Source organism: Physeter macrocephalus, chromosome 17 (genome assembly GCF_002837175.3).
Source record: "Physeter macrocephalus isolate SW-GA chromosome 17, ASM283717v5, whole genome shotgun sequence".
NCBI classification, from domain to species: Eukaryota; Metazoa; Chordata; class Mammalia; order Artiodactyla; family Physeteridae; genus Physeter; species Physeter macrocephalus.
Window position 1 is genome coordinate 6,018,263 of NC_041230.1, and position 128,013 is coordinate 6,146,275.

The 128,013-nt window shown below is 48.2% G+C and overlaps 2 protein-coding genes, 1 long non-coding RNA gene, 1 other non-coding gene and 1 pseudogene across 9 annotated transcripts; 3 read left to right on the forward strand and 2 right to left on the reverse strand.

Moving 5' to 3' along the window:
* Positions 1–5,827: 5,827 nt before the first annotated feature.
* ZNF329 (zinc finger protein 329) lies at positions 5,828–21,075 on the reverse strand. Of its 3 annotated transcripts, XM_007113804.3 has the most exons (3): positions 21,017–21,075; positions 20,575–20,655; positions 5,828–8,561 (listed from the first exon to the last, which is right to left on the reverse strand). In XM_007113804.3, the coding sequence occupies exon 3, from the start codon at positions 8,539–8,541 to the stop codon at positions 6,916–6,918; it is 1,626 nt and encodes a 541-aa protein (XP_007113866.1). In that variant the 5' UTR covers positions 8,542–8,561; positions 20,575–20,655; positions 21,017–21,075; the 3' UTR covers positions 5,828–6,915. The 3 variants fall into 3 exon arrangements, with proteins under 3 accessions (XP_007113866.1, XP_007113864.1, XP_007113865.1); XM_007113802.4 differs by lacking the exon at positions 20,575–20,655 and having other exon boundaries at positions 21,017–21,072; XM_007113803.3 differs by lacking the exons at positions 20,575–20,655; positions 21,017–21,075 and adding an exon at positions 18,771–18,845.
* Positions 21,076–35,853: 14,778 nt separating this feature from the next.
* Positions 35,854–106,899, forward strand: LOC102974505 (neurotrophin receptor-interacting factor homolog). 3 transcript variants are annotated; one of them, XM_055078834.1, is made up of 12 exons: positions 35,854–36,065; positions 36,593–36,666; positions 37,407–37,533; positions 38,297–38,392; positions 52,285–52,767; positions 55,425–55,516; positions 56,560–56,686; positions 57,113–57,865; positions 73,508–73,521; positions 80,519–81,643; positions 100,373–101,349; positions 103,146–106,899. In XM_055078834.1, the coding sequence occupies exons 3-11, from the start codon at positions 37,461–37,463 to the stop codon at positions 101,300–101,302; spliced, it is 3,693 nt and encodes a 1,230-aa protein (XP_054934809.1). In that variant the 5' UTR covers positions 35,854–36,065; positions 36,593–36,666; positions 37,407–37,460; the 3' UTR covers positions 101,303–101,349; positions 103,146–106,899. The 3 variants fall into 3 exon arrangements, with proteins under 3 accessions (XP_054934809.1, XP_028333262.1, XP_028333265.1); XM_028477461.2 differs by lacking the exons at positions 35,854–36,065; positions 73,508–73,521; positions 80,519–81,643; positions 100,373–101,349; positions 103,146–106,899 and adding an exon at positions 36,100–36,489 and having other exon boundaries at positions 36,593–36,668; positions 57,113–58,442; XM_028477464.1 differs by lacking the exons at positions 35,854–36,065; positions 36,593–36,666; positions 37,407–37,533; ... (5 more) ...; positions 73,508–73,521; positions 80,519–81,643 and adding exons at positions 89,932–90,127; positions 94,887–95,013; positions 95,308–95,403 and having other exon boundaries at positions 99,906–101,349.
* LOC114483993 (uncharacterized) lies at positions 39,225–48,489 on the reverse strand. Of its 2 annotated transcripts, none has more exons than XR_003676407.2 (3): positions 46,656–48,489; positions 41,420–41,547; positions 39,225–40,473 (listed from the first exon to the last, which is right to left on the reverse strand). It is a non-coding gene; the product is annotated as an uncharacterized lncRNA (long non-coding RNA). The 2 variants fall into 2 exon arrangements; XR_003676406.2 differs by having other exon boundaries at positions 41,420–43,087.
* Positions 44,179–44,284, forward strand: LOC112062484 (U6 spliceosomal RNA). Its single transcript, XR_002890752.1, has one exon. It is a non-coding gene; the product is annotated as a U6 spliceosomal RNA (small nuclear RNA).
* On the forward strand, positions 82,909–83,414 carry LOC102974217 (60S ribosomal protein L32-like; annotated as a pseudogene).
* Positions 106,900–128,013: the final 21,114 nt, after the last annotated feature.

The window sequence follows — 128,013 nt, forward strand, 5'->3', positions numbered from 1 at the left end:
CGGGCACGAACCCGTGTCCCCTGCATCGGCAGGCGGACTCTCAACTACTGTGCCACCAGGGAAGCCCATGTATGAATGTATCTTTGACTTCTAGCAGGTGGAACAGTTCTCAGAGCTTTTTGAGGGTCTGTCTTCTGGGTTATAATCCTCAGTTTGGCTCAAATAAAATCCTCCTCTTTCTCTTCTTAGTTTGATTGTTCATTGAATTTTCATCGACAGGTTAAACAGAGTTGCCATGTAACCCAGCAATTCCACTCCAAGGCATCTACTCAAGAATACTGAAAGCATATATTCACCAAAAAAAGAACTTGTACATGAACAATTATAGTAGACTTATGCATAAGAGCCCCAAAGCGGAAACAACCCAAAGGTCCATCAACTGATAAACAAAATGTGGTATAGCCATATGATGAAATATTATTCAGCCATAAAAAGGAATGAAGTACTGACACTTGCTACAACACGGATGAACCCTGACAACATTATGCTGAGTGAAGTCACAGCACCTGTCGTATGATACCATTTATATGAAATGTCCAGTGTAGGGAAATCTGTAGAGACAGGAAGTATATTAGTGGTTGCCAGGGGCTGGACGAAGGAGGGAATGGGGAGTGACTGCTAATGGGGGGGGAGGGGTAATGAAATGTACTGGAATTAAAGAATGGTGATGACTTCATGAACTCATGAAAATACTAAAATCCACTGATTTGTACACCTACAAATTTTTTCTACTTAAAAATAGTTTAATCTATTTTACCAGAAAGGATTCAGTTGAATTCCTTTGGTCACTCTAAGCCTAGACATCCTAGACTTATGTATTTGCTATTTTCTTCTGGGTTAAACACACTCTCAACCCATTCATCTCTTGGGGTCTTAAGTGCTGCCCTTGTAAATGTGGGTTTTAATTTGGCAAAGGCAGACTTGAACCCTATACCCGCCTCTTCTCCAGTGAAGCCATTTCCCCAACTGCTGTCCACGAAGGGATTTCACCTATGGCCTTTTGCCCCTCCCACAGTGGAGGGGGTCTCTCCTCCCTAAATCCCATTCTCTCTTGGTCCATAACATCACCCACCCCTAGCTTCCCTCCTCCCTTCTTGGCCATTTTGTCTTCATCTGGCTGCCTCCTTTCCCTGTTTTTCCCATGGTTGCTTGCTTCCTGGGTCTCCTCCCTGAGTGTTCCCCTAACATAATCTGAGGTCTACAAGGCTCTACCTACCTCATCCTGCCCACTCCCCTCACCCCTTTCTCCCTGATGCCCCTACTTCCCCTCCCACATCAGCACATACCACTCCCTGTAGGGGCAGTCTTCCTTCTCTACCCCTTGGTTAATCACTCCTCACAGCTCTCTGCTGTTATTTTGTTTCTTTTTCCTATTCAAGTTCAGGTCCATGCTTTTGTGACAGTTTGATAAATGCCCATCTTGCTTTCTAACTAGCCAGTTCCACAAGGCTGGACACACTGTCTGTCATGCTCCTAGTTAGACTCCACAGGGACCAACGTGCTGACATACATCGGAGATGCTCATCAAGTGTTTGTGGATTGTATGAACTGGAAGATGTTTTCCAAAACATGAATCATGATTGCTGGTGACAGCTGAGACTCTGGATGTGATTTCTTATTTTCATATTTTTCCGGACATTGCAAGTCTTGGCTTTCAGTGAGCAAGGATTACTTTAGAATCAGAAAACAAAGACATGCACCCAAGGTGTGGCCGTCCACTGTTCACTTGTGCTGGTGTACCTCCATCTAGCTCTTTTAGTTCAACAAACATTTATTGAGTACTTGTTGCAGTATTCCAGCAGCCAGGGATAAAGCAGAAAACAGAACAAGTTGTTTACAGTCCAGCAGGGAAAGTAAACAAGCACAATGCATCAGGTATCAGTCGGATGGGTTGATGCCTTGGAGAGACATAAAGCAGGGAAAGAGGACAGAGTGTGACTGTTGGGCAGGGGCAGTTGCAGTTTTAAATAGAGACTTCGGGGAAGGCCTCACTGAGTAGGTGCTGTGTGACTGATGAATTGCAGGAGGTGAGGACCTGAGCCAGAAGGTGTTGGGGGAAGAGGATCCCCGTGGGGAGAACAAGGATTGCAGAGGCCCTGACATGAGAACATGCCTGGCGTGTATGAGGAAGAGCAGGGAGGCCACTGAAACTTGAACAGAGTGATCAAGGGGAAGACGGGAGAAGAGGGAACAGGGAGGTGACAGGGGCTATCAATTAAAACATTATGGGGCTTCCCTGGTGGCGCAGTGGTTAAGAATCCGCCTGCCAATGCAGGGTACAGGGGTTCCAGCCCTGGTCCAGGAAGATCCCACATGCCGCGGAGCAACTAAGCCCGTGCGCTACAACTACTGAGCCTGTGCTCTAGAGCCCGCGAGTCACAACTACTGAAGCCCACAAGCCACAACTATTGAAGACTGCGCGCCTAGAGCCCGTGCTCTGCAACGAGAAGCCAGTGCTCTGCAACGAGAAGCTACTGCAGTGAGAAGCCCACGCACCACAACGAAGAGCAGCCCCTGCTTGCCGCAACTAGAGAAAGACCGCGCACAGTAATGAAGACCCAACGCAGCCAAAAATAAAATATAAATTATTTATTAAAAATAAATTAATTTAAAAATTGAAATTTCAAAGGCTGGCCAGGATGCAAAGCATCACAAAGTCTCATTTGTTGCTGGTGGGAAAGCAATATGGTACAACCACTTTGGACAGGAGCTTTGCAGTTTCTTACAAAGCTCAACACAGACTTACTGTAATGACCCACAATCGCACTCCTAGGTATTTAACCAAGAGGAATGAAAACCTATGTACTGTTATGGACTGAATGTTTGTGGTCCCCCACCCCATCCCATTCATGTTGAACTCCTAATCTCTAATATGCTGGTATGTGAAGCTGGGGTCTTCGGGAGGTGATTAGGTCTGAGGATGCAGTCCTCATGAATGGAATCAGTGCGCTCATAAACAAGACCCCAGACAACTCTCCTGCCCCTTCCACCAAGTGAGGACACTGCGAGAAGATGGCCATCTATGAACCAAGAGCACATCTGGAACTTCCACACATTCTTAGGAGATGGACTTCTATTAGGATGCTGAAAGGTGCCTTCCCCTCAGCCAGCAAAGGGGGTGGGAGCTGGGAGTACAGGTACGGGGCATCTCTTCCTTAACTTTTCTGAGATCTCTTTTCACTAATGGCTGTTCATTAATAGGACTTAATATTCAAGACTAGTTCTGGAATTCCCCAAAGGGCACTCGGCTGAGCAGGCCATACCTACTCTCAAAGCAGCAAACAGACACCACCAGAGGGTTTTTGTTTGTTTGTTTTTTGGCCTCGTGGTAAGGCTTGTGAGATCTTAGTTCCCCGACCAGGGATTGAACCTGGGCCCCCAGCAGTGGAAGCACATAGTCCTAACCACTGGCCTGCCAGAGAATTCCTTTTTTTTTTTTTTTTTTTTTCAAGCTGAGTTTTTTAACTTGCTGGGCAAGGGAATGCACACCAACTACTTCTCCAGGTAGGAGGAGGGAAGGTTAAAGTTCTAAAAGAACTAGAAAGGGCAATTTATTCATTTCCTATGGCTGCTGTAACAAACTGCCACAAACTTTGTGGCTTAAAACTACACAAATGGGCTTCCCTGGTGGCGCAGTGGTTGAGAGTCCGCCTGCCAATGCAGGGGACACGTGTTCGTGCCCCGGTCCGGGAAGATCCCACATGCCATGCAGTGGCTAGGCCCGTGAGCCATGGCCGCTAAGCCTGTGCATACGGAGCCAGTGTTCCACAGCGGGAGAGGCCACGACACTGAGAGGCCTGCGTACCGCAAAAAAAAAAAAAAAAACCTACACAAATGGACTTCCCTGGTGGCACAGTGGTTAAGAATCTGCCTGCCAATGCAGGGGACACGGGTTCGAGCCCTGCTCTGGGAAGATCCCACATGCTGCGGAGCAACTAAGCCCAGGCGCCACAACTACTGAGCCTGTGCTCTAGAGCCCGTGAGCTGCAACTACTGAGCCCACGTGCCACAACTACTGAAGCCTGCGTGCCTAGAGCCTGTGCTCCACAACAACAGAAGCCACCGCAATAAGAAGCCCACGCACTGCAACAAAGAGCAGTCCCCACTCACTGCAACTAGAGAAAGGCCTGCGTGCAGCAAGGAAGACCCAATGTAGCCAAAAATAAATAAATTTATATATATATTTTAAAAAACTACACAAATGTGTTCTGGAGGCCAGAAATATGAAATGAGTCATATGGGGCTAAAATTAAGGTGTCAGCAGGGCTGGTTCCTTCTGGAGGCTCCAGGGGGGATACCAGTGTCCCTGCCTTTTCCAGCTTCTAGAAGCTGCTTCCATTATCATATCCCCTTCTGACTCTGATCCTCCTGCTTCCCTCTTGGAAGAACACCTGTGATGACACTGGGCCCACCCAGATAACCCAGGATAATCTCCCTGTCTCAGATCTTTTGACTTAATTACTCCTTCCAAGTCCCTTGGCCATATAAACCATCAGAGGTTCCAGTGATTAGGATGTAGACCTATGTGGGAGGCCATTATTCAGCCTACCAATGAGGGTTCCTGACTGCTGTGTTTGATTTTTATTTTTTTGGCTGCACCACGCAGCATGTGGGATCTTAGTTCACCAACCAGGGATCAAACCCTCCTGACTGCTGTGTTAATCAAGTATTGCAACCCAGCCTGTGGGAGAACAGAAGATGGCCTGGGTCTGGACAGGAATGGTTAAAACTAGCCATACTGGCCACCAATCAGTCAAGGCTTTTAAGAGGCTATGCCCTGGGGCTTCCCTGGTGGTGCAGTGGTTAAGAATCCACTTGCCAATGCAGGGAACACAGGTTCGAGCCCTGGTCTGGGAAGATCCCACATGCCGCGCAGCAACCAAGCCCATGTGCCACAATTACTGAAGCCCACACGCCCTACAGCCCGTGCTCCGCAACAAGAGAAGTCACCGCAACGAGAAGCCTGAGCACCACAACGAAGAGTAGCCCCTGCTCGCCACAACTAGAGAAAAGCCCGCGCACAGCAACGAAGACCCAACGCAGCCAAAAATAAATAAATTAAATAAATAAATAAAGAGGCCATGCCCTGTCTCTCTCAGATTCAGCTGTTAGCCCTGGTGTAGAGAAGCCCAACATCCAGTTGCAGCATCTCCAAAGCAAGAGCTGCTCCAAGGAGAGAGTTTTCCTCTTGCATTGCCCTGCGGGGGGTGGGGGTGGGGGTGGGGTTGGTGTTCCTAACTTGTATGAAGGTGAGGTGTAGACTATCAGCGGCCCTGCTGCAGTCTCAGCCAGGAGCAGGCTGAAAGAATGCAAGGAGGACCAGAAGAAAGAGGGAAAGGGCAGGAAGGAGTTTTCTTTAACGCTTGTGCTAGTTTTCTATCGTTGCCATAATAAAGTACCATAAACATACCTTAAAACAACGCAGATTTATTATCTCATAGCCTTAATTAGCTTAGTGACCTTCCCTCTGACTCTGCCCCCCTAGGAACAAGTCAAACTTCCAAGCGGAGCTACCCCGGGGCTCCGAGGCTACGCCAACCAGTGTGAGCATCTCTGAGCCAGCCAGCACTGCAGGGCCTCAGGAGGGATGCTCCCAGGTCCTCCCAGACCTCTCTGTAGCCTCCTACTCCCCATTCCCGGAGACCCACCCTCTTCTTCACAATAACACCCTCTCATTATCCAAGTCCCAAAGAAAGAAGTTATTCTTAGGCCCTGAGCTGTGGGATGCTGATTCAGAGAAGTTTCTGCCGAGATGCCCCCATCCATGCTTACAACTGCCCTGCGACCCTGACTTAGCCACTTCTGGTCTTAAAAAGGTCCAAAGAAAACCCAAACTCACCTCTTTTTATCTCCACCTTTTTATTCCTCATCAAATGATTATAACAATGTATGATTTGTGATAGAGGAAAAAGCATACACAAGTTAACAGTCACTTAGGAGACCCCATGTTTATTTCTCCATGATCAACTCCCAACCTACATCCGTATGTGTGCACACTTTACATGGCAAATCTTCTATTTTATGCTTTTGGTTGCCGGCCATATTATAAGCGTTTTCAATATGGCAACAAAACCTTTATCATCATGGTTTGGCATGGTTGCATGGAACAAATCACAAGTGTCCCAAATGAACAATGAGGCGTGACAACGTAAACATAACAACTCAGTGTTTTTCTGTTTGTTTGTCTCAACAACTAAAGCAACGCATCATATTTCTCAGCAGCAGCCCTTTCCTTCTTAGGAGAACCTGCTTTGGCCTCCATATTAAGAGGGATAACATCACTGTTCATTCACAAGCGACTTCCTCACCCAGGTGCCCCTGCTGAAACGAGTCCTCAACACCTGGCAGGAATGTAACGCGGAAATACATTCAAATGTCAATCCGTTGTAATTCTGTGGTTGCTGTGAGCTGGAGCACTGTGTGGGGTTTCTCACCAGCATTCCTTTGCTGACACAGCTAAGACAGCAAGGGCTCCTGCCGACAGCTTCCCTCGCTGGATTCCAGTAAGAGTTTGCTTACATACAGTAAGGCACACACTCCCTCTTAAAGGATTCCTCTTCCCAATTACACAGGCTCTTTCCAGTTTAAGGACTCGGATGTATGGGTAGGTGAGTTCTCCAGGGAAGTATCTACCTGACTTTCTCAGGTTTTATTCCAGTGTATGCACTATCATGTTTGGTACAGGCTGAATCATCCCTGAAGCCTTTGCCACATTAATTACCATCCTGAATCCTCTGCAAGAGTTCCCTAATGTATAGACTTAACAGGATGGCTAAGGAATGTCTCACATCCACCAGTTCGCTGGACAGCTCAGAGTAGTCTTTTCCACTGACAGGGAGGAGCCACCCCTGAAGACACTTTTCCCTCACATAGGTTTTTGAGACCCAGTCAGAAGATGAGTGTGGCCCACGTTCATTAAATATCCACGGGTTGTTCTCCAGGGTGTGATCTTTGGTGTCGGATGAGGGAAGAGCTCCTTCTGAATGTTTTCCCACACTGATGACAATGACTGGGACCCTCCCTGCTGTGGAGCCTCTGATGTACTGCCAGGTGAGAGTTCTGCTTGAAGGACTTTCCACAATCTGGACACTGGTACGGGGTCTCCTTAGTGTGAATTCTCTGGTGTTTGGTCAGACAGGAGCTGTCCCTGAAAGCTTTACCACACTGATTACACTCATAGGGCTTCTCGCCAGTATGAGTCCTCTGGTGACGTATGAGGCCAGCGATGTTCCTGAAAAGTTTCTGACACTGATCACAGCCATAGGGCTTCTCACCAGTATGAATCCTCTGGTGCCTGATGAGGTAAGCACTCTCAATGAAAGTTTTCCCACATTCTTTACACTCATAGGGTTTCTCCCCAGAATGGATTTTCTGATGCACAATGAGGTGAGAGTTACGGTTGAAGGATTTCCCACATTCCACACATTCAAAGGGCTTCTCTCCAGTGTGAGTCCTCTCATGCTGGGTGAGGTATGAGCCATCTCGGAAGGCCTTTCCGCATTTGCTACATTCATAAGGCTTCTCCCCAGTGTGGATTCTGAGATGCACAGTGAGGTGGGAGATGTCGGTGAAAGGTTTCCCACACTCATTACATCTATATGGTTTTTCCCCTGTATGAGTTCTTTGATGCAGAATCAGAGACGAATTTCGGTTGAAGGCTTTCCCACATTCTAGACATTCGTAAGGTTTCTCCCCAGTGTGAATTCTCTGGTGTTGTGTCAGAGCTGACCCATCACTGAAGGCTTTCCCGCATTTACTGCATTTATAGGGCTTCTCTCCTGTATGGATCCTTTGATGCACAATTAGGTTATAGTTCTTGGAGAAGGATTTTCCACACTCATTACAGGTATAAGGTTTCTCTCCAGTGTGAGTTCGGTGATGCAAAACAAGAGAAGAGTTCCGTTTGAAGCACTTGCCACATTCAGTACATGTGTACAGTTTTTCTCCAGGGCTGTTCCTCCTGTTTTCATTAAGAGATGAACTCAGGGTAAAGATGTCCCCAAAGTCCTTACCTTCATACAGTTTCTTCCCTCTTTTCATTATTTTTTGTTCACCAAGAGGGGTAAAATGGTTGAAAGACTTAACACTTTCAGGGTATTTATAGGGTTTCTCTCTAGCTTGAGTTCTTCCAAATTGAATAACTTCCACAGAATGGTTGAAGGCTTTCCCACAGGTGTCACTGTCACCCGTTATGTTAGCTATGTTAGCTACATAACTTTTCTGACAATTGTGTAAAGCTGGGTCACAATCCAGGCTTTTAACACCTGAGCCACGTACGTGGAAACCGTTTCTTGTGGAAACTCTCTGACATCGTGGGAGGTCTGGGCTCACGCTCAAATGCTCCCCAAATCCGGGATATTCACGAATTGCTTCCTGAGCTCCTGGTTCCTCCTGAGTTAAGGCTGATTGCCTCAAATGTACCTCCTGGTTCTCACAGTCCCAACTGTTACCTAGAATGGAGAAATGAGGACCCTCTCGTGTAAATCCTTCTATCTCCATGTCACAGGACAGTTCTTCCTCAGGAATGTTCTCAGCTGTCATTTTCAATCTTCTGTCCCAGGCTGGAAAGCAAAGAATGAAAAAGACAGACTTAAGTACATGAAGCCGTGTGTGGAAGAGGAATGAAAGATGGTGACAGGTCAAGTGTGTGGGTGTGTCTTTTTACTTGTTTTCTTTTTGAAATTCAGATCTATATGAGGGGGACATACTGTGAGAGTCGAGGGATGGAGCCAAGAACAGATTCAAGAAGAGCCACATGGCATTTCCACCCTCCTAGAGAACAGGCAGGGGGAATGGTGTTGGGGGTAAATATCACCAAAAGGATTAGCCTAAGACGTGGGAGATCAGAGGACAGGTGTCACTCTGATCACACAGGAACACATCTCAGCCACTGTGTGCTTGTCCCCATCACCCACTTCCCCTACCAACAAACAGTACACACTCCAGATACTCCACTTCACAATGGGATTACAACAGCATTGAACGAGCAGTTTTCACCGCACCTTTGTTGTCAGAGTTCTGCCTTCATGGATGGGACACAACATAGGCCTGGTGACCTGAAAGTTCTGAAATTCCTAGATCTGTCAACGATCTTCCTGCAGGGTTATTATGAGAATTACATCATGTGTGAGGCTGGCTCTGAGCTGGGGAACAGACAGTACTGTAAGTGGTTGCCAGTGTCTTCACTGTTATGGATCTTTCTCTAACCATGCTCCCACCCCTTTGACTTGAAGATATCAAGAAAACTGGCTCTCAGGCTTCCTTGGTGGCACAGTAGTTAAGAATCTGCCTGCCAATGAAGGGGACACGGGTTTGAGCCCTGGTCCGGGAAGATCCCACATGCCACAGAGCAACTAAGCCCGTGTGCCACAACTACTGAGCCTGCGCTCTAGAGCCCACAAGCCACAACTACTGAGCCTGCATGCCACAGCTACTGAAGCCTGTGCAGCTGGAGCCCGTGCTCTGCAACAAGAGAAGCCACCGCAGTGAGAAGCCCACGCACCACAATGAAGAGTAGCCCCTGCTCGCCGCAACTAGAAAAAGCCTGCATGCAGCAACAAAGACCCAGCACAGCCAAAAATAAAATTAATTAATGAATTAATTTTAAAAAAATTTCCAAACAACAAAAAACACAGTAAGAGTCAAAATACAAGTGGCAGGTGGAGAGATGATACTATAAAGTATAAACGAGACAAAGAAATAGTGCCAGAGATCTATAAAAAAATTCTTACAGAACAGCACATAAAAGGGAAAAAAATGGGTAAAGGATACAAGGAGGAACTTGATGGAGAGAAAATAGAAATGTCCTGAATACACGAAATTCTTGCTCATTCACACCTAAAGGCATTTACAAAGTGTAACTTTAAGAATACAAAATATGCACAGTTCACACGAGTAAAAGTAAAATAAGGCATGATAATATAATGCTTGAGCATGTCATGCAAGAAGAGAGTTGGTGGGCACGTAAAGAGGTCAGTCCACTTGGCGGTGTAACTTGGTAGTGGCCATCGAAACATAAAAAAGGCACATTCTGCCACGTTGCAATTCCACTTGGTGGTGTCTTAAGATTCAGAAAGCCTGAGTCCCAAGCATAACTGGACATCAAGGTATACCTAAGGAGATGGTCTTAGAGGCCACCAGGGAAAAGACCACCCGTGAAGGAATGAACAGTACTGTGATTAACTTGGTAACAAAAATAGAAACCTGATAGTAATGGAAGATTACCATCTAAGTGCCGAGGGAAAAAACTGTCAGATACATGATTGTTCAAGAGTGAAAGTAAGGGACTTCCCTGGTGGCACAGTGGTTGGGAATCCGCCTGCCAATACAGGGGACACGGGTTCAAGCCCTGGTCTGGGAAGATCCCATATGCCGCAGAGCAACTAAGCCCGTGCACCACAACTACTAAGCCTGCACTCTAGAGCCCACAAGCCACAACTACTGAGCCCTCATGCCACAACTACTGAAGTTCGTGCCCCTAGAGCCCATGCTCCGCAACAAAAGAAGCCACCGCTTCTCACTGCCCGCGCACCACAACAAAGAGTAGCCCCCGCTCACCACAACTAGAGAAAGCCCACATGCGACAATGAAGACCCAACGCAGTCAAAATTAAATAAATAAATAAAATTTAAAAAAGAAAAAAGAGTGAAAGTAAGATAAAGGCAGCTTCAGAAAAGCAAAAGCAGGGTTTATCTCCAAGGACACTTGCCAAAAGAATTAGAAAAAAAATGTTCTTCAGGGAAAAAAAAACCCAGAAGGAAGGAATGGAGAGAACATTTATTTAAATAAATTCCAGCGCTGACCACATAAAATGAAGCAATAACAATGATTCAGGGGTTAACAATGGGATGGACTAAAATACTGAATGGCAGTGGCCCATGAGATGAAAACGGGGCAGCAAAATTAAGTGCCCTGACATTCTTATATTGTTCATGATTCATGTTAGACCTGGTCAAGTCAGGAATAAAAGAATAAATGTCATGTAGAACTTCCAAGCCCACAGAGCAGTGGTTCTCAACCAGAGACGGTTTTACCCTCAAAAGACACTTGGCAACATCTGGGAACATTTTTGGCTGTCATGACTTGGGGTCAGATGCTACTAAAATCTAGGGATGCTGTGAAATACCTTTAAAACACAAGACAGCCTCTCACACATAGAATGACCAGCCTCAAAACTCAAATGTAAATAGTGCCGAAGTGGAAAAACCCTGTTACAGGAGAAAAGAATAATAAAGAAAAGGAGAAAAAACAGATCAATCCAGAAGAAGGTGCTAAGGGGGAAAGCTCAAAAAGGACAGGTTAAGATAGAAAGTATAAAATAGGACATCACCAATAACAATAAATGTAAGTGGCTTTGATGGGCAAGATAAACACTGTGTCAGACTGCATTAAAAAATGTGTTTGTAACAGACACCAAAAGCAAAAGGACACAGAAAACAAAATCAAAAGTTTGGAACAGACAAATGCTAACCAAACAAAGACTGAATGGTGCTTTGCTAACCAACAATAAACTTCAAGGATGATAACAGGGCAATAGAACAATGGCAAAGACGTCTACATTAACAGCATGCCTCCAAACACAGAGCAAAGTCAGCAAATCCAAACATACTGGGAGGGTTTATGAACCTCTTTCAGAAATGGAAATGCAGAAAGACTGAATAGAGACAAGCATAAGAGAAAGTAATTAGCCAGCCTGGTCACACAGCTGAATGAAGACCCACTACCAACAATTAGAGCCAAAGGCTTTCCAAGCACAAGTGGAACATTTGCTAATATTGGTCATAAACCAGGCCAAAGAATAAGTTCAACAAAGACCAGACCACAGTCTCTTGACTACAAATGTGATCAAGTTAAAAACCAGTAACAGAAAGAACGCCAAATACAAAAAATAATAGTAAGTTTTTTTTAAAAAACCCCTATTTATTTGGAAAAATGAAAACCTGTTTCTCAGTAATTCACAGATCAGAGAAATCTTGATGCAAATTAGAAAGCATCTACTTAGAAAACACGGAGAACTGAACAACTGATGATGATGGCACATCTCAAAACATGTAGCAAAGGAGGATGCAGCTAAAGAAGTTCCTAGGTGAAAAATGTTGGTCTTTAATGCATGGGGGTTTTGTTTGGTTTGGGTTTTTTTTGTTATTCTTTTTTGTTTTTGTTTTGTTTTGTTTTTGTTTTTTGTGGCCATGCCATGCGGCTTGAGGGACCTTAGTTCCCCAACCAGGGATTGAACCTGCGCCCTCAGCAGTGAAAGCACAGAGTCCTAACCACTGGACTGCCAGGGAAGTCCCTAATGCTTGTATTTTAAAGAGAAGACTGAAAGTTAGTAAGATCACTGTTCGACTTAAGAAGTAAGGGAAAGAGCCACAGAGAAAACCAACAGGAGGTGAAAGGACGGTGATAATAAAGGTAAGATCAAAAATTACAGAAACCAAAAACAAGGAAACAGCCAAGAACATGAAAAAAACCAAAAGTCTGTTATTTGAAAAGACTAATGAAATTACCTTTGGCAAGAGTAATCATAAAATAAAGAACAAGAAGGCATACATAGGTGACATTCGTCATAAAAAGGGGATTTAATTGGGGCTTCCCTGGTGGCGCAGTGGTTGCGTGTCCGCCTGCCGATGCAGGGGAAATGGGTTCGCACCCCGGTCTGGGAGGATCCCGCGTGCCGCGGAGCGGCTGGGCCCGTGAGCCGTGGCCGCTGGGCCTGCGCGTCCGGAGCCTGTGCTCCGCAACGGGAGAGGCCACAGCAGGGGGAGGCCTGCATACCACAAAAAAAAAAAAAAAAGGGGGGGGATTTAATTAAGAAACAGAAGAAAGTTATCAAAATGGCAACATTGGATGTATCCTACAAAAGAAGGCCTATGAAACATTAGAACATCTACTGATACGATTCCTGACATTTTCAGATTAAAGTAGAAGACAGCCCCCTACATCCTATCTCAATAAATTCAGAAAGTAATTTCAACAAATCTCACACAGACTCTTGATCAAAATGCTCTCAGATTAAAGTAGTAGACCCCTTTAACCTACGTCAATAAATTGATAAGGTATTTTAAGAAAAGCTCCAACTCATGATGAAAATTCTTATCAACTATGAACACAGGGAATTAAGGTAAACATCACACGTGAGGAAAAATGAGAATTGTTCAGTCTAAAGCCAAGGCCAAGACCCCAGATGCCTGCTAGGTCCACAGCATTCAACAGTGATGCGGAGGGGCCAGTTGGCCAGGAGGACCATATCCCCAGCTGTCACTCCTGGCTGCTCCTACTTTTCAGACCTCCTGAGGCTGCCTTATTACCATGCTACATGTTTCCTCTACTGAGCCTTCTGAGTAGACTGGGGCCTGGATGGCCTACAGTTGTCCTGTGGAAACAAGAGATGGAGAGCACCTCCCTACAAGTCTGTAAGGGGAGGATGTATGTGTGCACTTAAACGAAATGAGGTAAGTCAAACATCTATAGGATGATACCACTTAGTGAAAATTTTTAGACACACAAAGTATTCTCGAAGTAAAAATATTAAAATGCCCTGGCAACACATCTACCAATGCTGTGATCATGACTGTCTTGGGAGTGTGGAAGGGAACAGCCCTAGAGGAGCAAAGGGAATGTCCATTTCATCTATAATAGATACTTCCTTTATTGAAGTAAGACTTACATACCACTAAGAAAGTGAAAAGACAACCTACCAAACAGGAGAAAATATTTACAAAGCATGCATCTGATAAAGGACTTGCAGAAGATAAAAAAAACCTCTTATAGTCCAATAATTACAGGACAACCCAAATTTTAAAAATAGGCAAAGGATCTGAATAAACATTTCTCCAAAGAAGACATAAAGATGGCCAATAAGCACATGAAAAGATGATCAACATCATTAGTCATTAGGGAAATGCTAATCAAAACCCAGGCTTTCACTGCCATGGGCCTGGGTTCAATCCGTGGTCGGGGAACTAAGATCCCACAAGCCGCACAGCACGGCAAAAAAAAAAAAAAAAAAAAAAAAGGACAATAACAAGTGTTGTGAGCATGTGGAGAAACTGGAACCCTCACACACGGTTGGGGGGAATGTAAAATGGTACAGCTGGGACCTCCCTGGTAGCACAGTGGTTAAGAATCCACCTGCCAATGCAGGGGACACGGGTTCGAGCCCTGGTCCGGGAAGATCCCACGTGCCATGGAGCAACCAAGCCCATGTGCCACAACTACTGAAGCCTGCGCACTTAGAGCCCGTGCTCTAGCCCCTGCTTGCCACAACTAGAGAAAGCCTGCGAGCAGCAACGAAGACCCAACGCAGCCAATAAATAAATAAATAAATAAAATGGTGCAGCTGCTTTGGAAAACAGTCTGACAGTTTCTCAAAAAGTTAAACAGAGTTATCATATGACCCTGCAATTCCACTCCTAGGTATCTACTCAAGAAAAATGTAAACATATGTCTACACATAAACTTCTCCATGAATTATGAGTACATAACAGCACTATTCATGATAAACAAAAGCGGAAACAACCCAAATAAATGTCTACCAACCGATTAATGGATAAACAAAATGTGGAAATACACACAATGGAATATTCTTCAGTCTTAAGGAGTGAAATACTGATAAGTGCTTCATAACACAGATGAATCCTAAAAACATTATACGCAGTAAAAGAACTCAGACACAAAAGACTCCATATTGTATGATCACATTTAAGTGAAACATCCGGAAGAGGCAATTCCATACACACTGAAAGTCAATTAGTGGCTGCCAGGAGCTGGGAGAAGGCAGTATGGGGAGTGACTCCTAATTGGTATGGGGTTTCTTCTTGGATTGATGAAAATGTTTTGGAAATATATAGTGGTGATGGCTGCACAACTTCGTGCATATACTAAAAACCACCGAGTTGTGCACTTTGAATGAATGAATCATATGATATATGAATTATATCTCAAATAAAGCTGTGATAAGTAAATTTACACCTATAAGGGGACAAGTTTCACGTAGCCTGACCTGCAGCGTGTGACCTTGGCAGTATTTCCCCTGGGGGCATCCAGAAATCTGTGGAGGTGTCAGGTTGTCACAAAGATGGAAGCAGGGGGAACTGCTAGCATCTGATGGGCCTGGACCAGGGATGCATATTTGCTAACACACTTGGGACTGCTCCACGTGATGTCTGACCAACCTGTGGACCAAAGTCCCTGCAGGTATTAACCTGGGGTACTGAACTACGGAACAATACTACATGTGTTACAAGACATCAGGGAAAAGGTGCCTTCATTTAGGGGAAGGAAGTTGAAAGGAAGTCCAGATACAGCCCAGAATTCATGAACTCATTCCCTATTTTGCATCTCTCTCCTTGACCAAAACTGGCCATTCCAACTCTACGCTCAATCAATGAGGGCCTGAGTGCCATAGCGGTTACTGCAAAAAGAACAAACAATCACAAGCATACAGGAGGACATTAGGACAGACTTCAGGGAAATAGTATTAAATTAGGGTATCTAATGCAGGAACTACACTGAATTTCATTAATTAAGGTTGTTTTAAAAATCTCGTATTATTGCCCTCATACATATCTGTGTAGCTATTTTTGGCAGTACAATGATACCAAAACTATGTTGTAAAAAATTCACCTTGATGCTGTTCACAAATTTGGGTGGGGGCGGTCTCTATTCCCCCACCCCCACCCCACTCGTCCTCTGACCTCAGATATTCACAATACCACTTCTCCGGAGCCCCAGTATGACTCATTTTCCCCAGCCTGTCCTTCTCTTCCCCATGGCCGCCAAAGAAGGTAGTCTCTCTAAGGCTTTCTATACACTGAATGTTGCCCCAGCACATGCTGAGACTTCAGGTCTGTTTGGAGAACTGTTTTCTGTGATAAACTGTCCTGATGTTGTTCCAGGTCATAGCAGAGGGGGTGACTGACCCTTCACCTGTCACCCCAGATCATCCAGACAGCCTGGGTTGCCTTAACTGCGTTAAGTGCTTAGAATCTGCTTAGAACCTGCTTCCACCAAGGTACTTTCTTCCATTCCTATTTAATACACCTGGTCTGGATACACCCACAACACTCACTGTTCAGCAGCATCAGGCCATACTTCACCTCAATCAACTTCACTGAAGACAATGAATTCTGACTGTCCTATTTCTCTTAATCCAAACCTACAATCTCCAGCAGCAGACTGCTTCTTATGTTTTCAAGGTAGCTGTGCCAAACATTTAAACATAGAAATAATTTTTTAATACAAATGCCTTTCCTTTTATTGATTCTTTACATTTAATTTTTTAAGTTATATGGATATTTAATATTATCTATAAAATTCTTTTCAGGACAGTAAAAGGCATAATGTAACTACTGATCATAAAGACTAAGCATTGGGCTTCCCTGTCGGCACAGTGGTTAAGAATATGCCTGCCAATGCAGGGGACACAGGTTCCAGCCCTGCTCCGGGAAGATCCTACATGCCACGGAGCAACTAAGCTCGCGAGCCACAACTACTGAGCCTGCGCTCTAGAGCCCGCGAGCCACAACTACTGAAACCCGCGCGCCTACAGCCTGTGCTCCGCAACAAGAGAAGCCACCGCAGTGAGAGGCCCATGCACCACAACGAAGAGTAGCCTCCGCTCGCCACAACTAGAGAAAGCCCGTGCACAGCAACAAAGATCCAACATAGACAAAAATAAATAAAATAAATTTTTTTAAAAAGTAGAACTCCTCCTGTGGAAAGAGCAGAGACAGAATGGCTTCAGATAATCCACCTTAAAAAACAAAAAAGACTGAGCATTACAGAAAAAATAACTCAAAATGCATCACAAGCTTAAATATATAAGCTAAAGCTATAAAACTCTTAAATGAAAAACATAGGCATAATTCTTCAGAAACCTGAATACAACACCAAAAGCACAAGTGACACAGGAGATAAACTGGACTAATCAAAATTAAAACCTTTTGTGCTTCAAAGAATGTTACTAAGAAAGTAAAATGACAATCCACAGAATAGGATAAAATATTTGCAAATCATATATCTGATAAGGCACTGGTATCCAGAATAAAAAAACAACTCTTACAGTTCAATAATTAAAAGATCAATAACCCATTTCATAAATGGACAAAGGATCTGAATAGACAATTCTCCAAAGAAGATATACAAAAGGCCAATAAGCACAATGAAAAAAAGCTCAATATCATTAACCATCAGGGAACTGCAAATCAAAAACACATCGAGATACCATTTCACACCCCCCAGGGTGGCTACAATCAGTTCCACTCCTAGGTCATCCAAGAGAAATGAAGACATATTTCCACAAAAAACCCCCCACAAAACTTGTATGTGAATGTTCACGGAAGCATTATTCATAATACTCCCAAAATGGAAGCAACTCAAATGGCTATCAACTGATGAACGGATAAACAAATTAATATATTCATACAAGGGAATATTATTCATCCATAAAAATGAACCAAGTACTGATACACTGTAACATGGATGAACCGTGAAAACATTTTTAAGTGAAAGAAGCCAAAACAAAGTACTACATATTGTATGGCCATTTATATGAAATGCCTACAATAGGCAAATGCAGAGACAGAAAGTAATTAGTAATTGCCTGGGGCTAAGAAGGATGGAGGAAATGGGAAGTGAGTGCTAATGGGCAGGGGTTTTCTTTTGGGGGATGATGAAAATATTCTAAAACTGATCTGGGTGATGGATGCACCACCTGGTGAATATACTAAAAAGCACTGAATGGTATACCTTAGAGGGTGAATTATATGGTATATGAATTGTATCTCGATACAGCTATTTAAACAATTAAGCAGGTGTTGAATCTCTTGGAGTCAGAACTACTGGTCTAGACTCCACCTGGCATGTTTCTGGTATCTTGGGATTAAAGCTTGTGGAGAGGGCTTCCCTGGTGGCACAGTGGTTAGGAACATGCCTGCCGACACAGGGGACACGGGTTCCAGCCCTGGCCCGGGAAGATCCCACATGCCGCGTAGCAACTAAGGCCGTGCACCACAACTACTGAGCCTGCGCTCTAGAGCCCATGGGCCACAACTACTGAGCCCACGAGCCACAACTACTGAGCCCACGAGCCACAACTACTGAACCCACGTGCCACTACTGAGCCTGCACTCTAGAGTCCACAGGCCACAACTACTGCGCCCACGTGCCACAACTACTGCGCCCACGTGCCACAACTACTGAGCCCACGTGCCACAACTGAGCCCACGAGCCACAACTACTGAGCCCATGTGCCACAACTACTGAGCCTGTGCTCTAGAGCCCACAGGCCACAACTACTGAGCCTGCACTCTAGAGCCCGCGAGCCACAACTACTGAGCCCATGAGCCATGACTGAGCCCGCAAGCCATAACTACTAAGCCTGCAAGCCACAACTACTGAGCCCGTGGGCCACAACTACTGAGCCTGTGCTCTAGAGCCCGCGAGCCACAACTACTGAGCCTGCGAGCCACAACTACTGAGCCCGCGAGCCACAACTACTGAGACTGCTCTTAAAGCCTGCAAGCCACAACTACTGAGCCTGTGCGCCACAACTACTGAGCCTGCGCTCTAGAGCCCATGCTCCACAACAAGAGAAGCCACCACAATGAGAAGCCCGTGCACCAAAATGAAGAGCAGCCCCTGCTCGCCACAACTAGAGAAAGCCTGCATGCAGCAACGAAGACCCAACGCGGCCAAAAATAAAAATAAATAAATAAATAGATAAATAAATAAAATAAAGCTTGTGGAGAATTCCATTCCCAGGCACTCACCTCTGAAGGGCTTTATACCCAGTCTCTATGACCCTGCAGAGGGATCCACTTAAGCCCAATGACTGGATGTTTGACATCAATGGTTGCCAGACCTCAGATGCCTGACCCCATCTGCATGGTTCTTGCCATCTCTGTGGACCACACATGATAATGTTTATTTCTTCAAATGATACATTCTTTAACAAAAATAGATTGTTTGCCACTAACTTTAGCCCTGTTCAAATAAAGTTACCCACCTCATTACCAATTGTGATTAACAGCCTGACTTCATTTTTGATGACTGACTGCTGACAGCTTTCAACCCCTGTCCTCACCACCACCGACTGCCCCTTCTCCTTCTGCAAACGAGGCAAACTAACAAGAAAGCCTGAGTGTTTTCTCCTTGGCGTTGGCAGGAAGTTCAAACCATGCAAGCCCCAACCAATGCAAGGCCACACTCATCCCAACTCCATTAATCACTATAAAAGCCCAGCGAGCCTCCTTTTCCTGCTCTCTCACGATTTTTGTTTATTTGGTTTTTGGCCGCACCACGTGGCATTCAGGATCTTAGTTCCCCGACCAGGGATTGAACCCATGCCCCCTGCAGTGGAAGGGAGAAGACTTAACCATTGGACCACCAGGGAAGTCCCACTCACCCTTTTTTGGATCATCATGGGAAGTCTGCCCTGCTCTCCAAGACAGTCTCATTACGTGAGTAATAAACCTTTTGTCTTCTTGTGGGAGGGTGTGTAAGATATAAAAAGATGTGTGTTTGAGGCAGGGAGAAAAGAAGGGTAAAGCTAATGAGGCAAAGTATTAATAACTTGATAATCTGGATAGTTTTACAAGTGTTTATTGAACTATTCCTGCAACATTTCTGTAGGTGTAAAACTTCAAAATAAAAAGTCAGGTGCTAAGGGAGAGAAACAATCAATAGAAGGGAGAAAAGTTACTTGCTATGGGTAGAAAAAATAACAAAGTCTTAGTGTTCAAAACATATTTTTACAAGCCCAAGTCGCTAACAAGCAATTTTTTTTAATTGGCAAAGGATAAGGGATCTTTCTGGGGTGATGGTAATTTTGATAAAGGTTTGGACTGCATTTATCAAAACTCATCCAGTGATACAATGAATATCTGTGCATTTCAATGTAAGTCAGTTTTCCCTCAAAAATTTAAAAAGCAATATTGAACTCTAATTGATGTTAAGCATAGTAAGGTGTTTGAGGGGGGAGTGGAGTGATATCTGCCATTTACTTTGACTGCATCCCAGAAAGATTAGTGGGTGGCTAAAAGGGTGGACAAAGGGAACAAATATAGGGCATACAGCAAGTAGAGCAGAGAGTTAATGAGTTGGTATAAGGACGCACAAGTGTCTCAACTTTTCTATATGTAGAAAAACTTTTATCATAAACTATTGGGGGAAGAGGAGCTAAGGAAACGAACCCACTAAACCAAGGAAGAGGAAAGCGAAGTGGCTACTAACAGTTGGAAAAACGCAGCCCTCATTGAGAACTGCAACAAGATCTGATTTTGCAGCTATTAGGTGGGGAAAAAACAGGTGATCTGACACCTCCCGGTCTGCCGAGTGGTGGGAAACGGCACAGTCTGCGGGTGCAACGCGGCCACCTCGGCCCGAGACCCACTGACGCCCACACGGGGCCCTCCCACCACCCGGCAGCAGAAGGGCGGCAGACCCGGGGTTCGCCCCAGCGGCCGGGCCAGGACACCCGGCAGGCAGGGGCAAAAAGGCCCCTATGGAAGGACGAGCTCAATACGAGCGCGGAACCGCCGGAAAACGCGGAGGAAATCGCTGGGGCGTCCTCACCCGAAGAGGGAGCTTCCACACCCGCCGAGGTACGTCCACATCCGCAGCGGGGCGTCCACACTCGCCGGGGGGCTTCCTCAACTGCAGGGAACGTCCACACTGCAGAAGGGGGGCGTCCACACCTGCCGGAGGGGGCGTCCTCAACTGCATGGGACGTCCACACCGCAGAAGGGGGGCGTCCACACCCGCCGGGGGACATCCACACCGCAGAAGGGGGGCGTCTACACTGGCCGGGGGCGTCCTCACTCGCTAGGGCCGCCGCGCCTCGGGCGGACCCCCGGCCCTGCGAGTCGGACGCGCCCACTGCGCGCGGGGAACCCGCCGGCAGACGCTCCGCTCCTGCGTCACCAGGACCCAGCGGACACCGCCCCCCGCGACACACACACACCGCCCTCGGGAGGAAATAGGGGTACCGAAAGGGCGAGGGGCGCAGCGGACTCACCGGAGGCGGGCCAGCGGCACCTGCGGCAGCGGCGCGGCTGCAGCGGCCATGTTCGGTGCAAATGCGCGTGCGCGCGTCGGGACCCGGATGTGCGCGTCCCAGGAGACTCCGCGGCCACCGCTGGACCCGTGCGGTGTAGAGACCCGAGTGCCTGCCTTTCGCTTCTGCTCGGCACTGCGCCGGATCCAGTCCCCTCGCCCTGGGCGGGGGTCGGCCGCAGGGTTCTGGGCTCCCACCGCCCGCCCTTCGCCTCCAGCCCAGGGACTTAAGAGCGGTGCTGTCAGGAAGAGCTGTCCCTTCGCCGCATTTAGTTATTCAGTTGTTTATTGATATCAGTGTGGATTCGCTGACATTTATTTTCGCTTTATCCCAGGACATCATTACTGTGCAGCCTTATTTTTATGTATTGTATAGTTTGCTGAAATAATTCTATATCATCACTTTTTTTAAGAAAAATATGTTAAAATTCAGATAAGGGCAACTCATTATCCATTGACAGTATAGTTATTTCCTTAGAAATCTAAACAGAAGCTACACATTTTTGGAATTAATGGGAGTTAGGTAAGGATTTTAGATTAGGAATGCAAATCAATGTATGTGTTGTGGAAAAATCAGTATATAAAAATTAGCAGCAAGCAGTTAGAAAACGTGCTTTTAAAAGAAATAAATGTTCTGTTTTATGTATGTGTATAAAATAAAACAATTCCAAAAAGAAATAATTAGTATATGTACAAAAAATAATAAATACCCACACTTCCACTATCCAGCATGAATGTGGGGGGGACAACCCCCAGAGTAGCCCAGGCAGGATGTGTGTGAGGCCTAGGGTACGAGGCACAGTTCCTACACAGCCTAAGTCAAGGTGAAGGAGACAATTCTCAAAGAATCTCGCCCAGTATATACACTTTTTTGTTTTCGTATTGGTGATTGTAGGTTTTTTTTTAAATTGAAGTATAGTTGATTTACAATATTGTGTTAGTTTCAGGTGTACAACAAAGTAATTCAGGTTTTTTTTTTCAGATTCTTTTTCCACTATAGGTTATTATAAGATATTGAGTATAGTTCCCTGTGCTTACAGTAATCCTTGTTACTTATCTATTTTATGTATCATAGTTTGTATCTGTTATTCCCATACTACTAATTTATCCCTCTCTCTCCCCTTTAGTAACCATAAGTTTGTTTTCTCTGTGAGTCTGTTTCTGTTTTGTATATAGATTCATTTGTATTATTTTTTAGATTCTACATGTAACTGATATATTTGTCTTTCTCTGTATGACTTAACGTCACTCAGTATGATATTCTCTAGGTCCACCCATGTTGCTACAAATGGCAATATTTCATTATTTTTTATGGCTGAGTAATATTCCATTACATATATATACACATATATGTATATGTAATGTGTACATATATAATATATATATACCACATGTATATATGTAATATATACATACCATATCTTTTTCAATATTTTATTATTTATTTGGTTGCACTGGGTCTTTAGTTGCGGCAGGTGGGCTCCTTAGTTGTGGCATGCAAACTCTTAGTTACGGCATACACGTGGGATCTAATTCCCTGACCAGGGATCAAACCTGGGCCCCCTGCTTTGGGAGCGCAGAGTCTTAACCACTGTGCCACCAGGGAAGTCCCCATACCTTCTTAAACCAATCATCTGCTGATAGGCACTTGGGTTATTAGGGTTTTCCTCTTAGTCCCCACCCAGGGGCACAGGTCCCAATGTGGTCGCTTTTCTTCCCTTCCTACCCGATTACTTGTGGATCTCTCTTACAGCCTTGGATGTACAGGAGTCCTTCTGCCAACTTCCAGTTAGTCTTCAGTGAGAATTGTTTCACATGTAGATGTATTTTTCATGTGTTCGTGGAGGGAGGTGTGATCCATGTCCCTCTTACTCCACCATCTTGATCTATCACCAACAATCTCCCTTTTCATTAGGTTAAGGTCAACTGATTTAAAACCTAAATTACATCTTCAAAATCCCTTCATCTTTGCTGTACAACCAAAACGAATCAGAGTGTAATACCAGGAGGTGGAAATCATGGGCGCCGTCTTAGAATTTTGCCTATCACAATGTCCACTCTAGAAGTTGAAATGCATTGATTTAACTTGCAGGCCCTTGACAACCAGCAAGTCTGCACACTTCCTGTATGTCTGTTCATTAGCTACCCAATCTTTTTCGGGACTGGTCACTTCATATTGTTTATCCATGTCTATGCTGGAGTCTATCTCACAACTGTGTATGAACTTTTATGTAGCAGCTCCCCTGCCTCCTTTTCCTCTGATGTTCCTGTCTGGCTTCTCCAGGTGTCATAGTCAGGATCAGCATACACTGAGATGGAGTCAGAAGTACAAAAGGTTATTGGGCAATAACACTAGTAAAAGAATGAAGAAGTGAAAAGGGGAGAAAGCAGGATTGGCCAGGAGGCACTGTCAGACCACCATGCTGCCCAGCAATAAGCTCAGGGCAGACTGCTGGTGAGAGGAGTCTTGTGTGGGGTGCAAACATCCAGGCCTGTGGACCATGGCCTTGCGTGCTTGGTGGCCAGAGGCTGCTGGGAAAAGAGTGTGACCTGGGCTCCTAAGGAGCTCACAGCTGACAGCAGGTCCCTCTTTGAAGGCAAGTCAGGGTAGCAGCCAACCAAGTCTATCCTTGGTGTCTTGTCCTCTGTTGGTGCACATAGTGCCCTTAAAGAAAAAGATCCTTCACTCAGGTTACAAAGCCTCGCCTGGTCGAGTCCTGCCCCCAAGCTCCATCAGGTTCTGGCCCCTTAGTTTCTGTGGCCTCTGATCCTCTTTCAATTCCTAGACTTCTCCATCAGGAACAGAAGCCAGAGTGCTCAAGATTCCTTAAGGGTCTGCCAAAATGGTATCATTCCTTTTAAAATTAGAGGAGAAAAATTAATGTAATCCAGTCTGGCTTATGTTCATCTTTATACCAATGTAGTCATAAAATGTATTTTTTTTCTATTTTTTGATGGAGGAAGGAGCCCACGAAGGCCAAAGTGCCTCAGGCTTGAGAAAGGAGGTCGGGATCTGCCCTTGCCTTGCCCCTCCTCACACCAGGTTCTCCATTATCAGATTCCTCTGCTCTGCAGAGCACTCTCCTCTGTACTCCCTCTTCTGGTCAGTGCCTCATTTTTTCAGATTTTCTATTGCTGATGATCCCCAGGTACCCCATACCAGCCCAGGCCCCTCCCTGTACTCCAGACTAAAACAGTCTCCTGCTTCCTTGACTCTCCACTGGAAGGCCTGATGAGCATCTTACATGCCCCAAAGCGAATGCCAGTGCTGGGATTGAGTCCCAGCTCCTCTCACAGCGTTGCCTGTCTTGGTCACCAGCATTTCCATTCTTTCCCTGATAAAGGCCAAATCTTTTTTTTTTTGGTAATAAACTTATTTATTTATTTATTTTTGGCTACGTTGGGTCTTTGTTGCTGCGCGCGGGGTTTTTCTAGTTGTGGCGAGCGGGGGCTACTCTTCGTAGTGGTGTGCGGGCTTCTCATTGCGGTGGCTTCTCTTGTTATGGAGCACGGGCTCTACGTGCGCAGGCTTCAGTGGTTGTGGCACGTGGGCTCAGTAGTTGTGGATTGCGGGCTCTAGAGCGCAGGCTCAGTAGTTGTGGCACACGGGCTTCGTTGCTCCACGGCATGTGGGATTTTCCCGGACCAGGGCTCGAACCTGTGTCCCCTGCATTGGCAGGCGGATTCTTAACCGCTGAGCCACCAGGGAAGTCCCAGGCCAAATCTTCTTTGGTGTCTGGACTCTGCTAATTCATATCCTACCTGTGACTGGACAGCAGGTCCTGCCAGCATCATGCTCAAACCTACCCGGAATGCAGCCAACTCTCACTGCCTGCCTGACGGCCAGCGTCTCTTACAGTGATCATGTCACCAGCCCCCCTGGTTCTATCCTTCTCCCCACCTAAATTTCCCCATAGCAGCCCGAGACTTCCCATGGCACCTCCCTCCTTTGCTCAGAATTTTTGAGGGCTCCCAGCTCCCTCAGTGGGGAAAGTCCATACCACAGCCTGCAAGGCAGCCAGGTCAGCCCTGAGCTCACTGTCCACACCTTTCTTTCTCTCTGCCTTACTCAGCTCCAGCCACACGCATCCTCTCCCTGGTGCTCACATGCATGATATGCTCCCACATCAGGGCCTTTGCACATGCTGTTCCCCCCTTGCCTGGAATACGTTTCCATCAGATATCTGCCCAGCTCATTCCTTATCCTCTTTAAGTCTTTATTCATACCTGGCACATACTAGGTACTTAATGAATATTCATTGACTGAAAACCAGTCAGTTGAATTGTTGGTCCCAATTTTTCACTGCCCTCCTTGAAGAAGGATTACACGTCCTCACATGTTGCTAGTGACTTGCAAAGCCTCCCTGTGCAAGTGGGAAGGAGGCATATATATGTGATATATATGTATATGTATATATATACACACACACATATGTCTATATTTGTATAATTATTTACATTTTTTCCAGGTTTGGAAACTGGATTCAAAAACAAAGAGTTAGCCAGAAATCAGGGCATTTCTCTTAGAATCATATGCTGTCCTGAAAATAGAAAGATTCACAAAGGCTGAACTACATCCCTCCACATTTGGCAGAGACCAGGAATGTGAGGCTCACTTAAAGCAGCAGCAGGAGAACCAGAAGAGAGGGGTGGAACACATGGCCCTTGAGAAAACACTGATTCAGGACAGAGGCGGCAAGAATAATACATTTGGGGGAAAAGTTAATTAGAACCCAGTTCTTCCTTCTTCTACTATATAATGACATCAGAGAAGTCATACTCAAGAGAGATCATACCAATGTGTTGAGTGTACAGAAGTCTGAACAGAGCTCAACCCTTATAACCATGAGCAAATTCACTCAGGAGACAAATCTTACAAATGTGTTGAGTGTGGGAGAGTCTTTACTGAGAAAGATTGTCTTTCAGTACATTTTAGAACGCATATAGGAGAAAAATTCTATAAATGTATAGGCACAAATTATCCCTTACTCAATATGAGAGAATTTATACTTATGAGACACTTCATATTTGCAGTGAATTCAGGAGCTTATTTTCAAGGTGTGATTGCTTTATGTTACATCCAAGGATCTATAAAGGAAAGAAACCCTACAATGTAATCATTCAGGGAAATGTTTCGTGCTTTTCTCAGTTACTCAACATCACAGCACACACACTGGAGAGAAACCTATGAATATATTCATTGTGGGAAAAGCTGTAAACATATTTCAGCACTTATGATGCTACATCAGAGAACTCATACTGGGAAAACCCTATACATGTAAATGGTGTGGAAGAGCCTTCAGGAGGTGTTCTCACTTTATCCAACACAAGAGGACTCATACTGGAGAACATTTTGAATAGAGGCAATGTTGGCAGGCTTTCGACTATGGCTTTCACATTAGTTGACACCAGGAAATTCATATAGATTAGAGAAACTCATTGAACATAATACGGAAAAGCTATTGGTTGGAATTCCATGTGATTTGATATCAGAAATAAACCACAAAGGAGGCAGAATCCACAAGTTATTTTTGACCCATAAACAGGTACCTGAATGTAATAAGACTCTGCACTTGTAACTCCCTGAAGTCACAGATAACGAGGTATGAGCAGTTATGCTCTGCATATGCCCTTGATTTCCCATAGAACGTCATTTAATGGGACTCAGGGTCTAGGCCTGATGGACAATGTCTCATAGAAATGACTGCCATAGATAATAAAATGTAAATGTTTCAATGACAACAGCATATTTTTTACATCATATAAAAATCAGAGAACCACCAAATTTGAAGTGTCATGCAGAGATCATTTATCTTATAGTATCATAGGGATCAATATATGTACAATTTTATAGTAGTCACAGAAGAGAGCTGAAAAATATGCCAACCATTTCTTTCTTGCATAGTCCTGTCACGTCAAACAAATTACAGACTTTTATAAAAACTCACAAATGTTTCACAAGTGGCATTCCACTACTAACTTTAAGAGAGGTATCATAAAGAGTTGCCTGCATCTTCATGTTTCTAGGGGCATAGTCAGTGTTCAGGTAGGACTAAAAAGACATACTACACACAAAACTATGAGAACTCATCAATGAATTCTGTAAAGTTGCAGGATACAAAATTAATATACAGAAATCTGTTGTGTTTCTATACACTAACAATGAACTATCAGAAAGATAAATTAAGGAAATATCCCATTTACAATTGAATCAAAAAGAATAAAATAACTAGGAATAAATCTAACTAAGGAGGTAAAAGACCACACTGGGAAAACTACAAGACATTGATGAAAGAAACTGAAGATGACACAAACAGATGGAAAGATATACTGTGCTCATGAATTGGAAGAATTTATATTGTTAAAATGTCCATATTACTCAAGGTAATCTACAGATTCAATGTGATCCCTATCAAAATACCAATGGCATTTTTCACAGAACTAGAACAAATAATTCTAAAATATGTATGGAAACACAAAAAACCCCAAATAGCCAAAACAATCTTGAGAAAGAAGAATAAATTTGGAGGGAGCATGCTCCCTAATTTAAAACTATACTGCCAAGCTACAATAACCAAAACAGTATGGTACAGGCACAAAAACAGACATATAGATCAATGGAATAGAATAGAAAGACCAGAAATGAACCCACACTTATATGGGCAATTAATCTACAAGAAGGGAGGTAAGTATATACAATGGGGAAAAAGATGGCCTCTTCAATGAATCGTGTTGGGAAAACTGGACAGCTACATACAAAAGAATCAAACTGGACTACTTTCTCACACCACACCATGCACAAACATATATTCATAATGTATTAAAGACTTAAATGTAAGACCTGAAACCATAAAACTTATAGAAAAAAACATAAGCAGTACACATTTTGACAATGGTCTTAGTAATTTTTTTTTTTTGCTATGTCTCCTCAGGCAAGCGAAACAAAAGCAAAAATAAACAAATGGGACTATGTCAAACTAAAAAGCTTTTGCACAGCAAAGGAAACTATCAACAAAATGAAAAGGCTGCCAACCGAATGGGAGAAGATATTTATAAGTGATATATATGATAAGGGATTAATATTCAAAATGTTAAAAGATCTCATAGAGCTCAACATCAAAAAAACAAACCGATTTTTAAAAGGGCAGAGGATCTGAATAGACATTTTTTCAAAGGAGACATACAGATGGTCAACAGGCACATGAAATGATGCTCAACATCACTAATCACCAGGGAAATGCAAATCAAAACCACAATGAGATATCACCCCACACCTGTCAGAATGACTATTATCAAAAAGACAACAAATAACAAGTGTTGGCAAGGATGCGGAGAAAAGGGAACCCTTATCCACTGTTGATGGGAATGTAAATTTATGCAGGCACTGTGGAAAACAGTATGGAGGTGCCTCAAAAAATTAAATCAGGGAATTCCCTGGCAGTCTAGTGGTTAGGACTTCGCACTTTCACTGCTGTGACCCAGGTTCAATCCCTGGTCAGAGAACTAATATCCCACAAGCCATGCAGCACTACCAAAAAAAAAAGAAAAAAATTAAATCAAACTACCATATTATCCAGCAATTCTACTCCTGCATATTTATACAAAGAAAATAAAAACACTAATTTGAAATGCTATATGCACCCCTATGTTCACTGCAGCATTATTTACAATAGACAAGATATGGAAGAAAAACTAGTGCCCATCAGTAGATCAGTGGATAAAGAAGATGTGGTATATATACACAATGAAATATTACTCAGCCGTGGAAGAATGAAATCTTGCCATTTGCGACAACATGGATGGACCTAGAGGTATTATGCTAAGTGAAATAAGTCAGACAGAGAAAGACAAATACAGCATGATTTCATTTATATTTGGAATCTAAACAACAACAACAACAAAGAACAAACATAACAAAACAGAAAGAGTCACAGATTCAGAGAACAGGTGATTGCCAAAGGGGAGAAGGGTGGGAGTAGGAGAGAAATAGGTGAGAGGGATTAAGAGGTAAAAACTTCCAGTTGCCAAATAAATGAGTCATAGGTATAAATTGTACAGTGTGGAGAATATAGTCAATAATTATGTAATATCTTTGTACGGTGACAGATGGTAACTAGACTTACCATGGTGGTCGTTTTCAAACATATAGATATATCAAATCACTATGTTGTGTATCAGGAACTAACATAGTATTGTATCGTAGGTCAATTATACTTCAAAACAAACAACCAAATAAACTCATAGAAAAAAAGATCAGATTTGTGATTACCAGAGGCGGGGAGGAGGAGGGGGGAGGGGGAATCGGATGAAGGCAGTCAGATGGTACAACGTGATAAATATACTTAATGCTGCTGTATACGATATAAGAAAGATGTTAAGAGAATAAATCCTGAGTTCTCATCACAAGTAAAAAAATTTTTTTCTATTTATTTAATTTTGTATCAATGTGAGACGATCGATGTTCACTAAACTTATTGTGATAATCATTTCACGATGCATGTAAGTTAAATCATTACGTTGTACGCCTTAAACTGATACAGTGCTGGATGTCAATTATATCGCAATAAAACTGGAAGGAAAAAAAATAAAATGTTTATTTTAAAAAAGACAGCCTGGTGAAGTGTCCGTACTCCAAGGGTGATACTGGGACTGGGAGCAACCTCACCCACAGCTGCTCAAAAGGGTATATGGTTCTGGGGAAGGGATGAAGGGAAATGTCCCACACATGAACTCTGAAGACCTTCCTCTCCCTCTCCCTTTATGAGAATCCTTTGAAAATCTGGTTTTCCTCCTAAACCCAAGGGAGAGCTCCTGCTCTTCCCTTACACTCTATGGAATACCACCTTTCCTTTCCAGCACTACCATCAAATCCTCCACCAAGATCCCCATCTCCTTGCTGCTCCCTGGATGTTGAGACTTTGTTCAGTTCCAGATCTCTGCTGGTAGCAAGTCCAGAAACTTCCAGCACCAGCTGCTCTCAGATGGGGCATATGTCCGTACAACTCAACTTGAAGAGAGGCTTCTGGGGCAGATGAGCTTCACCCAAGCCGGCTTTTGTGCCAGCCACTGTGGAGGAGTCACCTACAGCTGCCAAAATGCGAACCACTCTTTTCCAGCTTTTGTCACAGCCAGGACACGGACACTTGTGTCAACCTGAGCCAACGGGGCCTGAGGAAGTCTACAAGAAAGAGTGCTTCTGAAGAGAATGTACTCCTTTGTTGAGGTAGGCAGAGTAATGGCTCCCCAAAGCTGCCCACATCCTAATGCCTGGAACCAGTGACTGTGTTATCTTACAGGGCAAAAGGGGCTTCGCAGATGCAATTAAGTTAAGGATCTTGAGATGAGATTATCCTGGGTCCAATGTAATCACAATTGGCCTTGTTTTAAGAAGAGGCAGGAGTAGTCAGAGTCAGAGAAGGCAATGTGATGAGGAAGCAGAGGTCAGAGCCAGAGAGAGACTTATAGATGCTACACTGCTGGCTCTGGTGATGGAGAGAGAGGCCATGATCCAAGGAGTGCAGGACGTCTCTAGAAGCTGGAAAAGGCGAGGAAATTGATTCTCCCCTAGAGCCTCTAGAAGGAAGGCAGCCCTGCCAATATGTTGATTTTCGCCCAGAAAGACCCGTGTTGGACTTCTGACCTTCAGAGCTGAGATGATAAATTCGTGCTGTTGTAAGCCACAAAATTTGTGGTAATTTGTTACAGTGGCAAAGGAAACAAACACACTCCCTGATGGCTATATCTTCAGCCAAATGTTGTATGGCTTCATGTGATGCGTGAAACTGTGACAACCTCCTTGAGGCCATGAGGACACGAGCCTTGGGATTAAGCAAGAAGATACACTGAGGAGAGCTGAGTGGAAGATGCAGAGCACCTGAAACCATCCCTGGAAGCCCTTGCTTTGGATTTCATGCAACGAGATAGTGAATGGTGGCACATTCTGTTACTCGTGGCCCCCCACCCCCCAAAAAATCTCACATGATAACACTTTCTTGCTCCCAACCAGCTTCTGCTCTCAAGTCTCTTGTTTAATAATGCTGAGACACAAGTCAGGGACTCCTAGGAGCAGCCATCACAGGTAATAAGGTTCTGCAGCCTCAGGCTGACGCTTGCTTACCTGACTTAGAGTCACTCCTCGGGAGGTGGACACCCCACAAGGAGCAGAGACCCAATGTGGTCAGCAAGAAGGGCCAGCTGCAGCCTGAGAGGCACTGCCAAGGGGCTACAGAGGAGGCAAAGAAACATTCCAGAGTTCCAAGGATATGATGTGAAAACACACAGGACCAAGGGCATATGGTGGACTCATCAAATTACACGTGCAGACATGGGTACACTCTCCCCCTCAGTCTTCATAGTGGGTGACATGAGTCCTCTCTGGGTGGGGAAAAAAAAAAGGTGCTTGAAGAAAACCATACCTCCATTAAAAAAAAATTGTGCCAACTTGCTGAACAAGATGAATCCCCTGCCACCACACAAACACACAAAATTATATGATTATTACTGCATGCTATTGATGGCTTTGAAGTCTAAATTTATTGGAAAGAAAAAGAATTTTTTTGAACTAGTACTTTCTGAGGGCATTTCTCCTTAAGATGAGTTTGAATACAACTTGATTGTTCTTGTGAAGATGGCAGTCAGTTCCTTCCCTCACATTTTAAAGAGGAAGGAAATATAGAGCAAAGTCAAGGGCCAGGCTCCCAAAGAGCCCACTGTAATCCCGCAATCCCATTTGCTGTTGTATTGAGCCTAGTGATGATTTGGGATTTATAGTTGGTCTTCCCAACCTGGAACATAATACTCATCTTCATTTATGCAATTTTACTTGTAATTCTTTCCAGAAACTTATCTTCCTGTAGGTTCCTTGCATTTCCCAACAAATTAATCCCAGACAGTTATGTCTTTATGCTTCTACTCTGAATCTCCTTTCAATATACTTGTTAAGGTTATACAGATTTTGTGTGTACCTGTGTGTTGATTCATGTATCTTTATTTCTTATTGTCTGGTTTATTACAATTTTATGGATTTTTAAAATTTCCAGTTGGATTTTAAAAGTATTCTAATGTTATCTATTTTTTTAAAATATTTATTTATTTAAGCTGCGCTGGGTCTTAGTTGTGGCATGCGGGAGCTTTGTTGCGGCATGTGGGCTCTTAGTTGCAGCATGCATGCGGGATCTAGTTCACTGACCAGGGATCGAACCTGGGCCCCCTGCACTGGGAGCGGGGTGTCTTACCCACTGGACCACCAGGGAAGTCCGTAATGTTAACTATTAATAGAAGCATTTTCATATTTTCTTTTCTAATAGGTACAGCTCTTACGCCTGTTTCCTATCTTTTTTGTGGTAACAAGGACATACAGAAATCTTAAACTTCAGATTGCTGAAAGCAGATATCCTTCTGTTCTGGATGTGTATATCAATCCATGGTTATTGAACAGAGGAGTGAATAAACAAGAGAATGAAGAAAGATGGGGGTCAATTTTCATCAGAGAGGAAAACGTCAATTTCCTAAGGCAGAGAGAAATATTGAAATGGGTTGTATTCAGGACCAGCAGTAAGCAGGTTGCTGGCTTATCCCTTGTCTACATCCTAGTGGCCAAAGGATGAGACATTTCTACACTTGAGGATACCAAGAGGGAAAGTAGGAGCCTGGTCCTGGATGACACTGGTGGCAGCTTAACCAGTACCAGGAACCTCCTACTTGTAGACATTTATTTCAGTGAGGAAATGGTGTTTATTTATGGTTGGATTTTCAGTTATTTACAGCTAAACACACCCTATAGGATACAGGGTACAAAGTTTTGAACTGGATTATTCCGAAGTCAACTTCCTGGTTTGTCCAGTATTCTGTGGACTTCCTACACTCCTTTTTGAAACAGATCACTTTCTGGAAGCTGTATGTGGTCTGTCTCTGCTCAGAGATCAGGTTCTTCACCTTTCCCCCATGTGCTACATCCAGTCTGGATTATCGTGATTTTGAAGTTATTCTTGATGTGTGGGAGAACAGGCGAAGAACAAATGTGTAGCAGTAATAAATAGACCCCAAAGCCTATTTTCAGGAAATAGTTATGATACTAATAATTTACAGGTAAAATGCTGATTAATTTATTCCTCCTTCTCCAACCTGAATTTCTTAAGCTCTGAGGAGTTGAGAAGTGTCCTAGAGGCTCATGTTTTAAAGACAAAAATATACATCTTTCTTCGTTTTCTTGTTTTTTAAATGACTTTTAAACACGTGTTCCCCTTCACATGGAACACTTTGAGATGCTATGTGTGATGAAATAATAACGGTGAATGGAGATCAAATTGTAGGCCCATGATTCAGTCAATTGAATGCCACGAGCTACCATAGTGATTTGGTCAATATATAGTTTTATATCTCTTATTCTTAGTCATATATTGTTAAAATTAAACCAATAGTGGACTACTGATTTTAAAAAGCATATGAAAGAATGTTAATATATTTCAACAATTCAGTATCTCAATAAACATGTTTGTCAGACTATACTAAGAGAGAAAAAGGGCAAATTAAACTTTGCAATTGAATGAAACAATTATTAGTGCTAATCCAGCAATTTTCATAAATGATCCACAATGCCTTTTCTGCAATTCTAAATTCTAAAACGTTTTCTAATGAAAAGCTTCTTCCCCCTATTATGTATCTGCAAAATTTACCTGAACTAACACAGATATTTATACTTTGTTTCTCTCTAACTTAGTGGGACTCCTCATATGTTTTGATACAGATATACCCAGACGCTGCCCCAGACCTGCTGGGATGTTACATATTGCACAGTGTATGCACCTTACTGTACTGCTAAAATCCAAATGCTTGTGAATTCCAAAATACTTCTGGCCCTGAAGGCTTAGAACAAAGGATTAGGGTCCTGTATGCAAACATGATGCATAACATTTTCGACATTTTACATGCATAATAGTTAACATTTGTTCAGAAATGTTTTTTAATGTAATCAAATTACAGTAAATTAAATAGTATGCTTAATTTGCTAAATGAAAAAACATGCAATTTATTATTAAAAGTTGTATTCAAGTGGGTTTCATGAATCAATCTCAAATAATATACTTATTTAAAAACACTTTTTAACCTAAAATCATGTTTTTATTCTATACCATACAAACAGGAAAAATTGAACTTCCAAGAAGGCTTTCTTTCTTAAGATGTTAAGGCCTCCATCAAACTTGATGGTGAATCACTGGAAGCATCTCTAGTTACATCCAAAACAAAACAATAATATGGCTAATTAATTGCCCAGTCCCACCACCTAGGGCTATAGAACATCAATTTTTTTTTAAGTCAAAGTATGGAAAAGAGGCCTAAATTATTTAATGAATGGGATGTTGTTTTATCAACAGCCAAGTAAAATCCAGGGAAGTGCTGTTAGAAGTAAAGACATCTGCATAGTCTCTAAATACTAATATGCAAAAGTCAACAGACATACTGTCTTAATCGCAACAAATAAGCTGAACAATGTGCAGCCTGCACGTGGATATTCTCCACAGTGGCCTCAGAAATTAACAACTCCTGGAACAAGTTTAGCATGCAGTGGACAGGATGATCCTAACAGAGGCACAGGGCTGCTGAAACCTGCTAGGAAACCCCAAGGAAGGCGAGAAAGAGTACACTGAGCCCTGGGTCAGAGTAGGATAAGAGAGCCCCAAGCACCAAGGAGGAGAGAGGACATCAAGAGCCTGGGCCCTGGAACCTGAGGAAGATGAAAGGACACCAGATACTGGACTCTGAAGAAGACATGAAAATAATTTGTCCTGGGCTCCCAAGGAAGATGAGTGGGCTGGGTTCAAGGAAGAAGAGCACACACCAGGTCCTGGGCAGCGAAAGACTTCTCCCATTTCCTAGATATGGGCATCTCGCTCATAGAAGAGGACACGGGGCAGAGAATCCTGTCCAGCCCACTCCAACTCCCTGATTCTTTGCTTAACCAAACATCAGACAGGCTACCCTGAACCTTCTCCCCAGTAAGCCCCATACGTGTACTTCCTCGTAGAATCCCATTTTAGCAAGAATCCTAAGTCAGTTTATCAAGAATTCCTTACTCTTGATATCTGATCAAACTCTTCATCCCCACTCTCTATCCCAGGTGATATCCCATCACCTGGGCCTGCCTTCAGTAAAAAAGCCTATTAACTTGGTTCAGCCAGAATCCCCCCAGACTTGACGTCTCCTTTTCTTCATTTTCTATCCACCAGTATCCCACTCCCCCAATCCTAGACCATAAATCCCCACTTATTCTGGTTGTATTCAGAACTGATCTCAGTTCTACACTGGAGTCTCCCTTCCCCGGTTGCAATAGTTTATTGAATAAAATCTACTTTCACCGCTTTAACTTCCATCTAGCTCTGGTTTCCCGTAGACAACAGCCACCCCCCAATCCCTGTGCCTTGGGTCCACTTAACCCTGCCCTTCGCACAACTTGAGTAGACAGTCCTGACCCCCACTCTCCTCCCTGGGCCTGGAAGACATTTACTCTCACCCTCTGCACACTTTGGGGCAGGCCCGTCCCTCTTTTCCTCCCAGGACCTCTGGCTGATTTCAGTCCCGCCTCCAGAACATTTCCCACCCTCCCAATCCGCCCCTTTTTCCTCTCCATTAGACGTGGACGCACCTTTAGCACCGCCCTCTTCCCGGAACTTGACAGGACTTTAGCCCCGCCCCTCTGCACTTCCGGCCCGCCCCGCCTCCCCCTACGTTGGGTGTGAGCAGAAGCTCGCCCCGCCCCTCAGCACTTCCGGCCCTGCCCCGCCCAAGCTTCCCTTTCTCCACTTCCAGGCGACCCCGTGCGTTGCAGCCCCCGTGGCAGGGCGTGGATCCCTCCCGGCCTACGTCGCCGCCCACCCGGGTGCTGGGGCCCAACGGCCTGACTTGCCCCTCCCAAGGCCTCCTCCTGCCCAGCGGGACCGCCGAGGGCGCTCTCCGCCGCCTGGGCTTCGCCTGCCGCCCCGAGTTGGCCGGCCAAGATGGCCGCCGCCCGCGAGGTGGGGCGCACCGCGCCGCGGGGATGACTGGGAGTTGTAGTCCAGGCCGGCGCGCTGACGCACTTCGCCGCGGGCCGACGGGCGCCATTGTGCGCCGCGCGCGGGGTGAGTGCGGCGGGAAACTTGCGCCCGTCGGGGGCTCAGTTCTAGGGCCGCTCCGCGGGAAGCGCCCAGCCGCGGCCCCTACCACAACAATCGTAGCAGCCCAGAGCCAGCCTCGCCTGCCGTCCTTCCGCCGTGTGGCCTTTAGGGGCAGTGGGAGTCGGGGACTCGGGGCCCAGAGGACGCGCGGCTGGCGGGCCCACCCCCTCCCGGCGCTTGCGGGCAGGGCGGGAGGCGACTCCCTCTCGGTGAGGAAGGTGGGAAACCGTCCCTCTGCGTGTTCAAGAGCAGGTGGAGACATTCCTTTAGGGCGTTTTCCGAGGTGGGGAATGGACTTGTCATTTCCCGTTGATTGGGCCGAGGGGGGCGGGGGACCTTGGCATAGCACTCACGCCCCTCCCACCTCCCAAATTCGACCTTCTCAGGACTCTGCCCACTCCCACGAGACACGTTGAGGAAGAGGAAGGTATGGCCACCGGGCTTCCGACGGCCTGGTTCCGTGTGAGTAGAGGCTTCTTTATGAGTTTCTGAGTCTACCCCTGGATTTGGGAGCGGGGGTGGCGGGATGATGGTGGGACACCACCTTCCCTGAGATGCCCCCGGGCCCCGTAGCATTTCGGGAAGGGGAGGGGGAGTGGATGGGAAGAAGAGACCCTAGTGAGTGGAGGGATAGCAAGTTACTTTCCAAGGCAGTGGTTAGAATAGAGGTCCAAGTATGGGGGATACTAATTTACCGTTTAAACTGGGGGTGGGGTGGGGGTATGCATTGTCAGGTCTAAGCAGGGATCAGGCTTATATTTAAACAGTACTTTGGCATTAGAGCTTAGTCCCTGAGAGAAGAGAGCTAAGGATGAATCCTTGACAGGTGAAGGAAGTAGAAGCAGTATGGGCAGTGGGTGGGGGCTGAAGGCTGGGGTTTGATAATTGAGCTCACGCAGTCTCCTAGCAGGAGGTATACACGCTGATACAAATGTTGGAATCCCCAGGTCAATAAAAAATGGAGAGGTTTTCAGAGAATGAAAAACCTGCTCCAGCCTCATGAGTTGTCTTCTTTGCTGTGACCTGAAAGGGTCAAGCTTGGGTTTGCTGTTTCAGACAAATGCAGGAACTCATGATGAGACACAACTGGAATGCTCAGGTCACCTTGTTGATTGTGCCTACATGTGCTCAGTCAGCCTCCCTTTCCTGTCAGCGTGGGTGACAACAGGCCCTGGCTGAACACGCACCTGTGGGTTTTAGGAACCAGTGACCTTTGAAGATGTGACCCTGGGTTTTACCCCGGATGAGTGGGGAATGCTGGACCTCGAACAGAAGTCCCTGTACAGGGAGGTGTTGCTGGAGAACTACAGGAACCTTGTCTCAGTGGGTAAGGATGGCCTCTGTGTCAATAAAGATCTGCGCTTTGCAGCACGAATGTGGTGCCTCTGAAGTGTGTGTCTGCTTCGGCTCAGCCTGCAGGGATCCGAGTTCAAGTGTCAAGGCCCTGGAGCCTGAGGGAGAGGGCTTTACTTTGTACCCATTGGAAAAGGGCAACTTCACATAACTTCTGAAGCTTTACCTAGTCCATCCGTCAGAGGCGTTGAATACCAGGGAGGTGGGTCTATCAGGGATGTTTCCAGCTGCCGCAGTAGATGTTTACTGTGTTTGTAACAAGAATTTCAGGACGTGGTGTCTGTGTCTGACAGCTCAGGAGTATCATCAGAGACCCTGATCCTTTCCATCTCTCCATGGTTAGTGTGAAGTTTTCCATTCTTAGGTTAGTATATGCATGGCTGCGATGCCAAGCATCATATCCATGTTCAAGGCAGAAAGGAGAGACAGCAACCCTGGCTAGTTCTCTTTCTACAGCTGTCATACTTACAAAGAAAGAAAACTGCCTTAGGCCCCCAGCTGACAAACTTCCCTTTGTGTCTTGCTGGCCAAAACCAGGTCCCAGTGCCTCCTTTACTGGCAAAGGAGTCCAGAAAAGCAAGCAGCTGGCAAATGGGATGGGTGGGGTTATTAACACTGCCCTAGACCAGAAGTCATGCCCTAGCAGGGGAGAACACAGGGACAGAATTGCTACAGCAGGAAAGTATTTTCTCCCGAACACAGACCCTCCCAAGCACTGTCTCTTTTCCCTTGGGCAGAACATCAGCTTTCCAAGCCAGATGTGGTATCTCAGTTAGAGGAGGAGGAAGAGCTCTGGTCGGTGGAGAGAGGAATTCCTCAAGACACCTTTTCAGGTGAGAACCAGGCACATGGGAGTCCTGGCATGGGAGTTCTGGTTAGTGAGGATCTAGTGTCTTAGAAAAGGAGGTGGATGGGGAAAACCCCCAGTGGGGTGTTGTGATGAGTAGCTGCAGACATGCTGAATCAAGCCCTGCATTTTCCTCTGGCTTCAGAATCGGGTGTACTGCTTGGTTGAACGTGAACCTGTTGCCGGTGCCACGATGGCAACATGGGCTCCGTCACCCTGCTTCACTCATTGTCTAACTGCCCTTCCGTCCTGTAATCTCCAGTAACTGGTGTCTCTGGCTAGATTTTTTTAGATACGTTTACATTTATGGATACATGTTTGTTTTGGGGGGTGTTTCCATATTCAGTGCAGACAGGTCTGCATCATTCATTTTAGCAAATGCAGTGTAGTCCACATTTGATTTTTTTTTACTCTTGATGGACATTCAAGTTGTTGTAAAAAACTTCCTCGCGTATTTTTTCGCAGTCAAGTTGGTTTTTTGTAGGTAAGGATTTCTAGAAATGGAAGTTAGAATCAACCAAGATGTAAGTGAAAAAATCTGGTAGCAATAAACTGCTAAGATCTTTTAAAATACATATAGCTGCTCAAGAACACGAGAGCTCCTTTTCGTTTTCATAAGATACCAGCGGTTTTTAGTCTTCTTTTAAGATTTGCAGATCTGATGGGAAAAGATATGTTCAGTTTAGTTCATATTTCCCTCATGAAGTTGCATGTATTTTCATAAGTTTACAGATCATTTGTATTTTTGCTTTTGTTTATGTATTTTCCCTTTTTTCTTCCTATTGGTTTGTCTTTTGTGTGTGTGTGTGTGGTCAGGAGGACTCTATATACTATATGTTATGGATGTTAATACTGCAAATACCAGTCCAACATTTATCTTTTACCTTTATCTAGTCTCCATAAAGAAGTTTTATGATTTCAGATATTTTTTCTTTCAAATCTGTCTTTACTCCTATTCTAGGTTTCATGTCATACATAGACAAGTTGTACAAATACTTTTGTCAATTCTGGTATTTCTGTGGGGGGTTTTTAGCTGTTTCCTCGTGTATATGATGTGGGGCACAAGTTTTTTCAACACCGTTTTCTGACTTGGTTCTTCTGATTATTGGAAACACCATCTTTATCATAGACTTAATTTCCATAGTCATCATCATGTGCAGGCCTTCTTGGCCTCTTATGCTCCCTTGGTCTCTGTCAGTGTCTGAGTAAACACCATATTGATACTTTCTGTAACTTTACAAACTTGGATAAATGGTAGTTCCTCTCATTATTTGAAAAAAAGAAAACAACTGGGCTTCCTTGGTGGCGCAGTGGTTGAGAGTCCGCCTGCCGATGCAGGGGACACGGGTTCGTGCCCCAGTCCGGGAAGATCCCACATGCCGCGGAGCGGCTAGGCCCGTGAGCCATGGCCGCTGAGCCTGCGCGTCCGGAGCCTGTGCTCCGCAACGGGAGAGGCCACAACAGTGAGAGGCCTGCGTACCGCAAAAAAGAAAAAAAAGAAAACAACACACCTATTATCTGTTCTCAACCAAATGAACACTCACCATCAGCTTGTCAGGATTCATTGAGAAAATCTTGTTAGAATGTGTCTTACATTTGATTGGATTCAGACATTCCTTGATGCAGAACTGGTCTCAGTTGAGTTTTGGCACAGGTGTACAGAGGGATCTGCTCACCTCACTGTGCTAGTCAGGCCTTCCAAGTGCTGCTGGGAGTTCACTGTAGTTGCTGTTAATCTGCTCAGGTTAATCATCCCTTGCAGTCTTGCGTAGTTGTTGCAGATGAACCTGTCATGCTGCTAAATTCTTATTATTTGTAACAGTTTTGTTAGAGTCTCACTAATTTTCTCAGTACAAAGTTATCTTACTGGCAAGTATAAAGGAGGAGGCAGTTGTATTATTTTACTTCATTTGCACGATCATGTAATTGCATTCATCATATCTGGTACTTCCAAAACACTGGGCTAAGAGAGTGATGATTTGAGTATCTGGTCTTAGACTTAAAAGGGCAAGTCTCTGGGTTTTGACAAGCATGCTGCTGGATTCTGTGATTCAAATCAGTTTTTATCTGGATAAAGAAATAGTCACCTCACCCTTTCTAATAAATGAAAATTAGTAATAGCCCCAATTTCCCCCCTCCAAAGCAACCACGGGGATTTTCTCATTTGAACAATTAACAGTGACATAATCATAGAAGTGCCCTTGTTGTAATGTGTTGCTGGTGTCTGTCAACTTATTTTTAGGGTTTTTGCATCAATATTCATAAATTAGGTTGGGGAGGTGGGTGGTTTTCTTCTTTGTGTTTGTTATTTTTGGACACTTCTGTATCAGAGCGTACTGGCTTTGTAAGGAGAACTTTGGGTGTTCTCCCCACCTTTGTTCTCTGCTCTCATGAAAGTGGCTTCGGAGCAACCTGGCAGTCTTCAGGTGTGAAGCCTCCACCTGGTCCTATCTTTGGTGATGACCTTCTGTTTGCCACAACATAGACTAGAGTCTCCACTGACTCTTTGTCCCCCTTTCCTGGACTCCTCTGTTCCCCTTTCCTGGACTCCTTTGTTAGCCTGATGGCTCAGCATTAATATTTTGTTTTCCTTTTCCTTATTCACGTCATTCCTTTCATTCTCTACAATGAAAACCTCCCTTCTAACCATGAGCACAGGTCACTAAACCAAACCTTACCTGGAAGGTCCCCAGCAACACAAGCACTTTGTATCCACCCAACATGGTTTCTGTTCTCCCTGGTTGATCCAGCCTCCTAAGGTCTCTTCCCATCTTTGTGGCTCTGGCTTAGGTGTCTCATCCTCTCTGGAACTTAAGTTCCATGTAGGCAAACCTCCCAGCCATGCAATTCTGGATGGTCTAGTAGTTTCCTAAATCTAGCTGCTGTCGGGGGGGCAATGGGCGCCTATGGTTCTGCACATCTCAGGGGAGCTGGCTTGACAGGTGACAGGAGATTCAGGGGTGGTGCCCCAGAACGAGAGACCTTGTGCAGGGAGGCTTACCAGGACACTTACAGGCTAGGCCTGAGGTGATAGGTGCTTAACACGTTTCTGCTGTGTCACAAAGAGTCCTTTATGTGATTTCTTTTTCCTCCACTGCCTCCCCTTTACTTCACAAATATTTGTGGGAGGCCTCTTGTGCCCTATGCAAAAACAAAAACAAAAAACTGTACACTTAGGTAGTAAGCCAAAGACCTAACATAATCCCTGCCATTGTAGACTCCTTAGTCTAATAGATGACAGCCTTCTACAGACAAGCTACACAGATATAACTGTGTAAACACAAATAGTGGTAAGTACTGAGAAGAAAAAGAACATGGTGTAAAGTAGGGAGCAATGGGGAATTACTCTAGAGGAGTTGGTCAGGTGACAATGCAGGGGTGAGATTTAAGCCGATTCCTGAAGAAAAAGTCAGCAGACGTGTAAGAGTGGTGGGGAAGAGCTTCCAGATACAAACACCACTTGAGAATGGAGCAGGCTTGGCACATTCTGGGAATGGAAAGTCACCCACTGGGCTGGGAGGAGGTAACCGAGGTGTACTGACATGCAAGTTAAGTTTGGCAGAGCACAGAGGGCTTCCACTGTGAAGGGGGTTTGATTTTCGTTGAGTACGTGTGTGGTGTGCTTTTCACAGCTCACTCTGTGAAGATGGAAGGGCACAGACGGAAGCAGGCAGCAGGCTGTGGTAGCAGCTAGGGAAGAGGTGGCAATACCTGGCCTGAGAGCGTAGCAGCAGGGTTGGGGAGAAGCTGGCTCCTCCCCATTCGTAGGTGGATTCAGTGGGGGTAGTTGAGTAATTGACCCAGGAGAGCAAAGGAAAGGAAACTGCCAAGAACTGCTCATAGGCGAAAGCTTCAAGGGATTTCCTGTGACAATTCTTTGTAACATGTATTTACTATATACATTTTTTTTTTAACGTATCAGTATTTCATTTTAAAAATACAAGAACAGCGATATTATGACTCTGGAATTTTTGGCATTAGTCAGTGACGTGGTAAGTCTGACAAAGGCAGAGACTTCTGAAGGGTGGAAACAGAGGTTTTCTTTGGTTTTTATTTTTATGTTGAAATAATTTTAGGCAAACAGTTAGTTGACTAGTACAAAGAACTACCTAATAGCTTTCACCTAGATTCAAATGTTTTTGGAACTCTCCCATGTCTTGACTGGTTCTGTTAATGAAGTATGAATCAGAGGGGACTTAGAAACACCCAGGTAGAGGTTTGTGAAGCCAGCTGAATGTATCTGCGTGGACGACCTCCCGAGGCAGTGCATAAAAACATGGGAATCATAGGTGTTTGGAATGGCCAGCTTTACTATTAAGAGAACCATCTCCTGCAGTGGTCGTTTTCTCCCAGTACTAATGTAGCTGTGCCTCTCCTCAGTGCAGAGAACTGGAACTGAACGAAAGCTAGGCCTCTCTGATGCAGCTCATTTTGCATGTGTCTTCAGCTCTCCACAACAGTAAAAATGGCAGCATAGGCATTGGTTGAAGTAGAAGGGAAAATGGATAAATGCTGAAGACAGGTATTCATCTTCAAGAAGGCACTAATTTGAAAAGATGCTATGAAGATAAGGAACGTGGAGAAATATTTGATGGCACTCAAATCTTCCGCCTTCTCACTCCGTGTTCTTCAAGAAAGTATTACTATATGTGTGGTTTGGGTGGAAAGCTTGAGACATAATCTAGATTTAAACATTAGGAAAGCAATAAAGACACTATTTTGAAGGTCATGATTGTAGGAAAGCCTGCAGGATATTTAACTTTTTTTGACTGGTTAAGAATTTAAGCAGAAGAGCCCTGCAAATATGAACGTGGCAACTCTCAAATTAGTACAAACATCAGTAGAAAAAAATAGCTTGTACAAGATTTTTTTGTTGGGAGGAAGAGAAGGAAATTCTTCTCCAGATTTCATCCTTTGTGTAGCCTGAGAGGACTCACATGGGCTATATAAAACCAACGTGTGGGGGATGTAGGAAATCAATTGTTTTATACAAAGGATAATTCTTTCAAGAACAAGACTAGTGTGAGAAAGCCTATTCTCAGCTCAGCCTTTAAGAGAAAGCTCACACAGGAGACTCACATGCAGACTCACAGGATACCCTGAATGGAGGAAGTCCTTTTCATCATGAGTTTTCCAACATGAGAACTCAAACGTGGAAGAAATCTCAGGAATATAATCATAGCAGGAAAGGCTTCTGGCCTGATATAGTCTGATTTGAGAGAATTCATACTGGACAAAAAATTCCAGTTCTGTTCAATTTGGAAAAATTCTTATACCAAATAATTATATCTGAGAACTCTGATATCATGGGAACATGACTGCTATGGAAAGGTTTCATGAATAGCTCTCTTTTTCAGCATCATAGAAGTCATACTGGAGAATGTCTGAGAAAATAATCAGTGTTAGGAAGGTTTCAGGAGTCACAGAACCCACTGGCAAGAAGCCCTTCAGTAGGAGTCCTCATTGTGTTCAGCATCAGAGGACTCATATGAGAGTAGACTCTCAATGCAATATGCGCAGGCAAATCATTAATCTTAGCTCTCACGTTATTTGACAGAACAACAGAAAAACTTACGCTGAAGAGAACCACACTTAAAACAGAATGAGACATTTATATTTATATCAGATAGGTCATAAGGAAGGCAAACTCTGCAAAACTTTGATCACGTAAGGATAGCCATCCCTTAGTATCCATGGGGGATTGTTTCACACTCCTATGGATACCAAAATCCGTAGATGCTCAAGTCCCTTATATAAAATGGTGTAGTACCAGTGCTCGCTTTGGCAGCACATATACTAAAATTGGAACGACACAGAGAAGATTAGCATGGCCCCTGCATAAGGATGACATATAATTCATGAAGCGTTCCATATTTAAAAAGAAAATAAAGTGGTGTAGTATAGTCAGACATGAAGGGTCAACTGTACAAATATATAGTAAAACATTCTGTTTTTCCAATTTGGGTTCTATTATCTATCTGAACTGAACATCTAGAACAAATGTTAAGTAGCATGGGTGACAGCATGCATCCTTATTTCAGTTTCCCTTGTAAGTCCCCAGTTACTAGAACAATGACTGACGTTCTAGCTCAGGAAACTGTTGAGAGAATAAATGGTTGGAAAATTTTCAAGAGACGAGAGGGAATCTTCAAAGAGAAGACTCTGAAGACTAGGCCAGGCTCTGAGACAAGGGAGTAGGTAAGGGATGGTAAAGGGAAATCTTAAGATACTGCTACAAAGAACTTTGAGAGGGTCACATCCTTGGGGACGGGGCAAAAGTCTAGAATCTTGAGTGACCATCAAACATGTTTTGGCAGGAATCCAGCCTATCAGGGTGTGGTCACATACTGTGCAGTCTTTATTCAAGAATACTTTATGTTCTCTGTTACCATCCATCTATGTGTTCTCTAGGACCATGTAATCGTAATCCTTTTATCTGGGGACCACTCTCTCTGGTGTGCAGATACAGTCCCTGGAGTAATTTCAAAGCCTGAAGTGCTTTAACTGTTAACTGAATAAGAAGGAAAATAAATGAACTAAGCATTTGACTCAAACCTTTTTTGGTGAAAAAAAATTTCCAAAAGTCCTGAGGGAAATTAATAAGATGAAAGCAAGAATAAATGAGTCAGAAATGAAGAAGAAAAAAAGCCCATTTTCTGGATAGACAGAATAAATAAAAGGCAAGCTAAAAACCTATACAGGGAAAAAGAAACTCTGAATTATTCAGATATTCAGCAATACATGTAGTTCTCATTATAGTACTTTACCCAACTGTCATAAAGAATAAGCCAGCTCTATGTACTGATATGAAACAATCTCCAAGAAATACATATTTCTTAAAATGTACATCTTTTAACATACGTATCTTCACATATATAAAGATATATAGATGTACGTGGGTTTTTTTCCTTAAAAATATACACACAAACACACACCAAGTATGAATGTGTCAATTGGTTATCGTTGGGAGAATATAGAAACTGATAGGATGTAACTGTCTCCCAAGAAGAAAACTGGGTGGGAGGGTGACTTTCCATTTTTAGAGGTGCTGCTGGTAACTATGCTTATAAAATGGAAACGACTGTCTTCTTCCTGCTATGTCACCAGTTCCTGCCACAACGTAGGTGCTCAGTAATTATTTGTTGAGTACAGGAATGAACCAACAAGATGGAAAGATTTCTGGCAAAGTGTAAAGTTGGCAAAATTGGTACCAGGAGAAATGTTAAAACCAACTTTTTCTTAGAACAAAGTGGCCAGTTAGTTGTGTTTCTATATTGACCTGGGCAGTGAATATTTTCCAGCTTCCTGTTAAAAGATAGTTTCCATGGAACATGAGCTACTCAATGACAACACAGGGTGCTATGTTAACAGGTTCTTTCTGCAATGTATACGTAGCATCGTTCTCACCAAAGCACAAAGTGAGAAAAATATTCAAAAGGAGGAAATATTTGTAACTTGTAACAATTAACACCTTTTTAAAAAAAAGCTAATCCTCTGAAATAGTTATAAGAGTTGAGCAGTTGCAACAGATTGCAAAATACAGAAGCTAATAGCTCTGGCTTATACCAGGAATAACCAATTTAACACAGATAGAGGAAAGATTTTGTGAGTGATGCTGTTTTGAAATGGAACCTAAGAATAAATTGTTAATGAGCAGGCTCTATTTGGAGAAAGTTATGTTAGAATGCCATGGAAGACTTAAGTACTGTAAAAGCACTGACTTCTTTTGAAGGCTTACAAAGGCTAGAAGTATGTGAAGTCCCTTTCTTAAGTCCTATAAGTCCTCCACAGAAGTGCTGCTGTGGGAGGATGAATGCAAGTCCCTGACCTGGCTGGTCTGGGAAGAAGCAGGTGGGGTGCAAACCAGGTGTCCTTTTACCCCATGTCCTGCTTAGGCTCCTAAGTAAAAGATGGGAACTTTGTAGCAGCAGCCATCCTCCCATGATAACTTCAGATGGGACACTCACAGTGCCAGTGAGATTTCCTGAAATTTCAAATATGGGTAAATCCAGACATAAGGCTAAAAGGCCCAAATGTCTTGGTGAACCATTCACCAAGGCACTTAGTAGCTGTGTTGTGTCAACAAATACTGCTTGAGCACCTGCCAAAATGCCAAGTACTGTTATAGGGGTGGGTCACCATGATGAACAGGGTGGAAAGGCCCCCTGTCTCACTGGGCTTACATTCATTCCAGAGTAGCCACTAGCACGTGTGGCTGATTAAATGTAAACCGACTAAAATGAACTTACCAGTCAGTTCCTTAGTCGTACTGGCCATCTTTCAAATGTTCACTGGTCACCTGCAGCTAATGGCTACTATGTTGGACAGTGCAGTTCTAGAACATTTCCTTCACCAAAGAAAGTTCCACTGGGCAGTGCTGTTCTAGAGAAGGTGGAGAGAGAAATTAGTCATATACTTTAAGGTGGCAATCAGTGCTATGAAGAAAAATGAAACAATAGGATATCTATCAGGGAGTGGAGAAGCATGGATGGGCAATACTAGTTTAGAACTGGGCAGGAAGATAGCTCTGAGATGATGACATCTGAGCTGAGAGCTGGATGGGGAAGGAGAACCAGGTGGAGATGCTAGGAGAGACTATCAGACAGGCAAGTGCAATGACTTCTGGATGAGACACGTTTGGGCACGTTTGAGGAAAGGTAAGATAGTTGCTGTGTGAAGCCCTCTTTGGTGTAAAGGGCATAAAAGAAGAGGGTTTGCATTCCAGCTGCTCCCTTTCCCAGTGTGTGGCCTTGGGCAGGTTCCTATCCTCTCCCAGCATGGATTTCTTTTGTGTAAAGGTTGGACGCTATTGCTTTTAGTGGGGCTGTGGTGGTGTAAAAGCCCAGGTCCTCGGGGGCCTTCATGAAATGGTAGCTACTGTTACTGATTCAAAGACTTTGACTGATGTAAAGATCGTCATAAGTGGCTTTTGCAGATCCTCCTCTGGGTCTGGCCTAGGGGTTTCCGATGCACGAGACCCAGTTAGCAGCCTTAGCAGTGCAGTGGGGGAGACACGTTTAGAAGGCGATATAGCAGGGTGCCCAGCAGAGCTGGAGAGAGTGATGGGGAAAGGAGAAAGGGTGAGAGCTGGGGGCATCCTGGACAAGGAGGAAGAGGGATTAGGGGAGTATGCAACAGGGATGAGGGGAGCTGACCCTGACCCTGCCCCCCAACAAGCTGGTAAAAGATCATTGTAATTAGTTACTATTATATTTGTGGACTGGTAGCCCTAGTGTACCTGATTAATCAGTCCGCGTTCACTAGGAAAGTGGGCACTATGAAGGAGACAGCTTACCTGGAAAGGAGGCAGCAGAGAGAACATGAGAGAAGAAAACGGTAATTAGAAGAAAACAGCAGCTCCCATCAGCAGTACCAGTACTGTTCATGCAGTACTGGCTTTAGGTCCCTGATCACTTAGGACTTAGGGGAAACTGAGGCCCAGAAGAATTAAGAATTAATTAAGAATTAAGCCCCTTGCCCAAAGGCTCAGCGAATTTGTGAAATAGCCCCCTAGCTAGATAGGGAGTTGCAGGGGAGGGGACTAAATTGCCCAAATTCCCCCCAGGGTTATTCAGCTGGTGGGTTGAAAGTCAGTACTTGGAGCTGCAGCTAGCTGATAGGGATAATTTTATGCAGCCCCAGGCAGGTAGGTAGGTAAGTGGGTGGGTCAGTCAGCCTTGCCTCAGTGAGGTGGGGATCCAGTTTCAGCCTTGTTAGCTGGTAAACACAGCTGTCAAGTGGGGCGAATACTTTTCTGGAACGGACAGCCGTGAGGATTACCTTAGAGGTTTTGGGGAGTGGTCCAAGAGATGAGACGCTTAGAGGACTGAGGTGCCTAGGATGACATTCACCCATGGGTTTAGAGGCTTGTGGCCATCTCACATACTGCAGAGCACCCAGTAGGTGCTTTATGACAACTGCAGAACCAGTGTCCGTCTGAAGGGCTGCTACAGCAGGGAGAGGGCAGATACACTGGACTCTCAGCACCAAAAACATCGGCAGAGTTCCTGACATCCAAACCCAGACAGGCTCTACAGTTTAAAACAGTTAACATTCTAAGTGAGCATTCAATGCAAGATTCTTTTTTTTTTTTTTGTGGTATGCGGGCCTCCCTCTGTTGTGGCCTCTCCCGTTGCGGAGCACAGGCTCCGGACGCGCAGGCCCAGCGGCCATGGCTCACGGGCCCAGCCGCTCCGCGGCATGTGGGATCCTCCCAGACCGGGGCGCGAACCCGGTTCCCCTGCATCGGCAGGCGGACGCGCAACCACTGCGCCACCAGGGAAGCCCCACAATGCAAAATTCTAAGAAAACACCCTCGTGTCCCCGAGGATAAGAGGAGAAAGTAAATATATGATCAAGATTAAAGGAGAAGGGGTGGGGATAGAGGAGATGAAGTAGAATAAAAAGAACCCAACGGTTTTTTTTTTAAAGGAGAAAGCATTAAATAAAAATTCCTCTGATTAACCAAGGAGTACAAAACGGAAATTTCAGAAGTTAAAAAGCTATGAAGCAATACGGAGAATTAAGTTTGTTCTTAACTGTCATGCATGATTATTGCTCAAAATGGTGCCTTTGCCCCTGCACAGAGGTGCTAGGGAGCCCCACGCCCACCCCTTGTGGGGGCTGCTTCTCAGGCCAGTGTTGCTGAGATTCTGGTAAACTCCTATCCCTGGCTTCCCAGGTTATCCTCAGAGAGAAATTCCAACCAAGCCATAAGAGCTGTAAGTGAAAGAAAAGTGAACTAAGCTTTCAAATCAAGAATGACCGGGTGGGGGTCGGGTGGGGGGGTGAAGATAACTCTCCAGAAATCCTAAGGAACAGGAAGGGAACTAAATGCTCAAGATAACGCAGATATGAATTGGGCGGGCAAGCCTCCCGATGAAACTAACTCAAAACCTTATTTGGGAGGAAGTGGGGGGAAGAGGTTAGAAATGGGAGATCAAATGCCTGTCATGATTTTTATCAAGGAAACAGTCACTTTAAACGTAGGAAAGAAGTGACTGGCAGCGGCCGATAAGTCACTGTATGGCCCAGGACCTGTTTTTCAACCCTGGAGCGCCCAAGGCCAGTCTGGGGTGGCGGGGCGGCCCCACCCGGCACTGGGCGACTCCTGACCCCGAGCTGACTCACTCCTCGGATCGCGCGCCAGCAACGGGCGACACCCGTGAAGTCCGTGGAGGCCGCCGCCGACCCGAAGTGTGTAGTCAGGAAATTGCGAGAAGGGAAGACAAAGCCGTAAGGAGACAGGGGAAGAATGTGGGGGCGGGGGAGGAAAGTGGGTGGGGAATTCGGGTGCTCGTTGCTCTCGGGGAAAGCGGCCGCGCTCCCCTCACCCCGCGTCACCCAACGGGGAAGACCTGCAGCTCGGGAAGGTGTGTGTGGAGGCTGCGCCGGCGTCGCCCCAGGACGCGTCCACCGTCGCCGGGGAGACCGGGAGAGAGAACGCGAGTGGAGGCCACAGGCGAGAGTCCCACCACTAGCCGAGCGGCCGCCATCCTGCCAAGGGCCTCAGGCGAACCCAAACCCTCAACATGGCGGGGCCGGAAGTCCGCGGCGTGGAGACTCCTGGGAATTGTAGTGAGGAGGGTGCCTGACGCACTTCCGTCCAGGCCGGAAGTCGCGGCCCCGCGCTCCTGGAGCTCTCAGAGGAGCGAGTGAGGCTTCAGGGTGGGGATGGGTGGGTGGGGCATGGGCTTTTTACCGCTTCACCCTTTGGAGGAGGGGCCGGGCGCGCTCCGCGGACTCTGCCAAAGCCAGCTCTCCAGCAGCCAAAGCTGTCTGATAAGTGCGCCCAGTGGCCGTTATGGCAGGTGCTTGGGAGGCCGCAGACGGCGAGGAAAAGCACAGAGGCAGCGTATGCAGGGAGCCGCTGCTCCTAATCGCTTCCTGAGTCTTTTTTTTTTTTTTTTTTTTAACGCAATTGCAGTTACTCCACGGTAGTGTGAGCAAAGTTGCTCCTGTGCTCCAGGCATAGAAAGCCAAATTCTGACAGCAGGAGTTTGCAGCAAAGGGTTTATTGCGTGGAGACAGGTCTCAGATCCACTCCAACTTGGTCTTTGACTTAGGAGTGTTTTAAAGGAAGAACTGAGAGTCTAGGGTTAATCATCGTTTTGTGACATTACTTAATCGTGGTTTTAGAAGTCATCATGTCTCTGGTTTAGGATTCTCTGGCCAGGTGGTCCATGGTTCCAGAATCTGTTAGCTCGTATTACCGTGAAGAGACAACTTGAATTTGTACTTTAATGATGTTATCAATCACAGCAGTCTTGGTCATCTGACACTGGTTGATTGATGTTCAGTTAGCACAGGATTGAGGTCAGCAGGGACTTCAAGAAAGGGGATAAAGTTTTGGATAACAGAGGTTAATCATAAACTCGGCAGGGGAATCGGTTTTAGGGGGACTCATTCAATAGTAATTTCCTGTTCTGCTTTTTACTTCATGTGACAGGAACATTTGTATGTTGTCATAATCCCCCTAAAACCAGTGTATTAATTTTTTTAATGCTTACATGGGAATCTCACAATTTTCTTGACCTGTGATTTAACACTACCTGTGTCTTCCAGTTTTATTCCATCATTTACCACATTGCTAGGAAGTGAGTGTTGTGGAAATAAAGACCACTCAGAGGAGGACATGCAGAGGCTACGTACTCAGAGCCCACCCTAGCAAGGGGGTCAGCCACCGTCCCTTATGTTTGGTAGAGACTAAGGCAGGCTGGGAGTGGGAGGATTCATAGTGGAAAAAAGGAGAAGGTTCTGATTGGAGATTATTGGCTTGGGGTTAAAAAGAAAACTCTATAAAACAAATCTAACCAAAAATAAATCATAGTCTGTGTTACTTACTTTTTTTTAATTTATTTTTTTAAGCCTCTTAAGTAATTTAGAATTAGCATTTTTTCTTGGAGTTATAGAGAGCTTTCCTTAGCATTTCAGCACCATCCTGGAGTTCTGTTCAGCAAATGCTCTGTGGACTCTATGACAAGACCCAGCGTCCCTGCCTTTCCCAGACATCCTTGTTCTTGGCCCCCGTGGAGGTGGGATCAGGTTCTATTCCCCTCATGGCTGCAGGCATATACAGCATAACAATTCTTGTTATCTCTTGGTCTTTTTTTTCCTTCTACATTGAGATATAATTTATATACCATAAAGTTCACCATTTGAAAGTATACAATTCAGTGGTTTTTACTATGTTTATAAGGCTGTGCAACCATCAGTATGATCTAACTTAAAAACAGTTTCTACATCCCAAAGAAGAAATCCTGTATCCATTAGCCATCACCCCAGAGCCCTTCACTTCCTCCATCTCCTGGAAACCACTCATCTGCTTTCTGTCTCTATATATTTGCCTATTTGGGACATTTCATATAAATGGAACCATACAGTAGGGCCTTTTGTGTCTGGCTTCTTTTACTTAGCATAATGTAGTCAAGGTTCATCCATGCTGTATAGCTAGACCATATTTTGTTTGTCCACTTATCGTTTGATGGACATTTGAGTTGTTTTCCCTTTTTGGCAATTATGAATAATGCTGCTGTGAACATTCTTGTACAAGTTTTTGTGTTGACACATGGTTTCAATTCTCTTCGATTGAAACTCCTGGATCATGATTTAACTCTATGTTTAACTTTTAGAGGAGCTGCCAGATTGTTTTGCAAAGTAGTGTAGCAGTCTGTATTCCTACTAACAGCATACGAGGGTTCCAATTTTTCCACATCCTCACCAACAGTTGTTACCACCCGTCTTTGATAATAACCATCCTAGAGAGTATGAAATGGTATTTCACGGTGGTTTTGACTTGCATTTTCCTGGTGATTAACGATGTTGCTCACCTTTCATGCATTTTTTGGCCATCTGTCTTGCTCTGCTTTTGACTTACAGAGTGTCCTGAGGCTCAGTTGGACCCTCAGTTCCATCCTTTTCCTGCTGGGAATCCCCTGATGAAGATCGAGGTTGTTGAAATCCTCACACTGAACGAGGAGGTGGCTCTTCCCCGGAACGCCCAGATCCGCGCCCTCTATGCTGAAGATGAGGGCCTGAGCCCAGACATCCTCAGGGAGCCCACTCAACATCTGGATAAGCATCTAACTGACCCTGAGACCGCTCGCCAGAGGTTCCGGAGGTTCCGCTTTGAGGAGGTGGCAGGGCCCCGAGAAGCCCTGGCCCGGCTGCGTGAGCTGTGCCGCCAGTGGCTACGGCCCGAGGTTCACTCCAGGGAGCAGATGCTGGAGCTGCTGGTGCTGGAGCAGTTCCTGGGCTCGCTGCCCGGGAAGCTCCGGATGTGGGTGGAGTCGCAGCACCCAGTGGACTGCCAGGAGGCAGTAGCCCTGGTGGAGGATGTAACCTGGATCTCTGAGGAGGAAGGTGAGTGCAGTGGAAGAGTGGGGAGACAGCAGTTCCTGTGAAGGCATCTTGGAGGGTGGGGGCGGAGGAACCCCAGGCTTCCTGGGAGGGGTAGGGAAAGGCTGGTGCCCACTCCATCTACGCCAAGGGCATCTGCTTCCCCCCCTCCCCCAACCCCAGTTCTTGAATCAGAGCTTTAGATACTTGCTTGCTGATGTACCTGTCACTACCCCTGGGCCAAGGTTCTGAGAATGGCCTCCTCTCTGGACCCTTTTGTGGAAATGGAAGGTCTCAGGCCCCACGTCGGAGCTGCTGAAACCCTTGGGTGAGGCCTGGCACTGCGTTCTTTAATGAGTCCTCCACACATTTCTGATGGAAGCCAGCAGATAATGTGCTTCATTTTCATCCCTCTGGGATCCCTGCCATATCAATATCAGTCACACAGGTTTTGTATTTCTGGTACACCTTCTCTCTCTTTATTTATTTATTTTACTATTTTGTTACACTGGGGCTTAGTTGCGGCAGGTTGGCTCCTTAATTGCGGCTCGCGGGCTCCTTAGTTGCGGCTCGCGGGCTCCTTAGTGACAGCATGCAAACTCTTAGCTGTGGCATGCATGTGGGATCTAGTTCCCTGACCAGGGATCCAACCCGGGCCCCCTGCATTGGGAGCGTGGAGTCTTAACCACTGCGCCACCAGGGAAGTCCCCTGGTGTGCCTTCTAACATCATACACTCAGTGGAGGCTGTGGATAAAGTGGTTACCGAGATAGACAGGACTCATGGACTTAGGAGCTCAACAAGCCTCCGAGCTAGCAAGAAAGACGGGAGTCTGACAAATGAACATGTGTTTGACGGTGATGGGGTAGAGAGGGTAACGGTGGTGGTGGGCCAGGGCGATAGCACAGGTTCAGGATGTATTTGGGAGCCAGCCTCCATGAGGCTTGATGTCCATCAGGCTGGGTTCCGTGGAGCATGGACACCACTTTCTGTGTCTGTGACAGGTACCTGGAAGATGTTTCTTGAGTGAATGAATGATTGACTGATTTTGATGCTTGAAGAGGAGGGGGGAATCTGAGGCTGGATGGTGGGATTCAGAAAAGAGGGCTTCCTGGAGAAGCAGGTGCGGGGAAGGAGAGGGGCAGGTGGCAGTGGGAGTGGTCTCTTCCACAGGCACCGAGTCTGGGGTGCTGTTGTCTGCAGGGTGAGGGCCCCACAATTATCCACATTGGAACCCCTTGAACCTCACATGGCAAAAGGCACTTCGCATGTGTGATTAAGTTAAGAATCTTGAGGTGGACGGATTATCCTGGATTATTTGGATGGGCCCAATGTCATGAGGGTCCTTATGAGAGGCAGGCAGGAGGGTCAGAGTCAGGATAGGAGATGTGAAAAATGAGGCAGGGGTGATACAAGGATAGTGTCACAAGCCATGTAGTTTACATAGCCTCTAAAAACTGGAAGGAGCAAGGAGTATGTTCTCCCCGAAGCCTCTGGAAGGAATGCAGCCCTGTGAACACTTTGATTTTAGCCCTGTGAGGCTTGTGTCAGGCTTCTGATCTCCATAATTGTAAGACAGCAAATTTGTGTTATTTTGAGCCACTGGCATGGCAGCTTGTTACAGCAGCACCAAGAAACTAATATAGGTACCAAGGAGGCAGTTGTCGAGCTCATTGAGATGAAAGGCAGTGAGTCTGTTTCACACCTTGGGGGTGAATGAAACCAATTAGCCTTCCAGGGAACCCTGTGAGTCCTGCGTTTGTGGTCAGCATGTCCATTGAACCTCTTGGGCATGGCTGCCACAAGCCTTACACAGAGTGGCCTAAGGGAGAAGGACAATATATTGAAAAAACCCAAGGGTGACCAGCTTCAGGCGTGGCTAGACCCAGCAGCTCCACTCATCTTCAGGACTCGTCCTCTCTGCTATATCATACTTCTGCTGGCCTCGGATGGCTTCACTCAAAGGCACTGTTTCCATGTAGGGACTCCCAGGATGGAATTTCTCTTTCCTAAATGTTCCAACAGATGCCCCTTTGGCTCTTATTGGCTGGCTGGGGGGCCCACGTTCATCCCTGATCCAATCATTTTGGCCAGGAGGAAGCAACGGCCTGGTGGGCCAGCCTGGGTCACATCATGTGTCCCCCTTGATAGTGGGGTGGCATCATCATTATAGAAGCCTAAGGACCATGTGGGGACACATAAGGAAAGTCAGACATCAAAGAGCCATGGTCAAGAGGGGCCATAAAGCCAGGCAGAGCTGTTTTCTGAGGTGGAAGAAACTTGGTAAAATTTGCATCAAGATGGGTTTGGGGGAATGAGTCTGGTCCTGGGGCCAGGGGAAGTACCCCACTCCGTGGGGTAACAGGAAGGAAGGAGGAAGGGGTGGAGGACATGGAGGCCAGAAGTGGGGTCTTTGTCTCTGAGGAGAAGGTGTGAGGCCAGCTGCTGAGGTGAGCGTGGAGGTGAGGCAGCTACTTCAGTGGAGGGACTGGGTCCGGAACAGTCCTTGGAGGGGGAGTGGGTGGGACCCGCAGTGGGGACAGTGGTGCCCTGTGGTCACACACATGGGGATTTGGGCACAGGCTTTGAGAGAAGAATGGGGGGCACCATAAGCTATGGGTCCCGGAGACAGACGTGGGCTGTCCTTGCCCCACCTAACCCTGCGCTGCTGTCTCTTGCCAGCACCGCCCACCCAGGGCCCCACCAGCTCTCTCCAGACCACAGCTCAGCAGGAGGAGGACGTGGCCACCAGGCTGGCCAAGGCACTGCCTGAGGTGAGTGGGGAGTGTCACCCTTTCCTTCCCTGGTCCCAGCATCCCCCGCAGGCCTCCCACAGGCAGGCCTTTCAGAGTTGCTGACCGTGAATGGCAGGCCTGCCCTCCGGCGACTGTGGTGTCATTGGAGACCACGACAGGGCACAGTGACCAGGAGTCAGGAAATCTGGAGGGAAGAGGGGGAGGGGCCAAGCGTTCGCAGCCTCGGGCCCAGGCGTCCAGATCAAGGCTGGATCCCAGTTAGAACAAAAGAGGCTTCATCCTTCAGAAACGCAGAGCTGGGTGTTTATAACTGAAACAAAGCCTGGGATTTGCTTCAAAATAATCAGAGCTGGGGTGTAGACGAAATAGGACTGGACCTGTCTTGCTGACTGTTGAGGCTTAGAGAGCAGCCAGTGATGGTGTCTATGTGACCTTGGTCGGGGCTTACATTTGGCTTGAGCATAGGAGTGAATTTATCAGCTCTCATGTAATGAGTGGTCTGGTACAGGCTTCAGGCGCAGTTGTATTCAGGGGCTCCTGCCTCTTCCTTCTCAAGCAGGCTCTGCCCCTTTTGGGCAAAATGCCTCCCAGATCCAGACAGAGGGCGGTGGGAAGCCTCTTCCTCCCGGAGTGCTGATCAGGTCCTCAGAAAGGACTCATCACGGTGCGGCCCAGGCAGCCACCCCACCCCCAGGCAACCCCTGTCCCCATGGGGAGGGGCTATTCCAGAATGGGATATGCCCAGGGAGGGGCAAGGCTGGCCCGAGGGGTGGTCTCCGGTGGGAAGTCATGGGGAAAGGGTAGAGGCAGTTTGTTTGTGGCACTTTGTAGTTCCTTGTGAAGTAGGGCTCTTCCTCTAGCCTGGGCCCCAGACTCTGGTTTTGTGAGAACGGACCCACTGGACTTTTTACAGGCCCCAGTCAGTGTTTCCAAGCAAACCCCAAAGCTGGGGCATCCCCAGCACGGCGAGCTCTGTCGGAATGTCCCCGCCAGCCTCTCTTCTGTCCCCACCAAGGACTCCCTGACCCTCCCGCTGAAATACAAGGTGTGTGACATTGCAGGAACCGGTGACCTTCCTGGACGTGGCTGTGGACTTCAGCAGGGAGGAGTGGGGGCTGCTGGACCCGACACAGAGGACCGAGTACCACGACGTGATGCTGGAGACCTTTGGACACCTGGTCTCAGTGGGTAAGGCCCCTCCACGCTTCCGGGACTGGGATGCCATGGGGGCTCTGAGTCAGGGCTTACACCCTCTCTGGGCCCTGGACATGCCCTCGAGTCCCCTGCACCGTCCAGGGCCTTTAGCTGACACTGTACGTCTGGAGGGGTGGGGCTCGTATGAACAGAGGCAGCCTCAGGTCCAGTGAAGGACCGATTTGCTGTCCACCCAGAGGGTGAATGAGAACAGGGACTCTGAGAGCTGGGAGGCGCTCGCAGCCCTTGCCCAAGCTCGGTGTGCCGCTCTTTGCTGCTTCGCTGTTTTCCGTCTCCCTCCCCGGGGTGCATGACTGTACTTGGGGGAAAACACAGCTTCTGGATATTTAATTATGGCGTCCTGTCGACCCGTTTTAGCACTTTCTGTTTACAGTATCTGCACCTTTGTGTTTCTTTCAGGGTGGGAGACTACTCTGGAAAGCAAACAGTTAACTCCAAACCCCAACACGCCTGAGGAAGAGCCAGCCTGCCACCTGAAAGTGGAGGAATTCTCGAGGGATGACGCCCAGCCCTCTACCTCAGGAGACACCTTGCAGGCTGGGGCCCCGGAGGTCTTGGACACAGCGTTGAAACCAGTAGCGCTCACTCAGGAAAAAACCCTCCCTCAGAAGCCACCCGGTGAAAGCCCCAAACCCCCGGCAAGCACAGGTCCCGACGCAAGCCACATCTCCCTCCAGAAGACCATTCCTAGAAAACGCTTGCGCAAGCGTGACCCCAGGGTCAAAAAGATGACACACAACCCCTGTGTAAAACTTCATCAGAAGAGCTGCAGCAGGGGAAAGGCCCAGGAGAGCGGGAGCTGTGGGAGAACCTTACCCCGGAGCACTCAGCAGATCACGTTTACACGAATTCACAAAGGGAGCCAGGTGTGCCGATGCAGCGAATGCGGGAAAACCTTCCGGAACCCCAGGTACTTCTCGGTGCATAAAAAGATCCACACGGGAGAGAAGCCCTACGTGTGTCCGGACTGCGGGAAGGCATTCGTGCAGAGCTCCTCCCTCACGCAGCATCAGAGGGTTCACACTGGGGAGAGACCCTTTGAGTGTCACGAGTGTGGAAGGACTTTCAACGACCGCTCGGCCATCTCCCAACACCTGCGGACTCACACCGGGGCCAAGCCCTACCCATGTCAGGACTGCGGCAAAGCCTTCCGCCAGAGCTCCCATCTCATCAGGCATCAGAGGACTCACACCGGCGAGCGCCCCTACACCTGTAACAAGTGCGGAAAGGCCTTCACCCAGAGCTCGCACCTGATAGGGCATCAGAAAACACACAGCGGGGTGAAATGCAAGAAGAAACAGCCTACCTCGTAGCGCTCAAGCCAGGTGAAGAGACATCGCCTTTGCAGCCTGATCCTGCAGTGTCACATGAGTGAGCCTGGTTGGGATTCGGGACCGAATGTGGAAAGCCTTGAGTGATGAAGTTCTCAAGACCAAAGGATGACCAGGGAGAACGCCCTGCATGTAAGTCAGTAAGAAAAGCAGTGGGGAGTATCTCTAATGAATACATCAGTTGGAAAAACATTTAATTTTTCGCTCAGTTGATTTGCCATTTTAATTTGTTTGTTCGTTGGTTATTAAAAGTGATATTAGTGAAACCTGAAAATGCTTATAATCTAAGTTTAAAAAGCCAGGTACCAAAAAGTCTGTGCACTGATATTATATTTGTGGTAAAGTATTTATGCATATGGACAAGGATTGAAAGAGAACATAGATAAATAAACTATATATTTCTGTGGTAGGATCTCTGTGTGTTTTTTCTCACCTATTTGATTAAACGTCTTTTCACTAATGACTTGATTAAAAGAAGCAATGTTAAAACAAAAGGGGCGGGCCCTGGGTAGACCTGGGAAGTTGTGCTGGGGTAGATAAGGGGAGTGGGGGCCGAGGCAGGTGAAGGAAATGCTCTGGGAGCATGAGCAGCAGGTGGCAGGGCAGGTGGTTGCACGAACCTCCTTCAGATGAATGGACATCTGTCAGGATTATATGAGGAGCCTGGATGATGAGCTGGAGGATGATCAACCAAGGGAATGGTAGGTGATTCCACCAGGAGGGCCAGCAGTGCCCTAGTCTCATGGCAGGAGCCTCTGTACTCACCACTCTCACTAAAAGAAACCTGAAGGTAATAAATGCTGAGTTAGGAAAGATTTAAGGCTATGGATAACTTAATATCATAAGTTGACTGCTTCAGAAGGTCAGAGAAGCTCATCTCTGAGGTGAATGGAAGAGTTTCCACTTTCCTTAACGTAGGATGAAATGATGCAGAATTTGAATATACATGCGACTTCCCTGGTGGTCCAGTGGTTAAGACTCCACACTCCCAATGCAGGGGGCCTGGGTTTGATCCCTGGTCAGGGAATGAGATCCCACATGCATGCCGCAACTAAGAGTTCGCATGCCACAACTAAAAGATCCCCCATGCCACAACTAAAGATCCTGCATGCCACAACGAAGATCCTGCGTGCTGCAACTAAGACCTGGCGCAGCCAAATAAAACTGGTGGCTCCTAATCTTTCCCCAACCCCACGTAATTCACACTTGTACCACCCAGCATTTCAGTCATAAATTTGCCATCAGGGCTCAGGATGTGTCTGAATATCCTGGGTGGAGGGTTGTGAGTGGCAGAATGATGGCCCCCAAAGATGTTCACTGTTAATCCCTGGAACCTGTGAATATGGTACCTCACGTGGCCAAAGAGACTTTGCAGATGTGATTACATTAGGATTTTGAAACGGAGATTATCCTGGATCATCCCAGCGGACCCAGTATTATCACAAGGGTTGTTACAGGAGGGAGACAGGAGGATCTGAGTAAGAAAAGAAGATACGGTGACAGAAGCAGAGATTTGAGTGACGAAGGACCATAAACAAAGGAATGTGAGGGGCTTCTAGAAGCTGGAAAAGGCAGGGAAATGGATTCATTCCCTAGCGCCTTCAGAAGAAATGCAGTACTGGCAACACCTTGATTTTAGCCCAGTGATAGACTTCTGATCTCCAGAGGGTAAAATAATAAATCTGAATTGTTCAAGCCACTGGGTTTGTGGTAATTTGCTTCTGCAGTAATAGCAGGGGGTGTACATGATTTGAAAGTTTCCACCAATGGATACTGTACCCAAAGGGATGGTGTATCCCTCCAGAAAGCACTGGATCTGGGAAAGGGAGAGCGGGCAGGCACTGTGCCTAGGGTTGGCAAACGGCAAGGAACTAGGGGCTTGGAATTGTGTGGAATGGTTCTCTGTTCTCACAGAAACATGGAGATTGCGTAGGAAATTCCAATAGTCTGGAAGAGTAGCCTGCTCAGACTTTTTGGTGCGCCTGGGACTTAGACTTTTGTCAGGTGGAAAAGGGTGCACATGTATCCTCTGGGGCAGAGGCAGCTGAACTTGTAGAAATGGATGAGGATAGTAACTGGGAGAATTACAATGAGTCAGCTGAAAGCTGGAGAAAGTGGAGAAGGGTCCCATTCACAAGGTAAGATGTGGCTTTCCGCTGTCTCAGATTCCTAGATCACAGAACATAGAAACAGCCACCATTACGGTTCCTTTGGAGCTGGAATTTAATGAAAGCCAACCAGCGGATTCTTAACCACTGCACCACCAGGGAAGCCCACTGTGGTAAATCTATTAAGTGGAGCTCTCATCTGGTTGCACATTAAAGAACTCATACCTAAGAAAAACTGTATAATGTAATCAATGTGGGAAGTCTTTCACCTGGTGCTCCCAACTTGTTGACATTACGTAATTTGTACTAGAGAAAGACTCCATGAATGTCGTGACTGTGGGAGAGCTTTCAGCAGGAGGTCTTAACTAATTAGGCATCAGAAAACTCACACTGAAGAAAAACTGTTCTGTTGTATTCGATGTGGGAAGTTTTTCAGTCACATCCTTGATTTTAATGTGTATCAAAGAAAGAATAATGGAGGGACTTCCCTGGTGGTGCCGTGGTTAAGAATCCGCCTGCCAATGCAGGGGACATGGGTTCGAACCCTGGTCCGTGAAGATCCCACATGCTGCAGATCAACTAAGCCCGTGCGCCACAACTACCGAGCCTGAGTGCCAGAACTACTGAAGCTTGCGCACCTAGAGCCCGTGCTCTGCAAGAAGAGAAGCCATCTCAATCAGAAGCCCACGCACTGCAATGAAGAGTAGCCCCTGCTCACTGCAACTAGAGAGAGCCTGCGTGCAGCAACAAAGACACAACGCAGCCAAAAGTAAATAAATTTTTAAGAAAAGAATAATGGAGAGAAGCCTTATGAGTGTAGTTAATATAGGAAGTGTTTCCTTCAGAGCTCTGGCTTTACTTCACATCAAAGAACTCACATTGAAAAGAAAGAAGCCTTATGAGTGTAATCAGTGCGGGAAATGCTTCAGTTGGAGTTCTCACTTTGTTACTCTTCAGAGAACTCACACTGGAGAGAAATCTCATGAATGCCGTAAGTGTGAAAAGTCTTTCCACCGGAATTGTCACCATATTGGACATCAAAGAATCCATATTGGAGAGAATCCGTATAAATGTAATCAATGTGGGAAATCTTCAGATGGAGCTTTTATCTTATTGTGAATCAGAAAATTCATAAGGGTGAAAAACCACATGAGGGACTTCCCTGGTGGTGCAGTGGTTAAGAATCCGCCTTCCAATGCAGGGGACACAGGTTGAGTTCCTGGTTAGGGAACTAAGATCCCACATGCTTTGGGGCAGCTAAGCCTGCACACTGCAACTACTGAGCCTGCGCTCTCTAGAGCTAGAGCGCCACAACTAGAGAGAAGCCCGCTCCCGGCAACAAAGATCTGGTGTGCTACAACTAAGACCCAACGCAGCCAAATAAATAAATATTTTAAAAAATTTAAAAATAGGGCCTTCCCTGGTGTCACAGTGGTTAAGAATCTGCCTGCCAGTGCAGGGGACACAGGTTCGAGCCCTGGTCTGGGAAGATCCCACATGCCGCAGAGCAACTAAGCCCGTGCGCCACAACTACTGAGCCTGTGCTCTAGAGCCCACGAGCCGCAACTACTGAGGCCCACGTGCCTAGAGCCTGTGCTCCACAACAAGAGAAGCCACCGCAATGAGAAGCCTGCACACCTCAACGAAGAGTAGCTCCCACTCGCCGCAACTAGAGAAAAAGCCCGTACACAGCAACGAAGACCCAACACAGCCAAAAAGAAATAATAAAATAAATTTTTTAAAAAACAAAAAACTTGAATGTACTGTGAAAAAGCCTTCAGCAGACCATCTGACTTATGGAACACCAAAGAATTCATGGTGAAGGAAACCTTATGAATGTAATCAGTGCAGAAAGGCTTTCAGATGGTGCTCTCCCCTTGCTGGACATCAGAGAACTCATTCTCGAAGAAAACTGTTAAACAACAGTTTTTAGTGTAATGACATATGGTCAATCTCTGCTCTTATGACACAGTCCTACAAAAGCTGATCCACTGGGCAGTGTTCTTAATAGCACTGAGGCCTAAATCTGGGAAGGAAAAAGAACACGAGAATGAATAATATAAGCACTGAGGTGGGGAAATTGTTTCCTCAGATGATTACATTATTTGTTCAGAGATTGAAACAGTTGATGGAAATGTAATATCAATGTTCTTTTTTACTTAGATATTTTACCATTTGGGGACATTTGTGTAGTTTCTAATCTGTTTTATGCAGATTCTGTAAGACATAATTATGATGTGAAGTGAAAAATGCATGATGTGCATGATTGTGCTGTCATATTAAAATATGTTTGTACATGGGCGAGAATAAAAGTGGAATGGATAAATAGTTGATTGGACTTGTTCCATTTAAAAATATTTAAATGTTCCTGTGATAATTACTTAACAACAAATTTTAAAAGTCCAGAACAAAAATAGAACCCTGTGGACTATTTACCTCCTCTGAGGATATCAGGAAGAAGGAGGACAAGGAACTAAGAAGTTAAGTGCTACCTGGCTTCTGGGAAGTATTTCTAGAAAAGTGTGTGATGGCCACACCTCCTATCATTCTTGGGTTCCCCAGAGGGTCACCACTGAGGACCCAGTAGCTTCTCAGGAGGTGACTTGAAATCCATTGGAGAATCTCATCACAGAAGTGAAAGTGCCTGGGCAGCACAGAAGGTATGTATGCTCAAATCATTGTACTCACTAGTGCCATTTACCCAGAACGTCCTAACATCCTTCTGTGTTCAGCCTGGGGAGAGTGACCAGTGATGCAGGAAACCTAGAAATGGGAGTGTTACCACCCAGAGTTCTTGGCTTCCTTAATCAATAGAAACTGATAAGAGGCCAGCTAAGAAATTCAGGTAAGTCTTTTGTAGGACTCATGCTGCAGCACAAGGAAGCGAAAACAAGGATCAGGTGCCCTTTCTCGCTCCATGAGGGGGAGCCAGCTGGTTCCTTACATGGGGTGAGCGTAGGGGTGAGTCCAGCGGTTGGCCCAGAGGGGTGGCTTAGGTGGTCTGCCCACCCGCTTCGTGGTGGTGTGTGCAGGGGTCACGTGCGGTACGCGGCTCTTGCTCCCAACACCCTGCTTTTGCTGGGGTTTTGGTCTTTTTGTATCTTGCCCATAATTTGCCCTAACTGCACATGCATGCAGCTGTGTTCAGTCCCTTATAGTTTCTTTGCATTTTGTTGCTCGAGGAGACATTTGTCCAGGTGCCAGCCCTGCAGCAGAGGATCCTAGGTCCCAGGTTTCAGGTCCCAGCCTGTCTCAGGAGGGAAGAGCTTCAACCATTGCCCATTACCTGAGTCTATCTCACTTGAGTATCTGACATGAAACCAGAGTGAGATTCATTCCATAAGCTGCCTGTAGTTTTCCTGGGGGTCAGCGTTTGCTGCTTTCCCTTAATGAAAGAAATTTTATATTTTAAGGCAGGATGAGAAAAAATTAAACATAAAATTCTGTTTGTTTGCACCTCCTCTCTCCGTCCCTAATGTGCAGTGTGCATTTGCATTACGCATTAACCAGAGCGCCTCAAAGATGGGAATGCCTGCTCAACCTTTCTTCTGACACTAGCAATGAAACTTCTTAAGAGAATGGCTTTCATTCCGGCTTTGTAGGGGGTCTAAAAGATCCTTCCCTACACTAAGCCCATAGGATCTTGTTTTTCACTGAAATCAAGCCCTCAGCAACAAGAAGACCTCGGCCAGGTTCACTCTGCACCACCCTGAGGTGCATCTTAGGTATTAAGTTCGTGTGAGGCTCTTTCAAATTCTGTTTAAATAAAACATGTAGGGGCTTCCCTGGTGGTCCTGTGGTTTAGACTCCGCACTCCCAATGCAAGGGGGCCAGATTCGATCCCTGGTCGGGGAACTAGATCCCGCATGCTGCAACTAAGAGCCGGCGCAGCCAAATAAATAAATAAATAGAACATCTATCAGAAGCCTGTAATTCCACCCCAGGCATGGGGCTTGTGGCAACCACCATCTTCTGGGGCTTTAACAAATGGAACTCTCGGGATCTTGCAGGTGTCAAATGAAAATAGCTCTGACCACAACATCTGCATCTCAAAGGTCAGGCAGAAAAAGGCTTTGCTTTTACAGGGATGCTAGAAGGAACAGGCATTGGGCAGTTGATCAAGCAATTTTTTTAAAATTTTGTTTTAGGGGCCTCCCTGGTGGCGCAGTGGTTGAGAGTCCGCCTGCCGATGCAGGGGACACGGGTTCGTGCCCCGGTCCGGGAGGATCCCACATGCCGCGGAGCGGCTGGGCCCGTGAGCCATGGCCGCTGGGCCTGCGCGTCCGGAGCCTGTGCTCCGCGACGGGAGAGGCCACGGCAGTGAGAGGCCCGCGTACCGCAAAAAAAATAAATAAATAAAAATAAAATAAAATTTTGTTTTGTTTGTCAGCTGATTTTCTGGAGGAGTTGTTAAGGAGGGGCTGATCAACATTCTGACGCTGGCCCAGGCTGATGTCAAAGTTCACGGTCCTGTGGGAAGGACAGAAGATTAACTAAAACTTGGTCAACAAAAGTTCCAACTGACCAATGGGACAAACAGCTCAGTTAATCATGTGTGAGACAAAGAATGGAAAAGTGTCTGGTCCTATCCTAGATAAACAAGGGGGTTATCTGCAAGCCGTATCTAAGTCAAGTGTGGAAGGGTGGTTCTTTGCAGTAAGAAGTTCCAGGAGCACAAGGTAGAGAGGCTTCTTCTACTGCTGCTGTTTCCCTGGAATACAGGGCTGGGTAGCAGGGTCAACGTTCTCAGAAGTATATCATCAGGGCCACACTGGTGATAAGACAATCAATCAGAATTAGAGACTTTACTTAGAGGTTAACGTTTACTCACACAGGGGATAGCAACAGCTCCTATAGTCCAGGTGGCTGACAAGTCTCCTTACCTCTGCAAGGTGATCACCTGATACAGCAGCGTAGCTGCTACAGCTCTAGTGGCAGAGAATATCCCTGCTGTCTTCTCACTGAGAACAGCCAAAGGCAGGAATTCCTTTCCTTTCATGACACCAACTGAAAGAAAAGCTGGTTTGAAAAGCTAAACGCCCACAAAATGGGAAGGAAAGGGATGTGTGAGCAGTGCGTGGGAGTGGCGCCCCCTAGAGTTTTGTGAGGGGCTGCCCACTGGGGCAATGTTTTGTTCCTGGAACTAGGAGCACACCCAAGCCTGAGGGGGCCCAGCTGATTGAAGGCGAGCTAGTCAGCAGTGTTCCATCTGGTCCTGGGTGGGGTGCTGGGCTTCTTCCGCCCGCAATATTCCCTCGTCCATGTGAGGCAGAGTGGTTCCTGCCACTGGCACCAACACTCAACTTTTACACCCCAACTTTGAGGGCTCCCCCAGTAACAATGAGGAAATTGATCTTCCAGAGAAGAGGAGACATGGCCTAGACCAAACCAGGAGTTGAGGGAATCTGGGATTTCCAAGTCAGTCTGGTCTAAAACTGGCAGATATTTGAAAACAGACAAACAAACAAACAAACAAAAAACACAAGCTCTGCAGCAAGACGGCCTCAGTTCAAACCTGGGCTTTGCATCTTACCAGCTGTGCCCTTCGAGTTAGTTACTTAACCTCTCTGTGCCTCAGCTTTCCTATCTGTTCCAGGGGAAGTTCATATAGAGTCTATCTTATAGGGTTGCTAAAAGGAGAACTGAGTCAATACACACGTGTGCTTTACCAGGCTGGTAGTCAGTAAGCCCTTAATCTATTACTATTGTTATTACTATTATTACTAGCTCCTCTTTCAACACTTGACGATTTATAAGCACTAAATAATAATAGAGAAAAACCAGAAACACCCTGAAAAACAAAGGCAATGAGGGAGGACCAGCACTACTAGATAGTAAACTGTATTATGAAGCATCTATAATTTTAAAGTTGTAGTATTGGCACATGATAGACATATTCAACAGAAAAGAAAATCCAGAAATAGACTCAATTATATATGGAAAGTTAGTATATGATAAAAGGAGCACCTCAAACAGTGAGGAAAAAGTAGACAATTTTGCTAAACTACTTAGTCTACCTGTGGCAAAAGATAAAATGAAATTCATTCCTCACACCTTACACTAGGATGAATTCTGAGTGGATCAAAGATTTAAATGTAAAATATGAAGCTATACAAGTACTAGGAGAAACATGGGTGAATGTCCGCAAAACTTGAGAATATTTCCCACCCATGAGTCAAAATCCCGAAGCAATAAAGGAAAATACTGATAAATTTGATGGTATAAAAATAACCATTTGCATTAAAAACAACAACAACAACAACAACACTATTAGCAACATAAAAAGATTACAAACTGTGGAAAATTGCAATTTGCAAGGTTAATATTGCTAATAAGGAACTTCCAACGCTAGAGTAAAAGACCAACCAAAAAAAATGGCTAAAATATGAACAGTTCACAGAACAAGAAATGTAATAGTTCTTAAACATATTAAAAGATGCTCATAACTAGAGAAATTCTCACTCATTAGAGAAACACAAATTAGAACTGCATTGAAATACCATTTTTTACCTATCAGATTGGCAAAGATTCAAAAGTTTGGTGCCATACCCAGCTGATGAGACGGTGGGGAACAGGTCCTACCATACATTGTTAGTGGGATGCAAAAGGTATAACCTCAAAGGACAGGAATTGGGCAAAATTAAAAACACATTTACCTTTGACCCAGTAATCCCACTTTTAGAGATCTAGTCCAAATATACACTGCCAAAAATGCAAAATTACGTAGGCACAGGAGTATCCACTGCAGCACTGTTTGTAAAACACTCAGTACAGCTTACATGTCATCAGTAGGGGGCTGGTGGAAAGAACTGTGGTCCTGCAACACAATGGTGCCCCAGCAGCTGGCAGAGAGTGATCACCCACCAAATCATTAGGTATAAGCAACGAAGTACATCAGAGCACTATGTGTGGCTTGGAATATTTTACCCAAGGAAGAGTGTGGGATACACATGCAGAATGTATTTGCTTAGATACTTTTTTAAATGGAAGGATAATCCAAAATTAATATAAATAATTACCAGTGGGAGAGGGCAGGGATAGAGGGAGGGGCAGCCAAAGAGGCTAGGCTCCTCTAAGTGTAATTTTGCCTTTGTAGTTTTCATTTTGGAACCGTGAGAGTGCTTTGCATAATTAGAAATTACTTAAGTTTTAAGTGATCTCTAAAAATTGAAAGTGTTCAGTGAAAAGCTTATCACATGAATAATTATTTCCATTAACTTTAAAACACAGCAATTTCACTGTAGAGATAGATCCTAAGGACAAAAAGAACTGCAAATAACTCTTGAACTTTCAGTAATAAGATTGGAAGTAATTTGAAACACAAAGCAACTAAGTAATTCTGCTGATGTAATTGGGAGCCACGATTTTCAGCTTTAAAAAAAAGATCAAGGCATAAAATAAATAAAGCCCTGTCACACTAAATTTGATATAGAAATATCAGGATAAATCTAAAATGTTTCTCTTAAAAAATATATATATATATATATATATATCTCCCAATTTTTAAATGTTCACTGAAGAGGTTTTTAACAATAACTACCATAGTAGCAATGAGTACTACTAGTACCCAGATTATGGTCTCTAAAACACATTTCCCATTAAAAAGAACCAGGGTTCCTCAGCAAAATGGCCAATTCCAAGGCTGGGACTGGAAATTTACAGAATGATCCTGTAACATCTTCTCAGACAGGAAAGTAAATAAGCTATAAAAGGCTACTGAGGTCATGTCAAAAGGACACAGGAGCCAGACTGAAGGAGCTGATCTTGGTCAAAGTTTGGTTAATTGAAGCATCACATTGTTCACTGAAATAGGTTAAAACACAGAGAATATATTTAAAATCCATGTATATAAAACACACTCACTGGCCACCTTTGAAGGATGCTAACACATCTCAGTTTTTTCAAAGCAAAGGGAAAGAATGAAGCATTTATCCTCTCTCTCCTGTACATCTTAGGGAAACCAAAAAAGTTGGTAAGGGAAAATTTTTCCTTATGGAAGAATTCCAGCAAGTAGACACAGAAAGAATGATATAATTAGAAAACCACTATTTTGTAACTCCTAATGAAATAATGGGTGTAAGGCAACGATCATCAATGACTGCTAGAACCCATTCTGTGAAAAATGTTGGAGAACTTTGTAATAGACGGATCAGGCTGTCAACACCTGAATGATCAAAATAAACATCAAAGAAGCGCGCCAGATATCATGTGCCTTCTGATATGATGCAAAAGGAAACGTGCACCTATGAAAGACTGTCAAATATACATACAAATTTGAATCTAATTAAGCCTCTAGATCCAACTACCAGTTTACAAGAAAAACAAGGGAAAGAGAAATGACACCATAAGGATACCATTACCAAAATCCAAAATGTAGTAAAAATTTACAGGAAAAATTTACCTGGTTTCAACAAATAAATGGAAATGAAAAAGCATTTGTGGAGGAAATCCATAAACTACAAGACTTAAGCACACATTAACCAAATGCAAGGTGTGAACCTTTTTCAGATCTCAATTTGAATAAACAAAATTTTTTTAAAAAGACACAATTTGGGGTAATTTAAACACTGGATATTTGACATTAAGGAATTATTGCTAATATTTTTAGGTGTGTTAATGATTTTGTAGTTATATATTTAAACTCATTTTTTCCCGTGATATCTTTTTTTTTTTCAATCGCTCAGACATCCCAGGAAGTTGTGCCATCATTAGCTCTTTTTTCTTTTTTATAACATTTTATTTATTAAAAAAAAATTTTTGGAGTATAGTTGATTTACAATGTTGTGTTAGTTTCAGGTGTACTATCTTTTTTCTGATAGATATTGGTAACCTTATGTACTGATTATTAACAGCTTTATTGAGACATCATTCACATAAAATTCACCCACTTAAACTGTACAATTCACCCACTTAAACTGTATAATTCAATGGTTTTTTAATATACTCAAGAGTTTTACAATTTTAGAACATTTTCATCACCGCCAAAAGACACATATCCATTTAGCAGTCACTCACATCGCCTCTAAAACTCCTCCAGCTCTAGGTAACCACTAATTTACTTTCTCCATGGATTTCATTATCTTTTAGAGATACGTTCTTAGGCATTTATGCGTGAGATGATGTGTCTGGGATTTGCTTCAAAATCATCCAGCGGTGGCTGACAGCAGGTAGGGATAGATTAAATTTAAAAAGCAGAAAGCTGACAGTAAATGAAGCTGAGTAGTGCATAGAGGAAGCATGGGGTTTCATCATACTATTCTCTTTACTCTTGTAATTTTCTGTAATAAAAACAAACAAGGTCGTCTATTTTACCATAATGAAAAGTCCCAAGGTGGGCATAGGCAATGTTGATTCAGTGACTCCGGGAGGATCCCATTACTTACTTTGATTCTTTCCATCTTCCTGCTCTGCCATTCTCAGCATGTTGACTGCCTCTTGGGCTGGTTTCCGCATGGTGCTGGCATGGCGGTACTTTTCTATACATTACATGCAGACAACACTGTCCAGAAGCAATATAAGGGGACACACTAGTGTCTTATGTCCATTTTTAAGAGAGAGGGAAACTGCCCCAGAAGCCCCCAGCAGACTTGTCATTTCTCCTTGGCCAGAATGCCCTTGACTAATTCAATCACAGGGCAAGAGGCATGAGACCACTCCATCAAGACTCTCCTTTGGGAAGTTAGGTTCCAGACATTCTGGAAGAATATACAAATTACAGGGTCACGTGAGCAAGTATGAAGTGTGCAAATAAGAAGCGATGGCCTTGGGTAAAGCAACCAAGGTCAACTCCAGGAGAGTCAAGGCAAGAAAGACTGGTCACAGGAGCAACTCAGACACAAGAGCACAATCCAGGAGCTTAACGATGCCTGAGGTTCAAGTAGAGCCAGAGTGGTTCCCACCAGAAGGCAGGCCTGGGAAGGTTTCCTGTGGTCTCTCCCTTCTTGAAGAGCCAGGGCATGTTAGCAGGTCTGTGGGTCTTAGCCCCACAAACAATGGCCAGACCACATATAACAGAACTCTCTGACCCACAATCTCTGTAGCAACAGGCCTAAAACAGGACTTGGTCACTAACTGCCAGCTTCCCTATTTTTTGCCGCTGTCCCACTTACGACCCACTGGAGAAAGCCAGATAAGCTCCCCTGAGCAATCACATAGGATGACCCACTACTAGTTAGCCGGCCTCCAACTTCCATACTCCACACTCAGGACACACCTGAGGCCATTTCTGTTTGTTGCTGTCAAGTTTTCCCTCTCCTGTGCCGGCCTTTGAGCCTTTGCCAAACGCAAAGACTGTGGTGGACTCCCCTGCTCTAGCGGGCTCTGAAAAAACATCTTCTGTGGTCCTCATCAGGTGGTCCACGGACCACCCTCCACGGCAGGTCTGGCCATTGCAAAGGCCCACGAGGAAAGCACGAAGCCGTGCACGGTTCAGACGCGTACGTCGCGCCCTCGACCTGTGTCGCAGACGCTCATGAGGAGAATCAGAGTCGTCCATTAATTCCGGGCGGAAGGGCAGAGCTAAAGAGGAGCAACATTCTCAGCCACAACCCGAGCTGTTGTAAGAGATTAAAAGTTGGGTCGCCGACGCCCAGACACCAAAGGCCTCGACGCTGCCGCTGCCGCCGCCGTCCGGAGCAACGGCCGCAGCAGCAGCTGGAAAAACTGCCACCGAAGCGAGAAAAACGGCCGGCAGCCCGCAGCCTTCTGGGACTTGTAGTTCGTTGCGCCGAGCGCGCGCACTTCCGCCACCCACCGGAAGTGCCGCCATTACCCGCGCGCGCAGATGATCCTGGCCCGGGAACCCGCGTGGGGGGTCCGCTGTACCCCCGAGGCCACCCCAGCCCCACGACATGGACACGTTTTCTTCCACTGGTACGTGGACTTTGAATTCAACTTGAAGAGAAAGGGTATGTTGTCCAGATGAACAAAGAATTAGGGGCAGTCCTGGCAGAGCAAATGGCATCGGGCAAACTCCTGACCAGGGTGTTGGGGGCCTGTGTTGGTTGTGTTTGGTGATGCCCCAAGTTAAGGGCTCGGTGTGAGAAGGGGCTGTATTGGTGAGCAGGACTAGTGGTGTGGAGAGCAGGGAAACAAATTCCCTTGTGCGTGAGGGCTGGGGTTTGGATTACAGAGCCTCAGTAAGTAGAAGCATCAGGCAGTGGATAACTCAGTGCAAGGGATAGTGCCAAGGGAGTAGAAAGAATGAGGAGGACTCTGACTTTCCATGTCTAGTGAGGAGCCAGGATGGAGGCCGCAGTGCAAGAGATGAGGAATCCGTGGTCCCTCTCAGCTGTGTTGAGTCCAGGAGTCTTGTCAATGATAGAGTTAAGCCATAGTTGATCTAAGAAAGAAGTGGAACTTAAAATTATTTGTTTTATTTATTTATTTTTGGCTGCACTGGGTCGTCGTTGCTGCACGCGGGCATTCTCTAGTTGCAGCGAGCGGGGGCCACTCTTAGTTGTGATGTGTGGGCTTCTCGCTGGGATGGCTTTTCTTTTTTTTCTTTTTTTTTTTTTTTTTTTTTTTGCGGTACGCGGGCCTCTCAGGCTCAGCGGCCATGGCTCACGGGCCCAGCCGCTCCACAGCATGTGGGATCTTCCCGGACCGGGACACGAACCCGTGTCCCCTGCATCGGCAGGCGGACTCAACCACTGCGCCACCAGGGAAGCCCAGGGGATGGCTTTTCTTGTTGCGGAGCACAGGCTCTAGGTGCATGGGCTTCAGTAGTTGTGGAACGCAGGCTCAGTAGCTGTGGTTCACGGGCTCTAGAGCTCAGGTTTGGTAGTTGTGGAGCACGCACGGGCTTAGTTGCTCCACAGCGTGTGGGATCTTCCCAGACCAGGGCTCGAACTGGTGTCCCCTGCATTGGCAGGCGGATTCTTAACCACTGTGACACCAGGGAAGCCGAGAAATGGAACATTTTATTCAAGCGAACCTGAGGATTATAACTCAGGAAATAGTCTTTCAGAAAGCTCTGAGGACTGTTCCACCCTAGAGATCAAAGCACAGTTATATACCTTTTTGAGACAAAGGGTCATATATCAAATGATGAATTGACAGTTTATGTAATCCAGAGCTGCAGTACAAAGCCAGTAGTGGGTCACTGTGACCCCTTACAAAGAAGGAAGTTTGTCTCCTAAGGAGATAGGGTTAATGCAGAAAAAGGATACACACTAAATGGGAGGGAAGAGACCCAAACAAGCAGAGAAAAAGTTTATGTTTAAATTTTTCTTGTCTTGCCATAAAATATGAATTTTTTTTCTTTTTTTTTTTTTAAAGAAGATGTTGGGGGTAGGAGTTTATTAATTTATTTATTTTTACTGTGTTGGGTCTTCGTTTCTGTGCGAGGGCTTTCTCTAGTTGTGGCAGGCGGGGGCCACTCTTCATCGCGGTGCGCGGGCCTCTCACTATCGCGGCCTCTCTTGTTGTGGAGCACAGCCTCCAGACGCGCAGGCTCAGTAGTTGTGGCTCACGGGCCTAGTTGCTCCGCGGCATGTGGGATCCTCCCAGACCAGGGCTCGAACCCATGTCCCCTGCATTAGCAGGCAGATTCTCAACCACTGCACCACCAGGGAAGCCCAAAATATGAATTTTATTTCATCAAGTCTTTAGAGGCATGGCTGGATGTGGAGGAGGGAATGGCAGTGGCAGGGAACCTAGGAGGGAGGTCTAGGCTGGACATAAAGCTTGGGGCAGCCCTTGAAACCCCACCCCCTCACAGGCAGGGAAAGAGGAAACTAGAAAAGGAAGGAGAAAGAGAGGCCTCTAGAAAGAGGGACCCCCTGCCAGACCAGCCCCCTCCTGGGTCCAGCATGAGGAAAAGAAGGGGAGTTTTATGTCCAACTATAACCAATATAATTAAATCTGCTGTGCCCCTACTGTGTGTCAGCACAATGTTAAGCAATTGTAACTGCAGCTCACATAATCACCACAGCAGGACCACAAGGCAGGGCCTGCTCTTCTCCCGGATGTCTACAGTTGAGGCTCAGAGAGGTTAAGGAGGCCTGTTCAGAGTCCTACAGAGGCACGTGGTGAAACTAGGACTTTGAAAGCAGGCAGTCTGGCTGCGGAGGGGAGGTGTTCCCAGCCCTCACCCTGGGGTGTTCTCCAGACTAGGGAGAAGAGGATCAGAGGGTGGAAATGGACACGGGTAGTAGGAGATTGCCCGTGGATGGACGGAAATGTCAGAACAACGTAGCATCATATAGAGTCTTCAGCGGCCTTCTTAGGTGTGGTGAACATCTGTGTGTGTGCATGGCGTGGGTGTGCTTTTGGTACAGGCAGGGTGAGAGGGAGTCAAACATAGGGAAGGGTTTGGGGCAAGACTCGGGAGGATTTTTACCTGGCTGTCTCAGTGGGACTGTCACGTGTCTACAGGCAAGATACTAGATGGGCAGAGTATGGGAAGCAACGACAGTGTTAAGTAAAGCAGGGGATAATAGGTGTGGCCCACAGGCAGTGGGGCAGCACCCAGCAGCTCCAGAAGGTTGATACCCGCCTCTCAGAGTGCCTTTAGCTGTCCTCCTGGTGATTTTCATATCCTCCTTGTCCCCATCCCCCACCTCCATTTTTAGAAGCCAGCTGATGTTTCATTGGGATATTTTTTAATTGTACGATTAATTGTTTTGACACTGCCTCCACTTCTCCCTATTTAGTATCTTGAAATAAGAGGAAAAACTGGTCCCTCCTTTATTGGAGTGTTGAGGGACTGCTGTGTATCTTTGGGCTCATGGTTCAGACACTCCAGCACGTGCCTCAAGGCATTTACCTTGAGCCTGGTGTAGCCCAGGCCCGGACCAGGCAGACTGGCCCTCTCCACAACTGGAAAGCTGGCTCGGCCACCTCAGCTGACCTCAGAGCCTTGAGCAGGGAGAACACGTGGTCAGCGCTCCACCTCCCTGCCCCTCACTCCCCAAGGGATGGTCCTCAGCTGGCATTGGCCACCCTCTCCTTTGGGGATGGGCATGGACTCAGGAGCGTGGAGATACTGAGGTGGGGCTGAATCCCTAATTGTTCCCCCAACCCCAGCCCTGCCTTCTGAGGACCTCTGCCCTCTTCAGGACAGCTTCTCCTGGTATGAGGAGGAAATGGAGGCATATTCTCAGCAGATCCTGTCTCAGGTGAGTTGGGGACCTTCGCTTTCATTGCCTTAGTCTTCTTGGCTGTAAAATGTGTCCAAGGATAACACCCAACTCCTCAGGCCAGCACACAGGAGAGTTCTGTAATGCTGCCCTAATGCCTTGGGGTGAAGTCTACAGGCTCCCTGTGTGAACAAGCCAGGAGCTCCACAAACCTGGTTCCCTGGGCCAGGTCTCTGCCTCAGACTTTTTATTTGTGGTTTTTGCTCAGTGGGCCCTTGAGGGCAGGCAGAGCTGAGCCTCCATAAACATGCAGGCACTCTGGGCCCATTGATCCTCGCTGAGACCACTCAGGAGGGCAGCTGAGAGTGTCCCCGTAAAGAGCCAGAGTCGCCCTTAGACGGCTCACGGTGCAGCACATGGCGGGTGGGGGCGGGTCCCTGACCTCCTTCAGGGTCCCAGCACCATACACTTGCCTGTGCTTCCTGGGTGCCAGGGGTCAGTTGCACTGATGTCCTGTGAGACTCCCCGGTGCAGGAGGCTGTCTTTATAGTCGCATCAGGGCAGCTCATGCCGAGAAGTTCAGGGACACGTCCAGGTGTCCAGCTAGCAAGTCGTGAAGCAGAGAGGCCAACTTGGCCTGGCCCCCAAGGCCAGGGCATGTGACCCCTTACCTCCTGGCCTCCCTTGAGCATAGGCTTGACCAGCCTTTTCTGTAAAGGGCCAGGTGGGACTATTGTAGGTTCTTCAGGCCACATACAGCTTCTGCCTCATATTCTTTTTTTTTTTATGTAGTCCTTTAAAAACATAAAATCCTTTCTCAGCTCTATTAGTCTACTTGGGCTGCTGTAGCACAATACCACACGCTGGGTGGCTTGGACAACAGCCATTTGTTTTCTCACAGTTCTGGAGGCTGGAAGTCCAAGATCAGGTTGCTAGCAGGGTTGGTTTCTGGTGAGGACTCTTTCTGACTTTCAGGTGGTGCTTTCTCTATGTCTCCACATAGTAGGGAGAGAGAGAGGCCTCTGGTTTCTCCTCCTCTTGTAAGGACACCAGTCCCATCACATTAGAGCCCTGCCCTATGACCTCCATTAGCATTAATTACTTCCGTAAAGGCCCTGTCTCCAGATAAGTCACATTGTGGGGTAGGACTTCAGCATGTGGATTCATGGGGAGACAATTCAGCTCATGGCATTAGCCTTGTAAAAACACACCACAGCCCTGATTTGTCCACTGTGTGCTGACCCCTAATTTAGAGCATCCTCTGACTGGCTTCCAATCTGTGATTTTGTAGAGAGGCTGAGGACGGGGATCTCCAAGAGGGGTCCCCGTTGTTTCCCCAAACAGAAAATCGGGATCACTGGTGTGACCAGCGGTAGATGAGATGCCCAGGCAGAAATGAAAACGCCACGGGCCTGAGTCTGGGTCTGATCTGAGCAAGGGGTTCTCCCTCCCCTGTACTGTCCTGTCCCCCCCAACCTCCTCGTCGAGAAAGCAGGGTCCCATGGTAACACCAGTGATGTTTCAGCCACCTGTGAGCTTCAAGGACGTGGCTGTGACCTTCACATGGGAGGAGTGGGGACAGCTGGACCTGGCCCAGAGGATGCTGTACCGTGAGGTGACTCTGGAGACCTGCAGTCACCTGGTCTCCCTGGGTAAGGCAGGCACTGCCCATCGCAGGACCCAGAGTGTGGCTCATCTCAAGGGTGTGCCCAGGCTGGGCCAAAACGTGCTGGAAGTGGGTCCCTTTGAGATTTGGGTCCTGGTATTGCCGCTCATTCCACCTCCAGAGCAGGTCTGTGGCTTGTGGTTCAGGGAGTGGGAAATCTCCTCGGGAGGGTGCGGGGGCCCTCCTAGTCCATTCACATCTGACCCCAGGGGTGAGGGCTGGACCTGTCACCAAGCAGAAGACCAAGCCCTCTGTTTTTCCTCTGTTGACCAGGGCTTCTGCTTTCAAAACCGGATGTGATCGCCCGACTGGAGCAAGGGGAGGACCCATGGAGGGTGGAGCAGGGACCTCCCCGAGGTGAGAACAAGCCAGTGGCCCAATGGTTAAGGTCCAAGGAGCAGGGAGGCCGTTTTCGGGGAGTTTGCTCTGGTGTTCTCTGCTGCCTCCTCGTGTCCAACAAGGCAGCTGTGTTCTCATCCACATCAGCCTGTCTCTGTGCCCAGCCCACCCGCGGAGAACACTTGTTGCTGTCGTCAGGACATGTGTCACACGTGGGTTCATTTCTGTCCCCGTCTTCCTCTGGTCTTCACCCCCCTGCTGCCACATCTCATTCCCATGTCCTCATGCCCCCTCTTTTCCTCCATCCTCTCATCCTGACTTCTACCCAGGGTGGAAGCTCCTCAGCCCTCCCCTTCAGGCTGGTCTTTGCTCTGCCATTTGGGTGATCAGCCCTCCTCCACGTTGGACGTTCCCATGTCTTCAAGATGATCCCAAGGTGTGGTAAAAACTTGTGCGTCCAAGCCTTCCAGAAGGATTCCTACTAAATCTTCCTGGACCTGCTTTCCCACCTCCCCTTATCCCATAGGCCCACCTCCTACCCTGTGTGTCAGCCTAATTGGAATTATTTTTTCTTTTTCTTCTTTTCTTTTAGAGCTGTATCAAAATACAGTTTACATACCATGCAGTTCACCCATTTAAAGTATGCAAAGGCTCTTAGTATATTTGCAGCATGTGTATCCATCACCACAATCTATTTTAGAACATGTTCATCATACTGACTAATTGGGCTGCTTCTGATCTTTTGTTGTTTTGTTTTAATTCATAGACTTTATTTTCTTATTTTATTTATTTATTTAGCTGTGCCGGGTCTTAGTTTCAGCATGTGGGATCTTTAGTCATGGCATGAGAACTCTTAGTTGCGGCATATGGGATCTAGTTCCCTGACCAGGGATCAAACCCCAGCCGCCTGCATTGGGAGCACGGAGTCTTAGCCACTGGACCACCAGGAAAGTCCCCATTGATAGGCTTTATTTTTTAGAGCAGTTTCATGCTTACAGAATGTACAGAGTTCCCGTATACCACCCCACCCCACACAGTTTCCCCTATTATTAATGTCTTGCATTCTTTGGCACATTTGTTACAGTCAGTGAACTCATATTGATAAATTATTATCAACAGAGATCAACAGTTTACATTAGGTTCACTGTGGTGTTGTACATTCTGTGGGTTTGGACAAATATATAATGTTATATATGCACCACTATAGTATCATACAGAGTAGTTCCACTGCCCTAAAAATCCTCTGTGCTCCACCTATTCACCCTCCCTCCACCCTAACACCTGGTAACCACTGATTATTTTACTGTCTCTGTAGTTTTACCTTTTCCAGAATATCCTATAGTTGGAATCATGCAGTACGTGTTCTTTGCTGAGTGGCTGCTTTCATTTGGCAATAAGCAACATGTTTGTCCTTTATACCACCTTGCCCCATCCTGGAGATGTTTAATTTATCTCATGTGTTCCTGCGCCTTTTTACCCTGTTACTCTCTTGCCTGCAGCTTCTGTTATTTCTTACTTCTGAACTCTTACCTACTTTTACTTACCCTTGGTTCTCAAATGACATCATTCTGAATTTAGTGTACCAGCAGTGTCTTTCTTCTCTTTTGTCATAGATGTTACTTTCTTGCTGACCTGCACAATCTGTCTTCCTCATTTCAAGATCTTGGTGCAGATGCTACTGTAGAATTTTAACCTCCTTTGCCCAGTTTCCAACAGCCAGGCACATCTTGGACGTATCTTAGCCACTCAAAGATTTCTTTCCTTTCCTCCTCCAAATACCCTTTCACTCACCTTCATGGGGCTGTTGTTTCATTTGAAAAGTTCTCATCATCAGAGATTCCAAGTCAACACCCCAAAGGAACACAGCAGAGTCTTGGGAAGGAGAACAGTGCTGGTCGTGGGAGGGGTTGGGCATAGATAAGGACCTTCCCCAAGAGGGAAAGAAGGTCTTTGTTGGGCAGAAGGGAAACGTCCTCCTGGAAATCAAAGGATAGCCGGAGAGTGTAGGTCATACTTTGCCAAACGGAGGATACTTAACTCCTTGGCAGGCACAGGGAGAGAAACTTGGGACCCTAGGCAAAGGCCTTGATATTACTGGATGTGGGTGGCTACCTGACTGAAAAGGACAGTATGTGGGCAAAGTGACAAGTAAAAAGGGAATCCTGGAGGACGCAGGCAAGGATCCTGAGCTGGGAGCCTGTGGCACTCTTTGTTAAAGGCCCAGTATCTTCAACAGGCGGAGGAATCCCCTTTAGAACAATAATAAGGGGGACGACATCAACAGTACCATGTATAGCAGTGCACCGTGTGCCAGACACTGTGTGAGGCTCACATGCTGATTCATTTATGCCTCGAAGTAACCCTTGTTAGCTAAGCATTCATATTCCTGGCTTCCTGCCAAGGAAATCGAGCCTCAGAAGTCACCAGCTGGTGGAGTCCACTTGTGGCCCAGTCTGGCCAAGCACCCTGCTTCAGGGACCACAGCACTTTTCTGGGGAGTCTGTGACATCAATTCTGGAGTGGTTAAAGGGCCTTTTTTTTCCTCTGTGGGCAGCCTGAAGCGTTGGTAGAAATGGAGCATTAAGAATATTAAATTAGTGTTGGTATTTGGGATCTCGTTTCAAGATCCAGCACCAGGAAATGGATAGACTAAGATTGTGGATCGTAAGGTTGAGGCACATGTTAAGATCCTGTTTCCTGTGACTGCTATTACAGATTACCAACTTGGTGGCTTAAAACAACACAAATTGATTCTCCCACAGTTCTGGAGGCTACAAGTCCAAAATCAGTATCATTGAGTTAAAATCAAGGTGCAGCAGGGCCATGCTCCCTCCGGAGGCTCCAGTAGGGAATCCATTCCTTGTCTCTTCCAGGTTCTGGCGGCTGTGGGATTCCTTGGTCTGTGCCCACATCACTTCAGTCTTTAAGGCCAACACCTTCAGATCTCTTTGCTCTGTGTTCAGAATGCTTTCTCTATGTGTAGCAAATCTCCTTCTGCCTCCCTCATATAAGCGCACTTGTGATAACATTTGGGGCCCATCCAGATAATCTCCCCATTTCAAATCCTTAACACATCTGTAAAGATCCTTTTTCCAAATAAGGTATCATTGACAGGTCCCAGCAAAGAGAATGTAGGTATCTGTTGTGGTGATTGAGGGCTTTATACCTTCAAACCCAAATTTTTTGTGTGAATTTCTCCTTTAAGCTTCACCCTTCCCTGCTTATTTTATTCCTCTGCTCCCTCTTTGGGGACCAGTCCTCCTGAGTCATCTCTTCATTATCTTTGCTTGCTTTTTTATATTTTACCACTGATTTCCTCTTTGCTGAGCCATCCCTTCCTTTCACACCCTGCATGAAATTACAGTCCATGGATTAGAAACAAACCCAGAGATACCTCTCATACTTGGTGGTCTCCTTCATCCCACTCTCCCCTTCTAATGCTTCTCCAGTAATTCAGGCAATTTGGATTTCTTTCAGACTGGAAGACTACACTTGAAAAGAAAGAGTCAGCTTCTGAAGAGGGTATTGCTGTGGAAGAGCCATCTCACCACATGGAAATGAAACACTGTGTACAGGAGGAGGGCCCCTGGTTGGTGTCATTAGGAGAAGTGCAGCATTGGAGGGACCAGCTAGGGAAGCACCAGGAGGACTCTCTGAGTCAAACAGTACTTGCCTCAGAGAGACTTTTTGCTCGAGGGGGTAGTTATCTGAGTCTAAGCCTTCTACCTCCGACATTACCCACAAGAACACATTTCCATAAGCTCAACTCACAGGTTAAAAGGTTGAAACAGAACTCGGTTTTCATTAATCATCAGAAAAACTGGGCTTATCTGAAGTCCTGTGAAGATCATCAAAGTGCTAGAGCCTTCTGTCAGAGCATTTACTTGAATAAAATTGCAAATGTTGAAACGGGAAATAAAAAACCTTATGATTATACTGTCAGTAGTGACTCTTTCAACTGTGGTACCTCCCTTCGTTTTCTTAATAGAATTTTTTCAGCAGAGAATGGCAATGACAGTAAGGATGATGGAAACAGCATTAATCAGAGCATGTCTCTGAATGAACACAAGCCAATGAATTTTGGAGAAAGTCAGTACGAGTGCGATGAATGCCTTGTACAAACTGAAATAAGTGATCCTGGAGAGGCACCATTCAGATGTGAGGAGGACTGTGGTGCCTTCCACGTGGCCTCATCTTTTCCTGACTGTGACATCATTCAGACTGGAAAGAAGTCATATGCATGTAATCAGTGTGCAAAATCTTTCAGCTGTTGCTCTAAGCTTGTTGTACACAAGAGAACACACACGGGAGAAAAGCCATATGAATGTATTCAGTGTGGGAAGTCTTTCAGCCAGAGCTATGACCTGGTTGTACACCAGAGAACTCACACTGGAGAAAAGCCCTATGAATGCAACCAGTGTGGGAAATCCTTCACCCAGAGTTCCAAACTTATTAGGCATCAACGAACTCACACTGGAGAAAAACCATATAAATGTCATGAATGTGGAAAATCTTTCAGGTGGAACTCTAACCTTACTGTTCATCAAAGAATTCATACTGGAGAGAAACCTTATGGCTGTGCTCATTGTGGAAAGTCCTTCAGTCAAAGCTCTGACTTTGTTGCACATAAAAGGACTCACACTGGAGAGAAACCCTATGAATGTAACCAGTGTGGAAAATCTTTCATTCGAAGCACTCAGCTTATTAGGCATCTGCGAATTCACACTGGAGAGAAGCCATATAAATGCAATCAGTGTGACAAAGCCTTCACTGGGAGCTCTCACCTTATTGAACATCAGAGAACTCATACTGGAGAGAAACCGTTTGAATGTAATCAGTGTGGGAAAGGCTTCACTGGGAGCTCTCACCTTCTTTCACATCAGAAAATTCATTCTGGAGAGAAACCGTATGAGTGTAATGACTGTGGGAAAGCTTTTCGGCAGCGATCTCAGCTTGTTGTGCATCAGCGAACACATACTGGAGAGAAACCTTATGAATGCAGTCATTGTGGAAAAGCTTTCAGCCAGAGGTCTCCCCTCATTGTGCATCAGAGAATACACATTGGAGAGAAGCCCTATCAGTGTAACATGTGTGCTAAAGCCTTCAGTCAGAGGTCACGCCTTATTGAACATCAGAGAACACATACTGGAGAAAAGCCCTATGAATGCATTGACTGTGGGAAAGCCTTCAATGATCGATCAACCCTTACAAAACACGAGAGAACACACACTGGGGAAAAACCCTATGAATGTAATCATTGTGAAAAGGCCTTTAGCCAGCGGTGTCAACTTACTAGGCATCAGAGAATCCATACTGGAGAGAAACCCTATGAATGTAATGAGTGCGGAAAAGCTTTCAGTTATAGTACATCCCTTATTCAACATGAGAAAACCCATGGGAGAGAAACCCTATGAATAATCAAGATGGAAAAGCTCACTGCCAGACTTTCTTTACTAGACATCAGATGACCAAGGTATGATTCTCAGAATGTAGTCTAATGACCACATACATCAGAATTGCTTGGAGTGTGTGTGTTGAAACTGCATATTACCAAGCTTACCCTCATTTTACTACATCAGAATATCTAGCAGTAAAACCCAGGAGCCTGCAGTTTCCAAAAGGAGCACACGTGATTTGTATGTATACTAAAATTTATATACTTCTGCATTTAGGTCATGAATATGACCACTGATGAAAAACATTCAGTCAGAGCTCTCAGCAGAAGTTAGAAAACTCAGAATGGAGCTGTACCCACCAGGTAATCTTTTTAGTGCATACAGCCACCCAAACTCAATCAGATGTTGTCTCCACATTCATGGAAATGATGGGGAACTGAAAGATACTCTTTACACAGAGCCCCAAACACTCAAGAAGAAACCATTGCATGAGGAAGTTGGTGTTTGGAAATGAAATTTGAAGCCAGCCATGTTCAGTGTAAACCAGCACTTAAAAACACAAATTGGGGAATTTTTTGGTGGTCCAATGGTTGGGACTTGGTCCTTTCACTGCTGGGGCCTGGGTTCTATCAACGGTCAGGGAACTAAGATCCCACTGCGTGGCGTGGCAAAAATAAACAAAAAACAAATTGAAGGAAAACTAATGATGGGAAGTCTTCTAAAATGATTTATATTGGAATTAAAAGTAGACTCTGAATTTTTCAGGGACTCTGTCATGCTCTAACTTAAGTTTGTTGCTCAGTTAGGTTGACTAATCAAAAGATGTCAAGTGAAGTGAAAACAGGGCTCAAAACAGTATATACACAGAATGTTACAACATATAAAATCATGTGCACAGATGGTTGGTTAAGAAGGTCAACTCAGCAGCATGTTCAAAAAAAGGCTGAAGTGTAAATCAATGGTGAAGCAAGTGGGAGAGGCCACTATTGCAGGTTTGAGCAAGGTGAAAGTAGGTGAGAGCATCGCCTGGAGATGCAGAGTGGGAAAGGCTGTAGCTAGGAATTTGCAAAGAGTGAGCTGCAGGAGTGGAGGTCACAGCCCCCCTGTCAGAGCTGTAGACTGACAAGTGGAGCAGGAAAGCAGGGTTCATTGAAGGTCCGTGAAACTCCTAATTTGCTCTCCCTTCTCTTGCATTAAGTATCTGGCCATGGGTAAGCAAAAAATATAGTAGAGAATGAATTATGTGCTATAAAAAAAAAAAGTCTGAGGTCCTCAGCGCTGCCTACGGAAGTGGCCACCATCTCTTATTCGGCATCATGGCTGCCCTCAGACCCCTCATGAAGCCCAAGATCGTCAAAAAGAGGACCAAGAAGTTCATCCGGCACCAGTCAGACCGATACGTCAAAATTAGTGGAACTGGCGGAAACCCAGAGGCATTGACAACAGGGTGTGCAGGAGATTCAAGGGCCAGATCTTGATGCCCAACATCGGTTACGGGAGCAACAAGAAAACAAAGCACATGCTGCCCAGCGGCTTCCGGAAGTTCCTGGTCCACAACGTCAAGGAGCTTGAAGTGCTGCTGATGTGCAACAAGTCTTACTGTGCTGAGATTGCACACAACGTCTCCTCCAAGAACCGCAAAGCCATTGTGGGGAGAGCAGCCCAGCTGGCCATCAGAGTCACCAGTCCCAACACCAGGCTGTGCAGCGAAGAAAATGAATAGACAGCTCGTGTGCACGTTTTGTTTAATAAAACCGTAAAACGGCCAAAAAAAAAAAAAGTCTGAGGGACTAGGGAATCTGGTGTATTATGCTCCAGAACAAGTGCTGCCTTATTTTGGCATTTCAAGGACTTTCATCCTAACAGCTGGTTCTTACCCTTTTAATCCTAAAGCAAAGTGTGCCATTAAACCAGCCCCACCCATCTGTGGAGCTTCCCCTCTGCTTTCTGATAGCTTCTTCAATATCATGAGAGCTAGGGAGTGAAAGATTAAGAAAGCCTCCAACATGAATGAAAAAATATCTGGGGATTCCCTGGTGGTGCTGTGGTTAAGAATCCGCCTGCCAATGCAGGGGACACGGGTTTGAGCCCTGGTCCAGGAAGATCCCACATGCCGCAGAGCAGCTAAGCCCGTGTGCCACAACTACTGAGCCTGCGCTCTAGAGCCCGCAAGCCACAACTACTGAAACCCATGCGCCTAGAGCCCATGACCCGCAACAAGAGAAGCCACCGCAGTGAGGAGCCCCTACTTGCCACAACTAGAGAAAGCCCACGCACAGCAACGAAGACCCAACGCAGCCAAAAATAAATAAATTAATTAATAAAATTATTTTTTAAAAAAATCTAAGATAAAACAGGAAAAAAAAAACCGCCAAAGAGAACAGATATTCAGAAGAAATAAATATTTTAAATGTTTTATTCTAGGAATGAGTCAAGAAATAATTGCAAATGAAAAATAAATCCAAGATGCTCTTTTAAAAAGAATAGACTTCCTGAAATTAAAAGTAAGACTGTTGGGCCAAAAAGAAAAGAAAGAAAGAAAATGGGAAACTTCTCCAGAGCTGAAAGATCTTCAGATCATGGATAGATCCATGCAGCATGAGAAATTGAGAACACAATTAAAAAGACATCGCAGACTGGGACTTCCCAGGTGGTGCAGTGGTTAAGAATCCGCCTGCCAATGCAGGTGACACAGGTTCGAGCCCTGGTCCGGGAAGATCCCTCATGCCACGGAGCAGCTAAGCCCATGCACCACAACTACTGAGCCTGCGCTCTAGAGCCCACGAGCCACAACTACTGAAGCCTGCGTGCCTAGACCCTGTGCACCGCAACAAGAGAAGCCACCATGAGGAGCCCACGCACCACAACAAAAGAGTAGCCCCTGCTTGCCACAACTAGAGAAAGCCCACGCAGCAACAAAGACCCAAGACAGCCACACACACACACACACACACACGAAAAAAATCACAGAAACCTCTGGAAAGAATTTTGAAAGTGGAAAAGGAATATTTTTTAAGAAAAAGGAATGTTTCTTCTAATTAAAAAAAGTTAATCAGAGATTTCAAAGTAAGCAAATTGTTCGAGAAAATGTACAGATTGTACAAGACAATTGCAGTCCAAATGTGAAGCAAACTTTTTTAAATATAAATTTATTTATTTACTTTTGGCTGCATTGGGTCTTCAATGCTGCACGTGGGCTTTCTCTAGTTGCGGCGAGTGGAGGCTACTCTTTTTTTTTTTGTGGTACGCGGGCCTCTCACTGTTGTGGCCTCTCCTGTTGCAGAGCGCAGGCTCCAGACGCGCAGGCTCAGCGGCCATGGCTCACGGGCCCAGCCGCTCTGCGGCATGTGGGATCTTCCCAGACCGGGGCACGAACCCGTGTCCCCTGCATCGACAGGCTGACTCTCAACCACTGCGCCACCAGGGAAGCCCGGGACTACTCTTCGTTGCGGTGCGTGGGCTTCTCATTGCCGTGGCTTCTCTTGTTGGGGAGCATGGGCTCTAGGCTCGCGGGCTTCAGTAGTTCTGGCACTCGGGCTCAGTAGTTGTGGCTCTCGGGCTCTAGAGCGCAGGCTCAGTAGTTGTGGCGCACGAGCTTAGTTGCTCTGCAGCATGTGGGATCTTCCCAGACCAGGGCTTGAACCCGTGTCCCCTGCATTGGCAGGTGGATTCTTAACCACTGCACCACCAGGAAAGCCCCTGAAGCAAACTTTAGAAAGGAGTATTCATTTGACCCTTGTGTTAATAATTCTTCCTGGAAGAGGCAGAGGACTCAGGAAATCGGAAAAAAAAAGAGGGGGAAATATAATTGTTGTTTTGATTGGCCCTTCACTGAACAGTGTTTGCATAGCTCTGATATAAACAGTAGATACTGTTTATTTTTATTTTTCAATTTTAGGAAGAAACCCAGGTCTGTGACAGAATAGATTTCATAATGGCAACAGAGTGGCGTGCCATTGTTCCCAGTCCTGTCACCAATAGTAATGGCACAGCCTGTGACTGTTACAAAGTAGAAAGGGGAAGAGAAGGAGAAAGGAGGGAGTGTATCCCCGTATCATCATCTTAGGAAGTGGGCTTTTAAATACAATACTTTAGGTTACTTAGGAGACCAAAACTAGAGCTCAAAACAGTAATATGACAAAAAGTTGGAAGCAAATAGAGGAGCAGCGACGTGAGTCAAATCTAAATTCCTTATCAGAGCAGGAAGCCAGTAAAGTCTATAGACTGAAAGATCAGAATTGCAGAGGTGGCCTCAGGAAGAACCAGAATAGAAATGGCTAAAAGTGGTTGATGGGATTTGTGACTGTTGGGTAAGGTGGGGCAGGAGACAACTGCTTTCCATTTTAAACCTTCTGTAGTGTTTTATTCCCTGGTGGTACACTTCTTATTTGGGTAGCAAATTATTTCAAATGTGTACCTATAGGTGAGCAAAACTACAGTGCATGAAGACATCTGCAGTTGATTTGGGGATTATGTACACGTTTCCTTTTGATTCAGTGTCACTGTAAATTGAAGATTAAAAGCAAGAGCTTAAAGAAAAGATGTCAGGCTCTTCTGTTTTGCCAATCAGAGTTGATTCCAGTAGAGCAGGAAGGCTCCTTGGCTTCGTAGAATTCCTTGGAGTCCTTTTAAGACTCTAAGACTTTATTTTCCAGAAGCCTTATCAGCAGGAAGTCAGTGGGCCCCAGAGAGGTGCTGGTATCCTGGGACACCTGGGTGGACAAGACAGGTGTGTGAATTTGTATAACCACCAAATACTGAATGTACTCCCCCAAGGCCACTCTGGCAGTTACCTGGTATTTACTTTCCATAAGACCCTATAAGTAACGGCCCGCATGATTCATATGAGACTCGGAGTTTGAGACAGGGAATGCCTTCCTACAGTGGCCTGGACAGGACAGAGGGGACTTTGCTGCCTGGTTAGGCAGTTGGTCCTGCTGCTGAGACCAACCTGTGAAGCTTTCAGAAGATGCTGGGGCCTGGGAGGAAGGACTTGTGCAATGGATCTAGCAAAGTGAGTGCTGACAAATCTTGTTGACCAAACACCTGAGAGACATTTCCATTCAGCACGTCTTAAAAGTAGCTTCGTTCGGTGAAGGCACTATTTAGGGACTCAGTACGGAAGATGCGTGTGATGCCGCAGTGCCCTCAAGTCCCTTCTTCCCAAGATGGGGACGCCACACAGGAGCATAGGGGTTTTGGGTTCCTGGAGACCACACCCTGTGGGAATCACACAAGAAGGATGCACGTAGGGAGCTGGGGGGAATGGAAGACAGAAGTTGCTGTGTACACAGTGAGTGCTTCAGGCCCTGCTCTGAGAGGGGTTCTACCCTTTCATAAATCGGAAACCGGAGGCTTTTAAGGACCCAAGAAGTGGGGTCATTTGAAATAGGAACCTGAGACCTTTCTGCCCAAATGATTCTCATACCCAGTGGTTCCAAATCAAAACGTGCATAAGACCCACCTGAAAGGAAGTGTTAGAATTACAGTTTACTGGACCCATCTTAACATGTTGTAAAGAGTAATCTCAAAATGGTATATCCATGTATCTATTTCCTCTTTGTTGGTTTCACTTACATTTGTGGCTTAATTTTTAGAAGACCTTAAACAGATACCACACCTGTGTTACATGTGACCCAGGGGCTCCTTTTAACAGAAATCCATTCTCCCTGCCCACCCCCCCGCTTTTTAAAACACAGATACCAAAATAATCATAATGTATTTTTGATACAACCAGTAGTGAATCTATTGGTGGCCCACAAGACCACTCCCACATCTAGAGATTTTTCTAGAATTCATGGGGTTCAGCATCTAACTGTACTCACGGCTGAGATTTACAGCAGTGGTGTACTAAGGATACACAGTTGTTGGGACTTCCCTGGTGGTCCAGTGGGTAAGTCTCTGTGCTCCCAAGGCAGGGGGACCAGGTTCGATCCCTGGTCGGGGAACTAGATCCCACATGTATGCTGCAACTAAGACTCCATGTGCCACAACTAAGAAGTCTGCATGCCACAACTGGAAAAAAAATATCCTGTATGCTGCAACTAAAGATCCCGCATACTGCAATGAAGATCCATGTGCCTCAGCTAAGACCCAGTGCAGCCTAAATAAATATTTTTTAAAAAGATACACAGTTGGGGTTTCCCTGGTGGCGCAGTGGTTGAGAGTCCGCCTGCCGATGCAGGGGACACGGGTTCGTGCCCCGGTCCGGGAAGATCCCACTTGCCGCGGAGCAGCTGGGCCCGTGAGCCATGGCCGCTGAGCCTGCGCGGCCGGAGCCTGTGCTCCGCAACGGGAGAGGCCACAACAGTGAGAGGCCCGCGTACCGCAAAAAAAAAAAAAAAAAAAAAAGATACACAGTTGTAGGACTTCCCCAGTGGTCCAGTGGTTAAGACTCCACCCTTCGACTGCAGGGGCCACTGGTTCAATCCCTGGTAGGGGAACTGAGATCCCACATGCCATGTGGCACAGACAAAAAATTAAGAATAAAAATAAAGGATACGGGGCTTCCCTGGTGGCGCAGTGGTTAAGAATCCGCCTGCTAATGCAGGGGACACGGGTTCAAGCCCTGGTTTGGGAAGATCTCACATGCCATGGAGCAGCTAAGCCCGTGCGCCACAACTACTGAGCCTGCGCTCTAGAGCCCATGAGCCACAACTACTGAAGCCCGCGTGCCTAGAGCCCGTGCTCCACAAGAGAAGCCACCGTAAGAAGCCCGCGCACCACAACAAAGAGTAGCCCCCACTCGCCGCTACTGGAGAAAGCCGGCGCGCAGCAACGAAGACCCAACACAGCCAAAAATAAAATAAATAAATTTATATATTAAAAAAACTTTACTTTAAAAAAATAATAAATAAATACAAGAGCTGTTCCCAAGGAGAAGATAATAGACTCAACACCCCACCACCACCTTCTCCACCCTCTGGGGGACTGCTGCTAAGGGGAAGGCAATAGATCCTCCTGGGACCTCCTGGGACCTTCTCTGCCCACGGAGAAAGGAATACCACCAGGAAATTTTGTTGAGCTCCCAGTAGAAGCCAGATTTGGTCTCCTGGAGGCTGCCTGATCCGTGGTTCCCACAGCCACTGTGAGTGGTGAGTGAACACATGCTCCTCCTGGTACCGCAGACCTGGTGAGGTTGGGTCCTGGGTGGGGTTGCAGGGGAGATGCCCAGCAGATTGCAGAGTGGTGGTTGGACTGAAGCGGAGAGATGCAGGAGCAGCAAAGGGATGACAGGGATGGGAGTGAGTGTGGAAACCGCGCGCCCCTTGGAAGCCGGCTGCCCCATCCCCGCAGTGACCACGGTCGTTCACCCTTTTGTCATGTTTGTGGTTTACTGTCTGTCTCTCCCCACTATACCAACAGCCCCGTGGGGACGGGCAAGCATCTCTGTTCTCTACCTTGCTGTGCCTGGTTCCTAGCACACAGTACATGATCAAATAAATATTTGTTCTGGTTCGACTGCATCCTGGTGAACATCTGCTTTTCCTTTCTTCTTTTTTTAAAAAAATTTTTATTTATTTATTTATTTATTTTTTAACATCTTTATTGGAGTATAACTGTTTTACAATGGTGTGTTAGTTTCTGCTTTACAACAAAGTGAATCAGTTATACATATACAGATGTTCCCATATCTCTTCCCTCTTGCGTCACCCTCCCTCCCACCCTCCCTATCCCACCCCCCTTTCTTCTTTTCTAATAAAGTTTTTAATGGACTCTAACAGAACCACAGATATGACCCTTCGCAAAGGAAATACCCCAAATCGAGAAACAGAACATGATCAGCTCTCAGAAACCGCCTGTGCCCCCTCTGGGCCACTAGCCCCCTAAACCTATTCTATTAACAAAATCTTTAAACGTTCATGTAATTGTAAAGCATAGAAATATTTTAAGCACAACGGCAGTATACGATCCACAGACAAACAAGGAAAGCCCCAGGCCTCCTCCTGCGCCTTTCCAGCTGGGAAGAGCAGGCCCAGATTTCAACCCGGGCCGTGACATTCCAGGTTGCAGACTGGCTTTCCGATGCCAGGCCACAGGACGCAGACTGGCATTTGGAAGCGGGGCCGCAGGGCGCGGACTGGCATTTGGTCTGGGAGCACGATACCCCCACCATCGGGGTCCGCAACACCATAGCGACTGGCGCTGGACCCCCGCCCGCTTAGGCCTACAGCGCGGCTGCCTTAGGGGCCCCATTGGCCGAAAGGCAAGAGAGAGGAAGCCCCCATTGGTCGAAGCCTCGATGAACGAAGGCTTTCATTGGCCGGGGCTGCAGCGCGCTGCACAGCCTTCTGGGAGCTGTAGTTGCAGGGTCGCCGGCGCGGCCGCCATTGTCCGGCGGGCGGCGAGTGCTGCGGTCCCTGTAGCGGGTGGGGCTCTCTGGTTCAGGTTCACCTCGGGCGCCTGTCCTCGACCTGTCGGCCCAGGATGGACCCCGAGGAGGAAGCGGCGGCACTGGCGATGGCTACGGGGCCGCCGGCGGAACGGCTCCAGGTACGGCGGAACAATAATAGTAACAATAACAGCGACGGCAGCGGGCCCCAGGCCGGGCATCTCCCTCAGATATTGACCCTTTACCCCTCGCAGCGCACGGTGAGCAGGGTCGGGCGTTATCCCCTGGTCATACGGGGAGACCGAAGCCCAGGTCGGGCGCCCCGACTAGCCCAGCTGGTGAGGGGTGGCGTCGGGAATCGAACCCAGGCCTTCCAGTCCCCGAGTGCGCATGCTCCGCAAGTCCTCCCGCCTTTCTGTCCCGGCCTAGAACTCGGGGTCATTCCCGAGGACCGGGCTGGCCCCGCCCCGCAGGCCGACCACCGTGAGGATGGGTAATAGTAACTGGAGTAGAGATGCTTCAACATGCGGAGTCAACCGACACCCACCCAGAGCCCCGCTCCCCGAACCCCCTGGCCCGCGGACGGGGACAGCCTCTGGGGTGAGGACAGGTGACCACACACCGCGTTAATGGGGCGGGAGCGACCACCGGGTCTGACCCCTGCGGGGCTGTGGGAGACTGCAGTACAGAGTAGTCTGCTTGCAAGGCCGTCTGGGAAGGCGCCTGATTCAAAGCTCCAGCCTTTCTAGACAAAGTGGCCTCTGTTCTCCATGCAGTGCTGACTCCACGTAGCAGGAACCAAAAGAAATTCATAATTCCTGAAGCTCCGGGTCTTTGAAATTACAGACTTTTTATCTTTTTGTTGTTGTCTGCGGGGGTTTGCATTTATTTCACATTTGGTATGCAGAGTGAGACTCTTGACAATCCTAGGTGTGCATGTGTTCAGAGACGTGTTGTTGCAGATTGGCAGGAAATGCAACCACGCTTTAGTTTGCTTTTGCTGTGGATGTCAGGGAGTGAGCAGTGTCAAAGAATACCAGAGCTGGACAGTAGTTAAAGCAGTAAAAACAGATTTTATTCGGGAACTGTTGCAATAGGGGGAAAGAGACTTCAGTATAGAACTGGGCTCTATTCCAAATACAACAGGGAAAAGTGGGTATTTATAGTGCGGCGGGGGGAGCGGGGGTAATTCTTGCTAAACTGACCTAAAGCAGGATTATTGCTGGAGCAGCCAAATGAGGGGATGTTATCTGGAGGATTGTGGGGGATGAGGACTTTGAAAAAATATCAAGAGTGATCAGATATGGAGGGTGGGATTCTGGCTAAATCAGTGGATTTTTGGTAAAACTGAGTGATGCAGAAACGGACACGGAAGCCCAGAAGTCAAAGTTTCGTTGGGAAGAGGGTTGTGAGGAGCCAGACTAAAGTTTGGTCAAGGAGAGAGTCTTTGTCAGCAGTGAGAGGCTTAAGAGAGAGTGCGTTCATTATCGGTTGCTGTGTAACAAATAATGAAGAACGTAGTGGCCTAAAACAACAGTAAATATTATCTCAGTTTCTGATGATAGGAATACTGGAATGACTTAGCTGGTGGTTTTGGCTTGGGCTCATGGCAGTCAAGGTGTCAGCCTGGACTGCTATCACCTGAGACTTGACTGGGTCTGGAGGATCCACCTCCAGGATGGCTGATTCACATGACAGGCAGGAGGCCTCTGTTCCTTCTCATGTGGGCCTCTGTGTGGAGCTGCCAGGGCGGCCTCACAACATGGCACCTAGCTTCCCACAAAGTGAGTGATCCAGGAGGGAGCTATGTGGAAGCCACAATGTCTTATGACCTGGGGTCAGAATTCACACTCTACTATATCCTATTGGTTACATAAGTCAAACTTGCTCGTATAGGAGGGGGCTACAAAGGGCTGGGGATCCTTGGGGGCCATCTTGGAGGCCCGCCACCACAGGAGGCAAGGACCAGAAGTGGAGGGCTTTGAGGTCCAGTGTATTAGCGTCCTCTGGCTGCCATAACATTACTGCAAATGTGGTGGCTTAAAATATATACAGGGCTTCCCTGGTGGCGCAGTGGTTGAGAGTCCGCCTGCTGATGCAGGGGACACGGGTTCGTGCCCTGGTCCAGGAAGATCCCACGTGCCGCGGAGCGGCTGGGCCCGTGAGCCGTGGCCGCTGAGCCTGTCCGCAACGGGAGAGGCCACAACAGTGAGAGGCCTGTGTACCGCAAAACAAAAAACAAACCAAAAAAACCGCCCCCCCCCAAAAAAAATATATATATATACATTTGTTCTTAGAGTTTGGAGGTTAGAAGTCTGAAGTCACCTTCACTGGGCTGTGATCAACATGTGGGCAGATCTGCCCTTCCTGTCAAGGCTCTAGGGTAGAATCTGTTTCCTTGCCTTTTCCAGCTGTTAGAGCTGTAGACCTTGCATTTTTTGGTTCCCAGCCCTTTGTCCATCTTCAAAGCCAGCAGCATAGCATTTGCTTTAGTGGTCACGTTGTCTTCTGCCTTCTGTAGTTAAATCTCCCTCTGCCTTCCCTTCAGAAGAACATTTGTGATTGAATTTAGGGACCTCCTGGCTAATCCAGGATAATCTCCCTATTTTTAAAATCCTTAATCACGTCCACAAAGTCCCTTTTGCCATTTATGGTAACGTTCACATGTTCCAAGAACTAGGACCCAGATACCTTTGGGGGCCATTTTTCAGCCAACCATAGCCACACTAAAAGGGGTCATCCTTTATCCAGAGATGGAAAGGAGCCATTCAAGTGTTTTAAACAGGAATGGCATGGGTTTGAGAAAAAACATTTAGGCATCTGGGGGGTGGGGGTAGGAGAGACACTGAGAACTAACTAAGGTACTGGGTGAGCGGGGAGGATGGGGTCTGACAAAGCCCATCCCTCCAGGACCCAACAGTGCAGAGGAGGAGGAGGTTTGCAGGAGTCTGAAGACCTGGTGGCTGGGCTGTCACTGGTACCCCATGCAGATTAGGTGGTGGTGGGTGGGGGCAGGAGGCACAGGGAGCATGTTGTCAGGATTGGAGGACCTTCTGAGTGGGAGGTGAGGATATGAGGATAGGAGCAGAGACCTCCGTTCCCAACCAAAGGGTTCTGCATATTTGCTGCACAATTTTTGTCAGAGCCATATGCCACCAGTACTATATTTCTTTAATATCTTTAATATTTTTAAATCTGACTGTTTTTCTTAAAAGACAATACAATTTTAAAACTGAAGTATTTGGTATGTGATTTTGACTTGCATTTCCCTGGTGGTGAATGATGTTGAGCACCTTTTCATGTGTTTATTAGCTATTTGTATATTCTTTTATATCTTCTTGAAGAAATACCTATATAGATCCTATGCCCATTTCAATTGGATTGTCTTTATTATTGAGTTTTAAGAGTTCTTTATATCTTGTGGATACAAGTCGCTTATCAGATATATGATTTGCAGTTATCATCTCCCATCATATGGGTATCTTTTCACTTTCTTGATAATGTCCTTTGGAACACAAAAGTTTTTAATTTTGATGAGGTCCATTTTACTTATTTTTTTATTTTATTGCTGGTGCTTTTGCTTGTATATCTAAGAATCCTTTGCCAAATACAAGGTTGTAAAGATTTAGCACTATGTTTTCCTCTAAGAATTTTTTAAAAAATATTTATTTATTTATTTTGGCTTCACGGGGTCTTAGTTGCAGCACGTGGGATCTTTGTTGCAGCATGCGGGATCTTTAGCTGTGGCAGGTGGACTTCTTAGTTGCGGCATGCATGCGGGATCTAGTTCCTGGACCAGGGATCGAACCTGGGCCCCCCGCATTGGAAGCGCAGAGTCTTACCCACTGGACTGCCAGGAAGGTCCCTTCTTCTAAGAATTTAATAGTTTTAGCTCTTACATTTATGTCTTTGATCCATTTTGAGTTCAATTTTATATATGGTGTGAGGTAGGGGACCAACTTTATTCTTTTGCGTGTGGCTCTCCAGTTGTCCTGTAAGAAGTGTTTAACAGCCACTTAATCCCTATCACAGCTCCCAAGGAGTGAATCTTTGTAGACAAGGAAACAAGGAGGCAAAGGTGGGGGTATCTGCTCTCTGCCTCTCGAGGAAATGGCAGAGCCAAACCTTTGATCCAGCTTTTAATCATGGCCACAGCCAGCCCACAGAAGGGTTTCATTTGTGGGAAACATTTTAAATACGTTGCATAAACTTACCAAAATTTAAAGTTTTCTCTTCATAAAATGTGACCAAATTTTCAGCTTCTCACCAGAGATTGGGAATTCTGACCACATGGGGCCTGTATTTCCCCACAGTCAACCGATTCTGAGTCCCAGCCACCCCTTCAGACAGGTCACACATATTGCTCATCGCTTCCCGTGTCACCTCTTATAGGTTAAACCCTCGTAAGCTCTTACATGGGCCCACTTTAGTCACTTCTGAGCCTGCCCAGTCTCTCAAGGCCAGCGAGTTTCTGACCTCAACTGCACATCCCTCTTTTCAGGGAGGATGATAAGCCTTGCTTTGAATCTGAGGATTTCTTAGTGTGTCAGTTAGTTGTTGCTACACAACAGACTATCCCCAAATTTAGTGGATTAGAACAGTAACCATTTCTTTAGGCCGCAAATCTGCAAGGCAGCAGTTTAAACTGGTCTCTGTCGGCACTGGCACCTGTCTGAGATCAGTTGTAGGTCAGCTGTGGTTGGCTTTGATCTTGCCTGGACACCTTCTCATGTCCTCGCCATACAGCCCACCCCCGCATGAGGCAGCCAGTAGGTGCCCAGGGAAACCCGACTTGCGTCGCTCAGAGTGTGCGCTCTCTGCACACTGGCCTGCCTGTCTTCACCTTCCCCCTCCTCCTCCTTTTCCCGAGCGTGTTGATGAGGACAGTCCAGCTGACTGAGAGTGTGTGTGATGTTTCAGGAGCCGGTGACTTTCCGGGACGTAGCTGTGGACTTCACCCAGGAGGAGTGGGGGCAGCTGGGCCCCGCCCAGAGAACCCTGTACCGTGACGTGATGCTGGAGACCTTCGGGCACCTGCTCTCTGTGGGTGAGGCCCACTCCCCAAGCTGACGATCAGATTCCTGTGGTGACTTATTCTTCGTGGGTTATGGGTCGTAGGGCCTCTGGTGTGAGGACTTGACCTGGGCTAGGGATCAGAGACCTTGAATGCTCATTTCCTGTGGGACATGCGGGTAGGAGGGTGTCTGCCCTTTTCTGTCCCAATGCAAAAACTTACGAGGCGCCCCCATGTCCTGACGGTCAGGAGTCTAGGGCCGGAGCCTGGGCTGGTTCTTCTCCTCCAGAGCAGGCTCCCACCTCCTTTGTCTTTCTCTGTTTCCAGGGCCTGAGCTTCCCAAACCTGAAGTCATCTCCCAGCTGGAGCAAGGGGCTGAGCTGTGGGTGGCAGAGAGAGGAATTGCCCAGGGCTGCTGTCCAGGTGAGAACCTGCCAGGTGGGAACCCCTAACAGGAGCAGGTGTGCTGCTTGCAAGGGGTGGTGTGTCGGGGTCCCCGAGAAAGGCTACAGAGGAAAGTCAGCGAAGGGAAGAGGCCAGTGGGGCCGAGTCCAGAGGGAGCCAGACGCCAGCTTCACAATCCCTCCCTGGACGTGCAGTGAGTGGGGACAACAGGGGAGAAGTGTTGGCTGCCGCGGAGGCTTACTCCAGGCTCTGTGCCAGGCGGTTTATTGGGGGCTGGTCACGTGGGCACCCCCTGCCTGGCACAGACCAAGACTCCAGGCTCCCAGGAGAAAGCAGGTGTTCGCCCTAAAGCATATTGTTGTCACAGAGTTTGGGCACGGTGAGCCTCTCTGACCAGTGAGGTTTGTGGCAACCCTCCCCAGATCCAAGTTCCCAGACCCAGCCAAAGACCAGCCTTGAAAGCTGGCCCGCTTAGGATGGCAGCCTTGGGCCGACCCTGTAGCTCTTTTCTGCACAGGCAGTCTGGGCCCTGTCCTCCCGTCCCCTGCCTGGAGTGCTCCCGGTGCTCTGAGGCCTCCTCACCAGTGCTCCCCTTTCTCTGAGCTCAGAGACCTCCCGCCTCTCCTCGAGGGGTCAGAGTGCACCACTTCTTCCCTCTCTCAGCAACCTTCCCAGCGTGCCCTTAGCACAGGATCGTTTCTCATGTGTGCACTGGCCCTTCATCTTCTCCGTTTCATTCTTGCACGTCCACAGTCTGTAAACCTCTTCCCTACACCCTTCTGTTCTCTCGGGAACAGGATTGTGTTCAGCCGTAAAGACCTGACAGCTGGGCTAGAGCACCTCAAAGCAAGAGAGCAGCATTTTTCTCACGAAGCAGGAACCCAGAGGTGGCCATTGCTGCTGCTGGCTTGGCATTCCAGGAATGCCAGGGCTGACGGTTCTCATTCTCCTGGCCTTTCCTTGGGGCTCAGCGTGGCTGCAGCAGCTTTGGCCGTCACATGTGTGCTCCAGACAGGGGCAGGAGGAGCTGGGAAGAGGGGCGCCAGTCACATTTGTCCCCTTTTATCAGAATTCCAGATGTTGTCCATTGAGGTCTCCATGGTCAGGAGGGGGTCACCCCAGCTGCTAGGGAAGCTGGAAGGAGGGAGTCTAGATTGTCATCACTGGCTTATCCATCCCTTCCCCGGGGCTGGTGCGTTGGTACCCTGACCACTTTCTGAAAGAAGTGGGTTCTGGCCACGGGATACGTAACCAGCTGTACCTGCAGCCCAGCCTCCCACCTGAAAGCCTCTGACACCATCTGTAGGGAAGCCCTGGTAACTCCACAATAGGGTGTGGCCCATCCCCTGGGGGCAGGACTAACAAGCACCCTGTCTGCTCTGAGGCCACGGACCCTGTCTGACATCTTCCAGCCCCAAATGCTGGCCTTCACCCCCAGGCCCTGAACTAACTCCCATCAGGCCAGCCCCCTTCCAGCTGCCAGGTCCCAAACATGCCATAAAATTCATCCATGTAAGGTGTACAATTCCGTGGTTTTGAGTGTATTCACAGGTTGTGCATCCATCAGCAGCGTCTAGTCCCAGAACATTTCTGCTGCCCAGAAGTTGTCCATTAGCAGTAGCATGGTTTGTTTTTACCCACAGAACACTCCTGACACCAAGCGTGTGGGATTTCCACACCAACAACCAATTCTCCACCCCGCCAGGCACTGGCCGCGTGTCCCAACGATTCAGTCCAATTCTGACGCTGTCTCCGTGGAGCTGGTGCAGACCCCACGGCTTAAGGACTCAGTCCCATAAGGCTGTCCCCGCTTCAGACACTGGCCACCAGTCAGGGCCTCCCATACTTCTGACCGACTGGCTGCAAATCAGGAGTTCCCACCGCCCCCTCAGGTTCAGTAATGTGCTGTGACAGCTCACAGACCTCAGCGAAACACTGTTTACATTTACAGTTTTTTGTAAATGATAATATAAAAGATACAAATGAACAGACAGATGTCAGGGGAGAGGGGCTGAATCTCCCCATCCTGAAGCTGTCCAGGGGCCCGCCAAGAGTCACCTCGTTAGCATGAGCTCATCTGGTTGAGGGGGACTTACTACAGTTAACAAAAGACACGCCTGACCCCCTCACTAAGGAAGTCCCAAGGCTTTTGGGAGCTGTGTGCCGGGGGCCAGAGAGGAAGGGCAAATACTTATTTCTCATCAAATGACAATATCAAAGGCGGCCACTCTATCGCCTCATCCATCCCAGCCCCCGGCAACCACTAATCCACTTTCTGTCCGTGGATTTGCATATTCTGGATAGTCCATTTAAATGGAATTTTACAATATGTGGCCTTTGGTGTCCAGCTTTTTCTTTTTTTCTGTTTGTGTTTGTTTTATTTTGTATTTTTTTTATTGAAGTATAGTTGATGTATGATATATAAGCTACAGGTGTACAATATACTGATTCACAGTTTTTAAAGGCTGTACCCCACTTACAGTTATTATAGAATATTGGCTAAATTCCCTGTGTTGTATCAACACAATATATCCTTGTAGCTTATTCTAATAGCTAAGAGTTTGTATGTGTCTAGCTTCTTTCAGTGAACATCTTGTTTTCAGGGTTCAGTCGTGTTGTAGCGTATGTCAGTACTTCATTCCTTTCCATGGCTGACTCATATCCCATTATATGGACGGACCGCGCTTATGGACATTTGGGTTGTTGCTACTTTTTGGCTCTTGTGAAAAGTGCTGCTGTAAACATTCCTGTAGAGTTTTCTTGTGGACTGGCTGGTGTTTTTGTTCTTGTGGTCTGGCTGGTGTTTTTGTTAAGTACCCTCTGGGTGCCGTGCATGGAGTCCAGTTTGGGGACTGGAGGTGAGCGAGACAGGTGCCTGCCGCCTGGTCAGGCTCGGCTCCTACGGCACCTGTCCCCCGGCCAGCGCTCCCTCAGGGCCTCGCATCTGAAGCATGTATTTTTGAGAACCTGCTCCCTGTCAGCTCTAGGAACTGGCTGTGGGCATTCTGGTGTGGTGAGATGGACCCTAAGTGAATGAACACGTAGAGTGTGCTGTGGACAGGATTCCAGCAGGTGAGGAGGTTGGAGAGGGCTGGGGTGAGCGGGGAGCCTGGCCCCCAAGGATGTTCACATCCTGATCCCCAGCACCCGTCCGCTGGATTACTGGGCCAGCCCACTGCAGCCACAGCAGCCCTCTAGCGAGAGAGGCGGGAGGAGGACAGGTGACATCAGAGAGGGATTGGCAGGCGCTCCGCTGCTGGCTCTGGAGGCGAGGGCAAGGGCCAAGGGACGTGGGCGCCTCTAGACGCTGGAAACAGCAAGGAAACCCATTCCTGCGACCCATTCCAGGAGGGGCACAGCCCTGCCAAACCTGGCTCTAGACTCTGCCTTCCAGAGAGGAGGTGTGTGCTGTTGTGGGGGCGAGTGTGTGGTAAGTTGTCCCACCGCCGCCTCGCGCCCGGCCCGCTGAGGGGCGATTCTGGAGGCTCCGCAGGCCAGGTGCTGCGCTTCCAGGGTGTCCTCAGACAAGAGGGCACCTGCACTTGGGGGTCTGGCCTGTCTCACCTAGGTTTTCTGTACTGAGCTACTCGCTCCCCACCCTAGCCTGCTCCTTCTACGCTTTGCTCGGTGTCTGCCTCCCCAGCTCCGGAGGGTCACGGCCTTGTCCCCAGTACCTAGGGCCGGGCAGTAGATATTTTAGGCTTTGCGGGCAACCTGCAGTTGCCGTGTTTGTTTTCTGTCACGGCTGAAACAGATTGCCACAAACATGGCTTAAGACAACATACATTTATTATCTCCCAGTTCTGTCAGATCGGACTGGTTTATCTGCTCTGGGGCCCACAAGGCCAAAGGCAAGGCGTCGGCGGGCTGGGGGTGGGGGGGCCGACTTACCGGGAGGCACGGGAAGACTCCGCATCTAGACACTGGCGGGATCCAGTTCCATGCGGTCATAGGACTGAAGTTCCTGTTTCCTTGCAGACTCAGCCGAGAGCTTCTCTCACCTTTGAGTGGCACCCGCATTCCCTGGCTCGTGGCCCTGCCCAGCCAGCCTCTCCCTTCTAACTCCTTCTGCTTTTAAAGCTTGAGGGGATTGCTTTGGGCCCAGCCAGCTAATCCAGCATCATCTCCCTGTTTTGAGGTTTAAGGTCAGCCGATGAGTAAACTTCACGTCACCTGCAAAATCCCTTGATAGCCGTACCTGGACGACGGCCTGAACAGCCACCGACAGCTTCAGAGTCCCGCCCATCTCTGTCACATATCTGTTTCCTACAGCCCTTTAAAAACATAAAGAGCATCGGTCGCTTGGGGGCTGTAGTTGGCCAGCTCCTGATCTAGGCCAACATCTGGCCCATGGCAGGTGCTCAAGAAGTTTTTGTTGAAAGGATGAATGAGTGAAGCTGTGTTTGCAGACAGGGCACTGGGGTCAGTGTGAGAGCAGAATTGGGAGGCGGGGCAAGAGGTTAGGTCACAGGCCCGGGGTGTGTCCAGCAGCCCCTCACAGCTCTTGGGTTTTCTTTCAGGCTGGGAGCCTGGACCCGAGGGCCGAGCACCGCCCCAGGAGCAGGGCCTTCCCGAGGAGAAGGGGCGGGAAGGCTTCCTGGGGGCGGCTCCATGTCCCGCCGCACCAGGGGAAGACTGGGAACATGAGGGCCGGGTACAGGGGCCCGAGAAGGACCAGGGTAATTTGAGGCAATTGGAATTCAGCCTCAAGGAAGCACTGGTTCAAGACGGAAGCCACGAAAGTCTCAGACTTGGGGAAAACTGTGTCCTGAGCCCAAACCCAAATCCCCTCCCGGAGACTTCCAGGACAGAGCGTTTGTGCGCTCCCGACTCATGGGTTACGAGCTCGCAGCAGAACCCGAGTGCAGTCGGTGAGCAGATGGGCTCCTCAGGAAGACAGCCGCGTGACGACAGTGACCGCAGCAACTCTTCGGGTCGGGCGGTTCTGGAACCAGAGCCTGAGCCCGCGCGCGGCCAGGTGCCGGACAAACCCTACAAGTGCGCGGACTGCGGCAAGTCCTTCAACCACAACGCACACCTCACGGTGCACCGGAGGATCCACACGGGGGAGCGGCCGTACGCGTGCAAGGAGTGCGGCAAGGCCTTCAGCCAGAACTCCTCGCTGGTGCAGCACGAGCGCATCCACACGGGCCACAAGCCCTACAAGTGCGCGGACTGCGGCAAGTCGTTCTGCCACAGCACGCACCTCACGGTGCACCGGCGGATCCACACCGGGGAGAAGCCCTACGCGTGCCAGGACTGCGGGCGCGCCTTCAACCAGAACTCGTCCCTGGGCCGCCACCGGCGCACGCACACCGGGGAGAAGCCGTTCGCCTGCAGCGTGTGCGGCAAGGCCTTCTCGCGCACCACGTGCCTGTTCCTGCATCTGAGGACGCACACGGCCGAGAGACCCTACGAGTGCAGCCGCTGCGGTAAGGGCTTCCGGCACAGCTCGTCCCTGGCGCAGCACCAGCGCAAGCACGCCGGCGAGGGCCCCTACGACTGCCGCCAGAGGCTGGCCTTTGAGCCCACGCCGGCGTGGCCGGAGCCCCCGACCCCTGGGGAGGGGGCTCCCCGCAGCGACAGGCCCTTCAGGTGTGGCCAGTGCGGCAAGTGTTTCACGCAGAGCTCGCACCTCATCCGACACCAGATGACGCACACCAGGGAGGATCCCCGAGGCCGGGGTCGGCGGCGCCCGCAGCCCTGCGGCCAGAGCCCGCACCTCGGGCGGCACCAGCTCGGGCCCACGGGTGAGAGCCCCGGGGCCGGGACGAAGGCAGGGCAGCCGGGAGGCAGGGCACTGGCCCTGTTTGACATCCACGAAATCATGCAAGAGAAAAACCCGGTGCACGTTATTGGGGTGGAAGAGCCTTCTGTGGGCACGTCCGTGTTGTTTGACATCAGAGAATCCCCCTAGGGGAGAAACGCTGAGGATGACTTTTGAACCACAGGTACCAAAATGTGGTAAGTCCTACAAGGTGTATTTATGGAAGGGGGGCTGGGGTAGAAATGCCCTCTGATTTCCTAAGGAAATGATGCCTCCCAGACACCTGAGATCAGTTTTTCTCCAATCTCTCAAGCCCAGTACCCTGAAATGAACTCACAGGTACTGTAACCCACACGCTTGTAATGTTGAAAAATCCATACGTGCCCCCATTTTGTAAAGGATAATTAAAACGAAAGTAATTTACAGTAGGGTAACGGGTGCTGAGTTGGTGGTATCTCTCCCTGTGACCTTGTGGCCATTGTGCCCGGAGACCTGGGGCATTGCCTGTTGCTGCCTGGCACACGGGGTGTAGCGTTGACCATGGAAACATTACGAGAGGCATTCCTGTGTGGGTGTGATTTCCCAAAGCGGTGACTAAGTCTTGGAAAAGGTTTGAACAAAACAAAATGCCAGTGCATTTCTGGAAGGTTTATGTATAACATTTAAACTTGCAGGGATTAATTGGTTTGTACGTGGAGTCGACCCAGGGTCTCAATTCATACATTGTAGACAGGTGGTTTCACACATACATACACGGCCCCTGGGGGCCAGTTCTGCACCTCGGAGTCATTAGCTCATGCATGGCAGCCACACCCGTGCCCAAATCAAATGTCAGAGGAGCCCCCGTGAAATTGCACAGCATTCCCTGGGGGTGTCACAGCTCCCGCTGGAAAGCATCGGCTTAGAACAGCGGTGTGGCCTGTGATGGAGGTCCTCGCTCAGAGTGCTTTTGTTCCCCAGGAGATACTGGATGATGTCTGGACTAATTTTGGTTGTCATGACTGGCGGAAGGGCGGGGTGCCCCTGGCATCCAGTAGGGGAGGCCAGGGATGCTGCTGAACATCCGGTAAAGCCCCGGACAGCCCCTCCGCAGAGAATCACGTGGCCCTGAGGCGGAGAAACCATGCCCAGCGCAAGAGCCGATTTCCCCCAGACTCTGTAAATTGACTGATCGGGGCTGTACTAACGATCCTATACATTTGATTTTAACAAGTGATATCATGAGCATGTGCACAACATGTTTTTTAGTCATTTTTTTTTCACTGTTTTTTAGCATTCGTAGTTGGCATGAAGGAAAAGAATCCACTTAGTTTTCTGAGTAATCTAAATTTTAGCGTTTTATTTTGGACATTCCATGTAAAACATGGATGATACATTTTCACTGGCACCCCTGCCTGCCACGGTATTATTTTTACATCAGCCCCAGAAATCTTGTCATTTCATCCATTTTTCTGTATATCTCTAAAAAGCATGGACTTTTAAGTATGTATATAAAATCATGTTAGCCCATGCTGACAGAAACCATTTTCATAATCATCCTGAGCCATCATTTGCCTTTTTCACCAGGTTGATGTTTGCGCTGATAGTGCAAAGGCAACAGTGGGTAAAACTGCCAGAGCCTGAGTGGGAGTCAAGGAAGTGGTCCCGAGGTGGTTGTTCATATTCTTCCTTCCCCGGCATTTCAGTAAAGGAAAAAAAAAAAAAAATGGTGGTTTCATTTAAGAATGTCTGGGGTGAAGCAGGAAAAATGATTAATTAAATCTCGAGGAAAACTATATTACCATTTTCACATCTAAACAGAAATAACAGCAATTCCTCAATATATTATGAAGTATCTAGTGTTCACATGTTCGTGATTGCCTCATAAATTTTGTTCTGTTCTCTATTTGGTTTGTTCTAATCATGATCTAAACAAAAATCACACGGTGCATTTGCTTAATATGTTTCTTAGGTCTCTTTTAATCTATAGGTCTCCTTTCTTTTTCTTTTTTAGTCTTTTGTATGTTGGGGGAAACAAACAACAGGATAACCTAAATTTTGTCCCCATCCCAAGCCTGCCCATCAGACCCTCCTTGGCCTGGGGGAGTGACTTCTGATTTGGCGTCAAGTCACCAGGCTGTGCTGGGGGGCTGTGTGAACGGTGTGACTCACTGTTCTGTTCTCAAAGTTCGTCTGCCCCATCTCAAGCACGGCTCCCCACCTTGCTGGGGTCTCTGCTGGAAGACCTTCGGAAGACCTTTCAGCTGTCAATGCCCAGGAAAGAGAGACGTCTGAGGAAATGGTTTATTTGTATACGATGCAGAACATTCTAACATGACCATTTTCATGTCCACGATTGGAAACTTCGTCTGGATCATCTTTTTGCTTTCCTCCAACTTTACTCCTCAGGAAAGCAAAGCCTTGTGACCTTTGTCTATGCTGTTCTTGACATAAAGAAGAGCATTGTGTTCGAGATGTGATCCTTGGTATCTCACAGCAGAAAGGATGTAAAAACCAAGGACTTAAACCTGCCTGCTTTCTAACCTACAGTGAAAGAGCGAAATGCCCATCCCGCCGGGACACTATGTCGTGTGCTCCAGTTATACAGCACGGTTGCCTTTTTTTGTTTGTTTGCTGTTCCCACTGCAGCTGAGTTCTAGTGAAGTTAAACACAAACCATAAACATCAAAAATTGGAAGGAAGGAAAGTTGGTCATGTTACATCTCAGCTTGTGGCAATGGTTCCTAAAAATATCCACAGAAGGAATGTTGGATTGGCAGAGCGTCAAGTTGAATGGAAGAAGCATCATCGTGGAGGGCTACAACAGCGGTTCTAAGACCTCTGTCACAATGACTGAGCATCAGAGCTCTCACTGCCGAGGCGTGATGGTTGAGTGTCAGAACCCCGTCAGAACTTCTCGTGTCCGTTTCTGTTCTTGGGTGCTGTGGGTGTCACAGCCGGTGGGGTTTCCATCCCAGCAGAGCTGGCCTCCGGGACGCTCAGAGCCAGCCTCGCCGCTCACCTCCAGAGGTTCCACAAGAGCCCTCGAAGCCTCGCGTTGGCTTCTCTGCACTCCCCTGCCCTCTGGGCTTGTCCTCATGGACTTCCCTTGTCGGCTCTCACTGTCACGACACCTCTGTCCTCGTGGCTTAGCCTGCACCGCCTGCCACTTCATTCTTAGCCAATAACCTTCTATGTCCACGGCTCAGAAAAGGTGTGTTTTCAGACAGGCAGTGCCTGACAGTTCTGTGAGGTGGTGCCATTTTACATGCAAGGAAAATGAGGCACAGGACAAAAGGAGCCACGGCCAGCTCGCACAGCTAGGAGCCGGCACGCGAGGTCAGCATCCCGTTAGCGGTGTCTTAAGCAGATCAGGCTGCGTCCTCAGGGCCTCAGCTACGGCAAAGGCACTGTCTTCTCTCCCACCCCGTCCCTCATCGCAGGGAGACTGCTGCAGCCTCAGCGGCTGCGTCCGCAGTCAGGACTGGAGGACGGGGGAAGGGCAGGCCTGTGCTCATCTCTCCGGTGAGGTTTCAAAGAAAAGCCTTTCCCCGAAGCTTCCGGCCGGTGCTCCTTATGCCTCATTGGCCCAGCCTGGGTCACAGGGCGCCGCCTAACGACGAGGGCGCTTGGAAAGCCAGTGTTCGGCTTCTCTAACCTCGGGGGCTGAGACTGCACCAGAAGGAGGTCTCTGGAAGCAGGTAATGGATAGGCAGCTGGCAGCACCCTCAGCCCTCCTGCTCCAGTCTCTTCTTGGGGGGAGTCGCTAGTGCTCCCCGATTCCTGATCAGATGCCGCCACCGCCTCTCGGCTCCGCCTCTTCATCCCCTGGATTGTTCAGCCTGCTGGCCAGGCCCCCTTCCCTGTAACGCTCGGTCCCCCGGCATTCTGGAACACCCCACTCTTCCAGATCCCTTCTACCTCTCGAGGGGCTTCTGGCCCTCCCCTCCCCTTCCCTCTTAAATGTTGGGGTCCCTGGGGGGCGGTCCCGGAGGCCCATCGCGTGCTCCGCTCACTCGCGGACGTCCTCGTCCACACCCATGGCTTAGGGCTGCTCACGCCCACATCTTGGTCTCTGAGCTTCAGGCTGGAACAGCAGCTGCATGCTGCTGGGCAGCTCCCCTAGATGTCCTGCAAAGTCCCAAAACACAGCCTACCTGGAGGGAAAGGCCGCTTTCTAGGCCAAACCTGTTCCTCCTCCGCTGGGCCCTTTCACGGGGATGGTTGCCACCCGCCACCCCATCCCTCAAGCCAGAAGATAGATATCCTGTTGGTTTTACCATCTCAGCATCTCAGCTGTCTTCGTTCCATTCCGTTCCCGCTGCCACCGCTGGTGCAGGATGGCCACGAGAGGGGGAGTGACATGACACCAAGTGGCCTGGCCACCAGAGCCCTCCCCACTTTGGACTTTACCTCCTCACGGCCCCATCAGCGGTGTGGGGTGCAGACTCGGAATGCTCCCACTGTTCGTGTGCTCTGAGGAGGGGAGACCCCGCGGTAACTTCACAGCTCTGGACAGCTTGGAACCCAGGCCTGCGATTGCCCCGTTCCCTCCGCCTTGGCCTGAAAAATGGCAGCTGCCGAAGGGTCATGTTTCCACAGTTCTCAGAGTGGACACTGGGTGGGCTGAGGCTACAGTGGCCTCACCAGGTAAGCCTGGAACAAGCTTGTCACCGTTGCCATTTGCCGCCCTCTCCCGGGCACTGCAGATCTTTGGGAATTTTCCATTTCTCTTTTCGGGTCACGTCTTCTAGGCATCATATCCCTACTAATTTCCTTAAGATGCTTTGAAACCAAGTCAGATAAGAAACTCCTCAGGGGAAACTTCTGTAAACTAGGGAAAATATATGGTTTTATCAGTTTGTCAAAGTAATGCAAATTCTTTGTAGCAAAACCTGTAAAATGCCCAAAAGTAAGGTACACATAAGTATATGGAGGTTTGTTTAAAATTTAATTCCTCATACTTCCACCATCCAGAGATGGTCATTACCTTAAGATTTTGTTAATTTTCCTTGTAATTTTTTCTGGAAATATACCTGTGTGTATACATAGAGTGAACACTAAACCTTATACACACAACAAAAATATTTATGTGTAGCTATCTTGTGTTTAGCAAATTAGAATCCCTTCTGTTTCTCTTGTAACGTGTACTTCTCACTCTACCTTGAACATTTTCCTCTGAAAATGGATTTCATGTAGCTTTTTAAATTACCTTTCAGGAGGATTGTAACAATGTGACCTCCACCCAGCATCTTACCAGCCTTGACTTTTATCCAAAAGGGGGAGGAGGGTTTCATACACATTTCTGAAGGAGTATGAATTGATACAGCCTCTGTGAAGGGCACTTTGTTGGTTGCTATCTGAATTACAGACAAAGACTTTGTCTCAGCAAGCCAGTTGCTGGTAATGAATCCTACAGATACATTTGTACCCGTGCAAACTGTTTGTATGTAGTTTTAACCGTGGTATTGATCTCAAAAGTGAAAATTTGGAAACAACCTCAGTGTCCACCACGTGGAACTGGCTAAGTGATTTATGGTGGACTGGTTGGCTTTTACACAGCCCTTAAAATGGGGACTGTCTTTATGAACTGCGGAGAAGAGCACCGAGATTGTTAAGTGAAAAGGTATAAAACGGTTTGTATGGTATGTTTCCATTTGTGTAAAGAAGAAGCCATTGCTTATGCACAGACAGACACACACACTCTATCTGAAGGGTACAGAGTGAACATACGTACTGCTATGCTATTTGCTCTTGGGGAGGAGAAGTGAGGGGAAAAGGATGAGGAATAATTTTCACTCTTTTGATATTTTTGGAATTTTGAAACATGTAAAAGTATTACCAGTTCAAAAAATAAATTTAAACAAAACCTTAATTCTTTCAAGTTAAATTACGTTTGTTCATTTGTTTCATTGTTCACTGTCTGTCTCCCCCCAGTTAAATGTCCCCATGACTGTGTGTCTTGGCCACACCTGTTCTGTATATATGCACACGTGTGTGTTGAGCTAACAGGACCAGTTGAGCGTAAAACAGCCTAGACCCCATAAAGTTTCCTGCAAGCTAGTTGTAGCACATACATTTCCCATCAATAAACCAATCTATAGTAGGAATAGAAGAAAGTTTTATTTGAGCCAAACCGAGGACTCTAGCCTGGAAGACAGCATCTCAGATAACTCTGAGGAACTGCTCCACTGAAGCATGGTTTTCCGTGCGCTTTTGTATCTTCTCAGAACAAAGAGCGCCAGACAAGTCAAGGATACCTTCCTTCAAGGTTTCAAAAAACAAAAACAAAACCAGTCAGATCAACAGTGAGTCAGGGGGCTTCCCTGGTGGCGCAGTGGTTAAGAATCCCCCTGCCAATGCAGGGGACACGGGTTCGAGCCCTGGTTCGGGAAGATCCCACATGCTGTGGAGCAACTAAGCCCATGAGCCACAACTACTGAAGCCCGCGCTCTAGAGCCCGTGAGCCACGACTACTGAAGCCCGCGCGCCTAGAGCCCGTGCTCCGCTACAAGAGAAGCCACCGCAGTGAGAAGTCCGCGCACCGCAACGAAGAGTAGCTCCCGCTCGCCGCAACTGGAGAAAGCCCGGGTGCGGCAACGAAGACCCAACGCAGCCAGAAATAAATAAATAAAACAGATAAATTTAAACAAATAAACAGTGAGTCAGTATGACCTCGGCACCGGGGAAGGGAGCCTTATCATTGAAGGAGGACCGGCATTGCTGTCCCAGGAAGGAAGGCATTTAATCTTTATTTTTAACGTGGACATTCTTTACTTCTGGTCAGTGCACCCTTTTCTTTAATGATTAAAGCAGATGTACAATGTGTGTGTGATAGGCTGCAAACAGGCTTAAGCTTCAGTTAGCATAAAAGTAAAGTTAAATCGCGTACAAGCCAGAATGACTTCCCCGTACCTCAATACATGAAAATTTCTTCCATTAATACTTATACGTGTGTATGTGTGAGGAGGAGGAGGGAAAAAAGTACATACGTGGCATATCTAAGAGGACACAGGAAACTGTGCCTGTCTCCGTATGTCCAGTCCTCCAACCCCCCCGGGGAAGACGGACTGACACGTCCCCACGCTCTTTCCTTGGCGGTGCACTTGGACTTCATTTCCCAGAAGGGCCTTCACCCTATGCCGGCTGTTTCCAGGCACGGAGCGCGCGGGGCCCGCTGGGAGATGAAGTCCCCAACCACCGGCGCTGGGCGGAAGTGGCCTTAGTGAGCCTGCACTGGGCGGCATGCGCGAGAGTGGGGGCGCCCTCTCACTCTGTGGTGAGTCCGCGGTCCCAGCGGGTTGGCGGTGCGAGTGTGAGGAACGGCGAGGCCCGTGTGTGCAGGCGGTGGGGCGCAAGGGGCGTGGACCGGGGCGGCCGGGCTGTGGGGGAGGGGAGAGAAGAGGCGGTGATGCGCGCCAGGGGGTGGGGGTGGGGGAGCGACCTGTGCTGGCAGTTGAGACCTCAGGTGTGCATCCGAGCGCGACCCCGCATGTGTGACACCGCCTGTGTATGCAGGTGTGACCTCAGGTGTGTGCCTATACGCCCTGAACCCGTAGCCACCACTCCCCCGTTCACCTCCTCCCCAGCCCCTGGCAACCATTAATCTACCTTCTGTCTCTGTTCTGGACATTTCATATAAATGGGGGGTCCTACAATATGTGCTTTTGTGTGTGTGCTTTTCTCACTGAAAGTAATGTTTTCCAAGTTCATTCATGTTGTGCTGTGTATCGGTACTTACTTCATTTTTGTAGTTGAATTTATTTATTTATGGCTGCGTTGGGTCTTCGTTGCTGTGCGCGGGTTCTCATTGCGGTGGCTTCTGTTGTTGTGGAGCACGGGCTCTAGGCGCGTGGGCTTCAGTAGCTGTGGCTCGAAGGCTCTAGGGCAGAGGCTCAGTAGTTGCGGCGCACGGGCTTAGCTGCTCCGCGGCACGTGGGATCTTGCCGAACCCGTGTCTCCTGCACTGGCAGGCGGATTCTTAACCACTGCGCCACCAGGGAAGCCCAGAGTTACCGTTTTTTCACCGTGGTGAGAACACTTAAGATAAACTGTCTTAGAACATTTCAAGTATACAATGCAGTATTATAACTATAGTCACCATGTTTCAGATGAGTTTATTTCTCCTCCTGGGGCAAGGGGGTGGGGTGTACACCCAACAGAAAAGAGCCAAACCCCTTACTCATTAAGCAGTCGGTCCCCGCAGCCCCTGACGACCACTAATCTGCTTTGTGCCTCTGTGGAGTTTTTGTGTCTGGCTTCTCTCACTTAGCATAATGCTTTCAGAGTTTATCAACATCGTAGCACATTATCAGTCCTTTATTTTTTGTGGCTGAATAAGATTCCATCGCCTGGATAGACCACATTTTATTCATACAGTCTTCAGTTGACAGAGAGTTGGGCTGTTTCCACGTTTTGGCTGTTGGGAACATTCACACACGTACAAGTTTTGGTTAGTGCCTGTTCTCCACTCTGCTGGCCAGGCCCTGGTCCGGTGAGGGCGTGGCTGTGCCCCTCATGGCATCTGACCGAGGGGATGGCTCTCGGTGGCCTTGGCCTGTGCCTTTCTCTGTTCCCTTCTACCGTTTTCCTTCCTCGCTGTGCAGAAAAAGGTTAACACAGCAGGCCTGAGGCTGCCGTCCTTGGAAGGGCCTGATGCAAGGTTGGCCTTTGGCTGGTGTCTGGGAACTTGGATTTCGGGAGCGTGGGGTTCTCACCACTCCCTAAACGGTAACAGCGGCTCACTGCGCCTGAACCGTGGGTACCAACAACGTGGTTTATAGTGGGCACCTGCGTTCCTTCTGGGAGTCTGGAATTTTGGTACGTGCTTTGCGGTGGGTGCCCTTCCTCAGATGCAGGAGCCTCTGCTCGAGGCCGCAGTTCCGGGCCAGCAGCTCGTTCTGTTGTCCAGGTCAGGCGGCTGGGGCTCTGTCCCCGTGCAGATTGGCAGGGCACGCTCAGGTCGCGGCTTGAGCGCGTTTCTTGCTTACATTTCAGAATCAGGGCCTGGGTCCCGAGCTCCCGACAAAGGGCACGCTCCAGGGCAGGTGACGCGGGGGCTGCCAGGGCACACACCTTCGTGAAGTCACAGAGCACAGAGGCCAGGCGGCAGCGGGGACGCGCAGCCGGCGGGAGCAGAGCCCCGAGCGGAGCCTCGCAGGAGGTTTCCTCTGGCTCCCCTTCCTCACCGAGCGACCATCGGGACACGCCGGCACGGGAGCAAGCTCCCGCGAACCATGTTCGCCAAGAGGGCGTCGCGTGCATTTCAGCCCTGGATCCGGGAGAGGGCGTGTGCGTGGAAGCCTTCGCCTCTTTTCCAGACCACAGTCTCCCTCGAGGAGTCGACGTTGGGAAGGACGCGCCGGCGCGCGGTGGGTGGGGAGGTGCGTTTGGCGAGAACGCGCGCCTCGTGGGCTGTCCGCCGAGTCCCGGCAGACGGAAGCCCCACGAGTGCGAGGAGCGTGGGAAGGTCCAGAGGGCCCACGCGGGTGAGAAGCTGTTCCCGTGCCGGGAGTGCGGGCGCGCCTTCAGCGAGAGCTCGTCCCGGGCCCAGCACCGGCGCATCCACGGGGGTGAGCGGCCCTTTTCCTGCACCGAGTGCACGCACAGCTGGACCCTAGCCAAGCACCTGGGGGCGCACATGGACGGGCGGCCCTGCGCGTGCGGGGAGTGCGGCGGGGCCTTCCGCCAGAGCAAGTCCCTTCGGGGGTTCGGGGGGTGGGGGGAGACCACGCGAACGCAGCGGGTGTCAGAAAACCCTCCGTGATCGTTTGGTTCTCGTGCGTCAGTGAACTGCGGACGTGCCAGATGCGGCGGAGACCTTCTGTCCGTCCTGGGTGCGTTGTCCCCCCAGCCTGCGAGGGCCCTGGGAGCGTCAGGAACTTGGGGCTGGTACAGAGCAGCCACTGTTGCCCTTCATGCCCTTCTCCACGCAGGGTCACCTGGTCGGGTGAGAAAGCTGGGCCTGGGCCTGGGACCTGTCTTCTGGAGATGCTTCTCGGTGAGCTTCAAGGGGAGTCACGGCCACCCCCAGTCCTCCCCCGTGTGCGGGTTCCCACGGGTGCCCACTCTCTGGTAGGAAAGATCCACAGGTGTGCAGGGTCTTCCTCTCAGCAGGCCTGGAACAGCTCATTTCAAAGTTTTCGCTAAGGGAGAAGTGTAATCAAAAAACAAACACAAGAAAAAAAAATGTTTTCCAAGTTCATTCATGTTGTGCTGTGTATCGGTACTTACTTCATTTTTGTAGTTGAATAATATTCCATCGTATGCAAATAGACCAGTTTGTTTACTCAAGCATCGCTGCTGTGAACATTCACACACAGGTTTGTGTGTGGACATATGTTCTCAATTCGGGGGACTGAGGCAGTTGGTCTGTCCCAGGGGAGCCCATGTGTATGGCTGTGGCCACACCCACTCCCTGCTGCCTGTGCTCAGCCAGCAGTAGTTCATTTACGAGAATCCCAGCCCTGGGCCCCAAGGTTCAAGCCAGAAGCTTGGAGCCCCACTGCTGTGTGAGAAGTAGACTCTGGGGACAGGAGTCCATCCCTGCCAGTGTCACCTACAACCTGGCTTCTCAACCTGAGACTAAGACCACTGTCATGTATCTGCTGAGGCCAAGCAGCCCAGAGACGGAGCAGAGTGGCGGGTGATGGAGCCCGAGGCACCAGGTGAGGCAGACGGCAGGGTGGTGGTCATAGGGCTGGACATTTTTCAGAAACCAGATCTCCCTCAAAATATGCCCTGCTCCTTGCCTTCCTCAGCCTAGTCCAGACCACCACCTCCTCACAGGTCCCTGCCACCCTTTGCCCCTTCCATCTCTCTCCACATAAGACTGGAGGGGTCTTTGACCCTGAATGGTGAGGCCACCCCTCCCCTTAAACCCTCTGTCACTGCCCAAGTCATCAGAGCAGGGTCAGCAAACTCTCCCTGTAAAGCACCAGATAGCAAGTATTTTGAGCTTTGCAGTCCAAGAGGCAAAATCAAGGATGTCATATAGGTTCTTACCTAACAAGAGAGAAAACACACATCCACACTGTTTTTTTTTTTCCTGACGAAATCCGCGACTTTGTTGATGGACACTGAAATCTGACTTTCATGTAACATTTGTCTTCTTTTCACCTTTCCCCCACCCCAGCCACTCAAAAATGTAAAAACTAGTCTTAGCTCATAGACCGTCCAAAAACAGGCAACGGGGCCGTGTTTGCTGACCCCTGATTTGACCCAAATTCACACTTCTTTCCATGCCTTCCAGGCCCTGCATGACCTGACTTCTACCTGTTTTCCAGGCCTCCCCTGTGGCTCGCCCTTTGCCCATCATTCTCCTCCTCCACCCCACCGGCCACTCAGTAGGGTATAAGCTTAGCCACTCAGAGGCCTTCCCTGGCCACCCAAACCCACATTACGCTTTTCTCGCTCACCACATTTGAACACTTTACACTTGTTCCCATTCATCACAGACTGTAAATTTCATCATGTGGTGCCCAGTCCGTGGAGTACTTGTTAAATGAATGAATGAACAAACAGCCTCCCACAAAAGGTATCATTACCCCATTTTACAGATAGAAAACTGAGGCCCCAGGGGAATTGAGCAGCCCAAGGTCACCTATCAGGGAGGGAGTGGTGAAGGTGGGTTTGATCCTAGATCTGACAGACTCCACTTACCCACCTCTCTCGCTGTCCCCAGCTTAGCAATGACACCAGGAGGAAGGGCGCACTGGGCCCCGGGGATCTGCTCATCACTCTCACCCCTGTGGGGAGGGGCAGAAGGCCTCAGTCAGCCGTCCCCTCCTGGGAGTCTCTGTCAGGACCTGAATTCAAGACAAGCTGGGACTATGATTTTCAGCCCTCTCGAGTACTCGCCCACCTGGTAGCTCCACTTCGTCCCCAGCCGTCCCGGTAACAAGGGATCCTGAAATGTGCCTTCTGCTGCTGCCACCCATAAGCCTGAGAGAGCCTGAGAGAGCTTGGAGCTGAGACTTCAGACTGTTACACAGCATATCATTCACTTTGTACGAAGTTCAAGGATAGGCACAACTCATGCGCTGTCAGAAATCCGAGCAGTAACCAGCTCCTGGCTGGGGAGGGCATTGCCTGGAAGGGAGCCAGGAGGGGTCTGTCCATGGTGCTGAAACGCCCCCGGGCTGAACTTTTTTTTTTTTTTGCGGTGCGCGGGCCTCTCACTGTTGTGGCCTCTCCCGTTGCGGAGCGCAGGCTCCGGACGCGCAGGCTCAGCGGCCATGGCTCACGGGCCCAGCCGCTCCGCGGCAGGTGGGATCCTCCCGGACCGGGGCGCGAACCCGCGTCCCCTGCATCGGCAGGCGGACTCTCAACCACTGCGCCACCAGGGAAGCCCTCCAACTGGTATCTTTGAGCCACGTTGTACGTATTGAAATCTGAATTAAATAAATAAACTTAAAAATCACAAATCTAGTTTCTCAGTCACACCACCTGCGTTCCTACTGCTCAGGAGCCACATGGGGCTGATGGCTGCCAAATTCCATCCTCGCAGAAAGTTCTAGAACTTGATCTGGACGGTGGTTACACGGGTGTGTGCATTGCTCAGAACTCATTGAGCTGAGCCCTGAGATCTCTCTTTTTAAAAACTACCGTTCTGAAGGCACAGACTCAAGTCTGACTGCCTTGTTTCAAATCCCCACCTACCCATTATTTGCTTCACAACCTTAGATGTAACCCTTCTGTGCCCCCATTTTCCCCCACCTGTATAACAGAGGGTAGTGACCGTACCTGATTGTGCCCACATTCGGGAACTGGGCCAGTGTGGCACAGAGAGCCTTTGAGAAGCTCACAGGCTGGGGGTGGCATGGGGCTGCAGCTCAGGGACTCAGCCTAGGCTCAGGGACAGTTTTAGAGGCAGGGTCTGAGGCCCAGCCCGCAAGCATCAAATCGGAGGGCTGCTTTCTATGGAGCCCTGAGCGCCATGACCCCTTGCCCAGCCTAGGAGCCAGGCGGGGGATGCAGGGGGTAAAGGCGGTGTGGCCTTGGGCAGCAAAGGCCCTGTGAGCTGTTCCCGTGTTGTGTTTCATTTCACGAAGACTCTTCACAGCATAATGCTGTCCATCCTCCCGGAGACTGTCCCTGCTGTACCTGAGAGGAAACAGGCCCAGAGCAGGGATATGGGGCCAGAGGTCCAGGACTTCCTGGTCCAAGCGTGCATCTTCCCCGGGTCACCCTGGATCCATGGTGGCCGTGCAGACCCCTGCACCAGAGCCGAGGTGGTGTGCCACATCCCCAGACTAATTCCAGGGGCACAGATCACCCCATCTGTCCATGTGAACTCGGGCGTCTTCCCGTCTTGATGCCTCAGTTTCCTTCCTGTCAGATGGGCCAGGTAGTGTTGCCTCACTCGTAGGGGCAGAGTGAGGCTCAAGCAAGCTGATGGAAGGTTCGCACAGCACGCCTGGCACGTAGCAGACGTTGGGGGCTGTGGTTCTGTGAGCCCTGGAGGGCGAACAGGAGGGAGCAGGCCGAGGGCAGGCAGCACAGGAGCCTGTGGGAGGGTCTGGACTGGGAGGGCCGGGTCCCTGGGAAAGGGGCCACTGGCTGGCAGGGCTTCTGGGTGAGGGGACTTTGGGGCTGCGGTCCCTGGCGTCTGAGGGCAGATCTGGCCTCCCTCAGGCCCCTCCCCTGCCCTCCCCCAGCTCCTCCTTCTCAGGGGAGGATCGAGGACCATAAGCCTGAGGCCCAGGACACCACATTCCTGGCAGATGCCGTCCACGGGAGTCTCCAAAATGCCGACGTTCTCAGCAGGCACACCCGTTTCCGTTCCTGCTGCGCCACTTCACCTCCGAGCTGAACTGGAGCTGCAGCCCCCAGGGAGCGTGGGTCCTGGGGCAGGGCCAACCTCCTCCTCTCCCTCCTCTTCCTCCTTCTCTCTTCACCCCAGGGTGGAGCTCAGTGACTCTGTCACTAACCGAGGGCACCTTGGAAGAAACCCTGACCCTGGGAAGACCTGGGACATGGGGTTCTCTGTGGCCACACTGTTTACCAGCCAACACCCAGGCTCATGACCACATCCAAAACTAATCACCCCCAGCGGCCCCACCTCCGAATACCTTCGCATTGGGGGTTCAGGCTTTAACATAGGACTTTGGGAGAGACACAAATATTCAAGTGGGATCACAGCACCCAGTAGCAAGGTGACAACAGCGCCAACTCTTGGCCTGGGCCACTCAGCGTGAGTCCCCCCACTCCCTCCCCCACGACAACAGGGTGCTCACATCCTGCTGTTTCCCATGGGGCTGACCCCTGTCAGACACAGCCCCTGGCTGAGCCAATGCGTGTGGGGTGTTTCCGAAGCCAGGAACATTCACGGACGTGGCCATGGACTTCACAAGGGAGGAATGGGGGTTGCTGGGCCCAACGCAGAGGATGCTGTGTGTGTGTGTGTGTGTGTGTGTGTGTGTGTGTGTGTGTGTGTGTGTTCATCCCCTGCCTCGTGCCCGGTCACTCACACCCAGATGTGTCCTTGCTCTGTGTCCCCAGCTGGGTCCCCTTTGTGCAGACTGGATGCCTCTCCCTGAATCACCAGGGAGAGGCCTTTCCCATGCCTCGGGGCACACACTGCACTACTGTTCAGCCTCTTGGCGCCTGACTGACTTGTAGCAACCCCCTTCTCCTTTGTCACCATGGACAGGACTTCCTGATTCCAAACCAGACGTGATCCCCAAGCTGGAGCAGTGGGAAGACCCATGGACTGTGGAGAGAGACGTTCCGAGAGGTCCAGGTAAGTGAAGGAAGGTCTCTCTATCTAATCATTTTTTAAATTAAATTTCATTGTTTTTCTCCCAGCTTTACTGAGGTGTAATTGACAAATAAAGGTGTTATATATTTAAGGTGTACAAGGTTGTATTTTGACATACGTATACATTGTGAAATGATTACCACAATCAAGCTATTGATTCAGAGTTACCGTTTTTTTTTTGTTTTGTTTTTTTAATGAATTAATTAATTTATTTATTTATGGCTGCGTTGGGTCTTCGTTGCTGTGCGCGGGTTCTCATTGCGGTGGCTTCTGTTGTTGTGGAGCACGGGCTCTAGGCGCGTGGGCTTCAGTAGCTGTGGCTCGAAGGCTCTAGGGCAGAGGCTCAGTAGTTGCGGCGCACGGGCTTAGCTGCTCCGCGGCATGTGGGATCTTGCCGAACCCGTGTCTCCTGCACTGGCAGGCGGATTCTTAACCACTGCGCCACCAGGGAAGCCCAGAGTTACCGTTTTTTCACCGTGGTGAGAACACTTAAGATAAACTGTCTTAGAACATTTCAAGTATACAATGCAGTATTATAACTATAGTCACCATGTTTCAGATGAGTTTATTTCTCCTCCTGGGGCAAGGGGGTGGGGTGTACACCCAACAGAAAAGAGCCAAACCCCTTACTCATTAAGCAGTCGGTCCCCGCAGCCCCTGACGACCACTAATCTGCTTTGTGCCTCTGTGGAGTTTTTGTGTCTGGCTTCTCTCACTTAGCATAATGCTTTCAGAGTTTATCAACATCGTAGCACATTATCAGTCCTTTATTTTTTGTGGCTGAATAAGATTCCATCGCCTGGATAGACCACATTTTATTCATACAGTCTTCAGTTGACAGAGAGTTGGGCTGTTTCCACGTTTTGGCTGTTGGGAACATTCACACACGTACAAGTTTTGGTTAGTGCCTGTTCTCCACTCTGCTGGCCAGGCCCTGGTCCGGTGAGGGCGTGGCTGTGCCCCTCATGGCATCTGACCGAGGGGATGGCTCTCGGTGGCCTTGGCCTGTGCCTTTCTCTGTTCCCTTCTACCGTTTTCCTTCCTCGCTGTGCAGAAAAAGGTTAACACAGCAGGCCTGAGGCTGCCGTCCTTGGAAGGGCCTGATGCAAGGTTGGCCTTTGGCTGGTGTCTGGGAACTTGGATTTCGGGAGCGTGGGGTTCTCACCACTCCCTAAACGGTAACAGCGGCTCACTGCGCCTGAACCGTGGGTACCAACAACGTGGTTTATAGTGGGCACCTGCGTTCCTTCTGGGAGTCTGGAATTTTGGTACGTGCTTTGCGGTGGGTGCCCTTCCTCAGATGCAGGAGCCTCTGCTCGAGGCCGCAGTTCCGGGCCAGCAGCTCGTTCTGTTGTCCAGGTCAGGCGGCTGGGGCTCTGTCCCCGTGCAGATTGGCAGGGCACGCTCAGGTCGCGGCTTGAGCGCGTTTCTTGCTTACATTTCAGAATCAGGGCCTGGGTCCCGAGCTCCCGACAAAGGGCACGCTCCAGGGCAGGTGACGCGGGGGCTGCCAGGGCACACACCTTCGTGAAGTCACAGAGCACAGAGGCCAGGCGGCAGCGGGGACGCGCAGCCGGCGGGAGCAGAGCCCCGAGCGGAGCCTCGCAGGAGGTTTCCTCTGGCTCCCCTTCCTCACCGAGCGACCATCGGGACACGCCGGCACGGGAGCAAGCTCCCGCGAACCATGTTCGCCAAGAGGGCGTCGCGTGCATTTCAGCCCTGGATCCGGGAGAGGGCGTGTGCGTGGAAGCCTTCGCCTCTTTTCCAGACCACAGTCTCCCTCGAGGAGTCGACGTTGGGAAGGACGCGCCGGCGCGCGGTGGGTGGGGAGGTGCGTTTGGCGAGAACGCGCGCCTCGTGGGCTGTCCGCCGAGTCCCGGCAGACGGAAGCCCCACGAGTGCGAGGAGCGTGGGAAGGTCCAGAGGGCCCACGCGGGTGAGAAGCTGTTCCCGTGCCGGGAGTGCGGGCGCGCCTTCAGCGAGAGCTCGTCCCGGGCCCAGCACCGGCGCATCCACGGGGGTGAGCGGCCCTTTTCCTGCACCGAGTGCACGCACAGCTGGACCCTAGCCAAGCACCTGGGGGCGCACATGGACGGGCGGCCCTGCGCGTGCGGGGAGTGCGGCGGGGCCTTCCGCCAGAGCAAGTCCCTTCGGGGGTTCGGGGGGTGGGGGGAGACCACGCGAACGCAGCGGGTGTCAGAAAACCCTCCGTGATCGTTTGGTTCTCGTGCGTCAGTGAACTGCGGACGTGCCAGATGCGGCGGAGACCTTCTGTCCGTCCTGGGTGCGTTGTCCCCCCAGCCTGGGAGGGCCCTGGGAGCGTCAGGAACTTGGGGCTGGTACAGAGCAGCCACTGTTGCCCTTCATGCCCTTCTCCACGCAGGGTCACCTGGTCGAGTGAGAAAGCTGGGCCTGGGCCTGGGACCTGTCTTCTGGAGATGCTTCTCGGTGAGCTTCAAGGGGAGTCACGGCCACCCCCAGTCCTCCCCCATGTGCGGGTTCCCACGGGTGCCCACTCTCTGGTAGGAAAGATCCACAGGTGTGCAGGGTCTTCCTCTCAGCAGGCCTGGAACAGCTCATTTCAAAGTTTTCGCTAAGGGAGAAGTGTAATCAAAAAACAAACACAAGAAAAAAAAAACTATTAAAAAAAAGGTATTTTTTTTTTTAGTCCTTTGTGCCTTGCATTAACCCGGGCCATATGGTTTTTTGTTTCCCACCCCACCCCCCAGAAAAGGAAGCTCTGTGTGCTGAAACGTGGTGTCACCAAGTCCAGCTCTTTAGAAACTGTGTGTCGCTTCTCAGCTTCAGCATGAAGACTCTGTTGAAATCAGCTGCGACGGTGATGCCGGTGTAAGGCGTCCACACTGTGTGAGCACTTTGCAAGTGTTGTCCCATCTCATCCTGTCAGCGGCCCTGGAATGCAGGCACTTCTATCCCCGCTTAGAGCTGAGATTCTGAGAGGTTAAACTGCTTGCCCACGGCCAGCTGGAAGCCATTCACTGTTCAGGATGGAAATATTAGATGCAGCAGATAAGGACAGCGTGGTGGAAGTCCATCCGTCCCTTTCAGCAGACACCCGGACGTGTTCCCTGTGAGGAGGCGGTGCTGGAATATAAAGCCCCCTCGAGAATTGGGAGACAACAGGAGGATTGGGTCCCATCTGAAGAAGCAGTCGAACCATTTGACCCACTCGAGGCAAAGGCAGCGTGGGAACTGGGCAGCCCTTGCTCAATCCAGACGTTGTTGGTGAAATGCCTGCTGGGAGCCACAAGCTTGTTCCCATCACAGGCGGGGGCCTTTCACTTCCTGTACAACTTTGCTCAGGGCTTCCCTGTGGCCACCAAGGTAAGAACCAACCTCAAGCCCAGCCTCGAAGCCCCTGCACTTCCCCACCGTGGCCCACCTTTCCAGGCTCATTTCTCGTCGTCCCCCAGGCAGCTTGCGGTGACCAAACCTACCTCCTTCCGGTTCCTTGGACAGCCCAGCTTGTTCTGGTTTCCTGTCCTCAGCATCAGCTCCAGGGTGACTCCCTGAGCAAGTCAGAGGCCCGTGGCCTCCTCGGGCCCCCCCCACCCTGGCAGCACATCCCTTGTGTTGCTTTTGCCTGTGTCTTTGTTCAGAGCCCCCCCGGGCCAGGAGCCCCATTAGCACATGTCCACGTCTCTGTGTCCCTGTCTCCTGGCACGTATGGGCAATGCATGAGTGAGCCAGTGAGACACCGAATACAAAACTACTACTGGGGGGTCCCCCAGACCACCCTGTGGTTTGTGGACAGGGAATGTTGCCTGCCATTCCAGTAGACAAAGATCAAGCCATCAGCCAGTGCATGCCTCCAGATGGTGAGCCCTGAGGGGAATTCAGGATGGAGAAAAACAGGAAGCATTCTGTGGGTAACACAGAATGTTATCCATTCTGTGCTTTGGATACTGGCCCTGGATAGTTAAGATACATATCTAAGGAATAATTTCAATGAACCCAGACTCTTGCATCTTCCCATACATAGAAAAGCACTAACGTTATTAACTTGAGGTGTCTGTTCTTTGCGATTAGCAGTAATCTTTTGATGTTCGACTACATGTTTTGTTGTTTGTTTTGTTTTTCCAGCAAAAAGACCTTCTCTATATCCTGGCTCCTCCCTTACCTCTTTGAACAATGTTACTGCGAACATTTCTGTATAAGATTTTGTGTGGACATATGTTTTCATTTCTCCACTAAACTGTTTTCCACAGAGGCTGCATCATTTTGCATTTCCACCAGCAATGTATGAGGGTTCCTATTTCTCCACATCCTCACCAACACTTGTTACCTGTCTTTCTGATCACGGCCATCCTCTTGGGTGTGAAGTGGCATCACAGTGTGGCTTCCATTTGCAATTCCCTGATGACAGAGGATGTCGAGCATCCATTCATGTGCTTATTGGCCATTTGCATGTTTTCCTTGGGTAAATGTTACTGTCTTTGCCCATTATTATTTTATTTATTTATGTAGCCACACTGTGTGGCTTGCAGAATCTTAGTTTCCCCACCAGCGATGGAACCTGGGCCCCCAGCAGTCCTAACCGCTGGCCCACCAGGAAATTGGGTGATTTAGGGGCTTTGTTGTTGGGTTCTTTGAGTTGTAAGAGTTCTTTATATATCCTGGATGCAAGTTGTGTTTTTGTGTGTCTGTGTGTCTTTATGTGGGTCTGTATGTCTGTGTGAGCCTAAGTGTGTGGCTGTGTCTGAGCAGGTGCAACTTTGCCTCCCACCATGGACATGGAGAAGCAGAGGGCGTCATGATCATCTGGGAAGAGGGGAGGGTTTACTACCTCCGTGTTACAGAGAAGAAAGTAGAAGGCCAGATAAATGAAGTCATTTGCCCATAAAAGAGTGAAGAGGCAGAACTGGGAATTGAAATCAGCTGGGTCCCTCTCCATAGCCTTTGCTTCCTACTGCATCATGCTGTTCCTTATCCAGTGGCTCTCAGCCTTGCCTGCACATTAGAATCATCTGGAGACTTCTAAAAGTCTGGATGGGGACTTCCCCGGCAGTCCAGTGGTTAAGACTCCACGCTTCCACTGCAGGGGGCACGGGTTCCGGTCACTCACACCCAGATGTGTCCTTGCTCTGTGTCCCCAGCTGGGTCCCCTTTGTGCAGACTGGATGCCTCTCCCTGAATCACCAGGGAGAGGCCTTTCCCATGCCTCGGGGCACACACTGCACTACTGTTCAGCCTCTTGGCGCCTGACTGACTTGTAGCAACCCCCTTCTCCTTTGTCACCATGGACAGGACTTCCTGATTCCAAACCAGACGTGATCCCCAAGCTGGAGCAGTGGGAAGACCCATGGACTGTGGAGAGAGACGTTCCGAGAGGTCCAGGTAAGTGAAGGAAGGTCTCTCTATCTAATCATTTTTTAAATTAAATTTCATTGTTTTTCTCCCAGCTTTACTGAGGTGTAATTGACAAATAAAGGTGTTATATATTTAAGGTGTACAAGGTTGTATTTTGACATACGTATACATTGTGAAATGATTACCACAATCAAGCTATTGATTCAGAGTTACCGTTTTTTTTTTGTTTTGTTTTTTTAATGAATTTATTTATTTATTTATTTATGGCTGCGTTGGGTCTTCGTTGCTGTGCGCGGGTTCTCATTGCGGTGGCTTCTGTTGTTGTGGAGCACGGGCTCTAGGCGCGTGGGCTTCAGTAGCTGTGGCTCGAAGGCTCTAGGGCAGAGGCTCAGTAGTTGCGGCGCACGGGCTTAGCTGCTCCGCGGCACGTGGGATCTTGCCGAACCCGTGTCTCCTGCACTGGCAGGCGGATTCTTAACCACTGCGCCACCAGGGAAGCCCAGAGTTACCGTTTTTTCACCGTGGTGAGAACACTTAAGATAAACTGTCTTAGAACATTTCAAGTATACAATGCAGTATTATAACTATAGTCACCATGTTTCAGATGAGTTTATTTCTCCTCCTGGGGCAAGGGGGTGGGGTGTACACCCAACAGAAAAGAGCCAAACCCCTTACTCATTAAGCAGTCGGTCCCCGCAGCCCCTGACGACCACTAATCTGCTTTGTGCCTCTGTGGAGTTTTTGTGTCTGGCTTCTCTCACTTAGCATAATGCTTTCAGAGTTTATCAACATCGTAGCACATTATCAGTCCTTTATTTTTTGTGGCTGAATAAGATTCCATCGCCTGGATAGACCACATTTTATTCATACAGTCTTCAGTTGACAGAGAGTTGGGCTGTTTCCACGTTTTGGCTGTTGGGAACATTCACACACGTACAAGTTTTGGTTAGTGCCTGTTCTCCACTCTGCTGGCCAGGCCCTGGTCCGGTGAGGGCGTGGCTGTGCCCCTCATGGCATCTGACCGAGGGGATGGCTCTCGGTGGCCTTGGCCTGTGCCTTTCTCTGTTCCCTTCTACCGTTTTCCTTCCTCGCTGTGCAGAAAAAGGTTAACACAGCAGGCCTGAGGCTGCCGTCCTTGGAAGGGCCTGATGCAAGGTTGGCCTTTGGCTGGTGTCTGGGAACTTGGATTTCGGGAGCGTGGGGTTCTCACCACTCCCTAAACGGTAACAGCGGCTCACTGCGCCTGAACCGTGGGTACCAACAACGTGGTTTATAGTGGGCACCTGCGTTCCTTCTGGGAGTCTGGAATTTTGGTACGTGCTTTGCGGTGGGTGCCCTTCCTCAGATGCAGGAGCCTCTGCTCGAGGCCGCAGTTCCGGGCCAGCAGCTCGTTCTGTTGTCCAGGTCAGGCGGCTGGGGCTCTGTCCCCGTGCAGATTGGCAGGGCACGCTCAGGTCGCGGCTTGAGCGCGTTTCTTGCTTACATTTCAGAATCAGGGCCTGGGTCCCGAGCTCCCGACAAAGGGCACGCTCCAGGGCAGGTGACGCGGGGGCTGCCAGGGCACACACCTTCGTGAAGTCACAGAGCACAGAGGCCAGGCGGCAGCGGGGACGCGCAGCCGGCGGGAGCAGAGCCCCGAGCGGAGCCTCGCAGGAGGTTTCCTCTGGCTCCCCTTCCTCACCGAGCGACCATCGGGACACGCCGGCACGGGAGCAAGCTCCCGCGAACCATGTTCGCCAAGAGGGCGTCGCGTGCATTTCAGCCCTGGATCCGGGAGAGGGCGTGTGCGTGGAAGCCTTCGCCTCTTTTCCAGACCACAGTCTCCCTCGAGGAGTCGACGTTGGGAAGGACGCGCCGGCGCGCGGTGGGTGGGGAGGTGCGTTTGGCGAGAACGCGCGCCTCGTGGGCTGTCCGCCGAGTCCCGGCAGACGGAAGCCCCACGAGTGCGAGGAGCGTGGGAAGGTCCAGAGGGCCCACGCGGGTGAGAAGCTGTTCCCGTGCCGGGAGTGCGGGCGCGCCTTCAGCGAGAGCTCGTCCCGGGCCCAGCACCGGCGCATCCACGGGGGTGAGCGGCCCTTTTCCTGCACCGAGTGCACGCACAGCTGGACCCTAGCCAAGCACCTGGGGGCGCACATGGACGGGCGGCCCTGCGCGTGCGGGGAGTGCGGCGGGGCCTTCCGCCAGAGCAAGTCCCTTCGGGGGTTCGGGGGGTGGGGGGAGACCACGCGAACGCAGCGGGTGTCAGAAAACCCTCCGTGATCGTTTGGTTCTCGTGCGTCAGTGAACTGCGGACGTGCCAGATGCGGCGGAGACCTTCTGTCCGTCCTGGGTGCGTTGTCCCCCCAGCCTGGGAGGGCCCTGGGAGCGTCAGGAACTTGGGGCTGGTACAGAGCAGCCACTGTTGCCCTTCATGCCCTTCTCCACGCAGGGTCACCTGGTCGAGTGAGAAAGCTGGGCCTGGGCCTGGGACCTGTCTTCTGGAGATGCTTCTCGGTGAGCTTCAAGGGGAGTCACGGCCACCCCCAGTCCTCCCCCATGTGCGGGTTCCCACGGGTGCCCACTCTCTGGTAGGAAAGATCCACAGGTGTGCAGGGTCTTCCTCTCAGCAGGCCTGGAACAGCTCATTTCAAAGTTTTCGCTAAGGGAGAAGTGTAATCAAAAAACAAACACAAGAAAAAAAAAACTATTAAAAAAAAGGTATTTTTTTTTTTAGTCCTTTGTGCCTTGCATTAACCCGGGCCATATGGTTTTTTGTTTCCCACCCCACCCCCCAGAAAAGGAAGCTCTGTGTGCTGAAACGTGGTGTCACCAAGTCCAGCTCTTTAGAAACTGTGTGTCGCTTCTCAGCTTCAGCATGAAGACTCTGTTGAAATCAGCTGCGACGGTGATGCCGGTGTAAGGCGTCCACACTGTGTGAGCACTTTGCAAGTGTTGTCCCATCTCATCCTGTCAGCGGCCCTGGAATGCAGGCACTTCTATCCCCGCTTAGAGCTGAGATTCTGAGAGGTTAAACTGCTTGCCCACGGCCAGCTGGAAGCCATTCACTGTTCAGGATGGAAATATTAGATGCAGCAGATAAGGACAGCGTGGTGGAAGTCCATCCGTCCCTTTCAGCGGACACCCGGACGTGTTCCCTGTGAGGAGGCGGTGCTGGAATATAAAGCCCCCTCGAGAATTGGGAGACAACAGGAGGATTGGGTCCCATCTGAAGAAGCAGTCGAACCATTTGACCCACTCGAGGCAAAGGCAGCGTGGGAACTGGGCAGCCCTTGCTCAATCCAGACGTTGTTGGTGAAATGCCTGCTGGGAGCCACGAGCTTGTTCCCATCACAGGCGGGGGCCTTTCACTTCCTGTACAACTTTGCTCAGGGCTTCCCTGTGGCCACCAAGGTAAGAACCAACCTCAAGCCCAGCCTCGAAGCCCCTGCACTTCCCCACCGTGGCCCACCTTTCCAGGCTCATTTCTCGTCGTCCCCCAGGCAGCTTGCGGTGACCAAACCTACCTCCTTCCGGTTCCTTGGACAGCCCAGCTTGTTCTGGTTTCCTGTCCTCAGCATCAGCTCCAGGGTGACTCCCTGAGCAAGTCAGAGGCCCGTGGCCTCCTCGGGCCCCCCCCACCCTGGCAGCACATCCCTTGTGTTGCTTTTGCCTGTGTCTTTGTTCAGAGCCCCCCCGGGCCAGGAGCCCCATTAGCACATGTCCACGTCTCTGTGTCCCTGTCTCCTGGCACGTATGGGCAATGCATGAGTGAGCCAGTGAGACACCGAATACAAAACTACTACTGGGGGGTCCCCCAGACCACCCTGTGGTTTGTGGACAGGGAATGTTGCCTGCCATTCCAGTAGACAAAGATCAAGCCATCAGCCAGTGCATGCCTCCAGATGGTGAGCCCTGAGGGGAATTCAGGATGGAGAAAAACAGGAAGCATTCTGTGGGTAACACAGAATGTTATCCATTCTGTGCTTTGGATACTGGCCCTGGATAGTTAAGATACATATCTAAGGAATAATTTCAATGAACCCAGACTCTTGCATCTTCCCATACATAGAAAAGCACTAACGTTATTAACTTGAGGTGTCTGTTCTTTGCGATTAGCAGTAATCTTTTGATGTTCGACTACATGTTTTGTTGTTTGTTTTGTTTTTCCAGCAAAAAGACCTTCTCTATATCCTGGCTCCTCCCTTACCTCTTTGAACAATGTTACTGCGAACATTTCTGTATAAGATTTTGTGTGGACATATGTTTTCATTTCTCCACTAAACTGTTTTCCACAGAGGCTGCATCATTTTGCATTTCCACCAGCAATGTATGAGGGTTCCTATTTCTCCACATCCTCACCAACACTTGTTACCTGTCTTTCTGATCACGGCCATCCTCTTGGGTGTGAAGTGGCATCACAGTGTGGCTTCCATTTGCAATTCCCTGATGACAGAGGATGTCGAGCATCCATTCATGTGCTTATTGGCCATTTGCATGTTTTCCTTGGGTAAATGTTACTGTCTTTGCCCATTATTATTTTATTTATTTATGTAGCCACACTGTGTGGCTTGCAGAATCTTAGTTTCCCCACCAGCGATGGAACCTGGGCCCCCAGCAGTCCTAACCGCTGGCCCACCAGGAAATTGGGTGATTTAGGGGCTTTGTTGTTGGGTTCTTTGAGTTGTAAGAGTTCTTTATATATCCTGGATGCAAGTTGTGTTTTTGTGTGTCTGTGTGTCTTTATGTGGGTCTGTATGTCTGTGTGAGCCTAAGTGTGTGGCTGTGTCTGAGCAGGTGCAACTTTGCCTCCCACCATGGACATGGAGAAGCAGAGGGCGTCATGATCATCTGGGAAGAGGGGAGGGTTTACTACCTCCGTGTTACAGAGAAGAAAGTAGAAGGCCAGATAAATGAAGTCATTTGCCCATAAAAGAGTGAAGAGGCAGAACTGGGAATTGAAATCAGCTGGGTCCCTCTCCATAGCCTTTGCTTCCTACTGCATCATGCTGTTCCTTATCCAGTGGCTCTCAGCCTTGCCTGCACATTAGAATCATCTGGAGACTTCTAAAAGTCTGGATGGGGACTTCCCCGGCAGTCCAGTGGTTAAGACTCCACGCTTCCACTGCAGGGGGCACGGGTTCGATCCCTGATCGGGGAACTAAGATCCTGCATGCCGCATGGTGTGGCCCAAAAAAAAAAAAGTCTGGATGCCCAGGCCAAACCCAGACCAGTGAAATTAGGATCTGTAATAGGCAAAATAATGCCTCTCCCGCCCCCCCAAGCTGTCCACACCCTAATCCTCAGAACCTGTATGTTACCTTACATGGCAAAAGGGAATTTGCAGATGGGGAAAGTATCCTGGATTACCAGGTGAGTCCAGCGTAATCACAAGGGTCCTCATAAGTGAAAAAGAGACGCAGGAGGGTCAGTCAGAGAAGGGGATGGAATGACGGCGAGGCAGGTGCACAGAACAAGGAACGAGGGCAGCCTCTAGAAGGTGGAAGAGGCAAGGAAATGGATTTCTCCCTTAGAGCCTCTAGAAGGAACACAAATGCCAACATGGTGATTTTAGCCCAGTGAGACCCACTTTAGGCTTCTGACCTCCAGAAACCCAAGATAAGAGATTTTTGTTGTTATGAGCCACTGCATTTGTGGTAATTTGTTACAGTAGTGATAGGAAACTAATACAGCCTCTTCAGACACAAACCAGACCAGTTAGCAGAGCCAACTGCACCCATGTGTATAACAGGAAGAAGGACATGACGGTTCATAGAAGTGGTAAAATAGGAACCAGGAAAATCTGGGGTTCCCTTCACTGGTGGGAGGCAAGTTAGGCTTGGAGGCAGGGAGGAATCAAGGCAAGTGCCGCAAGACATCAGTGATGTGAAGCTGGGCTTGGTGGAGGGGGCAGGGCTGGAGGGTGGGAAGCAAGAGCTGCCAGAGAGAAAGCCTTTGGTGGTGCAGAAAGGGAGAAGGTCATGGGCAGAGTTGACAATCTGGATGAACTGACTAGGCTCAGCAATTGCCTGGTGTGCAAACGGGGCTCAGTGCAGATGTGGTTTATTGTTATGATTATTGGGGGTGGGCATCATGGGGCTGTGCTTTTGACAACAGAAGTGGGACAGCAGAAGGCAGAAGACCACAAAGAAGGCCAAGAAGACCCAAAGAAATGAAGGCCACCAGTGCCACCCACAGGCCAAAGCCCAGCACCTGATGGGTGAGATGGGTCTTTGTTGGGGAAAGTGAAGGATTCCTTGGATTAGGGTGCCCATGGTGTGCCTACCAGTGGTCAGGAAATGCAAAGGGGCCATTTACATAAAAGATCCAGAACAGACAAATGCCCAGAGGCAGGAGGCAGATTGGTGGGTGCCAGGGGCTGGGGGCAGGGGAAATAGGGAGTGACTGCTAATGGGCATGGGGTTTCTTTTGGGGGTGATAAAAGTGTCCTGGACCTAGATAGTGGTGATGGTTGCACAGCCTTGTAAAGATACTAAAAACCACTGAATTGTACACTTTAGAAGGGTGAACTGAAGGTATGTGAAATACAGCTCCAAAAAAATGGTAAAAATTTTTAAAGGGGAAAGAAAATGGAAAGAGGACCAGGTAAAGAGGCACCGTGACCACATGGTTGCAGTGGGCCACACACATTACATACATGATACACACCTTCCCACAGCATCCACACCCCTCAACACCCCCCTCAACACCTCACTTCCTCACACACCCCTCACACCTCTCACTTCACACCCCCCTCACATCCTCACACACCCCCTCACCTCCTCACATCCCCCTCACCCTCCTCACACCCCCT

Excerpts from the sequence above, each read along its gene's own strand:
- LOC102974505 (XM_055078834.1), top strand. The coding sequence starts at position 37,461 with ATGCTGGACCTCGAACAGAAGTCCCTGTACAGGGAGGTGTTGCTGGAG. Across the intron at positions 37,534-38,296 it reads CAGGAACCTTGTCTCAGTGG|AACATCAGCTTTCCAAGCCA; the intron begins GTAAGGATGGCC and ends TCCCTTGGGCAG. Across the intron at positions 56,687-57,112 it reads TGGACACCTGGTCTCAGTGG|GGTGGGAGACTACTCTGGAA; the intron begins GTAAGGCCCCTC and ends TGTTTCTTTCAG.
- ZNF329 (XM_007113804.3), bottom strand. The coding sequence starts at position 8,541 with ATGACAGCTGAGAACATTCCTGAGGAAGAACTGTCCTGTGACATGGAG.